Source organism: Drosophila sulfurigaster, chromosome X (genome assembly GCF_023558435.1).
Source record: "Drosophila sulfurigaster albostrigata strain 15112-1811.04 chromosome X, ASM2355843v2, whole genome shotgun sequence".
Lineage (NCBI taxonomy): Eukaryota > Metazoa > Arthropoda > Insecta > Diptera > Drosophilidae > Drosophila > Drosophila sulfurigaster.
In genome coordinates, this window is record NC_084885.1 from 13,408,201 (window position 1) to 13,552,379 (window position 144,179).

Consider the following 144,179-nt stretch of genomic DNA (forward strand, 5'->3'; position numbering starts at 1 on the left):
GTTCCACACTCAACAGTATTAATCTTATTGCATCAAACTATAGCCTAAGTAAAACTGCAGACAGAGTTAGAGTCTATATTAGTAGGGTTCTACTTTTTAATATTATTCGCACGTAATTCGATGAAATTTTAATAATCTAGGTTCGTAAGTAATAAAGAACTTTTGGGCATATGTCTGAATGCTGAGAATCTCATGTGTTCACGTGTGTCTCTGCGCGTGTGTGTGTGTGTGTGTCCGGAATAACATAGTATGTGTGTGTGTGTGTGTGTGAATGTGTGTGGGTGATTGTTGACTATGGATATGAGCCTGACACCTCAATGCCGGAGGATTCAGTTCTTTGTACCAGTTGATTGTTTTCCACATTTTCGTTTTATTTTTTGTTGTTTGTTGAGTTTGTTGTTGTTGTTGTTGTTTTTTTTGTGCATTGTAGTTTTAATTTGTGAATTGATTTCAATTTGATTACAAATGCACTTTTAGTCGCACCCATCAGCAAATTAATTAAAATTACTTACTGCCTTTCTGTGGTACACAACGTGCAACGAGCCATCGACATTCTCTATACCCCTAATGATTTCTGCAGTTTGTATGCAGTTGATTTGCATTTAATGGCACCCCACATGAAGTAAGAAATGCTAAAAATTTAATTAAAATTGCGTCGAGGAAATGGACAACAAACAACCAAAACTAACATGCTCAGACCATGGGCTAGTCAAATCATTAAAATAAAGAAGGAGAGCTCGTTGCAAGTATATCATTTCAAATATTTGATTCGCTTTTTGCAATTGCTAGCTAATTGGCATCAACACGAGTGCTTTGCAAACATATGACCCAGGTACTACATATTATATTCATTGCAAATGTCCAAAATGAATTTCGTTTGGCAATTGAAACTGTGTTGAAAGGTCAAGATGCAGCACGCAGCGTATATAATATGTAGGCAGGAAATGATAGTTCCTAACATTCTATATTTGCTCGAGTTGGCACAATATTTTATTTTACTCAAAAGTATACCCGCTACCCATAGGGTAGAAGGGTATTATAACTTTGTGTCGGCATCTCCGACCCTATAAAGTATATATATTCTCGATCAGCGTCAACAGCCGAGATCATCTAGCCTGTCCGATCCCTTTGTCTGTCTGTCCGTCTGTCTGTCTGTCCGTCTGTCCGTATGAACCCCTAGATCTCAGAGACTATAAGAGATAGAGCTATAATTTTTTTCGACAAAATTTGTTATGTTTGCACGCAGATCAAGTTTGTTTCAAATTTTTGTCGCGCCCACTTCCGTCCCCGCAAATCAACAAAAATCGAATAGAGCTAGAGCTGCGAATTTTTGTATATATAATACAATAACAACTATGGTATTTGAAATCAGATACAAATTGACGAAGTTATTAAAGAAATACTTTTGTATGAGCAAAAGCCCCTGCTATGCTTTCTTTTGGATGTATGCGTCTATGTATCTACATGCTCGCCTATATTGGTATGTGTATGCATGTGTAGTTTTACAACGAAGATGAACACAGATAAATGCTTTAGATCAGAGTAAATATCAGCACACAATAAAAAAAAAAGAAATTCATAGATGAATTTTATTTTACTTATTTATTTGCATTACATAAAGTTGTTTTTCATTGTCATTAAATTATTTGACTGGGATATAAAACATACTGGCAGCAACGAGGATGTGAAATCATTTCTCACAGTGTAAAGGTTTCGACAACCCAACAACAAATGGCATGTAGATTAGCGAAGTTACGGAAAAGCCTCTCCAAGTGTTGTTGTTGCTCGACGAATAGGCAGAGAAAAACTAAACATATGCAAAATTGTTGTTACATTTTGTTTTTGCCAATGCTTTGCAATCCAATGAGCAGCATACATATGTACATACATACAAACATACATACATATGTTAGTATATGACATTTGCTCTTCGAATAGCAAAGAGCAATTAGTAAAACAAAACATTTCAATTACAAATCATTCCTATTTACAAGATATGCAAAAATATTCTTTTGACATTGAATACAAATAAAAATAACAAAATAATTTGTATGCATGTGTTAGACTGTAATAGCTGAGAGTACGCTTTTGTTCATATTCTGCACTTGTTGCGTCTGCTTCCAGCCCGGACTGGAATGTAAACAGAAATTGTAAACAAATCAAGGGACAGGCTGAACAGCCGGCAAACAAAAACAAAACTCTCCACGTGGTGAAGAGCAAGTCATGCCGAAGGAGACAAGCGCGGGGGCAGAAGCACTAAAACAGCAGAAGCTAAAGCAGGAGTTTCACAGTTAAACTTCGGCAGATTTGTTAGCACATCCGACTGGCAGAAACTGTTACGTATAACTGGATGCCGACAGCAATGTTTTGAAGCCGAACGCTTGCAAGTGAGGCTCTTAAAATTGGAGCACAGCCAACGGCAGTCCATCGTGTGTTAACGAACGTGCTTCGGGCGCACACGAAGGATCGACACGAAGTGCTTGAACTCACACTCGGCGATGGAGTCGTGTCGTGTCGAATTACCCGTCTCGATGTGTTTGGTAGACTTACCAAGCAACAGTTTTGTTTAAAACGTTAACATATGCGGTCGTCATGACTCTGTGCGTTGTAATCTTTTTGTGGCAAAATTTACGTCGCGGGTGAATTTCTACGTGAGTTTCGTTTGATGCTACACGACAATTGTTGTTGGACGACGTGTGATATTCCATTCTAATATTAGACGAATTCTAAGCACTTTGTGCTAATTATATGGTTTCTATTAATACAATGTCTGTCTGTTTTTTGGTTTTTGTGATCTACAATCCAATTGCAATCGACCAACAGCGGCATAAATACTTGTAAACAACATACAATATTAAGAAAATCCCCGCAAAAGTAAAATTGCAGGCGCACAAATAACGCAGCATATCAATTAGTCTAATTAAAAGGTAAATTCAATGCAATTTTAAACTGGGGGCGAAATCAAGAAAAGAAATACTTGTACTCGTATAGTATGCGTTGGCAATCCTAATTCGTTGTTATGGCATTCCGTTACTGCAGTTGAAATGAAATTCGCGTCTTCTTTAATCGGAATGTCTGGAAATCAAAGAAAACTCAATAGCCTAAATTAGCGTAATTTGCGCTCATTACAATCAAAAAGGCAAAACTCAAACACACACACACGCATACACACACACACCCACGCACATACACACACACACCCAGCTCGAGACGTGACACACAAAAGAAATAACAATACATTTACACACTCACCGCTTGTAGAGCTCAGTCATTTTCATTCAGAGCCTTTAACGATTCCCTCAACAAGTTCAACAAAATACAGTAACAGTAACAATAACAATAACAACAGAAGCAACAACAACAACAACAACAGCAACGACAACAGCAAAAACAAGAGACGTCAGCCTCGCCGTCAACGTCAACATCAACATCAACATCAACGAAAACGACAACAAATGAGAGGCGACGAGTTGAATTTTTGACTAATCGTTTCTCGATTGCATTTTAAATGCCAACGTCAAACGCCGGAAACGGAAGTGCATTCAACGTGTTGCTATCCATTAAAAAAAAAACCAAAAAGGAAAATACAATACAACAAAAAATGGAGGAAGACAAACAGACTGATGCATGTTCAAATTAAATAATAGTTAAACATTTTGAACTCAAAGTGCTTTCAATTTTACGATTGTGATATGCCAAAAACAAGCACGACAAAATTTAACTTTGCAACCTAACTTTTGTGCAACTTGTTTGCTTACTTTAGTTGCTGTTAAAAATTAAGCTCGCAGTAATATATGATAACAAGTACTCCAAGAAATCTGCTAGCTACTTTTAAATTTTAAGTGTGACCAAATCAATGCAACTAGAGTGCTGTAATTTTCTACTTCTCAGAGCTGATCAGGAAAAAGTCCTTCGAAAAACGCTATAATTTGTTTGTTCATTGTGAACTCTAAAAGTGTTAACCATTGTGTTTTGAGAACTATTTATTTTTGCCCTAAAGTATGCTACATTTTTTCAAATTTAACCTAACAAGTATTCTAAAGCTGGTAACTTCTTTTAGAATTTAATTGTGACCAAATTGATGCAACTAGGGTGCTGTCATTTTTAACTTAACTAAGGTGATTTGCCGACGATCAAGAAATGTCATCAAAAAAACGCTAAATATGATTTTATTTATCATATGAACTTCTTAAAAACTTTCGAATCATTCTCTCGCTTCTCTTAGTTTGCAACATTGTGTTTTGAGAACTTTTTTTGTTTTTTGTTTTGTAAATGCTAATGTAAATTTTTTTACTTACGACTATTATTTTCATCTTTGCCATATGATGTCCTTTTTCGCTTTAAGGCCGCATATAATTCCATCTAATTTCGCCAATTTTTATTATATTTTATGTATTTATTTATTTTTATTATTATTAAGCAATTGAACCAGTATAACAATATAGTACTATAACAATATACTTTAGGAAAATCTGAGGACATAATATTTATTTATTAAGTGCAATTGTGAATAATTTGAAGAATTTTCTAGCAATGGATAATAGATATTTAAAAAAAAACACAGATTCTTCATCTATAAATTTAGCTAGTCTCGGTGCAGAAATCTAAATTTCAAATCAAGTTTATTAAAACGCATATTAGAAATTAAAATTTTTGGTCTGAAGTTCTTAGTCGCTCTGGCTCATTTCATTGCACTAAGGAATTGTATTCGTTGTTTTCAATAAAATAATAATAATAATTAAAATTAAAAAAAAAAACCAAAAACATGAAAGTAGCCATACAACTGTTATATGGTTGTTGTTAGATTATTTCAGCTGCTAACTGTTAATGCTGTCAAAGACTATGTATAATTAAAATATTTAATGACACAAAAACAAGTATATAGAGAAGATTTCATAGAAATGATTAGACTGATAGTTGTACTTGAAAAATGTCCCTTTATAGGATAAACTACATCTGCATGGTTTCTGAATTTTATGAATGGTCCCAGCTTTGCGTGTTCATGACGCAACATTTGCGGCTGTTTTTCTGATTATGAGGTCTCATATCGTGGTTAGCCAATTGTTATGCGCATTTTGTTTTATTGCATACCCGCACATTTCATTTTCAAGGGTTGCTCCTGCTGCTGCTGCTGTCGTTGTTGTTGTTGTTGTTAGTTGCGGTGACATTTTACGTTTATTTAGCCGTCGTCATAGCCATAGCCAAACGCCATCTCTAACGCCATCGCCATCGTCATTGCCTTTCACCATCGCCATCGCCATCGCCATCGCCATCGCCATCGCCCATAGGTGTTAATATTTCAATTAGCAGTCGTTTATGTTTACGTAGTAAAAAATTCGTATGTAATGCTTCACGCAACTGTTACGTTAATGCCAAACCAAGCGATAATGGCTCCGTCTGTGCGTGTGTGTTGCCGAGTGTTACCATATGTGTTGTGCCTGACTGTGTGTGTGTGTGTGTGTGTTTAATGTTTGTCCCGGGTTGTTAAGAAATAAGTCTGATTGCGTCCCAACATGCTCAGATTTTAACGCGCTTTATGACCGATTTTACCATCAGACTAGGTTTAACTTTAAAGCGCATTGCGCAAAAAAAAAATTACTAAATCAAAACTTACTTAAGCTCTTTGGCCAACTAATGGTTTTGGCTCAGAGTCAAGTTCAGTAACTTTTTTACTTGACCTTTTTAACACGTAACTATTTATTTTGTGCGTCCAAAATAATTACGTTTCAATTATGTGCAGTCAAAAAGCAATGTGGACACTGTATTTCATTGCATGTATCAAAAGGCAATTTATGACAGTTTTAAAGTTTCTCGGTATTAAAATAGTATTCAAATTGTCAAATTACAAAAGACATCAAATATAGATATTCATATTAATTGACTGATCAGAATTATTATTGAATTGTAAATATAGGAATGGTATTTAATACCATTTTAGAATTCATATTTAGTATCAGTCATTAATATATTTTATATATATGTGTAATTTTCTGTCGAACTTATATTTTGCGTAGATTAGATGAATATCTCAAAAATTGTCTTTGTAAACTTACAATTGAACTTTATAAAGCTTGAGATGATTTGAAGATAACACTAATATGTAATTACATATATGTTATGTTCTGAAAGCGTTTTTCTTATACATATATTTAAAATTAATTTTTAAGTTCCAAAAATTATTCAAATTAAGGTGTATATTCTCGTAATTAATTATTTTCCCACTATGTTTTAATTTGAACATCCTACAGCCAAGTCATTTTAATGCAAAAGTATGTAATATATTATTTAATGCTAAGCATAAGTGATAAGATTCATTGGTGATATCTTAGCTGGCTGATAACATATCGGTAATTACTTAATGAAAATATATTTATCGATGGCTCTTTTTTAATTTTAAAATTACGGGTTTAATCCATATCTGAATGGCACCTGTTGGCAACATTTGGCAAATTTATTAAGAAGCTTTTTGGCAAGCTCAAAAAGAAACTCCATTTTTTTGGTGTCTGAAGGAGTTGTGAAATTCTTTACTGTTGACTGTTCTTGTTGTTGATCTTGAGAAAATAGTACTATTCTATATTTTAGCTAGCTCTTGGTGCATTTTAGAATTATGTGATATTTGAAATTTGTAAACATTTTGTAGTTTGCTAAAAGAGAAAAAATATTAAGATGAATTTCCAGGAATTTTGCGGAATTTGAAAATGTTTAGAGCTTCTTTTATTTTGGTGCTTACAATCACTACACCAAAAGATTAAACATATCTATATATAAGTATACCGCAATCGATTAGGCATATAATATTTTATGCTTATTTTCATAAAAAAAATATTCGAGTTTGACTTATATGAGTGTGTGTCTTCGCATAGTCACGGAAAATAGAATAGTGTCTACGGCCTGAACTGAAAGGCATTGCACACAAATTTGTTCTTGGCACGCGCCATCAGGTGCCAGAATTATTAAGTTACGGTAATAACTCTTGAGCAGAGGCCACATAAAATTGTCCATAAAAGAATCAATACTCACTCAGGCCTATTTGAGCCATCCTTAATGTCAGCTCGCACGATTCATATTTATTTTGCTATTACAAAGCTATCAACTAAGGAAACTTAAACTTTTCCCTATTCGTCTATCATTATTATAAAAATAATAAATACCTAGAATATTTAATTAAAAGACAACGCTTTCAGAGTTTCTTCATACTAAATATGCTATATATATCCAATAAAATTAAAAAAAAAAAAACTGTTCTTTTATATGCTTATAAAGTAAATTTACATTTTTAAGCTGGATATTATTTAAATATGCTATATAAACTTTATTAAATTAAACTATTAAATGTTTTTTTTTGTCTCTTATAAAGTAAATGCATTACGTTCTGTATTCAATAAATTTTTAATCTTTTTAAATGATATTGGAAGCGAGCTTATTGATACAGATAAATTTATTGAATTGTAACTGTGATGCCAAAATGTTTTTTGCAAAAGCTAAAAATGTAACTTACTTAATTTTTTATAGGCTGTCAACTTTTGTAGTTCTTTCGACATTTCATTGTGTACTTTGTCAATTATAACTTACTGCTGTTAACACTTAATAAAAGCATACTATAACTTGCTTTACTTATAGTTTGGTGTGGCATATTTAATTTAAATTTTGTATATTAATGGAATTGAAAGTGGAGACGAATTGACAATTAATTTAACGCAAATGCATATGAAAAATATAAAATGATTAAATAAAAACTGCAATGTAAAAAACATTTTTTTAAATGCAAGGACATCATAGAAGATACAATGTAATGCAATATCACCTGTTAATTCGGACGTTTTTTATAAATATAAATATACAATTATTCTTTATAGTGAAATTTGTCAATACAATCTTTTCGTCAATAACCTTCTTTATACACAATATATAATAAAATGGATATATAATTTATAACATAGGCAAAAGGATGAAAGTTATCTTCGCATTTAAAGTGGTAAATGCTTAGCTTAGATCAGATATTGTGAAAAAAAGATTGGTAGCTTATGTTTCTAATATATTTTGATATTTGATTACTACATATTTCATTGGCATAGCTATAAAAATTAATAAAGATTTGATACTTTTATTATTGTAACAGATACTTATAATACATTTAAGTATTACACTAGTCAAGCGAAAGAAACTCTTTGGTACTTGAGTCTTATAGATTTTCTTTATTGCTGCTATTCACTGTCAGATCAGAACACAAACTTCAGAAGAATGCGCATGGAACTGAATCTCTTAACTTTAAAGTCGACATCAGTTGCGATATATTTTTAATCGATATTTATCTGTTGAATGCATATGTTATTATTGTAACTTTCGCTATGAAATTTCCAACACTTATCTTAAAGGTATTTGAGTATTGGGCTAGAAAGCTGGAAAATATTTCTAGCTAGCGAAGGAATTTAAATGAAATAACAAATAAATAAATAACATTTAAATGAAATAATAAATAAATATTTGATTTGTTATTTTATTTATTTTTAACATTATTTGACGAAATGTAACAGTTATTCACTCAAGTAAAATCATATTACATGTTATTTGTTTGCTTGCAAGACCGTATCAGGGAAAAATATTCATACCTCGATGGAATGCATGCAAAAGGGCAAATAGCTGCAATTGGCCATCGTTTTCTTAATTTGTTTTAAATAAATACTGTTGGCTTGCTGCATCTGCAGCATCTTTTACAAGGTTTTGTCGACCATTGCCCAACTGAGTGACCAACCCAACCCAATCCGAACCGAACCGAGCAGCCGGTCTGCCCTTCGCTTTCTCCTACATCTCGAAACTAAATGACAATTATTGTCAGTTTTTGGATCAGAACAATGCGGATGCAGCTGCAAAAATCTGTCGGTGGCAAAATGCCATTCCATATTTTTCATGCGCAATTTCTGGATGTGGATGCGAATGTGGATTGGGGTGAATGGTGAAAGAGGGGAATGGAGAATGGTGAATGGAGAATGGATTGAGGGTCAGAGAGAACGAATGGGCAATGGAAATGGAAGCTCGTTTCCATCCATTGCATTGGTCTCGCGGTCTCTGTTCGCTTCATATACATTTTACTTGTGTGTATTTATTTATTTACGTGGCCAGGGCTAGTCGATAGGCCAGGTCCAGTTCGTTGAAGTTGGCCGGCCGCCTGGGAAAAGAAGAATATTGCAATGGCTGACAAATTTATTTCGTTGCCGTTGGCGGTTTTTTCTTTTTGGCTGCCGCACTTTTTTTTTTGCTGCTTTTTGCATTATTCTTATTTTATTTTTTTTTGCCATGTGACAGTCCTGCCATGCATATTAAAATGTTAAAAATGCACATTTACTTTTGCATATTCATTATTGAAAACTTTTTCGGTGCAATTTATAAATGTTGTAAGCACAAAAAATAAATAAAATTTAAATTTGTGCAGCTAGTTTAATCAGCAAATAGTATTAAGTCATTCATTTCACACCCAAACGTTACGTTACATTTTATTAAACAAACTGACGAAATGCAATGTGCAAAAAAGAACTTTAGACGAAAACAATTGCTTGATGATGGCATCCAAAAAGAGCATTATAGATTTTAGTGAATACATAAAAAGACTTTCGACACGAACTAATTCTTTTTATGTGTTAAAATTGTATCTCAATTTGTTTTTCGGAAATACTGGAACACTTTTAATATGAATTGTTTTTTTCTTCACAATTTACATTCTATTTTTTTTTAGCAAGTGATTGAATTTATGTGCATGATTAAAAAATATAAATTTATAATGTTAAATATATTTAATGAAGAATTTGTTTGACTCAACTGTAAACTTTATATAAAAAAGTTATAATTTTTAAATTTTATTATAGTTTTTTTTTATTTTTATTTTAAAGGTAAATACTTTTAAATTGTGTGCATTAATCTGAAAAGAACTTAGATATATTTACAGCAGTATTCAATTTATATTACAAAAGTTTAAAATTTTATGTTCGAAATTGTTCCTTTATTTTTTTTTTAAATTTCGAAAAACGTAAAAACATAAGAACAAATGACTTATTGAATTTTCCAGTCAAAACGATATTTATATTATAATCTGACAGAGACTTAAAGTTCGTGGAGTTTTGAATTTTTTAAGGATTTGTTTATTGTAGAAATGTCAATGGGAATTTGAAGCTAACCAGCGCCCATTTGTCCGCAAATTTACTCTTCTATAACGATAACTCACAAGTGCAGTCATCCGCAATTGCAGTTGCCAAATTGTATGAACTATTATTTGAGGGTCGACTTTTATTTCCTCTCGGCTTCTTCTCAAGATTAAACAAGTGCACTCTAGGCTAGGGGTTAGAGGGAAAAATACTCATGCTCTCAACAATTATGTACAAACATTACAGAATTATTCTATGCATGTAAATTAAACTGTAATTTTAATTTACTTTTATGCAAAGGTTAGAGATTTTGAAAAGCTTAATCTAAATATTACAACAAAATTATAATTGAAGAAGAAATATAAAGAAATATTGTGCAAATTAAGTAATGGAATTATTTAATAAACAACAGCCAATGATTACAAATTAATCATTTCGAGCTGTCCTTGCTCGTGTTTGGCTTTTGCATATTTGCCTTTCTTCGGACTATGAATGCAACACACAAGTTAGCAGCAGTTTGAAGTCGATAGAATGGAAAGGAGAAAGGCAACTCATCACCAAAGTGGCAGCGAGGACATGTGCCTGTGCCTGTGCCGTTGCCTGCGCACATGTCCTTTGACAACTGTATGGCCACACATACATATATACAGGATAATAAGGCACTTAACATGCACTCTTCACCATCGCCACCATCGTAACTGCTGCTGGCTGCTTGCTGCTTGCTGTTGCTGTCCAGCACAATAATAATATCTAATAGGCCAGGACGACGACAACAATCTACAAATAGTAGAATCCTTGGTCGTTGGACAGCGCGGGAAGGGGAATGTCAAAGGGGGCGATGACATCGACGTCGATGTGGATGAGAATGACGAAGAAGACGTAACAAGGACAAAAGCCGCACAGGAGTTGAGCAAAGTTACATAAAGTCGCTACCACAGAGGCATGCCGCAGTCACACTTGACGGAGACCCGATTTGTGGTTCACAAATTTGTTGCTGCTCTCCGACTCGACTCGACTTAGCTTGTGAATGCTGTTGCTGTTGCTGCTTCTGCTTTTGCCTTGGAGCGTTATGTCACCTACCACACACCTACCTTGAATAACGTTAAATGTCTTGCTATCAGCTTAAGGCCAAGCGACATTGCAATAATACATCATTGTTATGAAATGTACTTGAATTGAATAGCACAAATGTAACAAGTCGATATGAGTTACAAACAAACTATATACTATTTACCTCTAATAATAGCTAGGTTACAATTTGTCGAGTTGTCGAAGTTTCAAATGAAATACCAAGCAAGTTAGAAAGTAGAGTACGGTATTATTCTGAAAATACTAAACTATATATATGTATATATTACTACATTCAAAATATACCAAAGAGTACAAAATACTCCAGCTTATCCAGTGCTACATTCAAAATATACCAAAGAGTACAAAATATACCAGATTGTCAACAAAGACAATTAAGACGCGATAGCATTCGTAGTTTTTTGCCATACAAAAGTTTTTTTAAAATTACTTTTTCAATTTTGATTTGATTGCATCAGGAATCATAAATATAAATCTATTTTCAAAATTACGCTAGTTATTCGATTTTTTCGATTATTTGGGCGGCAGTGGGCGTGTCAAAAATTTAAAATAAACTTAAATTGTCTGCGAAAGGAATTATCTCTCATTCTCGTATACCCTCTGAGATCTTGGCGTTCATACTAACAGTCGGACATGACAGTATCGTCTCGTCTGTTGACGCTGATCAAGAATAATCAATTATTGAGTCGAAGATGCCTTCTTCTGGCTGTTACATACATTTCCTGTATAATACCATTCTACCCTATGGACAACTGGTATAAATAGGGATTTGTTTAAGTTATTTATTGAAATAGATGTTGATGCATTTTTGATAATAATTCTATTTTTTCATGATCCGATTTCAATTGGAACTTTTGAAAACGACAAAAGTGTGACTCCGTAAAAGTAGCTACCAGTGGTAGTAGTAGTAGTTAGTAATTATACAGACAGTTAAGACAATTTATTAATCTCAAATGATATGTAAAAGATTCCTTATACTTCTAGGTTATAAACATAATTCATCAGAAGCTGAACGAAACATAAAGAGAGATGGAAAAATACAAATATTTATATATGTAAATCCTATCTATATCTTTGTAGCGCTTAAGACAAATATAAACAGAGCTGCAAGAAATTAACATAGTAAGCTATTGGTAATCAGTTGATAATTGGTTAAAAAAATGCATGCCAAAAATTTGGCTGAATGTGTACAATTTGCATGTCAAGGTGTGAGACTAGGCGGCGGAGCGAGATATTTGTGAAGGCGGGTGTGTTAAGTGGGCGTGGTCAACCAGGAGAGTTTCAGAAAGATTGCCAAGCGTACTTCAGCTACTTATGATCAACTGTTGCTCAACAGTTGTGACTATTATTAAACAGTTTGGAAGAACCTCAATGCATTCAAAGTAATCGCTTGGTTAACGATCGTATGCAAAAATTGGCTTGCCAAAAATTTGAGTGTATGTGTGTTAAATGTGTGTGTGTGTGTTTGACTAGGCGGCGGACCGAGATATTTGTGAAGGCGGGTGTGTTAAGTGGGCGTGGTCAGGCTAGAGAGCTTCAGAAAGATTGCCCAGCTTGTTTAGGTGATGCTTTTGATCAACTGTTGTTCAACAGTTGTGGCTGTAACTAGACAGTTGTGAAGAACTAAAATGCATCGACTAAGCAATTTACTGGCAGTTGATTTTAAGAAAGTGACTGAAAAAGTCATTGCCAAAAATTTGAGTGTATGTGTGCCAAATATGTGTGTGTGTGTTTGACTAGGCGGCGGACCGAGATATTTGTGAAGGCGGATCTGCTTAGTGGGCGTGGTCAGCCAGGATAGCTTCATAATTATTTCCCAACTATCACATATATGAATGTGTGCATGTGTGTGTTTCTAAACATCTTCTGCGATTGGACTATGGAAAATACTTACGCATATTAGTAAGTATTTCTCATAGTGCAATCTCAGAAGTGGACTAGAAATACACACACACACATCCAGACATACATGGATATGTATTCAAGCTGAGAAGTCTTTATGCAGCTCTTCTGTTTGGCTACGCCCACTAAGCGGATCCGCCTTTTCAAATGAATGAAGCTATTTTGATGATGTTTTCTCCTAGTGTAATGCATACTTTCAAATAGAGAATTTTCTTTGAAAAAATTGTTTTAAAAGTCAGTTATTTTCTGATCCGATTAACTTAGTTCTATAACATAAAATTCTACAATAAATTATTGATATATTTATAGCACAAATGTACTTCATGTTGAGATTCAAGTGTTGCTGAGTCGGGGCTCTTTTAACTTAATCCTCTGACATTTTGTTAAAACTACTTAAAGAGCTTAAATAATTGGTAATTTGGTTAACATTAACAAATCCACATTCAAATTCTTTTATTTACAGCTCCCTAACATATCGAATTATGGAGCTGTTACAATTAATCTGCTACACTTTTATTTTTCTGCTTTCAAGGATGCTAGGTAAGTTATACCTGAGTTCCCGGATTTATACTTTATATACAATGTTCATTTTCGATACATATTATTCGGAATGCTGTGCTTAAAAAATAATTTTAAATTGAAGTAAACATACTACTTTTCTATATTGATTTTCTTGTTTTGTTATTTAAAGATTATCAACTATTTCTGTCCCATTTTAGATATGTACATATTTGTATATACATATCACTAGAAAACATATTTATAAAACAGAAAAATGTAATGGTAAGTAAAATGAAAAAAAAACTTAAAATAAAATACGTGCTTACCAATTTGCATTCAAAACACATTCAAAAATACACACAGTCAAACATTTATATGTGAAATTCAAATCGAACTAATCCCTTCGCATGGACACATAATATATATGTATATATAGTACTGGAAATCTGCTCCGGCTGATGAAAATATGAGTGCCGACCAGAACTAAGAGCACACTAAAAGTTGCTATGGTGATTTTTAGCTATTTAGCTGAACTATTGCAAGTGAGCCTGATTTAAATGACGGATTATACAACATTGTGGCTATGCTGCTGCCATATCAATGCTATATCCTGGTTATGAACTCAACACACTAGAGAGCTAATGATGGAGAATATGCGTGACCATGTTTAAATCCTCTCGAATAAATAGGTGGCAAAGTTTCGAGTGTACTCTATTAAATAAAAACTAGTGAACTTTATAAGATGAAGGAAGACTATTTTTTTGCTAAATAAATTAAAAACGCACTATTTCCGTCCATGCAAATGATGCAAGATAACAAACAGCTCAGCGTGCTCGACTGTAAGATACTGGATAAAAATAAAACCTTAAGGACTTCTTTGTGTACCTATTTACATTTTTTATTTCTATGTATCGTGTTGAAAGTTATTAAGTTTTTTTTTTTCTTATTGAAATTTATATAAAATATAGATATGCCATTTTTTCAAAGAATTTTAGAGTTCATATTTTCGCTTTTTATTTTTTATAAAATTTATATAACAATTAGTTTTACTTTTATTTTTAGGAATTTCTAAGTTTTTAGTTTTATTTTTTTTCATTTTTTTATTTCATCAAAAATTGTTGAAAATTATAGTTTAGTTAGATTAGATATGCCATTTATTTTATATTTGTATTTATAAAATTTAGTTATACTTTATATTAGGTATATTCGAAAATATTAGTTTTATGATTTTGTTTTAATTTTCCCCTTGAAATTTATTGCAATTTTTTGCGTTTTTTTTTTTAAATTTCTTTTGCTTAAGAAGTAATTTACGTAATTTAATGTGATGTATGTATATATTTTTTTTATCTTGACGATTATGAATTTCTACTTCAGCAAGACGTATGTTTATACATATGTTGATTTTTGACTATGCCACATCGGTCATATTCACAACACCTTTTATTATCTTATAAAGTCGGAGATGCCTGCTTATTCCGCTCATATACCTTTGCACAAAGCTATAATGCCTTCATTTCTACTTCTATGTTTTTTTTTCTGTGCTCATTTTGAATGTGCAGAGGGTATAAAAACTGCAATAAATTCACGTCAAAAATTGTGCAATAGTTGCGTCTCTGTCTGGATGTACGATTTGCCGTCTCGTAGAAGCGCCTGGATATAAAGCAAGCAACAACGACGAGGTCGGCAAGGTGCAAGCTATATGTGTATATATATATATATATATATATATATATATATATAAGTAGTTGTGCAGTTGTAGGGCACACTCATCACTCCACGCCCTCTGCACAATTCTGCATCTTTAATTCTACATTGGCTCTGGAAAAAGTTAACTTGGCGCCAAGGCGCCTCTTGAGGATAGTGACTTCTCTGTCTCTCTCTCTTTTTCTCTTTCTGCTTCTCTTGGTCTGTCTTTCGTCTCGTAGGTCCTAGTGAGAGACCCTTTATTCTTGCTGATAAGCATTGCCTCGCCCTTGCCTTGTTTGTGGCCCACTTAAAGTGCGCCTTTCGATTAAACTAAACATAAATTTTATGGACGATAAATCAGTCGAAAGTGTCGAGAGCTGCCCAACAGCAGGTGCGAGTGCAAACTCCAGCAGCCGAATCTCTCCAAATGCAGCAGCCGCAGTAGAAGCTGAGCTAAAACAGAAGCTGGAGAAACTGAGCTGGGCGCCTAAAATTTTGCAGTCATGTGAGCAAATCAAGCTGCCCCAAAATCTTCCATCCCGTCCTTAAAGTCACGCATACATATATGTTAGTTTATATCTAAATATAGTATATACAAAATACTATTTAACGGAAATATTGTATAAAAAATACTATTTATAACTGAACTACTATGTGCCTTCGCATTCAGTAATATATTTATACCCGCTACCCATAGGGTAGAAGGGTATTATAACTTTGTGCCGGCAGGAAATGTATGTAACAGGTAGAAGGAGGCATCTCCGACCCTATAAAGTATATATATTCTTGATCAGCGTCAACAGTCGAGTCGATCTAACCATGTCCGTCTGTCCGTCTGTGTGTCTGTGTGTCTGTCCGTCTGTCCGTCCGTCCGTATGAACACCTAGATCTCAGAGACTATAAGAGATAGAGCTATAATTTTTTTTTTCGACAACATTTGTTATGTTTGCACGCAGATCAAGTTTGTTTCAAATTTTTGCCACGCCCCCTTCCGCCCACGCAAATCAAAAAAAATCGAATAACAAGCGTAATTTTAAAGCTAGAGTTACGAATTTTGGTATATACAATAAATACTATAGTAGTTATGATTCCTGAACATTTTGTAGCGATCAGATAAAAATTCTCGATGTTATTAAAGAAATACTTTTGTATGGGCAAAAACTCCTACCTACTAGGGCTCTTAGTTAGTTTGTCTGACAATCTGGTATATTGTGCCGTCTATGGTATATTTTGAATGCGGCACTATATCGATATACCACATATACCATTTGGTATATTTTTAGTATTTTTGTAGTATATTTGGTATATTTTGAGAAATATAACGCAAAATATATTGCTTTTATTCAAAATGGGTAGCGGGTATCTCACAGTCGAGTACACTCGACTGTAGCTTTCTTACTTGTTTTGAACTGTTTTTATTTTTGAACACACGCTTAGTTGAGTTTTTGGTTTTATTGTGACCGAAAGTGCTTGTTGTTGTTGTACTTGTTACTTCCACTCTTGACTTTGTTGCTTGGCCTGCAGGTCATCATCATCGCCGTCATTATCATCATCGTCGTCATCGTCATCATTGGCCATTTGCCTTTAATTTGCGCTGAGCATTGACAAACAAGCCGATAAGTACTTCATCAACTGACTCTTAGATACTCTTACAAATATCATGAAAAGTGTTTGGAGAGTATTATTTTATACAACAATATTATTACATAGTTTAAGATAACAACTGATTGCTCTTTTTTTTTAAATAATTTAATTTCATAGCAGATCTTTCAATATTTAAGTAACTTTTTCGGTCTATTAATTTTCTTATAGTTCACCAAGCGAAATCAATTTTGGTATGCTATTTATTTATTATAATCAATATTAGTCTGTTAGTGCTTGTCGCAAAGCTTAACACAAGCCTTATATGCTCCTTTGCCCAGTCTCAATGGGAGCAGTGTATACAAAACCAACAACGCTTAAGTTGCTCGACTCGCGCGCTAATTAAAAACGGCCGTAGAAATATTTCGCTATCGTCGCGACAGAATATGAGGGGTATATCAGGTATGGCAAAGGTGAATAAAAAGTCAAAGTGCATTTGTAAATATTAATATTTATTTATTTGCACAAGAAATTTAATAAAATTAAAATAAAAGCGCAACATTGTCGAGCGAAATACGTCAGTTTTATGTATATTGTTGAGTAAATTTTTAACCGAAAATGCAACTTTAATTAGAGATTGTTACAGCAAAATTTTTGTTACCCTGTTTGCCTAGCTTGAAGTCGTTGTAATACAAACATTCTCTAAATAAGAGGACAACCTAGTTAGCTCTTTTGTATTTATTTAATTAAAATTTTAATTTAATATTGTGTTTTTTTGTTAAGTACATTTTTAAGCAAAAAATTGATTTTAATAGGAGTTTTTGACAGCTTCATTTTTTGTTTATTCTTTGCAACATTTTCATTGGTATGTTTTTAGCTTTAATATAAGTATTCTTTAATTAATTAAATATATTGTGAAATTTGAAAACTTAAAATATCGTTGATTTTTGATGAGTTAATTTTTACAGCGTTGTTTTTATTAATTTGTTCTATTAAAATGCTGTTATGTCCGTGATTAGTTCGTAGTTATCAAAAATTCTCTAAGCAATGGAATATATTGAAAAATTAGAAAACATAAATAAACATAGATTTTTTTTAGGGGCAGATTGCTACGGCTTAATTTTTAAACCGTTTGAAATATTGCAATACTGAAATATTATATTCAAAATATTGAATTATTATTCTTTCTATTAAAATACTACAAAAGCCAACAATTTTTTGATTAAATAAATATATTGAAACATTAGAAAACATAGTTATAACCTGTTATCTTCATTTAGTTATAATTAAAATTAAAATTGAGTGAATTTTGTAAATTTTGAATCGAAATACGAATATTAGATTGTAACAGCTTAATTTCCGCACTGATTGCAATTGAAATATTAAAACATTATTTTCAAAAACTGTAATTATGCAGACCATACTTATTAATTTAGAATTTAAATTGAAATATTTTAAGCTGCATACATTTTTCTCCATTTTAAGTTCAATTATCGGTTAAAATTGATTAGAAAATTCGATACCGAAGTTGTCTCGTAGCACATTAAACGCTAGGCTTAGAGCTAGTTATAGGGTATATTACAGAAGCGCAGCGTCATTAGTTGTTTTTTGTATTTTTGGGTTCACTGGCACAATGAAAATTAGCCGCTCAAATCAGGAAGTGCAGTTTTCATTTGCACAATGCTTCCAGCACTAACGGAAAACAAAAGATAGCACAAACAAAGACTTGCCGAGGGAGCGGAGGACCGAGGACCGAGGAGAGAGGAGTGAGGAGGGGGCGTCGTCATTGCCTGGTCCAAGTTTATCTTATTTGGACCTTTTCTTTTTTTATTTTGGGAGAGGAGTGGAGGGGAACAGTGCTCCAATGTGGTCACAAATAATTGGCCAGGCGTTTGACGCTTACATTTTATTGAATGCCAGCTGCAATTGGCAGTTGAGTTCAATTCAGTTCTAAGCTGGCTCAATTGTTGGCTCCACACTGGAAAATAATGGCCAAAACGTCGGTCAACTGGCAGATGAATGAAAGAGGCGGCGGCGGCTTCATGATGACGACGGGGTGGAAGAGTAATGCTGGGGAGGGGGAAGGGGAATGCGAGCGTAATGGTTATACTGTGACTTGCCTTTTTTTTTGTTTTTGTGCTCTGCGCAATGCATTTTGCCATTTGGAAACTTTGCTAATAAATGGCACTGGTCGGTCATAATATTTTATTTTCAACTCATATTTTACGCGCGGTGCCCTTTATCGCTACGTTCTCCACTTAGTTACGCTAACGACATACGAACAAACAAACACATATAGAGATGTAAACCATATTTAAAGTTCAGATTCAAATGCGAGTCATATTTCAAGAGTTTTGCACTAATTTTAGTCGAATATCACTATCCAGCTATCAGACATATGTATATGTATATGTGCTTGTGTTTGGCGAGTGCAAAGCATTACTTACAGATCATTTGTGGCAAGCAGTGGGCGTGCCGAAATTTGCTTTCTAAGTGTGGCAGCATTTTACGCTTAATTAAGCATTGATGATATTACGCATACGCCACCGATTCGCCATCGATAACGATGGGCTATATCAACGAGCAACGCACACACACACGCACACACAAAGTGCCCAGTGTAAAGGAATGAGGGAGGTCGAACATGAAAACCAATAGCAACACCTGTTGTGTGTTTTCTCTGTTACGAGTAATGGTCGTCCCTAAAAGCGGGCACCACATTTTTTAGCTCACAATACAGCAATAAGCACTTCAGACGCACCCAACAACAATAACAACAACAACAACGACAACGACAGCAACAGCGACAACAACAGCGACAGCGACAACAGCAACAGAGGAGCGACAACAATAACACGAACGTCAATAATCATAACGAAATGTGAACGTCAAAAGGTGAGGCAGCACCCAAAATGGCTCAAGAAGTCATAGTGGTTGGGAATGTGTGCAAGCAGCAAAGGCCACAGTGGAGCGAATGCGTGAAATCAACCACAAAATTAATTTGAACTACTAAAATTGTTTACTAATGTTGTAAATTTCATTTATCGTCAGATTAAAAGTGTATTTCAACTTCTTAATGTATTTAATTTTTGTTTAATCATTTTTTGAATTTTAAGCTTCAAAGGGAATAAGAGAAAGTATAGTATTTTTCGCTTAAAATACTATATTTCACTAAATAATAAACAACAACAAAAAAGTGGTGACTTTCGACTTTTGCATTGGATTTTAAATATTTTCGGCTATACAAAACCATGAGGAAGAAAATAACAAAATAAAGCTCAATGCATTTAAAATTAGCAACACTTTCAACACTACGAATTCTGCATTAGAAAAACTCTAAATATAATATCATTACATTAAAGTATAAATAAATTATGAATAAGAAATAAACTTTATAATATTTACAATAATATTTTGAATTTTATATAGTTTTGTGACTCAACAACAAGGGAAAACAATTCTAATAAAATTCTTTCATATATCTTGCGATAATAATTAGATTATTTCATAAGATAATCAACAAAAAACTTAAAAAATATAAGTTTTTTTTTTTTTAAATTTGCATTTGTATAAACTATATATATACATATATACTTGAAAACATTTGTACATTTGATATAGCGAAGCTCCACTGTTTGTGGCGTATAGACAAAATCCAAAACTGTGTGTGCTACTAAAATTTTATGGTCATGGGCTCCAGAATCCATTTCCTTGCATCACTTGCTGAATGTGCCACACAGGTGACGGCAAATTGATGCTTTTATTGTCAGACGTCTCCATCTCCCCTCCTTAACCATCAGCATCACCATCTCGCAACTCCCAGCTCCCATCACCAATACCATTCGCATCTCTATCGCCTTCGCTCTGGTTCGCAGTCAGTGACCTGTTCTCTTCTCCCTCCCCGTCAGATGCCTTTAGTTGGTGTTGCTGATGTCGCAGTTGTTGTTGTTGTTGTTGCTTGGGTGCCAAAATGCCAAACGCTGTCAACTGTCATCACTTCAATTCTGTCGCCTTATACCTCGGCGCCTTATATCCCGAGCTCGCTTGCTTCTCCTGTACTGTGCTGTGCTGTGCCGTGCTTGCATTGAGTGGCTGCTGTCATGTCAGGCGGCTATAGACATTGCCGTTCATACATAATGGACTCATTGATATTCGCAGCAAGGCAACAAAACAGCAACAAAAGCCAAGTGGCTTTGACTTTTTTCGGTTGGCTGACGGCTGCTTGGCTCTTGCTCTTGCCTCTTGCCTCTTGGCTCTTACCTCTTGGCTCTTACCTCTTGGCTCGGCTCTTGTCCAACCAACCGACTCGACTCGACGCGACGCGACGCAACGACTCACATTTGACCCGGAGTCGAGCAGAGCTTCAACTGTTTGCTGCCAGCTTATTGTCCTCGCCCTTATTTTGGGGTTATATCAGTAATTGGCAACAAAACGAGTGATTAACCTGACAACACACACACACACACACACGCACACTCACACACACACACACACGCACACACAAACACAACAATTTACACTCACTGCAACAGTGACCACGATGGCGGGCAACGCCCACATTCCATTGCCACATTTGACCTTGTCCATTGCAGTAGTCATGAGTGTGGGTCGCGACTCAATGATGGGTATGGGTATGAGTATTGGTGAGTGTAGGTGGATAGGTGGATAGGTGGGTCTTCGGTCTGGTCGGCATGGTGTTGCCATTGTTCAATTTGTCGGACATTAAGTGTATGGGCTCGGCTCCCTGCCGGGGTAATTGGCCAATATTCAGTGTCCATTTTCTCCAGCTAAATATAACTAAACCAAGTCAAATTGTATTATTTATTCGCTCAATTTCATTTCACATCCCACACCTAATCGTGCACAGCATTAAATCACAAGAAAACTGTCAAATATGATTTTTGAAGCATATGCCGACAGTCTATAAGTGGCAACTGTATGCTTGATATTTTTTTTATATACTATAAAGGTCTGAACTTAACATATACATAGATAACCATTCATTTTAATAGAATAGCAAGTGTAATTTTGAAGCTAGAGACAGGATTACTTATAATCATAAGACAAAATTATGAAATAGCTGCTTTTGTTGACAATCTGCTATGTTTTGTGTTTTTCGGTATATTTTGAAAGTACTAGTATACCCATATACTAAATATAGCATTCGATGTATCGGTTTAGAATTATCGTAAGCTTCAAACGGTTTCGCTTGTATTGAAATGGGTAGAGAGTAGAGCAAATTTGATAGTAGCTTTCTTACTTGTTGAAAGTAGATTAGTTTTCAAAATGTAATTCGTTAGCATATTTGCTTTGTTTAACACAAAGAATTTCTAACGAAAGCAAACCACATTTATGAATTTGTAACTCCTTGAATACGAATATAAGCCACATTTTTTTTTTTGACAAATTTACAAGAAACATTAAATATATTGCATTTAATTTGATTGCGAGAGTTTTGCGTAATATTCATTTCATACATCAGTTTTTATGTTTTATACACCTTTGGCTATCAAATTCGTTTGCTTTTAAGAGGCGAAATATTGCCGCAGAAAAGAACACAGACACAGTATATATGGCAGAGTACATAGTGTAACTTGTGTTAAAACTTGCTCGTATAATTTAATTTTGAGGGTGCGGCATAAATTTGTGTTGTCTCACGTCTTCTTTGCCTTCTAACATGGCCACCGACACATTATCGGGGCGCAAAAACCTTCCCACCTTATTTATTTCCGGTACCCAAAGGATACATGGGTGTAATAACTTAGTCGAAATGTGTGTGTGAGAATGTGTGTGTGTGTCTGGAACAAGCGAAAGGAGTTGCCGCCAAAACCTCATAAAGTTTTCTTGATCAACGTCAGCGGCAGAAAAAATACAACTGCTTTTTCCATGTATTTCTATAAGTATAAGGATCATGGATTATTTTAAAGCGCTAATTTGTTTTGGTCAGATTATAAACAGGAGAAATCTCAAATAAACAGCAATTTTTTATTCGAAAAGGAAAATGCCATACAATTTGCTAAATCACTTCAATTTAAAAATTTGAGCAGAAAATATTCTGTCAATAAAGTTTTGAAATGCGCCTATGCTCAAATCTAAAGGATTATTTTATTCAAAAAGTAAAAATTTTTGGATTTTTAGCATTTAGAATTTGTATAAATAATTCTCAAATGTGACCTAGTCTAATCTTAAATCAAAAAGAAGTTTTAAATTAAGGTAGAATGTCAAATGATTTTTTTAATAAAAAAAATCTAGATACCTTTAATACTTTTTAAACAGGAAAGAGTTGTAAAACACATTTTTGATCGTTTTAATCACTTCAATTTTATTTATAATTAAAAGAAAGAGCTTTGTATATTTTGAAAAATATTTTTCCAAACTTTTTAGTAAGCTACTAATTAATTTTAAATTTATGCAAAACACATAATTTCAACATGTACTCGTATATCTTTAAAATACGTTTTTGTCTTCTTCTTTGCTTGCTACCAATTTTCATAAAAGCAAAACAAATCCAATGAAGTAAATTTCATTTTTGAGTTACAACAACGAAGCAGCCAACAGGCCATCTTGATGCTATCTTACTTTTTGCATTTAACTGCTCCTCAACTCGTGTCTTCAGGACGTGCAACAGTTACCAAAAAAAAAGAACAAAAAAAAAGGATTTTCCTTTTTGGTTTGGACAAGTTTTGCGGCTTTTCAACAGTCGCAATATCTTTACCTTAGAATGCTGCTGGATGCTAAATTAAAACTGTGCAACTTTTGACTGTGCACATTGACTTTGTTACGATGTTGCAGTTCTTGTTTTCGACTTGCTTTGGACGTGCGTCCCCAAAACGAAAAACAAATTGTAATAATATCATTTGAGCTGCAATTAATAAATTATTGTTGAATGTCTTGGCTGCTTAAAATCTGTTTGCTTGATTAAGTAAATGGTTACATTTTTACAGAGTGTGTAATAAGTTGTGTAAAAGAAAATGGCTGGAAGAAAATACTCAACTTCCGACACGAACAAGTCGAAACAACGTGCAGCATGTTTTTTTTTCTTTGTACCCTTTGAAAAACAAGTGTGAAGTATTTCATACCTCTCAAACTATATGTGTTGCTATTTTAGGGTATTAAAGAATCTAGCATACCCTTCGATGGCAGAAGTTGACTTTATTTAAACTTGGCAAACAGTAAGTTTCGCATGCAAAACATGTGTAGACTTGAAGAAACGACATTAGCTGGCCAAAAGCTTTGCTAAAGTGTTTGATTATAGTATTTTCTTATTCTGCCTTAACTCTGGCTAAACGTGCCGATGCAACTGGCCAAATGCTCAGCTCAGCTCATGTCTACCACCCAACTATAAACCAGTCTAGGTCCACAGTTCAGTTCAGTTCGGTTCGGTTTTGTTTGGTGCAGTTCAGTTCAGTCATCGGCAACCTGGTTGGTCAGATATGCTTGGTTGCTCAATTTTAATAGCAATGCGACCTTAGTTTGAAATTTGTTTGACTTTTTCGAGTGTATCGTCAGATTTGCGCACGCAAATTATTTGCAAATATTTGTTTTTATTTTATTTTTCCTTTTTTGTTGTTGTTAATATTGACACGTGTGTGAAAATAACATAAATGCAGCTTAAAGTGCTAACAGATTGATTTTTATTAAAAACAAATTTATAGTCTTTAAAATATATTCATGACAGGGATTTTAGATTTATTTAAAGTCTAAAACCTTGCTAAGTTTCATAAGCGAATATATTATTTGGCTATAAGTTTGACATTTAAGGAAAGTATTTAATCTTTAAAGTCTTTGTACGACTAATAAACATCTTTCTTCGAAATAGTAGAATCACCAAAGGCTTTCCGCAACATCCTCAGCGCTTTGGCAAACCGAAATATCAATCCGCAAACATAATTTGGTGGCACTTCTCTGTTCAATTAAATCCCATATTGCAAAAATTGAGTTCTTGGTCGTTTGGTAAGACAAGCAGAAATATATTACTGATAATAATGTTGTCATCCAATTTCGCTCAGTTGTCATTAACAGTCTTGCCAACTTATGAAAATAAGAACTAATCCGAAATGCTAAGCCAACGATGTTTAAATTTAACTTTACTCCCTACTTTTTGCCCACAAAAGTATTTACTTCTTGGCTATTAGTTAAAACATAAATCCAGTTTGCTTCGCAGACCCTTCTCTTTATGTATTCCTTGTAAATGTTATTTATTTTATTATATTTTAATTTTTTTTTATGACGACAAATGATACTTAAAATAAAATGTTCATCTAACTTAAATGAACATTTACATTATGTCATAAATTGAAGTCATTAATTTGTCATGCGAATGGCGCGCTTTTAAACACATATTTATGATTTTAGATTTAATACCCATAATTTACGGTCATATTTAAAAAAAATCAACTAGCATCGATTTCTTATTTGTCAATGAAACAAAATGAAAATAAATGGTGAAAGCTCATTTATCAAAGCTTCAAACACACACACACGCACATACTCGCTTTCGTATTTGCGGGTTTTTATATATATAATATATATATAAATATATATGTATTCATGTGTGTATGTGTGTGTGTGTGTTGATACCGATACTCGATACTCGACGCGTAAACCTTTGAATGTTCTGGGCTGTTGCGCCATTATTGTGCTCAACGACAATGTGTGCACACGTTTGCCCTCATTTTATTGGATGGTAGTGAAATTCAAGAGCCTCCTTTGAATTTATTGAGTACGGCCCATTATTTTGCAAATGCATTTTGCATGTTTTCTTCCATTTATAAATCGCTGCGAAATTCCGCACACAAAATTCAAAGCACTATTTCAATTAAATTTCAATTAAGAAGCTATTTCTATTTAAATGAATTCGAAATGAAAAATCCAGCAACTTGTTGACCCTAATGATGCCTTATTAAGTTTTCGTAATAAATGTTGCGATGCATTGTACAATTTTGTAACTGAAAATATATATACTATATATGTTTATGGTAAATATATGTGGCTGTGCTAATTCACAACTTCAACATGGTCAATGCGCCAGCAAAATGGCAAAGAGCATTTCTAAAGAAAGCGAAAGTAACCATAGCAATAGCAATCGCAATAGCAATGGCAATCGCAATGGCGACAGCAGCGGAGAAGGTAATAATACTTAAGGTTTGTGCACTATTTCCACTTAGACTAATTAACTGCCCCATCACTTGATGTTGTTATCCATGCCGTGGACAGCGCAGCCACTGTCAAATGGCCACCAACTGCACAACTGCACAACTGCAGAGTGCCTTCCAACTGCAGCAAACTGTAAAGCCATTGTTGGCATTTTTCCTGCTGTGCTGTGCTGAGCTGAGCTGTGTAGTGGCTCTTGTTGTTGCGGCCAAGCGATCAGCCGGTCAACCAGTCAACCAGTCTCTTGGCTTGGCAGCAACAACAACAGTGGCAACAACCGACCGCAGACGAACTGGCAGACAGACCCGTAGGTAACGTAACTAAATCTCTAAGCTATCCCCAAAAGGAGGGAAAAATATAAAGCAATGCCATCCCCCAAAATGTGCTCGCTTAACTTTTCACTGTTTGTGATGTTGGTCATTTGACATCAACACACAGCTGCAACACAGTGAGTGCAACAATCACATCAAGCAGCACACCAAGTAGTTGATGTTGGTGTTGGACATTCTAGTGTGATAGCAAATGAATAGCGATGTGACTCTCTCTCTCTCTCTCTCTCTCTTCTCATTTTCTGACTCAGGCAATTGTCAAATGTGTCCCAGCATCTAACATTAAGTGCTCCCACAATGAACATACCTTCAACATGCAAACACATGCGTGAGAAGTGTTTGTGCCTCAACCACAGAGAAATAAGCTTCATTGCTCTTGGTTTTGCTCAAATCTAGCAAACTGTCTAGAGCTGTTAAGCAAGCATCTTTGTAATAACTTAATGTAGAAACAAATTAGTCGATCCCAGATTCGCTTCTAACTTTAAACGTCTTCTCAGAGAATATAATATCTAGTATAACTAAAAATGTTAAATGTATTATCAGAATGCCAGGTTTAATTTCGAGTGAAACTGTCGAAAAAACCAACTCCGCGTTGTAGATCAAAATTAAAGAACATTAATTTATTTAGTAAATGATTATTTCATATTTTCAACCTTCCCAACATTGAATAGAATATAATATATTTTAAAATCGAAGAACCGATTATTTTATGTTAAACTTATAATTATTAACAGAAAATATTTTTCGATTCAATTCTACCATTTATTGATTAATGCTCATCTCTTCTCTTTTGTGGTTTCTACGCTTTTCTTCCCTCTTCACATTATCGATATCCCTTACAGTATGGATCTATTGTACACCTATCGATATTTTGACAAGAATTGTTGTGGGTATTTTAAATCTTCTTTTGCTTATAGTACAACTAAGCGAAATTTTATACTATCTACAGTTTGGCTCTTTGGTTGAAATTACGTCAATCGAAATAAATATTGAAATATATAAAATCTTAGATTGTAAATAGCTTCAAATATTTTAACTTTATCGTTTGTACTATTTTTAAGAGAAAATCGAAAATAAGTGAAATTCGAATAAATCGAAATAAATATTAAAAGAACAATATATCGATGATTTTAAGCAGTCAAAAGTTTTTGCTCTGCTGATTCCGATTTGCATTTTGACAATTGTTCTCTTCTACTTGATTGACGCTCAACTTCAATGTTTGCACTTCTGTTGTTTTTTATTCATCGTTACATCTCGATTTCGCAGTATTGCGAGCATCGTCGACGTTTTCTGCATTTTTGTAAGCTTGCTCGACGTTGCAAACTATTTTTTTAGTAAAATATTCATGTGACAAGTTGCGCTTCAGTATGCTTGTAAAATATAATATATTTGAAGCCAGTATTCAATGTTGAATTTCACGCCTTCAATTTGATATTAATTGTAATTAAAAGCAAATTTAATATTTGAACTTTATTATTTATTTAATTTTAAAACTAAAAGTAAATTAAATTTTTTAACTTTCATCTTTGCATAATCTAAAATATTACAAAATTTAATAAAAATTGTACGATTTAATATATTTTTATTTCGTAAATTAAATAGCTAAATAAATTAACTGATAATAGAAATAATAATTTTTAATGAAGATCCGAAAAATCAATCAAATACAAAAATAAATAAACAAAATGAATATGGAATATTCTAAATTATAAATTAAATGAATAAAATAATTATAAGATAAAAAAATTATATGGAAAAATTGAAATTGATCAACTAGATCCAACATTTGTTGCAAGAATTGTTGAAAATCTAGTAAAACCCAATATGAAAGTTATATGAAATGAATTTGGTTTAGTAAAATATAAGTTTTAATTACTAAATTGAAGACAAGTTGATTAAAAGTCGTATAGAGTGAGCAAAGTGAATCGATTGCAGCGACTAATTAAAAGAAATTTAAGAGTTTTGTTCTGTAGTTAAAATTTTATTTGGATGTGCATTGTAATGTGTCTAGTGTCAACTTTGAAATGCTCATAAAATTTATATATTCTTGATTATCAATAATAGTACGAGTAGTGGAGCCTAGTTTTGTTGTTGTGGTTGTTTCAATTACTGTCGTCTGCTTGCGTGATTTTCGTTATTGTTGTGCAAATGGAAATTGAAAAGTGAAAACAAAAAGGAAAAACTGCGACGTGCCGTATAAAATTTTAGCTCTTTGAGCGTAATTGAAATGACATTTACCATTAGCTAGTCATGGCTCAGACAGCCACACAGCAACACAGCTGATACTGTGACTCTTAACTCTCTGTCTCTCTCTCTCTCTCTTGTCTGAGCTGTAACTGTGACTGTGAATTGAACGCGGTCATTTAAGGTACGGTACTGTAAAGTAAGGTAAGGTAGTTGAGGGTCGAATAGCTTGGTGGACAATTGGTAGGTAGGAAGGTTGGTTTGGTTTGGTTTGGTTTTGGTAGTACGAGTAGCTAAACAAAGGCGTGGCCCCGGTATGCAGCCACACGAAACCGAAACTGAATAAAATCAAAGAACAAGGTGTGGCAACGTCCTGGAGCGAGAAAATGGCTGCTGGTCACTTGAAAAAGAGTAGCACCAACAAGAACAACAACTACAATAAAAAAAGCAAAAAAAGGAAAAAAAAATGAAAAAGTTAAAAACCAAGTCAGAACGACGAAGGGAATTACAATTGCCAGCCTGATGGGTGCGGAGGGGAGGGTAAAAAGAGCTTGCCTGGTAACCAAGCGACATGATTGAAAGCTTTCACTTGTTTGTGTTTTAAGGCATGACACACTCACTTCGCGCGTATGGCTGTGTGAGTGTATTTGTATTTGTTGAGGCGCGCGCGTTGGTGTGTATGTGTGTGTGTATGAGTGTTAAATAGTCGACATCCCTGGATACCCCTCGTTAATTTGCATATTGTAGCCTCCGATCCAGATTGAAGGTAAACTCGCGTTATGAAAACTATTACTCAGTTTATTACTGGATAAACGAATGGCAAAATGTATTGTTGACCGATGTGTAATATGGAGCGTTACTTCCACATGCTATGATAAGAGTTCACCGCAAAATGCTCGATTTTAAAATACAATTTACACTATCCAAAGTAGGGAAGGTAGAAATAATCATTTATGAAATAGGGTACTATACTTCAATATTGACGAACAACATGACAACAGTAGTTGCTATAGAAAATACGGTTTTGGTCTTAAAGATTTCCAAATCAGTCGTTATTGTATACAATTTGTATTACGAATGGTTTCTTTCTTCCTTGATTGTTTTATAAAGTTAAAGTCTAAAATTGATTTGAGTTTTTAATGTATTGCTTTAAAAATAGCCTATAATAAGAAATTGTTCTCTTTATTTTAATAAATTAATAATAATATAATATTGTAGAAAATAATAGTATTTAAAATTATTTTAATATTTTGTAGATCACAAAAATCATTGATTAACTTGTAACTTTTTTATTTTTATTATTGTCTTGTAACTTTATATATTATAGTATTAAAACTTACTCATCATTATAATAAGTTGTGTGAGTTTTTCTGCATGTCCTCTTTCATATACTGTAAAGAAAGCATTGAGCACAGAAAAAGTTCCATTCGATATACTAGCTGATACAAATCATACTTTCTTTGTTATTAATGCTCAACGCAGTGAAGACTTTTTAACTAAAGGAACATTCGATTCGATAGACAATCAATTTTGAAAATAATTCTAAGTCTATCTTCGATAAGCAATTTGCATAGAGCAAGCCGAAGATATTTGCAGCGAATGGTTTAGAAATACGATAGTGTTAATTTGATTATATCAAACGTTAAAAAAAAAGATAAACTTGCATAGAGTATCTCGAAGTCGATCATTTTCGTGTAAAAGTGTTATTTTTCTGGTCCTCTTATTTGGTATTCTACTATCGACGTCGTCATCGCATTTAAAAACACGTAAACATAGCGAAGTCGCATCCAGTGTTCGCTTCGTGTGTTCTGCTCTTAGTCTGAACGCCCTGACGCGCCCTTGTCTGCCACAACTACGACTACAACAGCAACACCAACAATAACAACAACAACTTGAACAGACAACATACAACACACAACACACAACAACAAGAACAAGATGAAAAGCATTGACGTGCGCATTCTAGACACGCTGTCGTAAGTTTAGCCTTTTGCCATTTTAGCTGATTGTTTTTTCTGTCGTGGATAAGAATACACGTCATGTCACCAACGCCTTTTTGTGTGGGTAATATAATATTTTGTTTATGTTTACCCAATTTGATTATATCTATCACTATCACTAACTAAACCAGCTCAAGTTTTTATAGCACGGCTCGCAGTTTACTTTGGCGGAATATGCAAATTTTTACTCTTCCCTTCTACTGTCCTTCTGCTGGCCCACAGAGCGTCGTAATACCTTTCTTATATGCTTGCTGTATATAGTGACATACCCAATGCGTTCCTTTATATACTTACACACACTCTTAAGTTGAAGGTGCGAATCAAATATAAAAGTTAATAGTTTAATATTCATTAATTTTGACTTAGTAGTCAATAAATTTCATACTTAGATTCTGATCATTTTAATTACAATTTGGAGAATATTAAATATGGCTCCCTTTTTGTTTAATATTATCTTATTTGTAATTAAAATGGAAGTGACCATTTTGTATATAAAGACATTTTGCTGAAAGAGAAATCATCACTAAAGGTATTGCCATAGCAATCGCACATTTACTTTTAGTGAAAACATATATTCAGAGGTGGGGTTGTCTAATATTAATAGCAGACTTGCCCATGCGCTCTCCTAAGAAGTATTTGTACGAGAATGAAATAATTAGCAAAGAAATACAAATTTGTAAAATATGTATAGTTTATACGATTACCTTATATTTATTTTCTTATGTGGAATTAGATTTTTAAATTCTAACATGTATAAAGTATGAAAAATCAAAGTCAAACCCCTCAAAATGCTTTATACTTAAAGCATCTGCTGAAGTTAATTGATACTCAGAGCAATATATGGAAGCATAACTACACCAAAATACTCACGACTTAATTAAAATTAATAAGAAGATTTTTTAAAATTGTGTAAAACCCAAATTTCAAATTGTGTTAGACCGAATTCGTGTTAAAAACCGCGTACTAAGCCGGGGCTAATTTATATTATGTATACGTTGTATCAAACACACATAAAATTCACATACATATTATAGAAATTTCATGCAATTACTATATTTAGTTTCTGAAATATACGCATTGCTTGTTGCTTATAAAGTATACGTAGTATATGTGAAATGTGAAGTGCACGTAATATATGGAACACGTAAAGTAAACGTACTATAAATATAAATTTAGTAGCGGAATATGAAGTATACGTAATTAATGTGACATTTGAAGTATACGTATTATTTGTAGTGTATTTAGTTTATTACGTATATTAGTGTACCTGAAGTATACGTAACACATATATAAAACATATGAAGTATATGTATTATGTGTGAACATTTCGTATATGAGATATACGTATTATACATATGAACTATATTTTGAATATGAAGTAAACTCACATTATGAAGTATACGAAATAAATAAACCCTATTGAGTATACGTACTATTTGCAGTGTAATTAGTATACTACGTATACGCAGTAAGTGGGTTTTATGAAGTATACGTAACACATATATGAAACGTGTGAAGTATACGTATTATGTGTGGAACATTTGGTATATGAAGTATACGTATTATATTTAGTATATTTTGTATATGAAGTTTGGATATATGTATTATTTGCAGTGTAATTAGTATATTACGTATACGCAGTAATTGATGTATATGAAGAATACATAATACATTCGGAATATGAAGTATACGTGATATACATACATATGTAGTATATTTTACATATGAAGCATACGTATTATACCAAAGCAGGATATGAAGTATACGTAATTAATAAAGTTTATGAAGTATACGTATTATTTGTGATATATTTGGTATATTGTTCATATTTCTAAGAAGTATACGTAGTGCATATAGTACATAAAGTATACGTAATAAATAGAGTATATCTTTTGATTCTTTCATTCGCATTGTATTTGCTAGAAAAAAATTCATTCGTTGCCCCAGTAAAAGTGCGAGGTAGTATAAATTAGTGTTAAATTCCGTATTTTTTGCTGAATCAAATAAGAAGGACTGCATTGCACTTAGCATTGCACTTTGTGCAACGTTGAACTTACGAAATGAGCAGAGCTTTTTAATGACTCGACATTTCTTGACTTTGATTTGAATACCAGGCAGCAAGGGCTTGCTGGAAGCCAAAGGCGCTGGTTTTGACCCACTTTTTGTCGGTTACCAAAATAACAAAGTGCTTTGGAGACCTCGGGCAACTGAGGCGGTGATTTTAGCAGTGCCAGCGACAACGCCAAAGTCAAAAACTGTCGATGAATGTTAAAGTTAACAAGTGACGGAAGTATAGCGCAGTCGGCACAAGAACACAAAAAAAAAGAACTTAAGAAAAAAATTATAAAAGCAGTAAGCAAAAATCATTTCAGCATTTAAGTGTACGCTCTCTGTGTGTGCGGGTGTGTGTGCATCAAAATGGAATGGAAAGCACAAAAAGGAAGGACCATACCTTAGAATAAAAGAAATACTTAAGGGTTGTCTTTACATTTTGCCGCAAAACACTTTACAAAGAGCAAAAAGTAAAAGAAAGGAAAAAAAAGAATGATTTGAACTTAAACGTATTGCTTCTATGGGTTGTTTTCTATTCGCGTTGCACCGATGGATAAGCATGGCTGAGAAGTTGCTAATCATCATTTCAGCCTTTACTCAAAAGGCTTTTCTAATGCAGTATTAACCAAACTCTTGTATATCGCAAATTTTAAATTTCTTGATTATTTCTCAAGTTGAAATTGCATGTTTTGGCATTCATTCATATTTATAATTTATTTCATTACCGACTCCCACTTTGCAGGCATTTCTCGCTCTTTCTCTCTCTCTCTCTTTCTGACGAATTCCATGAATACGCCTTGGGCCAAGCGCTTAATCTTATTTTTGCTTCGAGTGCAAAATTGGCACCACTTCCATTCGTGACAATTTCGCACTGCATTACAACTTGAACAGATTCCTCTGCGAGCTTCAATTGTTGAGATGTCTCTGGCATTTATGTTCCATCGATTTCTAGCTGATTTAACGCATTATCCATTAAAATATTTTCAGAGTCTCCAGTTTCAATATTTAATAATATTTTCTGCTTATGCAATGTAATAATTAGTTAACACATTTACACTTCTACCACAGAAATTAGAATAACTTTCGATGCTAATATTTAATATTAGATTGTGGTTTATTTTGCTAGTCTTTAATTACAATTGTGATTAGTTTATCCCGCCATTGACAGACATTTCAATAATCATTAAAACATTTTTTAATTGCCTTAAAATAGTTTCTGGCCATTATGCAGCCATTATAAATTTTACAGGGTTAAAATTTAAAGTCAGCTAATGATGATTTGCAACAAATTTGACTTTAGAGTTTTTGCGTTAAGTGACTAATGATGCAGCGTCTTTTGTTCATTTCTCTCTCTAAATTTTTCATTTGAAAGCATTTCGTTTTACATTTACTTTCACTTCCTCCGTCCTTTTTTTCTTTACAGTTCTGCATGCAGTGAGCTGGGAAGAGTGGTGGACCTATGATGGCATATCAGGTAAGCTATCACACATACCATAAGCTTTCCATAGAGTACTCTAAATCGCAACACAAAAAATAGTTTCGAAATTTACATTTGTTGGCTTTGATGAATTTCGGTAAAAACGTTATCTACTGTAATTATAAACAAGGACCAAAGAGCTCAAGGATAATTAGCAAATAAACTGTTAAACTGATACAATTTCTAAAGAGTTCTGACACCTTTTAATATTAGAAAGTGTTAGATATGCATCTGACAACGTCTTCTGAGTAGTTAGTCATTTTTAAGTTTTGCGCACGACATGAAAAATTATTTTAACTTATTTTAAATACTTTGTATTACATCAATAAAAATATTTGTTAAACATATTACAAGTATTCAGTTGATTGTGGTCAATAAAAACAAAATTATAAATTCAAATATGGAATTAAATATTAAAGAAGAAATTGTAGTTGTAGAGAGCTAAAATTTGTAACACAATAATTTTGTTCTTCAACACAAAAATAGAAAAATTGATATTCTTTAAATATTTGAAGGCGTTTCAAATTTGGTTCATTTCTGTAATGAAAAAATATTGTTTTTAAAAATTTTAAAATGTAAATTACATTTTTAATTCGGCAGTTTAATTAAACTTGCCGCAGTTGGGAGTTTACAGCACTATATTTTTTTTTATTGTTTTCGTTTACGAAATAATTAGTGCTTAAAATGAAAAATGTTTTAATACCTATGTATTTTTCTTATATACTTTAGTTTTTTCTTTATGTATTAAAACTAAAATTTGGATGATTAAGATTAACTTTTTTTTTTTAATTTGTTTAGCGAGAAAATTGATAGAGGTGTCTGACAGTCGAGCAAATTTGAGTGCTGTTGTCCTTCTTGGCTTTAACTGCGCTCCCCGACGAACTGCGAGTTCATAAATGCTAACAACAAAGTAAATTTTAATTAAAACTCACGGCGACAACAAAAAGTGCAACAATAGCAACAAAAAGCAAAAACAGAAGCAAAAACATGAACACTGAACATTGAACACCCCCTCGCGCTTCTCGTTTCTCGATTTTCGCCTCATTCAGCACACCTACATATTACATACATACATAAGTATGCATGTATGTATGTACATACATATACATGTATGTATGTATGTATGTATATGGATACCCTTTTTATATCGCCCCGTGTATAAGGTATGCGCAACAATGTTCGCATGAAATAACGTAGCATACTTTTAGGCATTAAAAGTGCCGGAACCTGCCGCAGCAGTTTTTATCGTGCCACCAGCTATTGCTGTATATGTTGTCACTGTTCTTGTTGTTCTTCTTGTTTTTGTTGTTCTTTTTGCTGTTGGTGGCAGTGTAAAATACAGAATTAACCAGCAAGTGAAACTGCACCCGGTGAATTGTTCACTCAATTTGAAGGTGCGGGAAACCAGACACTGTGCAGAGGTGTGTGAAATAAAGGCGAAACCGATTTGCAGCTGTCAAGTAGAAGAACAAACAAAGTATGCCGCGTCGCGGTCGCTGCAAGAAACTTTATTTCTTGCCCCTCCTCTGGCTCTGTCTTTCTCTCTCTCTTTCTATGGTTCTTTGTCTTGACTGTGTGACGTTTGCAATCAAACGTAGTGCAGACCTGATGCACCTTTCAGATCTCTCTGGCAACCGACCATCATTTGAAAAGGTTCACAAATAATTTCTATGAATCACAACCGGGACAGAGACCGGGCAATGTGAATGTGTTCTCTGCAGATTATGGCTACATAATGGCAAAAGGATGTCCGACCATCTTCCAGACAAAACTCAGGGATTTTGTCGTTTACTTTAATCGCATTAAACGCTATTTGCACAAAACAAATGCATTCAAAAATTCAAGTGCATTGAATTTGGAATTGAATGCGAAAGCACAAGACGTTAGCTTGCTGCTTAAATTATCTGTATAAAGACTTCGATCTTAAAGACATAACTTTGGACATCAAAATTTTATAATAATATTCCTCATCTTCTTGCCAAGATTTGTCTTATACTTTACTTATTTCAATTCAAATTTTGGCTAACTATTAAAAACTTTTAAGCTGATTCTAAATCTCGTAAACTGTTTATATTATTAATATCATTTAATAACATATAAATCAGGGAGCAACAGAAGTTGCGGTATTACTATAAAAGTACGTGTAAATAATGGCTATAAAAAACAACTAGATCGTGACATCTGCTTTTTTTATTAGAGCTCTTGACACGCTAAGCCATGAGATTTTATGTACTTTGTAATAGAAATTTGTTAAATTTACGAGCGTCGCTATAAAATTGAGTCAAGTCAAGTGCTATCAAGTCAAGAGAAGTCAAGCTGTAATCACTGATGAGAGAATGTCGTGAACCTTTACAAGACACGCCTTTGGTCAATCTCTGTTCTCAATGCATGCAAATAAAGTTCCGAGTAATTATGTGTATGCAGATAATTCGCCATTTTTATACTCGCTACCTTTGGGGTAATAAAACGTAGAAAAGAATTTAAAGCACGCAAAAGATATCTTTGACATCATAAACTATTTATATTCTTCGAGAAAGAAGAAGGCACACTTTAGATTTATGTAAAATTAAAATATTTGTTAAATAATAAACATAAATTTTCAACTTATTTTAATATTCATTACATAAAATGTAAATCATCTAAATTATTCTGAAAACAAGTGATTTGTCCAACTGAATTTAAAAGGAATTGAAAGTTGAATGTAGAAAAATATGGATGTGCGAAAATGAAATAATTCGATTCACCGCCTTTAATTTTTACTTTGCTTATATTGCATTGAAATATACTTTGTGGCTAACTAGTTTTGATGACTTTATAGTACACATAAACAAGATATTATGAAGAATTTATGAATTGAACAACACAGAATAGCAAAACAAATTTTGAGCTATTTAACTATAAAAATTCATAAATCCTGTCAAATAAAATGAAATCCTATTTTCAGAACAATCGAATAACTCTAGTGAAAAGTTCATTAAAATTGTACAAAATCTTGAAATAAAACTAAATAGATATAAGGTAAACTGATTACGCGTTAGTATCCCCGATTTGCCCATTCGCCGCTTGATTGCCAACAGCAAGTGCTAAACACAGTCTCTGGAAGCAGCAGAGGCAGCATTAAAATTCTCATTTCCTTTTCGTTGTTAGTTTTGCAATTTGGAGAATTTTGAGCGGACGGAACTATTAGCGGCGTCGTTAAATTTGTGCTTAATGTGCCGCTGAATAAATATGTATATTATGAAACACAAACATGCCAACATAGACCAAAAGAAGCGCAGGGAATTAGATATCCATGCAACGCGTTCACGTTCACAAATTTTAGTTTTTCCCACTATGAAATGTTAGAAGTAAAATCAGAATCCCAGCTTTTTTTCCAGGCAGTTTGTTACAAATATGAAAAGTTTGCTCGCACAGATTTTTCTTTTTACCAAATATTTGCATTCATCAGCTGATTAAATTTACGCCTGTATATTTGTGAGTGGCGGTGGCAACACCGAACGCAGTAGATGCAAAATAGACGAATGAAAATGTGAACTAACAACACTAAAAACAAGGAAGAAAACTGCCATACAGTTAAGTGTGCTCGACGGTGAGATACCCGAAATGAGGTATTATTTTTTAAAATATACCAAGGCGCATAAATACTAAAATATACCAAAGGTCATCTTTGGTATATTATCTCGACTTTGAGATACCTGGTGTGAGGTATTATTTTTAATTATAATGAATGAATATACCGCAAAAATACTAAAATATACCAAAAGCTATGTTTGGAATAATAACATTGGACTACATTCAAAATATACCATAGAGTACTAAATATACCAAATTGTTAGATAAAAACAAATAGGTCCTGATTGTAGTATTGCTTAAACAACTTCGAAAACTTTTGTCCGATAGTATCTAAATTTCCAGGACTCATAAATACAGTAGTTATTATTGCATGTACCGAAAATCGCGATCGATTTTTGTTTTCGTTTTTTTCTGGGGGGGCACAAGTAGGCATGGCAAAAATTTGAAGCAATCTTGATCTGCGTGCAAAAGATAACAAGTGCTGTCAAAAATTATAGCTCAACAGACAAACAGACATACAGACGAAAAGTCGGTGTTTACGCTGATCGGGAATATATATATCATACTTTATGGGGTCGAAGCTTCCGCCTTCCGCCTGTTACATACATTTCCTTCTGGCACAAATTTATAATACTCTTTTACACTATGCGTAGCGGGTATAAAAAAAAAAGAAAAAGCAGTCAAGAAATATTTGAGCATAGTCGAAAAACGATATAGACGGCGTGGCGGCGGCAACTGTAACATGTGTTGTCGACAAATTGCAACCAAATCCGGCCAAACTTAGTGTGTCTTTGGCTTAAATAAATTTGCATAAGAATTGCATACATATGTAAGTGCTGTCGGGGCCAGCAAGCCAGCCAGCTACATACTCGTACACAGCTAGCTAGCTATCTAGCACTCAGTCACTCACTACTCAAAGTATCTACGGGATGCCGATATTCGAGTGCGTTTTTGCTATTGCATGACTATTTGCATTAGCTTCAAAATTTTGGTGCTTGGCTGAGAGATGCGAGCATGAATTTAAGAAGCTGACTTGGCGCACGATTAAAGCTCAGCAAATGCGACTGAAAGTCCGGTTAATCCCCTGAGTATGGGAACGACTTGTTGGTTGGTGTTTTAACATGAGCAACCAGCCAAATAAAAACAAGTTGAAGCGTGGAAGCAACCAATGATTGACTATAAGATAGCCTTGGCTTGATATACATTTAATATTACATCTATTTATTGTGAATATTTGAAGCCAAAGGTTTATTTTTATTTCCTAATCTCCTGACATAATCATTTGCATTAAATCGATTAAGCATTTGTTACGCATTAAATAGCCACTAAGTAGACATTGGCTCGAAAGTTTCCAATCGCAATCCGTTCTGCTTGCGAGGGTATAACGAGTCGAAGTAAACGTGGCGAACGACGAAACGAAAACGAGCCAAGCGTGCTGCATACCTCAAGGCGCACAGACGTTGCCCTCAAACCCCTTGCCCCTGCCCCTGCCCCCTCTACCGATTCTCTCCATCCACTAATGTTGTTAATGGCTGCTAAAATTGTTTTTGCAATTGCCTCATTGACTAGACTGTTGCCTGCAGTTTAATGGACTCACGTTGCAGTCTCGCCTTCCTTTTGCCACCCTGCGCTATGTGCTACGCTGCGCTGTGCTGCGCTTGCCTCTCCTCTGTGGTGCTCCATGCTTTAGGTCAACAATCGCTTAAAAGCGCGTACGTGGCATATTTATGATTGAAGATTTTGATTGTGGCTACGATATGCCGGCTAAAACGTGTTGATTTTATCCTTGCCGTCTACCAATAAACCATTCTTCCTTCCTATGATGTTAAGCGACAGATAGAAATCGAAGGATACAACACAACACAACATTATAACACATTTTTTGCTTTGCTTTAATTTTGCGTTTATTTTGAACTCAACTAACTCATTTAATGGCATTCGAGATGTGGTGAAAATAAAATCTCATAATCATAACATTAAAATTCTAGGCACACATTTCATATTGAGATATGTTATTTATATTAAACATTACTTATTTAATAACATTGCGATAGTGTTGTTTGATAAGATTCTCATCAAATATGTAGACGCTTTTGTTGTTTACCATCTGAAACAACGATGTTTACTTTAATTCGTGTTATGTTCTAACTGGTACAAAATCATCGTTAATTAAAAACAAATCAGGCAGTGTGAAGGACATGAGTAAACTGCGACTGTCGTTGACCTTATCCTGATCGTCGCATGTCCTTGATGGGCACATTCACTGAATCCAATATATATATTGTTGTCATCAGTGAGCAGCAAGTCATCGTCAGTGTTTTTTTTTTGCTTGCTCGACGACGACGTCGACGACACATGCAGGTGTCAAAATGCTAAAAATAATGGCGTGCGCTTAGCGAGTCATTGTGTGTGCCCGCCCTTGATTTAGGAGACGAGTATTTATATTGTCTTTCTTTGCCAACTCTCTCCCTCTCTCTTTGTCTGCAACTCATGTTCGCTTGTGTGTGTGTGAGCGGATATAACACATGTGAAATCGGGTGACATCAAGTGGGAGTTAATTCAATTCCAGCGAATACACATTTTTAATAATAATTGTATTTCCATGTCAATTTGAATTGCATTATGTACTCGTATCATAATGTACACAAATATGTATAGCAGGTGTATCACATTCATTCTTGTTTACTCTCCCTCACTCTCTCTCTCTCTCTCTTTCGCGTGATTCGAATAGGTCCAGCATTTTGGGGCCTCATTAATCCAGAGTGGTCGCTCTGCAACAAAGGACGTCGCCAGTCACCGGTGAATCTGGAGCCGCAACGGTTGCTCTTCGATCCGAACCTGCGTCCCATGCACATTGACAAACACAGGGTAAGCGCAAATGTTAAATATATTAATATAAATTACTAAGCTATACAAATAAGTGCAAATATTAAATATATAAATTTAAATTACGAAATGATAAAAACACTTAATATGGATAAGCTACAAATTATTATTTTCGAAAAATACATTTTATTTAAAATGTTCCTAAAATTTCAATTAAGTCTAGAATCTATATTGTTTTAATTGCAATAATAATTTATAATTAAAAACACAGTAATCAAGTTGCTGCAAACGCAGCGAAATCCACGTCTTAATTATTTTTTATATATGGATATTTCTTTGGCGAAAAATGTTGCGTGTGACAATATTTAAAGTGAAAAAAGAAAAACCATTATTTTATTTTGAATAAAGATGAATGTAATATTTATTAATTAGAAGTTTATTTACAGCTGGACAAGATTTTGATTTTATTTTTGTGATTAAAAATAATTGAAAAAATGCATATGAATATAAAAAACCAAAAATGAAAAAATTTAAAATTTATGTATCAGTAAAAGTTCGTCAAATCAATCTTAGCTCTAAATATAGTAATGAACCAGAGCTATAAGAATACCTTTTACTGATTTAAAATTATTACAGTAATTTTTGTTAAACAATAAACCATATATATGAATTTCCATATTATTTTTGAATACAACCTCAATAAATTTTTTAAAGTTCTCAAATATAATTCGGTAAAAGATTAAAACAATTAAATTATACTGAATAAAAAATCATTGCCAGAAATCATAATTTTGCTAAGTTTTTTTTAAGTCCAACTGACTTAAGATATTCAGTGGATAATTATTAAACTGCTACGCGTCGTTTGTCCTGATTTTAATTGGAATTTTAATTAAAAGTCAACTAACTTTATCTGTATGTGATTAGATTTTTTTTTTAATTTTAACAAAAAGCTGATAGTTTGATAGTTCAGTCAGTTGATTTTAGATAAACAATTTAAAATACTGGACAATAACTACAAATGTTAGAAGTGCACGCTGTGTTTATTACGAGTAAGTTATCTGACACTGTAAAATACTTTCTATATGCAGTGCAATATGTTTTTTATTCAAAGCTATTCAATGCTAAAAAGTATCGCTAGTGCAAGGCACAGAGACAATTTTCGGCAACAACAACAAGTTACTCGTCAGTTAAGCCTGAATAAATTCGAGCATCAACAAAATACGTTCAGAGTGCATCGTCTGGGTTCGCGACCTTTTTTCGGTCTCACGTCACGAGTCGCGGCATTTTTAATTTCATTTGTTGTTTGCTTGAATTTTGAATAGCGAAACTTGATACCCTTCAACGTATAGTACTTCTCACTCTCGCATATTGTAAGAGAGATTATTTGTGATTACATTTTGTATAAACATAAATGTAAGGTATATATAAGCAATGTTTTAACAACCAATTTATGCAGACTAATTACTACAATGGAATATATCAGTATTTGTAGTTCGATTAATGTGTTCTCTCTCCCGTCATTGACAGATAAGCGGCATCATCAGCAATACGGGGCACAGTGTTATCTTCACGGCTGGCAATGATACGGTGGCCAATTACGATGGCATGCAGACACCTGTGAATATATCGGGTGGCCCTTTGTCGTACCGTTATCGATTCCGTGAGATACACATCCACTATGGACTCAATGATCAATTTGGCTCAGAGCACAGCGTCGAGGGCTACACATTCCCAGCTGAGGTAAGTGACAGACACACGAGACATAGACATGCTGATTGCCCCCCACGCCAAATGCCAAATGCTGTCTATTTAACTTAATAGTGGCATTTTCGGTTTGAATTGCGAGCGGGGACCAAACCAGCCCGACCCTTTGACGTCTTCCCAATTGCACGTTGACGAATTTTTTTGCGACTATTTCAAATATGTCTTTAGGTCTGTGTATACCTTTTATTCTATACTCTACTTCTATGAAATATAAAAAGTGTTTTACGCTATTGTGTCTAGGTAAGTAACAGCTGCAAAACGAAATCTATGAAAGTAGTTCAGAATTTATTGTGTAATGTTATAGCACATATAAAATTGATAATGACGAAAGTAAGCCATGTGATGACTAAGAAATTTATTTGTGTGCTTGATAAATATTCAATATGTATAGGAATATAGTTTTATGCAATTAAACGAACTGATTGAATTTTGTAGTAATCTATTCAGTGTCTCAATTTCAATCATAAATCGAGATGTATTTTAATGTTTTCGTAAGGATTATTTTTAGTAGTTGAGTGCACTCTATATTTTTTTTATTATTTGTTTATAATATTAAAATTATATTTTATTTTGCATACAAAATAGATTTAATATCGTTTATTGTCATACAATTGAATGGTTCCGTAAGTCATGAGCAGAGTCACGGGTTTTGGTTTTGATGGCGAGTAACGAGTTCCTTACGCTTTCTCTCTCTTTCTTCCCCTCTCTCTCCTGCTTTCTCTGTCACCTTCACCTTCAGCAGTCTTCTGTGTGTGTGTGTGTGTTGTGTTTCGTTTGCTTCTGCTTGATTTCTTTTCGTTTCGTTTCGTTTGGTTACGTTCTACTATGTTGTATTATGCTTGAGTCATATCCATTGTTGTACTTGTCGTAACTTGTTAGCTCCCCTGCTTAAATACTTACACAGACAAACGAGCAGAGAAGTGTATTTGATCAGCAGCGTATCAAATGTTGATTTGTCGCTGCCAGCACATGCCAAGTGGGGGAGAGAAAGGTTGAGAAATAAGTTGCGCATTTGCTTACTCCAGAGGCTGTTAAAGAGCACAGCTCCTGTCTGTCTCTCCGTCCTTCCGTTCATCCGTCTGTCTGTCTGTCTGTTCGCCTCCTCGGGACCCCTGTGAGTTTAAGCAGTTTAAGTTTGCCCTTTGTGCTCTCAGTTCTCTTTTTTTGTCTTCACTTTTATTTTATTTTTATTATATCAAATATTATTCACACTGAGTGCGTTTCCAAAAGTTGTTGAATAGAGACATCGGTATGCTCTCTGCTGCTGCTTACAGTGGTAAAGAGTTTCACAAATAAAATACAATTGCTTAAATTGCAAAGTGTTAATACTTCTGATTGCAATTAAGATTACTATAAAAATAAAGGACATACAATTTGTAATAAATAACGAATAGTATTTGCAAACAACGACAAGCAAAATCATTGTGTTTTATTGCATTTCTCGGTTATCGCTCAATCAAATACATTCATCGCCCCAAAAAAATATATTTTAATGCAATATTTTTACATTGTTTCAGCATCAAGGCGAGAGCAAACATTTCTGTGTCAGAATTTTTGCCATTCCCATACTGATTCCCATTCCCATTCCCATTCCCATTCTCATTGTCATTGCCATCTACTTGCACATATTCAGACAGGGACTCGAATGCGAGTGGGTTGGAAGAGAGCCAATTCAGTCAGCTTCTTCTGCTTCTGCTTCTGCTCTCTGCTTCTGTCTTGTATCTCTGGCTGCCTGATTTATTTAGTCTGGCACAATGTACACATGTGAGATTTTTCTGCCTGCTTGACTGTCTGTTTGACTGCCTGGAGGGAGTCGCTGCTGCTTGTTGCTTGTTGCTCATTGCTTCTTGTTTGGCAGAAAATATGATTTTGGCCCCCTTTTTCATTTTGATGTCAAGTTCAGAGGCTTACAAACAAACATATGTACACACACATACGCATGTGTGTATGCGCGCTCAATTGCTTTGCTTCGCTCAGTTGATTTGCGAGCAGTTTATTAAAAACAAAAAAAAAAAGAAATGTGTGTAAACAAACGAGACACATTGCGGCGAAAAGGGCAATGTCAAGAGCGAAGAGCAAACACAGAAGCAGAAGCAGAAGCAGACGCGGAGTGGAGGTTGAAGATTAAAATGTCCTGCCACTTGAGACGCGCTCTTCGTGGCCTGCTAATTTGTTGAAGCGTATGCCAAAAGCGTGGGGGGAGAGTGGGGATGAAACACCCACGTGCTTCCGCCAACTCTGACATAAGACCATCAGTTGCGGCGATTTGTTCAAACAGATGCCACTGATTGCCACTCCCCACCGCTCCGCTCCGCTCAGCTCAGTTGTGTTAAATGATAATCATTGATTTTACTTTCCAGCCCATAACTGGCAATAGCTGTCAGCTGATTGCCTAACAACTCCAAAAAGCGGACATCGCCTCCCCCGCAATAAATGACAGCAAATTTCTCTCAGTCACACTCTGTTTATTTTTCACTCAGTGTGCTGCCGTCTGCCGTTTGCCGGCTGCTTTGGACAGCCACAGCACAGAAGACGAGTGTCTTTAACCGAGTAAACCGAGCTGAGAGAGCTCAGAATTCTGGTCAAGTCTTTTGCGGACATAATGTGCAGGTGTTGCCAATTTCTAAGTCGATGCATTCGTTTCAGTGTCTGCTTCTGGTTCAGCATCAGCATCAGCATCAGCTTATGGGCATAATTGATAAATGCCAATGGTAATCAAGTCATGCAAAGCAACAGCAGCTAGCGAGGCTGGCCAACTAACAACTCAAGTCACATCCACAAAATAGCAAATCCTTAAGAATTCATCATCAAATGTGTAATTCCAAAACTTGAACAGAATATATAATATTATTTTGCTATATGCATTGACATCTGCAAATAGAAGATAACAGTTGAAGGATACAACTGAAGTTTTTGGCAACCAAGTAAAAAGCCACAGAAATTTATGTTTCATACAACTCTTACGTTTTTTTAATAATCCTAACACCTAACCGAAACAAGTAAGAAAGTTACAGTCGAGTGTGCTCGACTGTGAGATACCCGCTACCCATTTTTAATAAGGGCAAAATATTGCGGTTTTATTTTCAAAATATACCGAAAATACTAAAAAATACTAAAAATATACCAAATGGTATGTTTGGTATATCGATACATCACACCATTCAAAATATACCATACACGGCGCAATGTACCAGATTGTCGGCCAAAGCAACTCAGGCCCCTAGTAAGTAGGCGTTTTTGCCCATACAAAAGTATTTCTTTAATAACTTCGACAATTTTTATCTGATCGCAACCAAATTTTCAGGAATCATAAGTACTACAGTAATTATAGTATATACCAAAATTCGCAGCTCTAGCTTTAAATTTACGCTTGTGTAAAGCTCGGGTAACAGAAGCTGTTACCAACATAACAGTTACAGTGCCACATGAGCCCTGCAGTGAGTGCTACGGTATCATTTATCGTTTTATCGATATCGTATGATATGTGGTCACACTCTAACAAGAAGCGAAGAAGGGAAAGCACGCGGAAAGCAAGATCGATATTGAAAAGTGTACCTTAATTATAATTTCATCATATCTCTTTATTCTAATAAATATCCATACAAAATACAAGCCTACACAAAGCCATCCCTTTACAGTTCAGAAGTGGGATCTGATAAGTTGTATGGATGTGAAAGCGTGAAATTGAGGATGATGAAATAGGAAAAGACATTGTGCAGAAACAAAACTGAGACAGAGAAAACCAGCAAGAATAGTCGGCGTTGAAAGTTTGCAGTGAGATGTGTTCTCAAGGTCTGTGTGACAAAGAAAACTGCAAATAACGGATTAGTTCCTTTTCTTCGTGGCAGACGGATTCAAAGTCGTGGTTACACCAAGAGACGGTGGAGTCTTAGAGAACATAGCAGCAGTGTGCGTGTGTGTATTTGCGAAATACAAGACATTGTGAAATACATAGCAGCAGTGTGCGTGTGTGTATTTGCGAAATACAAGACGTTGTGAAATACGTAGCAGCAGCGTACGTGTGTGAGTGTGTGCAGAATTATTAAAAAACAATAAGAGAACTAAACAGAAAAGACAAAATATGCACAAAATAACTGATCTTAAGGTGGATCAGTTGAAATTCCTTCTTCGCGGTGTGGATTTGCCAACATCAGGAACGCGTGCTGAATTAATCCAGAGACTGATCGAGCATGAGGGTTCGACAGAGATTGAGATGCCGCAAGCAGCTAGTCTTGCCAGTCAACAAGAAGATGCAATTGCGTCACAGGCAACAGCTATTTCGAAACTAGAAGGCGAAATGAGACAGCTAATGGAGATGATGTCCCAGTTTATGAGCGTTCAAAGACAGAATACATCGACAGTTCCTAGCCAGCAACCGCTAGCAATGAATAGTGAAATTCAATCACCAGATTCAAACAATGTATGCAGTCGACTCATCACCAGTGGTGCATACCCGATGGAGTAACTTTGCCGAAGCTTTAAACGACGAGTTTGGTATCGAACCAGACGAAGCAGAGATCCACTTCACTATGGCCAATGCAACGAGAAAGTCGAACGAAACTGTTAAAGAATATTGTTTTCGTATGTCAGCCCTTGGTGTTCGGTATAAGCTTAGTGAAGCAGCGGTCATAAGGTACGTCAGAGCCGGTCTACAGCATCGAGAGTTGCAAAATAGCATTGCAGCGATTCAGTTTTATAGTATGAAGCAGCTACGGGATGCAACTGAAAACTTCTTCATGAACCGAAACCGTTTCAGCGAGAATAAGAGGAATATGCCACCAAAAGATTACAGCGACAATCAAAAAAGGCGAGGTCAATGCTAAGTCAGCAAAGCAGAAGGAAGCTTTGAAATGCTATAATTGCGGAGAGTCGGGACACTTTGCCAATTCTTGTCCAAAGCCACCAACAAAAACAAGATGTTCCAAGTGCAATAAGTTTCATGCACGGAATGAGAATTGTCAGTCAGCAACTGTAATGCGCGTGGGCACCTTGCAACCAAACATGCCCTTCCTAAAGAATATTGTTGTCAGCTCGCACTGTTACGTCGCGTTCATTGATTCCGGAAGTGAGGCTAGTATTGTGCGCAGGTCAGTAGCCAAAGAAATTAAAGCCGTTCACAGCAAGTGTGCTATGCAAATCAGAGGCATTTGTGGAGGTACATGTATGTTAACCGAAGCTATACAGTTGGAAATAGTCATCGACGGAAAAAAGTGTTTCCGCCAAAGTTTACATTGTCGAAGATGAGATACTCCCAGAAGATTTTCTGTTGGGCCAAGACGTCATCGTAAGCGCTAAACTGTCGTTCGATTTTGAGAAGATCCAGTCTAGAGTCAACCGAGCAGTACCGATGTCAGCAGAGCGTCCATGCGATAATTTTCCAGAATTACTTCTTGGTAATTTCGAGAAACAAGAAGAGATGGACAAAATGCGTGCGTTGTTGGAAAAATATTCTACAGTTTTCTCAGTTGGATTGCATGGTATTGGCAAAACAAATATCGTCCAGGCAGACATCATCATTGAAAGTGGCAAAATAGTTTCGCAAGCCCCATACAGAGTGCCAGAACCAAAAAAAGAAATAGTATGCCAAATGGTTAATGAGCTTTTGGAGCACGACATAATCACGCAGTCTACGTCAGAGTATGCTAGTCCAGTTGTCCTTATCAAGAAGCCAAATGGTAGTGACCGACTATGCATTGATTATCGACGATTGAACAAGCTTATCCAAAAGGAGAACTTTCCTATGCCACACATCGAGGAGAAGTTACAGGAAGCAAAACGTCATAAATGGTTTTCTTCACTGGACTTAAACAGTGGTTATTATCAAGTGGAGATAGCACCAAGCAGTCGTAAGTACACGGCATTCATCACCACAGACGGGTTGTACGAGTTCAAACGTTTACCGTTTGGACTAAAGAATGCTCCAGCCGTCTTTAATAGGCTCATGGCAGAACTGCAAAAACGTGTACAAAAAGACGATATTATATACTACATGGATGACATCCTTATTGGCAGCAACACGTTCGAAGAAATGTACGAGAAACTTGAAAGAATTCTGCTTGTGTTGAGAGAATGCGGATTAACACTAAATTTGAACAAATGCGAGTTGTTTAAAAAGTCTATCAACTTCCTAGGTCACAAAATACACGAAGATGGAATCAGTCCGGGCGAAATTAAGACAAACGCTATTGCCATGTTCTCGTCGCCAAAGAATATCACTGATGTTAGAAAGTTTTTAGGACTTAGCGGTTACTTCAGGAAATTCGTCCCCGGATATGCCATTATATCAGAGCCAATACGTATATTATTGCGCAAAGACCAGCCGTTCAAATGGGAAAAGTCACAGCAAGATGCCTTCGATGAACTTAAGAAGTGCCTCACAACGAAGCCCGTGATCACATGCTACCGTCTAGATGCCTACCACGAACTACACACAGATGCCAGTGCAGTCGGTTTAGCTGGAGTATTGCTGCAGAAAGAGGCTGACCAGATGAAGCCAATTGCGTACTATAGTCGAGCAACTTCAAAAGCCGAGAAAAACTATCACAGCTATGAGTTAGAAGCCCTTGCCGTTGTTGAGTCGTTGGAGAGATTCAAGTACTACATTTATGGTAAACAGATCAGAGTTGTGACTGACTGTAATGCGTTAAAGACGTCTATGGAGAAGAAAGATCTCATCCCTCGCATTGCCAGATGGTGGTTACGTATCCAGGAGTTCGATATCGAAATTGTACATCGAGCTGGACGTCAAATGGATCACGTAGATGCACTGAGCCGTACTCCGTTTGAAGAGGCGCATGATATGGATACAGTCAGCCTAAAGATAGCAAAGACTCTTTTGGACGAGACCGATTGGCTGTTTGCCATACAACTACAAGATGATAAAATAAAAGCATTGTCACCGAGATGAAAAACGACAAGAAATCTGAGAACGACGACTATGTGATCGAACAAGACAGACTGTTACGCAAGCACGATAACAAGCTCCTGTGGGTAGTCCCAAAACAGTTGAGGTTCCATGTCCTTCATGAATGTCATGACAAGGCTGGACACATGAGCACTGATAAAACTTTGTCACGGATTCTGAACTTATTTTGGTTTCCTCGCATGCGTAAATTTGTGAAAGCGTATGTCCAGTCCTGTGTGGGCTGCGCCTTTTATAAGATACCAGGAGGCCGCCAGGAGGGCCAATATCACTTCGATGACATCAGACCAATACCGTTCTTCACAGTTCACATGGACCACCTGGGACCATTTCCAAAGAGCTCGAAGCGGAATGAGCATATTCTCGTGATAGTCGATGCATTCACGAAATTTACTGTACTGAGAGCTGTTAAAAGTACTGCAACGAAACATGTCATAGATGTTCTTCAGGAAATAACAGGTTACGTTGGAATGCCGCATCAAATTGTTACTGACAGAGGAACAGCTTTCACTTCCAAAGACTTTGAGAAGTTTTGCAAAGCAAATCATGTAAAGCATATTTTAAATGCCGTACGGACTCCGAGAGCAAATGGTCATGCAGAGCGAACAAATAGGACTATACTGTCAATGCTGCTCCCGTCGAATGAAACTGACAAGCGTTGGGACGAGAAGATGAACACCATCCAATGGAGTGTTAATACCATGGCAAACACCACTACTAAATGTTCTCCTTTCCAGCTGCTGTATGGTTATGAACCCAGAGATGTACTTAAGAACACTCTGACGACTGTGATCCAAGGAGAAGATCGACAGATGCTTACGGATGCTGAGCTGGAAAACCTTCGAGCAGACGCTGCAACGCGTATCAACGACCATAGAGCCGCAGCTAAGAAACGCTATGACGCCAAGCATTCTAAGCCAACTACATACAATAGCGGAGATATTGTTTTGGTCGAGCATGAGCCTTCCAGTACTGGTACCTCACGTAAATTGGAGCCACGTTATAAAGGACCGTTCATAGTCACCAAAGTGCTGCCCAGGGATAGATATCTAGTGGAAGATATTCCCCATGCACAGCGAAAGCAGAGACACTACAAATCGGTCTACTCTTCCGACAAAATGAAGCATTGGTGTCAGCTGCCGCCGGATGAATCAGACGAAGAAGACAATGGCGAGATCACAGCAAACGACTCTTGCGAGGACGCTGCGATTTGTCAGGAGAGGCCGACTGTAAAGCTCGGGTAACAGAAGCTGTTACCAACATAACAGTTACAGTGCCACATGAGCCCTGCAGTGAGTGCTACGGTATCATTTATCGTTTTATCGATATCGTATGATATGTGGTCACACTCTAACAAGAAGCGAAGAAGGGAAAGCACGCGGAAAGCAAGATCGATATTGAAAAGTGTACCTTAATTATAATTTCATCATATCTCTTTATTCTAATAAATATCCATACAAAATACAAGCCTACACAAAGCCATCCCTTTACACTTGTTATTCGATTTTTTTTGTTTTCCGGGGGCGGAAGTGGGCGTGGCAAAAATTTGAAACAAACTTGATCTGCGTGCAAACATAGCAAATGCTGTCGAAAAAAAATTATAGCTCTATCTTTTATAGTCTCTGAGATCTAGGTGTTCATACGGACAGACCGACAGACAGACAGACGGACAGACACACAGACGGACAGACGGACATGGCTATATCGTCTCGGCTGTTGACGCTGATCAAGAATATATATACTTTATAGGGTCGGAGATGACTCCTTCTACCTGTTACATACATTTCCTGCCGGCACAAAGTTATAATACCCTTCTACCCTATGGGTAGCGGGTATAAAAAACATTCACCTTGCGGTTCATTCTACTTACTTGTTCAAACTCAGAAAAGTATGCTATTAATTTTCACAAATTATTTTAATGAGAAACAATTTTACTTTTAACATTAAGTTTGAGTCTTAATTTTGATTTTATTTCGCCACCATGGTGATTTTTTTAAAGGAAATGTTGCTTAGTATAATTCATTTCGTAACACAACAATAAATATTTAAATATAAAGAAATACAAAAGATATAATTAAAACTTAAAATATTGACGTATGACTTTGGGACATAAATATTAAAATGTTATACAAGTATACCAAAACTATGCGGTATGTTTGTAAAAAATATATAAAAATAATATACCGCAAAAATACTTCAATATACCAAAGGCTGCGTAAACAATAAAAAATATACCTGATTGACAGTACTAAAATATATCGAAATATGTTAAATTATATATTATACAAAATATCAGACTGCAAATACAAAGCAACTAAGACTCGATTGCATCAGACGTGTTAATTAATTTTTAATATGGCAGAAAAAGAACTGAGTTGTATAAAGTATGCTTTGAAATATATTAGGCTTAAATTCGAGTGGAAAAATAAAAACTATCATACTTGGTTTTTTTTTTGTTTGTTTTCTAAAAAGAGTTAAAATATTAAAATGTACGAAAAACAGAACTTTAATTCTTAAAGTCACCACTTTAAAGAACATTTGAAATGATGTCGGGTATGAATGATGTACACAAGACAACAAAAGCTCATTTGAGATGCGCTAATTGTTAGTCAAATGCAAACAAGGAAGAGCACAAAATAATATCACAACAACAGCAGTGAACACACACCGAACGCTGGTGAATTGGAGAAAAACGAGAAGTCGACTATTCAGCTTCTTATAAGACTAATTCCGTATGTATGTATGTATATATGAGTATTTAAGTATGTGTGTGTTTGTGTGAGTGTCTAGTATCTGTGTTAGATCATATGAGAAACAAAGCCGCGCGAGAATACAATAGAACAACAATGAGAATAGACTGAGTGAGGCACAGAAGAAGGCAAATTAAAACAGAAAAGGAGTCAAAAAAAATCGCTGCTGTAGAGTGTGTTAGACTGCGAGATACTCGTCAACAATTAGAGTTCAACCTTGATAGATTTTTGCACTGAATTAATGGAGAAATGGATCATAGAGATTTAAATTAGTATTATATATTATATGCACAGAAAGGAAAACCCTTATAAAATCAAGAATATATATAAACCTACTAAGAAAGTTTATTCTTAAATCAAAATCAAAATTCTACAAATAAATATAGATTTCTGTTCTGGGTCTGTTTTGGGTCTGTTTGTGGACAAAGGACATGTCTGTCTTGTCTGTCTGTCGGTGTATGTCCGTGTATGTAACCTAAGTTTATAATTTTTATGTCATTTTAAGAATTTGGCATTTTTCACAAATCTTATTAATTTTAAGAAATTAATCTTAAAATTTTCTTATTTTAGGAACAATTATTCTTGATTTTAGAAAATGATCTTTTTTCAGTGTTGGTCTTAATCAAGATGTTTTTACAGGCGAACAGAGAGACTGGACATAGGTTTATCTTCTAGGTTGATGAATATAAATATACTTTAAGGAAGTTTAAGAGATGTCTTATTCGGCAGGTCAGAAAGATGTAAGAATCGACTAGGCTTTTTAATAATAAAAATGGTCTAGCAATTGAAGATTATAATCTTGTTTCGAGAATGAAGAAATCTTAAAATTGAACCAAGAAGCCAAAATCTTTTATAAATCAGGTTCTAGCGAACGTTTTAAGATTTAGATAGTTTAAAAGAAAACAACAAAATTTGTGTTGTTTTGTTTCCGCTTATATATAGTATATGTATATATTTATAGACATATCTGAATTCTGATTTAAAAACCCATAAATTAATATTAAATAATGGAAACATATTAAATTATTTAGCAGTATCATAAAATGTTTCAAACAAAGAAATACACGAGAAAACACTTAGACCAAACATGTTGCCTGAACTCTGTTTAAATATTCAATTGGCGTCTGTTAATTTTAGTAAAATTATTTTACTTGTACAATTCTAATAGCCAATTCTGGGGTAAATGATGTGTAAAACATTCCATCTATTACATAATGCATGCGCATTTTGTGGTTTAAATATTGAAATGTGTTTTATATACTGAAATAAATTTTGTAATATTAAATTTTTGGTCGAATGATTAGACTCTAATCAACAGTTAGAGCCAAGTGCATAAGCTAATAATTAACCTTTTCAAAAACGCATTAAAATGTAAAAATATTACGCTATCTAAGCAAACAACTAAAGTATAGATTTGCAGCATGCATCGAAAATAAATTTGAAGCTCGAACAAGGAGAATTACTATCTAATTAATCATGTGCCGATTGAACCAATTGGACAATTGGCTTCCTTCCTTATATGTTTGTGCTCCTTAATGAATTCCTAATTGGCAATTTTAATTAATCTCAAGAAAATCCCGCACAAGATTGTTGGCGGACATGTCCAAGATTAGCCAAATGTTATTGAATGCGCTCCTGCTGTGAGCACGACGACATTATTTCAATGTTTGCAGCACAACTTTTGTTTGCTTGAATTATTTGATTAGTCTTTGTTGTGGCAATTTAGTATTTGTATTTAATCAGTTGACACGCTCAAAACGAGGCCAACAGCAGCTGCCTTTGCTCAATTGACTTTACGCACATTTGCATCTCCTCGACTCTGCCTCATATGTGTGGCATCGAGTGGCAACAAGGCCAAACCCAAAGCTACCAACGTGACCGTCGACGCGTCGGTCTAACCATTAATTTACGCGCTAATCATGAGATACTTACATGTTTTTCGGTTTTTCAATTGTATCAGCATCCATATGAGTTGGCTACACAAACACAAACACATTCGCACATAAACACAAACACTAACAAGAGCGTGTGCGACAACAACAATTTGATGGTAATGAGAACGTTTGTAAATTTTTGGCCGGATTATAGGGTAAATGCAAAGCGGGTCACCATAAAAGTCAATGTTGCCGTTGGATTAAAAATTTGTTTGCCAACACTTTGCTTTTGCCTTTTCCATTGCATCATTTTATGAATAACCACAATATTTAGAAGCTGCTATTTCTGTCGTTATTTTCAACTCACCTTCGATTATGGTCCAAATACTTTTGAATTTCGGGTAACCCCACTGAGTAAAACTTTCCAATGCTTGACTTAGAATTACCCTAAGCTAAGAATCTTGCTTACACATTTACTTATTAGTTTATTTAAAAAAACATTTTATTCGTGTAATACAATATAAATTTATAAACTTTCCGTTTTGCTCTCCGGAAGTTTCTAGTGATTAGCATTCGAATTAAAAATGGAGAGATCAATTAGCAAATAATGGAAACTTTGATGTAATAATTGTATTTCATAAAATTTACTTTAAATTCCTGATTACTCTTTTTTTGACCTACATACATCAAACTTAGTTGTCCTGGCTAACAATTTAGTATATTTTGTACTTTATAGTATATTTTTAATGTATATGGTACAATATCGATAAATAAAATATAGCCTTCGGTATGTTTGACTACTTTTCACGTAAATTTTTGGAATGGCTTCATGTAAAAGGTGTGGCGGGTATCTCATAGTCGAGCACTCTCGACTGTACCTTTCTTAAGTGTTTTGTAGTACTTTTTGCAAAGATGTTTATATTCACTATTCTACTAATTTAACCGAACCATAAAAAAAAAAGTTAATTTCAAACCACATTTCACGGATTATACAAATATCGATCTTTTTAAGAGATCTGCCAAAAATCGCAAGTCCAAAAATAATCTAAAAAATGGAAAATAGTTATATTGACAAAATTACTTCATTAATGGTTGTAGAATAAGTGAATGCTGAATTGTATACATTGTTTTTCATAAAAGTTATAAATTATTTAAACTTGCGATACGAAAAGTACTGGAGCATATAGCAAAGATTGTTCTCAAGTAATTTGCAATTCACATTAAAATTTTAATAGTCTGCGATGTCAGGAAATTCTACTCCATGCTAATATAAAGTCGATAGCAATATATGTATGTGCAAACTTTGTGAAATATACTTTACTCATATCTGTTCGTTCTATTTTACAAACACAATGTGCAAGCGATCAACTAACAATAATAAATATGCAAAATAACCGTTATATAGTTTCGTTTCTGTAATACTGCTATTTTAAAGTTCACAGCTGCATATTTTTCAATGAATCGTTGCAGCTTCGTCCTTTTGTCTGTGTTGTCGACTCTCGTAAGAATCTATAACACCTAGCTCAAGTTGCTCATGCCATTGTCTATTTGTTGACTTCTGCCAAGTGCTCGGGGTTTTAGAAAGGCAACAAAACTGATCATTTAGCGTTGGGGGTCTTTAATGTTGTTGCTTCAGTTGAAGTGGCTGTTTGTCGAAGGCATAATTAGTAGCAACTGCTAGTGCTACAAGTACATATCGTAGGCATAAGCACACACACTCACACACTCGCAGGCAAAAGGACACAGGACACGCTGGGCTGTGAGAACGAAGGATAAAGGATAGTGGAGAAGGCAGCTGCGTTGACTAAAGTGCTGCAATCTAATGTATGCTGTTGTGACTGTCTGTGTGCGAATGTGTTCGTGTATGTGTGTGTGTTTGCTTGTGTGTGTGTGTGTGTGTGTGTGATGGTTTGTGGGCCTACTAGTTACATAGGCCGTGTGTGTTTGTGCTCGCATTAGACAATGTCCCTTGTGCGTTGTTAAACTAATTTGCTTCATTTGTCTAGAAAACTGACTGACAAATTTCTTATACACACCCATGGACAAACACGTCAACAGGACTCGGCAAAGGAGTATCGGAGCAGCAGGCGGAACAGCGTTAAATTGAAGCCGTGTTCTGAGTGTTTCGTGTCTAGTCATTGGAATTGACCGAGGCCAGCTCCAACGAACTCGTTGCATGGATTAGCTTTGGGTAAACACAGTGGCGATTCAACACAATGGGTTTTCATAATATTTTATTTACTAAGCAAATATGTCTACGTCTCTGTGTGTGTGTGTGTGTGTGTAGGTTTTCGGTTTTTGTTTTTGTTTGCTAATATCTCTGTTGAATTTTAAAATAATTAAACTATTATCAGGGACAAACAAAAGGGAATTTCTACACTCAGCACATGTGAATGTCAATATTCAATGATCGCGCGCAGCATACGAAAACTATACATAGAGTGCGATTATTTTGTCTGGATTGTCTTTTGGCTTTCACTGTTGGATTATTCTGGTCAATGCAGCGGTTGTGTCTGCGCCACAGCAAAGTTTGTGCAATGTGCAACGCTTTGGTTTTTTGGTTGCTCTCTTGTTGGTCGACTACTTGCTCCACTCACTGTGCTGTCTCGATTCACACCCGCACACTCTCCCCCAACTCTCGTTCTCTTGACAGTGGAATCCATGCTCTGAAAACATGTGTAATTGATCTGATTAAGTTGCCTTTTCACTGCGCCTTTTTGTCTACCATATACTCGTCTGTATGTTTAGATTGTATTAGTGTCGGAGCGGGTAAGAGATATATATGGCGAGGTATGTCCCTTTGCCTTTTCCTTCCCCTCACTCTTCCACTACCATTCTGCTGGCCATTCTCCTCAAACAAACAAGCAAACAAACTGCTGTTTTCTGGCTTGTGCTGCTGCTACTGTTGCTGCTGGTGGCCTGTGGTCTGAGGAGCTTGTGGCTGGTCGGAGGACCTTCTCCTCCTCGTCCTCCTCCACACTTGTCCTGGCCGTCGTTGTAGCTGTTGCTATGTATTGTTGTGACTGACCATGTTTATTTGCCACGGCCGCAGGTTTTGCTGTTTAATGAAACGGAAATCTAACATTTTAGTTTGTGGTAAATATTGTACAACTTTTCACGCACATATTGCCATCAGCGCAGACGGCAAATCGGTGTCTCGTGACTTTTTCTTTATATTCATTCGTCGTCAATTAAAATACATGTTCATTTATATTGCATGTTGTAAATCGATGAGCATCGCATATTACAGTCGAGGTTGTTTGCTAGTTAAACAACCTTTAAGTTTATCTTTTTTCTTCACTTGCTTAAACTTTTTACTAATATTCTTGACAAGAATCTTTTAAACTGTTGGTTTTATTATCCAATTGTTGTATAACTTGTAGAACTTTTCGCAGTAATCCGCAGTAACTGCGTCTTTAATGTCAATATTTACGTTCTAAATATAATTTTTTTGAAAAGAAAATTTTTGAAAGGGCAACAATATTTTTGAGTGTACAAATAAATTGAATAGTTTCATGACACAAGTGCCTTTTCCGTTACATGTTAACATATAATTTTTTAGCTATTGAGTTTGAGATATTTCTATATTTAATCACACAATTGACAAACAACCAAGATGATAGCTACAGCGTAAAATAAATATTTTTAATTCAAAAATACAGTTTCAGACTTGCAAAAGCACTTTATAAATGTAAATTTATGGTCAAGCTAAAAACTACACATTTTACTATACATTGCTTTAGACTGTCAATATAAAATAAATAAAATTTGAGAGCCTTTCGATCTTAAAACAAGATTTTCGTATTTCAAAAACGACGATTGAAGATTGAAAACTAGTTTCAAGAAATTTAAAATATGCAATTCTAGTTTTGAAGATGTTTTTTCTAAATCAAAAAATTCTTAATCTCAAGACTTTAATTCGTGTGTCATGCTCGTCTTTTTTCCTCTGTGTATATGTATATTTTCTTATGTTTTTCAGTTTTTTTTTGTTTGGATCAATAAGTTCTGAAAATCAATAATTGTTTTAATTAATATTTAAAACAAAACTCTTTGATTTTCATATTTTATAATATTAAATCGAAATGATTTGTATTTATATATTTATAGCTTTTTTTGCCATCAGTTGTGTGCTTTTTTAGTATTGTATGTGTAGTCTGCTTTTCTTTTCGTAACACCAAAATGTAAATGCATATTTATTATGAGTCAGTCTGTGATTAGGTGAAACACCTTTTCGATCAGTTTTAAGCTTTTAGACACCTGCTGCCTTAACCTTTTGCTAGTGTTGTTCAGAGCATCCGTCTTCAATGTATAGAATATACACAGATATACACATAACATATGTTGGTTTAAGTAAAAATATCTGACACCTACTTCTACTTCTACTGCTCTATGTATCTGCCAGAGTTCGTCTGGTCTTATGGAGATATTCGTGTAAACATTTCTATGTGAGTACACGAATATATTTAAGTATGCTTATGTACAAAACGTATCTATGGTTGTGTGTATGTGCTGCCTTGTCTGTGTTCTGTTGATAGTCGGGATTATATTGTGGCAATTTATGCGAAACAATATATGCTTTAGCCACGAACAGCATCAGCTTCGCCAACCCCAACCCCAACTCCAACCCCAACCTCAGGCCAAAGAGTGTCGCCAAAGCTCGGTCGAAGACCAAGCACAATTCTCTCCCCTTGACACCTAGCAGTTGTGCAAACAAAACAAATACAAGTACGTTGACTACGTTCTAAATATATACAACAGAGGACATACATGCATATGTATGTATATATTTTTGGGCTTGAATTGAGCAAGCATAAAGTTGACCATGAGAACAAATAGAATTCTGAAGAGGATATTATATGCCCCAACTCTACCTATGAATATCTTTATCACCTCCATCTCTTTTAATTCTGTTTATTGCCATCTCGTATTTTTCAGATACAAATATTCGGATATAATTCACAGTTATATGCAAACTTCTCCGATGCCTTGAATCGTGCCCAGGGCATCGTTGGCATCTCCATATTGTTGCAGGTAATAAATAACATATATATAATCATTATTATTATAATTCCTATCACATCCTATTCGCATTCGCATTCGCATTCCCAGTTGGGCGATCTATCCAATCCGGAGCTGCGTATGCTTACCGATCAATTGGATCGCATTCGTTATGGCGGCGATGAGGCATTCGTCAAACGTCTCTCGATTCGCGGACTTCTCCCCGATACGGACCACTACATGACCTACGATGGCTCAACAACGGCGCCGGCTTGCCACGAAACTGTCACCTGGGTGGTCCTCAACAAACCAATCTACATAACAAAGCAACAGGTAAGAGATACATCTTCCTTGTCAAACTGCTTTTAATAATATAATCATAATCAATAAGGAATACACCTTAAAGGAACAAATATTTCAATAACCACATATTTTTAGTTTTTATTATTTTTTATTTAAAAATGAAATATATAATTATGTTTATTGAACAAATTAAAAAAAAATAAGCTATTCTAAAGGAGTTATTCATATTCTTATTATTAAGTTGGATGAAATATAGTAGTTTCTTACATTTCATGTAGCCTTATAGTACTATGCTTAGAAAGTTCTTCTAGAGGTAATTTATTTACATACTTATACAGAATGTTACACGAATAAAGGGAGATGAAGTTATGTAACAGACGTGGAGACTAGGCGATAGACCCTATCGGTATCAGTTGGCATTTGCAAGTCAATAGGCACGAAATTATCAGTATCGTCCTCAATTTGGTGATTTTGAAGTATTCATTCATATAAGTATTCTCAAAAAATATATGTAAATATACAAGTAAATAAACGAGTTTATCCTCAGCGACTGACGCACATAGGCGTATGTATATGAACCAAATTGCAAACTATTTTGAAAAGTAGTAATTCTTAACAAATGTTATTGAGAAATAAAATTGACATTTTGTTTATATATTATATGCCTGTTTTTTACAATTTTATTAACAAGTTTTTTAAACTGAAGTGCATCGTGTCAATTTAAAATGACAGATGTTAACGATTAGATAAAACGCATTTGCTATGAACAAATTTAATTGGCTTGTAAAATAGTGCCCACAATATTACTTCTTGGTACACTTTTGAAACACGTAACTACTTTAGAAAAACATTTAGTAAATATCTTTGTTGCTACTAACAAGAAAGCTCGAAATATTAAAAATGTATTCAGTTGCTGATTACCGTTACCTCAATTTAATATGTCTAGCGTAAGCCGATTAACTGCATTTTAAATTTGATGTAGTAAACCGCCTTCGTTGACAAAAATTAAGCGCATAATAAGCCAAAGTAATAAGAACGATGAATGTTGTGGTACAGAGTTTAAAGAGTATTCATTAAATTTGTATTATATTTTTGTATAAAATAAGCATGCTTCATATGACATAACATATTATATATAAATTTGAGGGTATTTAACTGTCGACTACTTTAAGAGTGTTCCTTATTACTTACTTATTACTGTTTTTTTTTGCAAAACAAAGTAAGGTACGCACTTTAGACCGTTACTAGATTATTACTATGATGAAAAATAAGTGCATTAAATTTGTTCAAGCTAAGTGCTTTCGTAGTTTAACAGAGCCGCGAATTGCTATAATAACACTTGGTATAATAAGATTTGATAATCTAATATGTGAGGCAAAAGTACATTTTAATTAAACTTAAACTTAAATTTGCATCCTGCTGACAAATTACTTCGTCAGGACTGATTGCTGTTGCTGCTACTGTTCTACTTTTGAGGACTAATTATCTACTTCTTACGACTGCTGCTTCACTTTTTCTTATTGATGATTTACTTCTCACAACTGATGTTCTTCTTCTTTTCACTGATGATCTTCTCACGACTGATGATACCCATAGCTTAGTGCCTATTCAACCGATACCGATAGAGTCTATCAACTAGCCCCCATCTCCGTTATATATAACATACAGTAGATTCTGGTTATAACGATTTTTACCGACCGACGATCTTACGGCGTTATACCCAGAAGACGTACTAACCGAAAGGAGCAAAATTAATTTTTGTTTTGTTTTTTTATTATGGTTGCCATGTTCGTAATAGGTTTTTTAGATAAAACAAATTAATTTTTAATAGCATGGTCTTTCTATAATAAATCGTATACCTGCATGTTATTTAGCATAAGCTAAGGCGTCAGCTAAAACTAACAAAGAGTAGTGAGAATGTAAGAACCTTCGTGTCGCTCCTACGCACACAAGCAAGAGTGCCAATCACTGATAAATGCATACATTTATGACAGCGTCGTTTGATACTTAAAATTGTTAGCATTATTTCGCTGTATTTTTTTTTTCATCCCATTATCCGGTTGAATTGTGAAAAATTTCGTCGGTATAAGCGGTTTGTCGCTAAAAGCGGAGACGTACTAAGCGGAGGCCCTTTCCCCTTGTATGGGGACCAACCAAGCCATCGACTTTTCGTCGCAATAACCGGACGGACAGCGGAGTCGTTATAACCGGATTCTACTGTATTTAATAAAATACGCTTGTGCACACAGTTAATTGTTTGATGACATTGTTCCTATAGGATTAAGATATGCAGACAGCTGAATTGGCTGTTTCTTCGAGAAGTGATTACTGCTCAACGGCGACAAATTTAATGAGTTAATTGCCATTTCTGATTAGACCACACACACAGACACACAGACACAATCGCACAGAAAGTTGCTGGCTGACTCCGTCGATAGACTAGAAAAACGTTTCGCACTTTTCCTTCCGGTGTTACTTTAATTTGGTAAATTATGTTTGGCTCGCAAGGTGCAGTGCAGTGTACGGAGCCACACGAGTTCCGAGTTGAAGCCTTCGCCGATGCCATGCAGCCCCTAAATTACATCGTCGTTGCAATGTCTGTCTAATCCTCGTGCTCATCCCCATCGCCCCATCGCAAACCTCTCTGCTATCGCCGTCGCTTTGCTCTTAGCTTCTGGGGTTGCCGCAAGTTACAGCCATGTACTCATGGGTGCCATTGCGCTCTCGTTGCCGTTTTTATGAGTCTGACTGGACTGGCGTCCTTCTGCTTTTTGCTCCTCTGGAGTTTGCCTCGCTTATTGGAGTAACCATGTGCATGTGCATGTCCCTGTCCAACTCTGTGTCTGTGTGTGTGGCAACGCCTCGCTCACTTTATCTCCGCAGTTTACATTGTTTACATGTATGCCGACGGCCTCCATCTTTATTCCTTGTTCAACCCTTCGTTCCATCCCGGAGGCAGCCAGCCAGCAGTCAGCCAAGCCCTTCTCCCAGCAAGACGTGCATGTTGGCGTCTTTATTACGGCTTTGTACTTAATAAACATTTGTATTACATTCGTGTTTTTAGCTCGCTCTCCAAAATAAAAGAACACAGAACAAAAAAAGCGGCCATAGCTTATACTAGTAGCCACCACTTTGTTATTATTTCTCTTGTCGTTTACGTTTTCGTTGTTTTTTTTTGTGCTTCTGCAACTCGAGAAAAAAACTTAATTTAAAACTTTAATGAAATTAGTTAATAAAACAAGCGACACACAAAAGCAAGCAATGTGCAAACATTGTATGGCCGGTCATCTAATTTTTTTGGTTTTTGCTGGCCTCAAATTATGCGGTTTGAGTGTTTCCCTTGAAGATAATTGCGAAAATCTAATTATTAGAACGTAGATAGGTGGACAAGGCAAATGTATAATCTGACAGGACTCGAATTGCGGTAACATTACGCTCTATAATGTATACCAAAAGGTGGAAACTTTGGTTGGACACTTTGTTGGCCATTTTGATTTTAGCTTTACCTATATTTAACATGATTTCTTGTTCTTCAACTGTGTTTCACATTTAGTATTCCATAGAATTCGCATAGTATTGCTTTTATCTTTAATTTATCAATTTTTACTTATTGTATACATCGTTACAATATTTTAAATAATACAGTTGTAAGATGCATACAGGAATAGGAAATTAATATTATAATAATTAGAATAAAAAAAATAATAAGATACATTTAAAATTTAGTTTTTTTCTTAATTCAATTAATTATACAAAGAATATTGATTTTATTCATAATTAAATATCAGTTGCTAAGTTTTCTTTGTGTACTTTAAAAATGGGTTAGCAAGTGCTTCACGCTTGCAATATTTCTTGTCATGAACAAGTCTTTATATCGAAACATAATAAGATTATAATAAAATGTTTTGCCCTTTGCTTTCTTCATTATTTTGCAGTTGCATGCTCTGCGTCGCTTAATGCAGGGAAGTCCCGACCATCCAAAAGCACCATTAGGGAACAACTATCGACCACCACAGCCGCTTCTGCATCGACCGATTCGAACAAACATTGACTTCAAAGCGACGAAAACAAATGGCAAAACTGCCTGTCCCACCATGTACCGTGAGGTCTATTATAAAGGTAAGTCGGCGATGCAAATCGCAGAGAGCATAATATTTTATACACTTGCGACATTAAGATTAGCAATACCATCAAATATTCAGCTTAACAAATTGTTTAAAAAAAAAACATCATCTTCAAATAATATTCCAGACTGTTGACGCAAAAATTATTTTATAATTTTCAAAATACTTAATCAAAGTTTGGAATGTTAAATCTAAAATAACATGGTTAGCGTCTGTAATCTAATAGAATTATTTCTTTATTTTATGTTTCTATAAAAAAACTTTATCGAAATATCGATTGAATATTAAGCATCACTGCAAAAGAAAAATGCAACGTCAGAAAACGAAGTTTTTTAGGTTCTATCCCTCTCTCTTTATCTCTCACGTTTATATTATATATAATTTTAATGAAAAACAATTCATGAACTTATTATAAAAATATAGGATAAACCTGGAATAAAACTAAAAATTGTGAAGCCTTCTTGCAGCAACACATACAAAATTTGTTGTTAAAAAGAAACATTAGTTAAATGATTTATAAAAAGGGTACAAATATAAATTGATGCTATTTTTAATTTCGCAAATATATATTCACAAATATTTTGCTTAAATAACTAACACGAACAACACACAATTTATTAAAAAGCATATTTCTCAGCTCCGAAAATAAAACAAATTTAATTAGCATTTACCCCTTAATTTTGTACAAATTATTTCTTACTTGATAGACTATGTCCCTTAAGAAATATGGTTACTTGATGTTAGGGTATTAAATAGTCCAATAACTTAGGTGAAAGACAGCACTCTCGAAGTGCAAACACACACACAATTTAATTACGACTTTCATCTAATTAATTGTTCTTGGTCTTCTTCTCTCCTTTCGATTACCTGCAGCGACCAGTTGGAAACAAAACTAGAGATCAATGACAAACCGTGCAATAAATAATACGAGACGTGAGTAGAGCGTGTGGCGTGCAACAGGAGCTTCCACTAACCTTATATACAGTTATATTGACAATGATCGAAATTGTTGCAGAAATAGCAAAACGAAAAAAGACCCAGAAATGGCGAAAAGTGGCGCAGCATAGCAAAAATGGAAAATGAAATAAGAAAATATAGCTATACCCAGGCATATGGAAAACAAATACTCTACTAATAAACTAGCATTAAATGTGAATAATTTTTTTTGTCAATCAAGTCTATGTGGCTTGTGGAAGTGTTGTTATTATTACCAATTTTTTTTTGTTTTTGTTTAATTTTTTTACTTATAATTCGATACAATTATATGGAATTTGCATATTGTAAATGGAAGGTACTGTATAAAAACAAAAAATGAAAAAAGGAAAAACAAAACACAGATCATACGTTGCCGAGTTTTTTTTTCGTTTTTTGTGTGTAGTCATAACAATAAATTTGGCGTTAATCTAATGAAAGTCACAATTTTGAACCCCTTTCCCACCACCAATCCAGGGGCGGATTAGGAGATATCGATAAAGGATACATTTAACAATCACTTTCAGGAGTTGTCAAAATTAGTGTGTGATCAAGCGAATAGACTCAAAGTTCTTGTTTAGAATAATGAGGTTTGAAATCAAAATATATTGAAATATGTAATAAATAACAAAATCTCCCAAAAACAAAAACACCTAGTCTTAATATATTCTATTGCTTTCTGTTCTTACATATAGCTCGGCAAGTTTGTAGCATTCTTAATTTTCGATGATCATAGCCATAATATATACATATATATATATATATTATACATAGAAGCAATGGAATTAAACTTTCCAGAAAACAAAAATTACAAAAGATGGTGAATTAATAATTAAAATATAAGTATTGAATGAAAACCCAGGTATTTTTATTAGATCACAGCTTCTTGCGTAAGTATATTATGTTTAACTGGCAAAAAGACTTGTCGGAAATGTGTGTTATGCCCTTATTGTGCTTCTCAACTATTTATTTTTAAAGAAATCTTTACAGCAAAGTGTGCTTAATTAAAAAAAAAAACATCTTGAGTCGTGATTATGTGATGTCAAAATTGAACCAAGATTTTTAATTCAACGTCAAAATTCAGCAAAAATTCTAAATTGGTCGTCTTGAAATTGAAGATTATGTTCTTATTTCATGAATGGAAAAATGTTAAAATTAAAATTACTGTTGCTTCCTCTCACTATAGTGATCCAAAGTGAGATTAATTTTCATATGCTCGTATATGTTAGTTATTCTGTGCAATTACATATGTAGTATATATAACAAGTAAGAAAGATAGCAATGAATAAAAGAAAAACAGTGCCGTATTATTCTTATAGTATTAATATACCAAATATACTGAATATTATGCCTAATTAATAAACTGCATAAAAACAAAAGTATACCGAAGGTTATATTTGGTATTTTGGTATATCACAGCACTTAAAATATAGCATAGAGTACAAAATATACTAGCATACTTTGCCTGCAGGCACACAGTTAAAATACCACTCTTTCCTTTAAGTAGTGGGTATAAAAACGAAGAGCTGCTAATAACTTTGAAAGTAACAGAAATCTGTTTGAGCTATAAAGCCTTTCCATTAATTTAATGCAAAACACTTGAAGTGCAGTGTGAAAATCTTCTTAATTTTAAATTGAAGTCAAAATGAAGTAAGTTGATTTGAAACAAAGTTTAAAATAATATAAATTATACAATTAATTTTTTCAAAATTGTGAGTGTAATTTTGTATTTTCCTTTCGGCATTAGCGTATCCTGCAGCTTAAAATATATGCGTGAGTGACCTTTTCAAAAATCATTTTCAATATTTAACGTTGAAAATTACTTTTTTTCTTTAGTGAACGCTATGACAAACACGAAAATTGATTTCAATGTCCCCCAAGCACCACCGACAAGATGCCAAAGCAAACGTTAAGAACTGCACGTTATTACGCTTTAAATCTAAATTACACTTAACTTCAAAAATTGACTTTAAAAACAAAAATAAATATAATTAACTTAAGGGGGCGTCCGTCCAAGTGTGTGTGGGTATGTTAACACCCGCCTCCATGAATCTTTATTGGGTTTTATTGAATTCGCTACTATGAACGCCTCCACTAACGGCTTCCGAGAACGAGGAAACGACAACACACAACACACACACACACACACACACACACACACACACACACAGAGACTATCCGACAACGGAGACAGCCAGACAACGTCAGTCCCATTCTACTCTACGTGCCTCGCCGTCAATTTAAGTGCCAGACTTGGCTGTGTCCTCCTCGCCAGTTGCGACCATCAACGGCACACAACTCTCAGACGATGGCGCTTGACGCTTGTCTCATGCTCGAAAATCCAAATACATACACTTATGACTATCGATGGCGATAATGTCGATGCAATGATGTGGCATCTCTAACCATAGCTATGCTTAGCCAATGCTTAGGATTAGGCCTAGGTGAAGATTGGTTTTTTTCTTATCCAATGACGACAGAGATATGAGATTAACCTGACTCTGTTATCGTATGGTTGAAGCTATGCTCATGCCCATCACTTACTCAAAGTCAACACATTTCTTACACACTAAAAATTGGTAGCTGAAAGTTCGCATCGCAAGTTGTTAGAACTTTAAATTTAAGCAACATTTTTTAAGTGTTAAGTTGAGCCTCCAAATATGAACAATTATTTGTATTGTTTCAATCCTCATTTTTAATTCAACACAATAATTTTCTCGTCTCTTCATCGGTAGCAGCGAAATAATTTAATATCATTTTAAATATTAAAATATTAAAAACCAGTTATTCCTATTTTAATTCATGTTTTAATAGAATCGTTATCGTATGTATTATGTTTTATTATTGCCAAAAATTGAAGTTTTGCGTTTTAGCGCTAAAAGTTGCCGAAAAGTATTCCCCAAATAAAAAAACCTCAAATTACGTTTTTAATACCCGGCACATGAAATGCAGAGGAATATGATTACTTTTCAATAACCGAGCATAAACACATATTATTAAATAATTGCAGCAATCTGAGCTAGAGCAACAGCTATTAAAATTGGTTTTAGAATTTTATTAAAATGAAAACACACAAATTAAAAGAGCTTCAACAATTGGATTTAGAATTTTAATAAGATGAAAAATAAAACTAAATAATTGTAATTTAAATATATAATTTTAAATTTTACTATGAAAAAATTTGATTTTGAGATTTGACATTCAAAAATATGGTTAAGGAATTTTAATAAAATGAAAAGTTCAAAATTAAAAGAGCTATACAAACAGTTAATTGTAGAATCTTAATAAAATAAAAAAATGAAAATGATAATTACATAATATCAAATTTTACCATGAAAGAATTGACTTTGGGTCATACTATAAAATACTTTAATAAGTTGAATATGAGATGCTAAATTACTGTCATAATGGAGTTAAAGAATAATGTTCTCGAGAGGTTTTGTCACTTCTCAAATTTAAGGAGCTTTATATTTTCGTCCAACTACCGTGTAAATTGCAGTCGGACACACTCTGTGTCTGTTTTTGACTCATGTGTTGTGTTGTGTGTTTTTTATTCAATTGGCCGTGAGTTGGGCGTGAGTTGTTGTTCGGTTGCACTCATGAAATCATAAAATAATTTGTGTAAATATATGCATTATTTATGTTTTATGTTTTTCATACACATACATATATATTTATATATTTTGTGCATGTGTGTAGAGGACAAAAATTTTAACACACCAAGGGATTTGCCAATAAAAATGCTGACTCAAATTAATACATTTGAAATGGAATTTATTTATGTGCCCGCCGCGTAAATTGGTTTTAATTCCGTTATATGCATGAATTAAATTTTACAACAAAGCGAGTGCAAAAAACTTTCCCTGCTGCAGTCCAGATAATGCTCTAATACGTATGCCTGAACACATTCACCAAATAAGTATCTTGCGCAATTTTAAATAGCCACAAAGCTGCTGAAACCCTTCTTTATGATATGTCAATAATTATGTTGTATCAAACTGGAAAAACTATGCATATTTAGTTATTGTTATTGAGTAACAGAAAATCCAATACATATCTAAGCATCTGCAGTAAAACAAATTCGTTAAACATTTTGATGAAATTCAAATTAAATGCTTCTTGCTGAAAAAAAGAACATTTAACGTTTATCTGGCAATCAAGTTGAGTAATCTTGAAATTACAATTTTCGCAATGTACAAATGTCACATCGAATTGCAATGCTGCGGGGTAATCGAGGGCGGCTATTGATTTGCGGTAAACTGTACGCCCTGACCGCCGGATGAAGTAACCTGATGAATTGGCAGGTTGGTTGTTATGGCTGCCGTCCGAATAGCACTCGATTGACCTGACCATACACCGTCTGTTGGGAGTATGAGGGGGGAGAATGAGGCGAGGGGAGACGCGCTATTCATGTCAGACCTGACATTTTATATTTTTATGTGTACAATGTGTTTAACATGCCTTTAATTTATTTGCTAGCATTTATGGGCACAGCTGAAGCTTTGTGCAACTCTAACATATATTTCGATTCTCGCTTTCAAATCCTCGCAACTGAAAACTTTGTAATAAAAAATGAAATCTCAATATATTTAATATAAATATAAAATATACCAATTGCATAATTGTTACACTGATGGAGATTTTGTTCTTAGTACTAAGCAATTTAATCTAAAAGAGCATTAACCTTAAGACGTCTGAGAAATTCTTGTTTTCAAGAACATTTGATATAAGAAGAAGTTCTTTTTATGAAAACTATTTTATTATTTGAGGATCACAAATCTTAATATAAAATTAAAAAATATTGCATTATATTTTGTTGTTTTTTTTTTGTCTTTACTGCGATAAACTACTTTACTTACTTGATTTAATGTTCTAAGTTATTATAATTTCATTGTGAAGTCGTCTTATTTTAGAATCACAATTTGTAGGTGCATTTTCTTGATTTTAGAAAGTGATATTTGGCAATGTAGCCTCAAGAAATAAATGTCAATTGAAGTTGAAAGAAAAAAAAATGAAACATTACTTTAAAGTAATAAACTTTATTTGTGCAAATTGCAGGAAAATAAGTATTATTAATAAGGGTGTTTGTTGAAAGAAAATTAGAGAAATCAGAAAACTTGCATAGGAATACATTAATAAACTTAATATATATCAGAGCCGCCCTTCGTAATAGGTAAAAATCATTGTTGCAACATTCCAGCATAAAAAAAAGCAAAAAAATATATTTTACTAATAAGTACATATTTCTTGCCTCAGCTCTCAGTCGTGTGCTTTTTGTACATAATGTAAATATTAATTATGTGTGAAATAAATTGAATTAAACATATTTTGCGAAGTTCAGTTAATATAAATTGCATGACTAAAGTGTCCGAATGCTTTTGATGAGTTTATGGGCGTGACATGTCCTAACCGTTGTTGTCGTGGTCAGCTGTAAATCATATTACAATAAAATGCAAAGCACAGCACAGCACAGCAGACAGAAACAAGCACAACGGCATCAGCAACATATTTAATAATGACAATTTTGTGACAATAAATCATTTAAATAATACAAGTGCGCGTGTTGCGCACAGACAGACAGACAGACAGAAGGCAGACAGAAATATTTGAGGGGTTATATAAAACACCTCAGCTGGCTCACAGTGCTCACAGATGTGTCTCTCTATTTGCATATATCGAAGTCACTGCGAATGCACGGAACAGAACACAAAGGATAACCATGTGTGTAAAAATATCGTAGCTTCGTAATATAAGTAATGGTAGAGATAGAAATTTAGGAAAGTTAAGCTACAACCAATAAATCTATATGTCAACTTAGTTTAAAGTTAACACTGTTAGCCTAAAACTGCATACAAGGAGTGAATATTTCTTTTAAATATCTATATCCAATCATTTGTTTATTTGAATATGTGTTACATTATATATTAAAGTTTATTGTAACTTACAAGCAAATAAAACTTATTAAAAGCAGGTTTCTCTGACATTTTAATGTGATTATTTTACTCATGAGAAAACTAATATTTTTATTATATAGTACATGATTTGTTGTATTATTTATTATTTTATTTGACGTGGTGTTGATTACTAAAATAACAAATAATACATTACATTACATTTCACCTTCAAAATGTTAAAATAATAAATCAACAAGCGTAATTTTGAAGCTAGACTTTATTTGAGAACATACACTATTACCTACAGTTTTTATGATTCCTAAAAGTTTAGTTGCGTTCAGATAAAAATTGTCGAAGTTGCTTTGGCTGAGGATTTGGTATATTTCGCACTTTAGCGTATATTTTGAATGTAGTGCTATATCAATATACTAAATGTAACCAAATGTAGTCTTAGCGGTATAATATTGGTATATTTTTGATATTATTCAAAATGGGTAGCGTGTATCTCACAGTCGAGCACTCTCACTGTAGTTTTATTACTAGTTTTTTAATGTCCATATATTCAGCATATTTATATATTATTATATTTATCTATGCAAAAAATAGGACCTACGAGTATGTACAAATATATGTATCTTTGTTTGACTCTCGCATCTGAGGCGTAAAATCTGCTTGTTGCAGCTGCAGTTGACTTTAGGATCTGATAAATAAACTGCCAACACGATCCGCAGCTTACAGCAGTGAACTTTGTGATGCGCGCAGCTGAGCCTGCTCAATAGATCTAATTGAGTAGTGTGTGTGTAGTTTGTGTGTGTGTGTGTGTGTCAAAGCCCTTCTGTTGGTTGGTTGGTTGTTGATGAGCGAGTGCATAGATGAATTTATTATTCTGGCTACCGTCAGTTGCACACAATTGCAATTAAGTTGCAACACTCACATAATTACAGGCGACCTCATGTTCCGCTACTTAGCAGCGTCAACATTGGCCAGTTGATAGAGCCAACAGCAACAGCAACAGCAACAGCAATAGCACATGCGACAAGCTTTCCACTGACAGCATTTAGAATAAGTCATGATGTGTATGTGTGTGCGTGTGCGTTGGGCGTGGTGCATGAGTGTGTGAGTGTGTTAGTTGCGGCTGGCTCATCGGTCATTTCGTTGCTACTCGGTTGGTGTCAGCGGTTGACGGCCACCGCAGTCGTCGTTGTTTTCAGTGTTGTTGTCCTTTCAGTGTTATGCTACATTGGACCGGCGACTAATTACAAATTTTGCCAATACTGCGGCAGCAAAATAGACATCAGCTTAGCCCAGTTTGCGATTATCACAATATAATGCGTAACATGCGATAGCTTATAATCATTTACATAATATGCTCTGCCCGAGCTTTCATTTTTAATAATATTGATATTCTGAAAATACCCAGTTGTCAATGAAACCTAACAAGCAAAGCATGAAGATAACTAACTAGATTAACTACGAGCAAGTAAATTATTTAGCGATCGGTTCCTACTTTTCACTATAATTAAACAAATAACTATATAACTAAAAAAAAAGAAAATAAACTATAAAGAACTACAAATAAATAATTAACTATATCAATAAAATGTATTTAGTTTAATTATTCATTTATTCTAACTTTAAGTCAGAAATATTTAAGAAAAAGTATCTAGCTTATTTACTTACATATTATAATTCTAATTGTATATAACATTGGAGGCTAATTTAGAAATTGAAATAATATCAAATAAATTATATTATTCATTTATTTTTTTATTGTAATTATAATTTGTAAATATTTAAATAGAGCGTTGTTGCTAAATTAAATTGTAATTTAGAAATTGAAATAATATTCAAATAGATTATATAACATAGCATCTTTATTTTATTATTGTAATTTTATTGAGAAATACTTATATAGATAATTAAATTTATTCTTTATAATAACATTAATTTAGAATTACATTATGAGGTACAATGAAACTTCTTCCATATAATAAGTAAAGACTATTGATTGCTTGTTATAATTTTACATGGTATAGCATAGCTTATCATTGGAATTAGCCGATTGTATTAATTTCCGCACATTACAAAGCTCCGCCTTGTGGTTAAGCCACCTTGTGTAGCCTCCACCTACGTCCCCGCCTCTGCATCCAAATCTGCCAACGCCAACGCTAACTCCACCGCCAACCATCGCTGTCTCTGTTGGCATTACCACCGAGGTTGCCGCGATGCTTCTGCAAATTTACATATTGTAGCGCGTTTCGGTTTCCGCTCTGTTTTCATTTCACACTTTGACGCCAATGTGTTGGTTGTCGTATTGGCATAGCCCTTCTCTCAGCCTCAGCTTCAGCCTCGACCTCTGCCCCTGCCTCAGATTCAGCCGCAGAGCCAGTGGCTATGGCGATAGCAGACGGTATCTGTTGGCGTGTTACTGACATGTATTTCAAATCAGCAGAAGAGAAGCATCAGCCCATATGCTACTATATATATTGCTGTATTTGCGATTGATTGCCAAATCAATTATATGTCCATGCACTAGGGCATGGACAAAGGTCTCGGCAAGAGTGCGGGCGCTGGTCCAGTGGTTAAAGGCTACGTCTGAGGCCTACATACAAAACAAAAAAAAAGGAAAAATAAATAAATAAAATACAAAAATCAGCGCCACGATTGACATTGACAGTCGCTCATTTGGTTTACAATTTTACATGCGAGTTTTACTTCGTAAATAAATACTCATAATAAAACGATGCGGCGTTGGGCATTTGCCATTTGGGGATACGAGTATTTACTTAAATTGTTTCAAAATGGGCACATCAAATTGTTGCAAAAATAATATTTTAAATGAGTTGATGACATTTACGTTTGCTGCCAAATGAATAGTGGTGATTTGCTGATGTGTAAAAACCGATATTTAAATAAATGATTGAGTGATTACACAAATTGCCACGTATTTTGTAACGTACTCGTTACCATCAAAAAGAATGTATACCGGTATGCGATCCTTTGCTGTACAAATTAATAACCATATACGAGTTCATTATATGTGAGTGCAATGATTCCAGCGCATTTCAACGAGAGAAAGAATATATATCTGTGAAACAGTTTTGAAATGACAAAAATAAGCTTTTAAAAAATTTACATTTTCAGCAGCAACAAACACACGTAAGTTTCAGTTTTTCAGGAATCTTTTTATATCTTGTCGAGCTATAGTCAGTTACAAATAAAGTTTCGAAATAAATAAGATCAGCCTCAAAATATGCTACAAAAAATGATGAGTCGTATATTAATAACAAAATAGAAAATTGTGAAGAGCTCCTCCCAATCTTTATGTGTTTCCATAAAATTTAATTACTTCTGTGAGCCTAGTCAATTATAAGAAAATTGCATGTATTCTGAACAAATTCAATACTAATTGATCAAGAAAAGCAGCCAAATATTAGCAGAACATATTTTATTGATTCAGAGCGACCGAAATACCAGGCGAGCACCAAACCGTACATAATAGCATAATCGGCGTGACGTAAATGTCTTTCTGCACTGTTCCACAGGCAAATCGTGTAAACTAAGTAACAATCAGCCAAATTCATATTTTGCAACTTTTTTGTATTACAAGGATTGCATTGGCCAATTTTATCAATTAACTCAATTGAACTACAAGGTCACTTTCACCATGAACTATGGACTATGCTACATTGAACATTTTGTTGTAGAAGTGAAAAATGTGAATTCTATAATCATATCGAATAATTGTGTTCCCTCCTGTTGAAACTGAAGAACTGAAGAGACTACTATGTCCCTTAGAGAGTGTCATTTTATGGCTAGACTGCAGTCGTCCAACTCGGAAATGTATGCAAAGACGAAACCAAAAATCGCGCCAAAAGTCAAAACACGCGGTTTTGTGTCTGCATATTTTAATTTCCTCTTTTGTGCCATTGTCTGGTCGCATCCTGCGACTACTGCTGCTAACATCCGGCTGGCAAGTGACCAACAGATTCAGATTCATTCGTCTATGTATTGCCTATTGACCAACACCTGCGTATCGAGCAAATTGAATTTCTCTATTTCTCTTGGTCATTTGAAATAATGATTGATTTAAATATTGTAGGTAAGTCGTGAATAATAAGTTATTGACTTACATTTTTTTAAATCGAAATCTTATTGTAATCAGATTTATTTTAATTACTTTTATATTAAATCATGTTTTGGAATCTATAGAATTTATAATAACTCTTAAACTATCACAGAGAAACCTATTTTCAATTAGAATAAAAAATATATTGGAGTGATTTAAATGAAGGGGTAATTTTATACTGTAAAATATATCTATCTCTTAATATATTTGATTCATAAGCTTTATATTCCTGATGGGTTTAACTCCTCGATAATACATCGATGCCCTTTTTATAAAAATAATTTTGTGCAGCTCTTAAAAATAAAATTCAAATATTTTGTAATCTGCTATGAACCGTATATCATGTAAATATAGTGAAAGAGATTGCAATTCATTGTTAATAAAGCGATTTATAGATCTTTTATCGTTAATAACTTCATTTTTGATTTAAACCTAACTTCTTGATTTTACATAAATCTATTTGTGTCATTTGGATATTTCCATTTTTTTTTTGTGGAATTTCTTTCTGAATTGAAGTAATGAAAATCTCTGTAAACTTTAAATTTTTGATAAGCTTCGGTTTTTCTTCACAATTTAATCTTGGATATCTTCTCTCCATGAAAAATAAAAAAATTCGAAAGTATTGTATATAATTGGCAATGTAAAAGGTCAATTAAAAATTATACTCATAACTGTCAAATGCTTTGGGTGTCATGTTGCATGGAACGGTGCAGGGCAAATGTGGCATTGGGTGGCCAATTGTTACATCTCGCATATGAGCTGGAGCTGCAACTGCAACGAGAATGTTCCCTCTAATGTGACACGTTCTTGGCCCGGCATGGCCAGCCCCGGGGGGCAGAGGTGTAGTGTATTGTTATGGCGAGGTGTCTTGTTCATTGTCATAAGTGCAGTTAACATTCAATCTAAACATGAGGTTGGCGGGGCGGTTCGGGGCGGTCAAAGTTGAAGCAGAATTCAGAATATTGCGCTGCACGAACGAACGGATGCGGCGACTGAAGTTCAATCGATTTCTATCTGGCAGCGCATAAATCGCTTTTGCCGCATGCACAGAAGCGATCCGCTTGCCGTTGTTGTTGCTGTTGGTGTTGCTGCTGTTGTTGTTTCCCTCTCCCGATTACATACTTACAAGCTAACATATACTACTATATAATACCCTCTTCTGCTGTCGTTAATGCTAGTAGCAACCTCTGGCGTTTTGGATATGAATATATATGTATATGTATGTTCGAGTAGAAGAAGCGCAACAGCCGAATCTCGATAGCTTCTCTTATGGGAACTGGGGAGAGCATGGCATGGGCATAAGTATAAATTCCAGCAGCCAGCAGCCGGCGGCAATGACTTCGGACTCGTGCTCGGACTCTCGGAGCCACGTCCAACGCGCGCTGTTCCCAGGACCGTGTTTGTATTGCGCCCACCAGCGACTGACAGCGTTATTTACTGCTACTAATTTCATGGTATGAGCGACCCCCTCACCCTCCCAACCCCAGCTGGACCCACCACACGAGCTGAGTATGGAGCATCGAGCATGAAGCTTGCAGCAGGGAGCATGGAGCACAGAGCGTGAGTTAACGTGGCCCGGTCAAAATTTGCATATTTTGATGATTCATGGTTTGGCTTGAGAGTGAGAGAGAGAGAGAGAGAGAGAGAGCAGAGGAGAGAGGATAACAGGACAACGGGGCAGCTGTGTGTGTGTAGGCATGGGTCATTGTTGCCCCTTGGCACTCGGAAATGTATGCAAAGACGTAACCAAAAATCGCGCCAAAATTCAAAACGCGCGGTTTTGTGTCTGCATATTTTAATTTCCTCTTTTGTGCCACTGTCTGGTCGCATCCTGCAACTGCTGTCGTTAACATCCGGCTGCCGAGTGACCTGCAGGTATTGCCATTGCCACCGCCACCTCTCCTATCTCCTCTCGTCCACCACTCTGCTCACCTCTCTCTCGCTCACCACCTTCAATAATCATTGCCAGATTCAGTAACGCCATATAACGCCGTACAGAGTTTTTGGCTATTGACCGGCTGCTGCTTGCACACTAACCAGAAACACCTGGCCATCGAGTGTGCTTTGCCAGCTCATCCCCTTCTCATCACAGGCATTTTTTTTTTTGTTTGTTTTGTTGGTTTCTTATTTCGTTATTTTAGTGTGCAATTTTCATATCTGCAATTTGCTTGTCTCATTTTTGACCAACAATCAATGGCGGTTGATCTGCATTTACTGCAACTGGACAATCCGCTTTCATTACTGCGAAAACTTTGCGCAATTTGTATAAACAATTTCTATACTGTTACCATACATCAAAGTTATCTTGCAATTTTATTATTATTTTACACATTTCTGTAAAAATAGATCTGACCATCAATATTAACGAAGATGTAAAAAGCGATTGCATGCAACAACAATTTTAAACATCATTTATACATAAAAATTACTGTGAATATCAAATACAAATTTTGGAATTAACAAAACTTTTCAAACTGCTTTTAGTTTCAAATCTTCTATATCTAGTAAAAAATTAAAAAATATGCCATGAATAAAACAAGAAGTAGATGCAAAGCAATTATATTTTTTAAATTTTAATCATGCAATTTGAGAAGAGATGTCTTCTTGAGTAAATAGAAGTGAATTCAAAATTCGTTCAATGTTGATTTACACTTTTGTCTATTTCATTTTTTCCGTTGGTTTTTATACCAATTACTAATTGAATAAAGGGGTATAATATAAATTAGATAGCATAAGTTCATACATCGTCAGCATAAACTGATGAGATCTCGATCTTTTTTTATCAGTTTTGCTTCAACCAAAGTTGATGAATATAATTTAAAATTGTTGGTTTCCTCAACTTTATCGAAAATAAATCTGGTATATAACAGTCAGGTATTATCAACACTCGATGTTTTTTTGGTCTGTAGCAAAATTGAACTGTAGTAGGTTATCCCTTTTCCGGTGATTTCTGCTCTGTTTTTGCTTTGGTTTTTCTCTGCTTTTTTTTTTTGGCTGCGCGACATTTGCACAGCGATTGTAATCCGATTGGAGTTGGGCAAAAGGTTTGAGGTAAGCTAAAAAGCAAACGAGTCGTATGCATGGTTCCAGAACGTCATCATCATCATCGAGGGCATCTGATGAAACCAAATCATTTGAGTGCCGCACTGCTGCAATATAGAGAGTCTGTTTGACCATGAAATTAAAAACGTCAGCCATTCGCGCTCGACAGCTGTCACAAATTAAGAGATAGTTTCAAAATCAATAAGCAAGTCCTATTACATGACAGCAGCACAACTGATAGATAAGAGCAACCTCAATTGAAAACTAGTGAATACAAAAATCTAGTTTGTGTTAAAGTAGCCTCAGAGTCAGCTGGAAGATAGGTAATAATAGGTGACCCCAGCAAAATGCCCCACAAGATATTTGCCAAACAATATTGTTGCTTTTCCTCTGCTGCTGCTCTTATTGCTGTTGTTGTCGACGTTGTTGTTGTCGTGTGCCTCTTAATACCGACACGTTCTTGTGGTCTGCGGCAGGCTGAGAAGGCGGCAGGATATCCGGCATTCATTTCGCAACAGCAGCATGCTTTTTATGTGTGTTTGGTTGGTGATAAGATGCATCCAGCTGGCGGTGAGGACAGTCGACAGTCGACAGCCGACAGTAGGCAGTAGGCAGCAGTGGCATACGGTGGCCAATTCAAATGGGAAATGAAAGAGATTTTTATCGCCTAACGACGCCGAGGATAACGGAAAAACATAAAGAATGCTCTCACGGAAATCCACTTTATCAACTTATTATAAGAACATCTGTCTGCGCTCGTCTTTGTGTGTTGTGCTTATATTTTCTTCTAGCCGTAGGGAAAAATAAAAAAAAAATGGAGAAAAAAAAAACAAAATTAAATCTCCAAAGATTACAATTATTATCAAGGGAGATCCGGTTTTTCACTTTACTTTCCTAATCGCATAAGTAGGTGCTAGCATTTTATTTTTGTCATCCGGATTAATAAAAAGCATAAAAAGTGTATTGGCTGACGCTAAAAAAAGAAAACTGCCGGTGGATATGTGAACCAAACATTTTTTTTCTTTTTCAGAGCAAGTTGCGGGTCTATTTCTAGTCGTAAGGAATTGCATTAATAAAGTTCTAGTTATTTAAAGCTGCCTTGTCGTGGGTTGCGGAATATTAATTTAATCAAGAAGAAATTGTATTGATCGAAAATAAATTGAAGAAATAAAAACAAGCATGAAAGCTGCAGTCGAGTGTGCTTGATACCCGCTACCCATGTTTAATAATAGCAAAACTGTCTGATACTATTTTTAAAATATACTAAATTAGTGTACCCAAACTGCGAAAATATAGTATGCCGAAAGCTTTATTTTGTATATCGATATAATACTATTATCGCTTGTATTCTAAAAATGAATCAAATTAGTCTGTCCACAAAATGTCAAAATATATACCGCAAGCTATTATTGGTATATCCATATAATACTACGTAGACTGCTATTGTATTAAGAATATGCCACAAAATATTAAAACATAACAAAAGCTACAAGTAGTATATTGATATAATAGTACAGAGTCTGGTATTATAATAAAAACATACTAAAGGAGTGTGGCCACAAAATGTCGAAATATACTGAAAGCTACTACATTAAAAATATACCATAGAGTATGAATGCAATAGTTGAACACCTGAAAGTATGCTACAATTTGCAGTCTGTGTCAGTGACAGACAATTGCAAAGCCAGGCCAATTACTTTTAGCGCCCATCATCACTCGCGGCTCAAGTGTTTACCATAAAATTTAATTTTAGCCTCTGGCAAAGTCTGCGCACACAATAATAGCCCCACACAATCATACTAATCATCAAGCAAGGCAGCGACAACTTGGCACATAAACAGTTTGCTTTATATTTTGCTGGTTGGTTGGTTGGTTGGTGCGTCGTGGGGGGAGCAGGGTAACAAATCGACGAAGGTGTGACAGTTTCAGTTGCATGTCAATTGTCATTGACGCTGGCGCAGTTTTTTTTATGGCAACCAAAAAAGAAAACAAAAACTTGAGCTGAAGAAGAAAAAAGATAAATAATAATAATAATAATGCGAAAGCGGAAAACATGCAAGTGTCGTATTCACATTCGTATTCGTATTACCCGACCCGAACCGAGATGATATTGAAAAAAGTGTGGAACTAATGGCGTTACTTTTTTGTTGTTGTCACACCCCAAAAATACGACAATAACAGCGACGTTAATCGCTCATATGTGACATAGCCAAGGAGCGAAGAGGGAGAAATGTGGAGCGTAAAGAAAACAAAACAAAAGCAAAGAAAAGAAACGAAATAAAACTGGCATGACAACCGTGTGTGCTGCTGCTTCTTCTTTCATTTCTTCTTATTCTTGAATGAAGGAAGAAGCAGAAGACACCCCAAGCCAAGTTTTCTTTCATGTGTGCATGCTAAGCACTAAGCACTTGATGAGTTTATTTGCCAAAAAAGTATAAGCCGAAATCGTCAACTTTGTCGAGCTGCTTGCTCACAGTGGGCGTGACAGCAATCAAGAACAACAACAACAACAACAACGCGACAGAGATAATCAATGTGTGTGCCAATTAGCGAAACTTTAAAAAAAAAGTTCCCAACTCCTGATTTTTTTGTGTCTTCATGTGACAGCAGCATATTGGCAAATTGGTTTCATTGAGCAATCGAGCATGCTATTAAATTGCTTCTCCCTCTCACTATGAAATGCATTGCGAATTAAGTGTCACTTAAACCGATTAATGATTATCTTCGATTGCACTTCATTATTAATGTCAAGTTTAACCCTTGCTTGCCCATGTTCTCGCGTCCTTAGCAGAGTTTCGCGAATTTTTATATCTTTCGCTAATTTTAATAATAATAACCTTTTTTTTTTATATGCAACCCAGAAATTCAACTGCTATTTTCAATAAAATATTTTAAATTGGTACTTTATATTTTAGAATGCTTGCCTTAAAAATAAATAAATAATTAACAAATTTGTTGCATTTTATTTGGCATAGCAAAGTTCTCAACCAATTAAATATGAGATGTTGTACCACATTATATTATTCGAAATGGGTAGATATCTCAATGTCGAGCACACTCGTCTATAGCTTACATAAAAATGACTTTTCGAATTTAATAAGAAGAATGGCCAGAATTTAAAATGGTTTCTCATAATTTGAATATTACAAAATATTTTACAATATTTAAGTTTTGGATCGACATCTACTAATATAACTTTTTTGGACTACTAATCGAATTTGAGGCGAATTTTTCTCAATAACCTTCGCCAATTTTTTTTTTTTTTTTTTAACTAAATATGATTTAAACGCAAATTATATAAATATAAAATTTTGTGTATGTAAGCTGATTCTGTTAGCATTTTCACTTGTAGTGCTACGAAATAGCGAATTATGATTTATTATGCTGATAGGAAGGGATTCTTTTGAAGCTTTACGACTGTCCATGGATTCGTCCACATAAAAGTATCACATGCTGGGACAATTTGGCCATTTTCCGGTCGCTAATATACGAGTAATCAAATTTTAGCCTAGGCACAGTTGATGAAATGAAATTTAATTTTATGACTCATTATTTTTCACGCGCGCACACAACAATATCAACACGGTAGTAGTATTCTATGTGAGTGTGTGTGAGAGGGGAACCTCGGTAAAATACTCGTTGAAGGCACGTTAAATAAGCTTTGTCACACTCTTCGGGGTGCGTTTGTTTGACTTTTTTTTTTTTGGTTTTTTGGACGATGTCAATATGCCTTCGTGGCAGCAACATCCTCAAAGGCTCAAATGCCTTCTGAGCCTTCCAAGGTTGCAGCTACTAGAGGTTCGTAGCTCTAAACGCAAAAGAACACTTGAAACACTCTCATTCCACTGTTTATTTGGCTTATTTATTTCCCGTCGTTGCCGACGTCGTTTTTACGTTTACTTTCAATACAATTGCCGTTTGGCGTTTGCCGTTTGTCGTTCCCATTGCCATTGCCATTGCCGTGTGCCAAAGACACCCATGCGGCTTTTGACGCCACACACACACTATATGGCAACAACAATAGAATGCTAAGAGGAACATTGGGACTGCGGCTGTGGCTGGGGTAAGGGCACATGACCCAGGGAGCTGGCATGTCTATTTAAATCGGAGAGAAATCAATTTTGGCATTCGAGTTTTATGCAGACAGAAAACATAAAATGTGCGCATGAAATGCGTTATCCTATTTAAAAAGCCGATTGGAGCAAAGGAATAAACACAACGAAACGCAACTAGAGAAAAAAAAAAACAGAAAAAATCAGCTACTGGCTTCATGCTGATGCATACACATTAAGCACTGAACTCATATGGCGAAACATATTGTAGGGAATTGAACAGCGAGTTGTGTGTGCGCTCGTGTGTATTTCTCCCCCTAAGCAAAGGCGTATCTCGAGAGGGATTTAATGAACGTGACGAACCCTCTCTCGCTGTTACTAAGAACAATAATGTGAATGCTCGACAATTGACAAGTTTTCACTCAATACCTTATCTACCCAACAGTTTCTTATTTCATTTTAAGCAAATCTTTACCAAAAGTATTTCAATTGAATTAGATAAGTACAAAAAACGAATCTTTTTTTTTTTTAAGGAAATACTTACAAATATGTGAATTCTGTTTAATATGGGACTTAAAAATTAAATGTTGATGTTATATAAAATATAAGTTTTAAAGTTTATTTTAAGTTTGTTTCAATGTCAATGTAATGTTCTATTGTTTCGTTGTGGATCGGTTGCCTATTTTTCCGTTTATTCCTTGAGCTTCTACACATATTATCATATTATCATATTTAAATCTATGCTAAACGGTTAAAGTTACAATCTTTAGATATGACAGCGAAGTCAGTTTCAACTGAGCCTCTGACAATTTCAAAAGTAACTGATGACACTCTGCGTGAGTGTGCATGTTTGCCTGAGTGTGTGTGCGTATGTGCATGTGTGTGTGTGTGTCTGTGCATGTGTAAACAAAAATAATCACATTTCCGATATGTGATTAGCGTGCGATAAAATTGTTGCAGGTTGCTTAGTGGAGATTCTGTGATTCCTTTTGGTTCGCCCCCGATGTCGTTATTGTATAGGACTTGGCTTCTCCCTCTATGAAACAGACATAACACACTTGTGTACTCTATGCTGTGTGTATTGTTCATGTGAGTGGGTGCTTGAGTGGTGGATTATCCAAAGAGTTTCTTGCCGCTGTGTACTCATGTATGAATACAGCAATTTTCATTCAACTGAATTGGAAACTTCTATATACAGTTATTTATTTAGCTTGAGCATTTTTCTCACCTTCAATGCACACGCGATAAAAAAATGATTTCACTTCTCTTTTGTTCAGTAAATAGTACTTATGGCACTTTTGAATTTTGATGTTCACATCCCCAGATTTCTATGCAGTAAATGTATTTCATTCGTTTCAATTAAAAAGTTTTACTGCAGCCACTTCTGTGGCAGCAATGACTGGGCCCCGGCGTTCCTGAATTATTATTCAAAAGCCTGAATAAATGCTAAGATTGCAAAGTCCAAGACCGATGACATACCCATTGTGCAAGAAATTGTACAATTGTCACGGTACATTTTATCAATGCTCGTTGTTGGCTTTTTCCATTCCTATTTTACTATATATATATTTCCTCCTTCTTCCGCCTCGCTTTTTGTGTATGTGTATTGGGAAGTCAAGAAAGGACTGTGCAGCTGGTCTGTTAAAGGCATTGGCCAGAGTCTGATGCTACTACTGACAGTGTCCCGGAGCCAAACAGGCGACAACATTATCGCCAGTAACATTATTCATTATCGCTGCCAACGCCTCTTTCACCCGCCCCACAAGTTGCAAGTTGGTGACATTGCAACAGATACTTCTGCTTGGACTCGAAATGCTGCCGTTTCTGCTGTTTCTGTTGCTGCTGCTGCTGCTGATGCTGTTACTGCTGCTGGTGCTGCTTCAAGTTCTGCATTATCTTTTGCTAGGTGCCCCAAGAAATCAATGAATCTACACGGTGGCCAACGCAGCCCGCTCCTTCTCTCTTCACCCCATTTCTCTACTCTTTTTTGTTGGCCCCCTTGCATCTCTGCCCACTGTGCACTGCAAACGCCTTTGAGCCATATGAAAGTTAAACTCTGGACAAAGTTTTGCGGTGTAAAATAAAAAGGAAAGGCAACAGGAAAAGCAATGCCAACATCGCACAGTGACTCGTTTAGCTAAAAACTTGAATGCACTTGATTTAATTTGTGAACGAAACAATTTGCTTTAAGATTTGATTGCACTTGGAACTTTGACACATGGTTTCTTTGCATTGATGATTAAATTACCGAATAAATTGTTAAAGTTAATAAACCAACATAGACATATTTCTTAAAATTCAATTTGACATTATTACAATAATAGTCTTGTTTTGATATTATACGAAATATGAATGCTTAATGAATTTAAAAATGTTCTCGATTGTAAGATATCTACAACTTATTAAAATACAAAAATATGCAACATTCTCTATTTGGTACTTCGATATACAAGTAAGTTAAAAATATACCATACTTTTAAACGAAGCTTCTAAAATTCGGATGTCGTTTTTTGTTATATTGAATTATTATATAAAAACATAAGATTTTTCTGTGATCGCAACTTACTTAAATTATTCTATCTCACCTTTTTCTTTTCAAGTGCCTGGCATAACAAATTAAGAAATTAACGCTTCATGTTGACATTGGGAGTGCAAATTGAAAATCGATATCAATGTTTAGTAGAAGAGCAATTTCGAACTGCACTGAGACACTGTGCGACGTGAAGCAGCAACGTCTAGTCGGCTGCCGGCTCAGAAACTTCCGCTTCAACTTGTGCGCCAGCAATTGCCACCTCCTGTTGTTATATCCTGCCAGCTGAGAAGCTAAGAGACAACCAAAATGGTCATTAGGCTGGCACTGCCGCGCCCAATTTACGCCCAGTCTAATGGGAAATGCACGCATTTTCCCACAAATGTGATAAACTAAAGTTCACGTATTTTGTTGAGAACTTATCAAAATTCTATCACATCATCCATCTTATCGAATTATTGCAAACATTTCTCACTCTTCGACTTAACTCACTTTTAAGAGTTCATTGCAAGTCAAATATTAAAATTAATTGTATTGCATCGGGAAATAAATTGTAATTACAATGCATTTCGATAACTTATGTATATTTAAGAGTAAATAGAAGCAACAATAAACGATCGATTTTTCTATATAAGCTGTTAAAATAATTCTTCAAACTGTAGTTTCGATCAAACAAATAATAATTTCACAATAATTTATATGGTACATTATTAGTATAAACTTTAAAAAAAGTTTTATATTTTATTTTTATTATTAAAAGAAAATATGAGTGGTCAGTAAAGATAAACAAATTTAAAAAATAATTAGGACCACAACAATAAAAATGATAAATACAAAATTACATTTAAAAATGCGTTTAATTTTACATTTCAAATTTAATGCATGCACCTAACAATTAAAAATTTCAAAATATTTATTAAAATCAGTGAGGAAAACAATTTAAGATAAAAATTACTAATAAACGTCTACATTCCTTTAAACCAAGTGAAGGAATTAATAGTTTTTCGGTGATCAATGAAAAGAACTTCAAGTTGAAGATGGAAACAGTTTAGAGAAAGTAAGACATTAAAGTCAGAAGTCATCGTAAACTTAATTTTCCCTGTGTGAAAGAGTCTTACACTCAATCACAATATGTAAGCACAATATATCTTATGTTATGCTCGTGCATGAGCTTAACTTTTGTGTATCGCTTGACCACATACGTAACATATAGTATATGAAGGGTAGTACATATGTTCGCATATATATTTTTGATCAGTATCAAGAGTGGAGAGTCGATTAATCTCTGTCTGCCCGTCATAGTCATAGTCCCAACACTCACCTCAACATTGTATACAGTAGCAAGCACTACTTTGATGTTCATCTCGGCAACAGCGTAACGCAAAGTGATGTAAGAGCGGACCAACGTTTTCATCCGGTACGGAAATTGAGTAAAGGGAGTCAGAAGGACTCAACGCTGAAGATGTCCATCCACAATACGACGTATGCAAGCAAGCAAGCAAGCAGGCAACAATGCAAGCAAGCGCTGCCCTTGGCCATTGACCCAAATGCACTTTTCAACTGGCAGCAACACGTTGCGACGTTGGTAAACATGCGTGTGTATGTGATTGTGTATTGGTATGTGTGTGTGTGTGCAAATTTCATGGGATCATGTTGCTACGAACGAACAGAGTAAAAAAGATTTTTGACAATGGCGGGCGGGCGTTCCACAACTGGGAAATTTCGAAGCATGTACTTACGAGAACACTGCACATACTATGGCACAACTTTATGTCCGTTAAGTATGTACATATATACATACTTACCATATATATCGATGGAAGGCATATTGCGAAGAACCTGATTACTTTTGGGCGAATTAAATGAGTTGCCTTTCAATCTGTCTATACTATCTGACAATTCCAAATAAAGTGTCATTTAATATAATACTATACATATATGCGCTGACTTTCTATAGTTCGACAATTCAAATGGAGAAGGGCACGATTTAAAGAAACAAATGCTTGGGATCGACTTCAATATACTCATTAATTATGTGGCGAAAGCAGATGCAAAATGAATTACATGTTTCGAAAAATTGAAAGTCAAAATATCTCAATCGTGTACAATTTACGCTCTAAATAAATGTTGTTGATTGATCCAAAAAAACTTTTTAAGGAAGGAGGAATTTCAGATCGAGAAAGAGTGCTACAAAAGGTATTATATAATATCATATAAAGAATTTATATAAAAACGCTTTTGATAAATCATAAGTATTATGATAATACTTTACAATATTATTATTGTTTATTGAAATTTGAATTGCTTAAAAATTGCTTTACGAGTATGCATACCATTTTATAAATGACTACGTTAATAATCAATATTATTTTTATAAATCCTTTAATTTCAGTAATAATACAGAAAAAATTGTCGCAAAATATTGTTGTCAGCTTAATTAAATCTGTTTGCTGGCAATTTCTAATTATACTAAATCTTTGCATAAAAGTAAATAAGCTCGTTGTATAATATTAATTTCATTCAAAAGAATATCCTAAAGTGCAATAAAAACTTTATTCTTGATGTCTTGTTGCCAATTGTTGGCCATTGCCTTTGTTGCGACCTTAGTTGTTGTTCTTGTTGCCATGGGAAGTAAGCAAAATTTAAAATCTCGAATCCTGCATATGGACATATGCCGGCACACGCCCACCGCCCACTGTCCACTGGACTGTGTCCAGCATATTCATTTCCCCTTTTGTTCCCCGTCGTTCATTTCTCTCTGTCTCTCTTTCTCACTCTCTTTCACTTTCGCTCCACGCTTTCTCTTCACTTCTCTTCTCGCCGCTGACAGCTCTAACAGACAGTTGCTTTCGGTTGGCTTCAGATTTTCATGGCTCGCATAGTTTGAGCCTTGCATATATTTTGCATTTATGCAAAGGCGCTGGCCTCTGCGTCCTGTTCCCTGTTGTCATACTCTCCATACAAAAAGCTAAATGGAGCGCAGCTTGCAGCACACACACACAGACAAAGCGACGAAAAGAAAAAAAAGGGGGCGCAACTACCACACCCACTGAAAAAGTTTAAACTTTTGTGTTGAGTGCGGTTTTTTTGTGACATTTTCGTAGATTTTGCTTTGGGCCAATATCCCCCCTTCGACCCGCCTTCCCGTCCGAATGCCCAATCTCCTCCCTCTGCGCCCTCTTTTCAGTCCCCACCAGCAAGCGCAACAACTTCTCCAACAGCATCCAGCTGGTCTCGTGTGTTCTTTGCCTGGCTTTATGAAATTCTTGGATGTCTGTCGCCTTTTTTGAGGTCGCCGCCGCTCGCCGAGCATTTGTGGTTAATGAATATTTCTTGAAAGCCAAACGAAACTTGTATTTTTAATAGTCCAATTTATAAAGGCAGTCGACTCGAGTCGACGGCATGGAAACCAACGAACTTGTCCCTCAAAAAAAACTGAAAAAAAAAGAAGATGTCTCTCTTCTCTATGTGCAATCTTGTGAGATTCAATATATCAAATGCTTTGACTGAGGACAAAAATAAAGTAAGGATTATACCAAGTCCAAAGCAACTAACAAGTAAGTGAAAATTACGTAAAGACCATGTACTTAAAGCTCACAAAGTATCTGCTAAGAGGAAGTGATTACTGCACCTTCAACTCTACGACTTAATTGAAATATGAAATTTTTTTTTTTTTTTTTTTTTTTTAAATTGTTAAAAATCTTGTTAGCTTAATAAAAACAAAATTAATTTGATTTTTAATTTAACATTATTTCGACAGACAATTTTAATTAACAAAATTAATTGAATCTTAAAAATTACATCATATAATTTGAATATTCTTTGTTTGTTATAAATTAAGGCATTATTAAGTCACGGAAGAGTCGCGGGAGAGTCTTTTGAAAGAGTTGCAGCAGAATCATGTGGAAGAGTTGTGGAAGAGTCTTCTGAAAGAGTCACAAGTCTTCTAGATGAATCGCAGAAGAGTCTTTTGAAAAAATAGTGGAAGAGTCTTTGATCATTGGTCGTTTCTTCTTGTATTTTTCGATGTAAATATTCATTAAATGTATTCTCTAGTTCGACAATTCCGGTGGTCCTAAAATATAGAAAATTTAAATTTATATTTCGGCAAGGAGATCCCCTGAATTCTGATTAAGAATGTATATATGTATTATATATATATATGTATGTATTTAAAAAAGTGCTCTGTACTTACACTAGTTATTTTACTTAACATACTTGATGCTATGCTGAGAGCGTTTCGTTGTTTTATTCTTATAAACTATTTAATACTTTCTGATAAATTCAATTGAAATCAAAGCTGAGACGAAGAAGATAAGACTATCAAATTATTCATTGATGATCTTCCTCAATTGCAGCTTTTTTTTATTATAAATAATATAAGTTTGCTTGGTCCGCAATCGTCTTCCGCATTATGAACGCTTCGACTGGAACTGTGCAGTGGCAATGGGAAAAAGCTTTAATTTGTGATTGCGAGTGCAATAGCAGCGGGTTTTTCCTGTAATGCTATGTGGAATCGAGCTATTGCAAATGCTAATCACTATGTATGAGAGTCAGCCCACCTTTAGGTCGAATTAATAGAGATCGATTGAGCAGTCGAGAGCAAGTTTTAGTTCGAATCGGATGTGTAGTTGCATTGTCAATTAGTACGAGTTGAATACTATTGGCAATTCAAACGGCTGGCTGTGCAAACGAGTTTCATTGTTTCATAGCAAAGCTTTTAAACTAACGCCAGCAAAATCGTAATACTATAATTAGTTACTGAAGATGACACCCATCTCGTTGTTGTTCGTTGTCGTTGTTTTTTCGCTGGCAACTCTGTGGCAATTACTCCTTGGTGCACCCAATCCAGATAGTCGAGGTAAGTGCGTTACGATTGCTCATTCACACATAGTTTTGCTCTAGTCTTTGCCAATTTTCTTTCATAGCGCCACAGACACACTATGGCAACTGTTACACCGCAGACTTTGGGCATGGTCGCTGTCTCTTGCGCAGCAACTGTGATTTCTACGATACGAATGTTCTGGATGCAACGAGCAAGCGGCACTGCAACTCACAACAGAGACCCAATTTGGTAAGTTGACTTCTTCTTTGACCTAGCAGAAATTTGTTAAATTTAGTCAGAATATATGATTGGTGGATACACAGATGCAATACTTACTTGACTGTTTGAATACTGAGTGTACTATATGTATATGTTGTGTACGAGTTGACTACAAACATTTAGCACAAAAATTAATCAAGACAATCAAGAATATCGACAGAATAATCAATATAAAATGTCTCAAATAGTATATTGTATAGAAAAGTATAATATGTTGTGCAGTATATTGGAGGGAATAAGTAATAATATGAATGTTTGCTTAAGAATTTTGTAGAGCTGTTTAAGAAATAATTAAAATTTGTAGGAACAGTATAATATAATATACTTGTATTTAATATATAATATATTATACAATATAGTATATTGCTATATATATATATGCTTAGTATAGTATTTTTAAATATACAATTTGTTCATAATTCTTAAAGTTTCCAAAATTGTAACTAAAAGTATTCGTTCTTTAGTTACAATTATGGAGACTAATAAAATTATTTAAAATAACTCATGCAGAATACGAAAAAGAATATATATAGTTACTAAGATTCATATATTGATTAATACTGAGGAAAACACAGACGATATATTAGCTCGACTGACGCTGATGAAACATTAAAGCTTTTTGAGATTTCTGTTCGACTTTAGACTTTCTTCTTAGAAATAAATAAACTCGAATAATCATTGCTACGAAATTGTCATACAATTCCGTGTAAGTGTAAGGCAGGCACAGGCGTATTGAAAATGGAAATTAGTAATGCTTTAATTATAGGTCTGCTGTCCACGCGAAAAGAATGCGTTGCCTCTGGTCGCACCGCGTATCGATAACAACACAAAGCTAAGCACAAGCGAAGTAACTGCTGCTGCCTCCCATGTGGCAGGCAATTTCAATGGCGATCAGCTGCCCAAGCATCCGAACTGCGGCACATCGTTTGCCTTTAAGGTGTACGGCGGCAACAACACCGGCCTTAATGAATTCCCCTGGACAACGCTGCTAGAGTACACGGTACAGGCAACGGGTCAAACACAGCGTATTTGTGGCGCCTCCTTTATTGCCGGACGCTGGCTGCTCACAGCGGCCCATTGTGTGCATCAAAGTTTTCTGGGCAGTGGCCGCAAGTTAAGCGGCGCTAGGCTCGGTGAATGGAATCAGACAAGCAATCCGGATTGCATCACGAATTGGAATGGCAGACGGGAATGTGCACCGCCGTTTATTCAGGCCAGCTTTGATCGCACAATTATCCATCCACAATTCGAGCTCGAGAACTGGACCAATGACATTGCTCTGCTGCGCCTCAGCAGCGCCGTCGATTGGAGTCAGCATCACCCCTTGGAGCCTGTCTGCCTGCCACCGTCGTCAGGAGCTGGCGGAGCAGGTGGCAGTGATCAGCTGGAGGGCAGTGCCGTTGATGTTTCGGGCTGGGGTCTCACTGAGAAAAACAACGAGCCGAGCGCAGTTAAACGTAAAGCGGTGCTCTTTGTGCAATCGCAAAGTCAATGCCAGGCCACATATAGGAATGAGGGTTATTCTATCATTGATAGTCAGATTTGCGCTAGTGGCGGTCGTAATGTCGACTCGTGTTCCGGTGATTCCGGTGGTCCGCTCACTCTCGAGACTTATACGGCCGATAGGAATCTTTATGTGTATCAGGCTGGCATCGTGTCGTATGGCAAAAAGCGTTGCGGCCAAGCGAATTTTCCGGGTGTTTACACCAGAGTCAGCAGCTTTATGGACTGGATTGAGCAGACCATACGCAACAACAGTGATGGGTAGTGACGTCTGAGCGGTGACATTTAGTGACGGCATTGTGTCAGTCTCTGTCTGGGACTTCACCGAGAGTTGTGTGTGTCCATAGTTCATCGTAATCGTTGTGAGGTTTTTTCCTTTTCTTCTGTTGTTATATTCCCCCGCTGTCCATTGACGTCACTGTCACAGTATGTGTGTTGTCTTGTCTTGTCTTGTCTTGTCTTGGTCATGATATCCGCACAATTAGGTAACCATGTTGTGCAGCTTAGGAATCTAAGACACAATCAAATATGATTAAATGTAAATTCGAATTTATAGCGAGCACTTGTTATCGTACCTTCATTTACACAGTAGTAGTAGGCAGCTAGATAGAGAAAATGATCGTCAAATAAGTACTAAATTAAGTAAAGTACATTTTTATGTTTACTTATTATTGAGTGCAAAGAGTGCGAAAAGTTCCATGTTCTATATTTGTCGCTTGCATAATTTAATCGCATCTATACGGTTTTACGACCAGTGTAAAGAGCAGAGGAAAACATTTTCTATACTTGTTGATTACGCAGAGAGCACAAAGCATTGTATAGTCGAGTACTTTTGTTTTAAATATGTAATTTTAATTTTTACTATGAGCAGCTTGTTTACGACAATTTTTCTTTTCTATTTATGTATTTACTATTTTTTTTTGTTGTTTTTTTTGTTTTTCTATTGTAAAGATTAGACGTCATAAATTTGCATACTAGCAATAATTTAGCATTGACTTTCTTGCTTGTCTAGATTGTAGATTGCAGTTGCTAACATATTTTGTTCAGAGAGCAACACCGACTGCATTTGCACACTTATTTAACAAACATAAATGAGAAACAAATATATAATGTAGTATAAAGTATAGAAGTGTTTTTCTATTTAATGTGTATCCAATTATATAAATTACAAGTATTAATAAATAATAACTTTACATGACTACAGCCACAATTGGCAATAAATTATCGCTTAGATCTAGGAAAATCCCACCTCGCAGAAAAAGCGAAGTGGCGGTTTTGTTGTTTGTTTTTTCTTTTGATTTTTGGTTCGTCATCACTTGGGACGTGCAAAGATGACCGCACGACGACAACGATCACGATGATCGCGCATCCTGCCGGCTGGACAGGGACGCTTAACACGATGAGAGATGAGCAGTTGGCCAGTTAAAGTTTTGCTCTGCGGATTGTAGAAGATGAGTCGTCGCGCCTCTATCGTTTGGCTGCATTGCGCCAGCAGCACTGTTAGAATGCAGCCCACCAATAGAATTATTCGTTGCAGTTGCATCTTGATGTGTGTTTTGTGTCTTTGCGGTTTTTTGCGTTTTACGTTTTACGTTTGAGTTATTATTCGATCGATCTTTTATTCGCGTTGCGTTGACACGCGTGCTTCTTCGATGGCCGATGAATTCGGTTTGCGCTCGCTTTTATGACTGTGACCGCTTGGCAATGTTGTTGCCATAGTCGTTGTCTCGATGTCGTCGCAGTCATCGCCGCCGCTGGGCTGGAGGTGCCGTTGGCAAATATCGCGGCGTGTTTCGATTAGATAACGTCTACAGGCCTATGCATTCCATAGCAAGCGAGCCATCGGAAGATAAGATAGCCGTCGTTTCATACCCGGCATCAGAAAAGGTTACGCGGGTTGACTACAGAATAACCATGTTGCTCCTTCCGTCCGTCTATCCATTCATCCGTCTGTCTGTCTGGTTGTCCGTTCAAATGAGTAACTAGAACTCGGTAAGTGCACAACAGCTTGATCAAGCAAATTTTGGCGGCCATAAACTTCTATTGCCAACAAATTGATTTGCCATACTTGCCACACCCATTTTCATTTACAAAAAAGCAATCAAAGTCGCGCATACTGAGTTGAAATTTGCTTTTGACACGCGTCGTGTCAATGCTGTCGCGACTGGTGGTAATTGGCAATAAAAATTCATATTTATATTCACTTTATTTATTTATTAGTCAATTTTTAGTGCTGCTCAGGTTTAAGTTTTAAAAATAGTACACTATTGATAAAGTGTTATTAAAACAAGTTGCATGACATATTAGAATATTTAAGGAATATTATTATTATTATTGTTTAAAAAGTTGAAGAATTACTTACTTTAAATATATTAACCATTATTAAATTATGTTCACAAGTTTTATTTTATTGTATTTAATTCAATTCTATATTTAGCTCATATTATAAATATTTATATTATTAAAATAAAATGTGTGATTGGTGTATGTTACTATTTGAAATATTTATGTATTGTCTTTGAACTTATTAAAATTATTTTGATATTTTGTATTCTAATGTTTTCAGTTCTTTAAAGGTAGCTCAGGATTTATTGTGTAGAGATATCAGGTATTTTTTAGTGTGCCATCTTGATAGAACTTTTTTCTGCTTGGCGATAGGGAGAGGCGGACTGGGCATGGAAAACCTAGATTATTGGCATTACGTTGGAGGGGGTTAGGGATTCAATTTTGGTTCTTTACCATTGGTAGGTGAGCGATCGAGGTCGAACCGGGTTCGTGACGAAAGCGAGCTGGAATTTAACGAAAATTCCGCGGCAATGCGTTGCCGACGCGAGTCGACGACGCGACGGTGCCAATGACATCGTCATAAATAATAGATCACTCACCAACGAGTCCAATTGCTAATCGGAGACGCCACTTCCGGACTCACTTCCTCTTTGGCGTGCAGAATTTTTCGAAGAGCGCCTCAAATTATACTTTAAAACCGAAAAGTACGCTGGCTATAGTAAATAGTCAATTTTATTACCTTTTAGCATTCCATGAGCGAGTGCTCAACACTGGAATGAGTTTACGATATAAATAAAGTCTACGCAGTGTGTAGCTTCATTAATCTTATCGTGTGGCATTATCAATTGAGGAGACTTACAAATCGAATTTAATTGGAATATATGAAATGTTCTAACTGTTGTTGCATTTAGAGACATGGATAATAATACGATACCAGAAATGTAAATCCAAGTACATACAATTATAAAAAATTGATCGTAGCATTAAGTTGCATTGAGATCATTTTCAAAATAATAGTAGAAAGGTATATAATTTGGTGTCCACTAAAAATGTATAAAAGCTTCTAAATCGTGAATATTTATTTAAAGATCTTAATTAAAATTTAATTACAAATATACCATCTGATACCATCTATGACAGGCTACAAATTCAAAGTCATTAGATAAAATACCAGGGTAACATAAGTAGGCAACAAGCTGAATCAACTGAAGTTCAGTTACTCTAAGTAGATGAAGTTGTTGCTGTTGTTACTTCAATTTGCCATAAACGGTAAAGCACTGTCATATCAGCAAATGAAATACCAGGCGAACATAAATCAGCAGCAAGCACAAATAGAAAAAGTCAATTGCTCACTGAGTTGCGCCATCTTGTGCTTGTTTTTCTGTCGGTTGCTTTCAAATGTTAAATTTCAAATTGGCACGCGTCAGCTAAAAAATGATCTATTTTTGTTGCATAAATTTAGGATGAGCTAATTTAAATCGTCATTCGCAGTAAACACGATAGATGATGCCACTCATTAAGTAAGTGACTTAATCTAATTTTGCTTGCTGCTAATTTAAGATCGCCTGGTATTGCATCCACCCACATTTTCCTATTTAGATATTCATCACGACTTTAAGTGACCAACAATAACATTAACTGCATCCCTTTGAAGTTAGCGAATACTAGATGATTTTATATGCTACTCACTTATGTTCGCCTGGTATTTCACTAGCTGATAAGCCTTAAACGAACGCTTAGCCAAATCATAATTTGAAATACCGGGCAAATATAAATTAGCAGTAAGCAGAAACTAATTATATTAGTTGGTTATTGAGTGGCGCGGTCTATTATTTGTACAATATCAAAAAGAAATATATATATTTTTAAATTTTACATTTTTTTCGGTCGATTGTCTTCAAAGTTTAAATTGGCGCGAGTTCAAGAATGTGAAATTTTTGTGGACTACTTTGACGCTGTACTAATTTAATTCGTCATTTGCAGTAAAACCGATTGATGGCGCCACTGTTCAGCAAGTGACTTTTAGCATTTCTGCTTGCTGTTGAGTTATGTTCGCCTGGTATTTCATCAACCGACATTGCAATTTTTAGCCTTGGCGATTAACAGATTATTCTGCTTGCAGTTCTTACTTATTACTATTTCATTTCATAAATTGACACATTTTACACTTCATCGCATCAGAAGTATTGTAATTTAGAAATCTTATGAGTATTTTCTTCTGCTTAATATTAATTATTGGCACAAAGTTATAATACCCTTCTAGTTTGTAGGTAGCGGGTATACGAAACAAAACTAATCTTTGACAACTTCGAAAAACAGAATCATATGACATAGCAACAGCATTTCCGATAATCTCAAATTGGACTTTGACATAAAACATTTTCTGTTGAAATTCAATGGAATCCAATTGTGCGGACAATTCAGCACCTACATAAGTCATCTTGGCAACGAATATTTCTTCATGCAGAGCTTTTTTCGCTTGTCATTTTCATAAGAATGCTTTGAACAATTAGGCAAATCAATTAAATGACACTTCTCGCTCAATTTCATTTGAAACATTTACTAATTTTACAATGTGTTTAAATATTTCTAAAAATTGGGATCTACTTGGAATAGAATGGAGATAGTTTTTAAAAACACTTGTATTAGTTTGATAATAATATAATGAATCGTCTTTTGTATAAGTTGAACCATATATTTTGTAATATTATATATGAAAAATAATCATAAATTAAACACAACTAAGTAGTGCATAGTATTTATTTGTTATTATATGACTCAGTCGCAACATGTGACTCAGTTTGATTTGATGTCACTTTACCTTTGAACTAAGTTCTAATGACACATCAGCGAGCTTGACGAATGGCAATTTCTCTTTAAATTTTATAAAAGGACATACATTCAAATAAATAACTTACGCAATTGGAAATCATTTTTCGGACTGACCACCAAATTTTTAGAAGTGCAGAATTGCCTTGCGAAAGTATCAAAAGTTTGTTCATAATATTAATGTGGCCTACTTTTGGGGGTATCTAAATATGTATGTTTCTATGTGTGTAAGTCCGATACGAGCTATTTAAATGCCACAAATTGGATAGCAATAGTTCAATAGAAACTATTTGAACTTCACAACAAATTATGTGAGAAGAGATGCCCGTTAATAACTTATGCCATGGGCTTTTTTTTTGGGGCGGAAGATCATGCAAACAAGTTTTCGAAAAATTCTGTTATAATTCGAATGAAACGACTTTAAATATCAAATCAAATCAATGGATTAAATCTTGATTGATTAATTGCCAGGCATTTATTTAAAAAATACATTTCAACATTTATTTCAATTTGAGTATAAGGTCAAGTATGTAACAAATGATTCATTAAAATAGCACATGATTCTGAATTTTGCTCTAGTCCATGACTGAGCTAAAAGTTCATTTAAATTGTTCATAACACAAATAATAAATTAATAACAAAAAATTTACCATAAACTACTAAATAAGTAGTGTCTCTTTAATGTTCGAATCTTGTGTCTTGTTTATATTTTTAATAGCATTAAGTTGTTAAGTAATTTATATTCTCTTATATTTAAATCTCTGGCACTCTTACACGTTTAATACGTTTAATACATATTTCTGCCGATTGCCATGGCAATCGAATCGCACAAGTTATAACGAAATATTTAACTGAAGACCGTCAGAGATAAATCAATATGTCTGTTAACCCAATATGGTATTGAGCCGGATATATGAGCACTTCTAATTGTCAGGCACAATCACTTTCACAATCTTAACTTGGCAAGATAATAAATACACTTTTGTGGTAATTTCTGGAGACCGTTAAAAAAAAAAACAAAGCAAATTTAGGAAGCAAAGCAATTTAAAATGCTTGCAAAATGTCATAATTTAATTACGAGACACATAAAAATTGGTGTGAAACTAAAATGTAATAAATAATTTATCGAAAGCGAATAAATAGTCGATTAATGATGCGCTTTTGTTGTGGTAGGTTTCTGATAGAGATTCGGGTTGATAGTCTCCGACCTTCATGTCAACACTTTGCGCCATCTGCAAAAATAAAAAAAGAATGAAAGCAAAATAGAAACTTAGTAGGAGAAAATAAAAAATATCAGCATGATTTGAAACTTACCGGAACTATATGAAATGATGCGCCGACAATTGCCACGATGATCTCGCATATGGCATTTCTGGCAGGGCTTCTCCAGGCCGTGTGTGGACAGTATTTGTCCACGATGAATGCCCGGGGGTGCCATGAAGATCACGCGTCGTGATTCACTCGGTGCCGGAGCACAGAACACAACAAGGGCCAGCAGACAGAGGGCGTATAAAAGTAACTGATGGATACGTTGCAGCATCAACATTTCTCCCTCTCTCACTCTCGCACTGTGTGATTTGTGGAATGCGCAAATTTCGTGGCTACTTGAAATTGTGTAATCGAAATTGTGGCTGCTCAACAACTTGATTCTCCTGCTAACTGGCGTGCTCAAAATCTGGCGTTTAACTGATTATATATGATTTGGACAAACAGTTCTAGTCGAGCATTGGCAACCTCTTTAAAATTGATAAACTATACAGGATGCATCAGCGATTTGAGTGTCGAAATCATTTGGCGCCCTATTAAATGGCCTAAAGGGCACCCTGTATTCACGAATCTTATCTAGGCCCCGCCACTATGTCACCCGCAATCTGTGTAATTGAATGTCTTGCTTTGGTTTTTGCCGCCCGCGCTCTCTTTCTTACCTCTTACCTCGCTGGATCCCATTGAAAAACAAACCCCATACGGGCGCAATCAGCGGACAAACCCGAAAACATTTTAGATATTAATATAATTGATATTTAGGTAGTCGAGGGCTACTGTAGAGATCTGTTTTATAGCGTGGACGATTGCAAGTGAACAGTGAAATTAAAAATAACAAATATATATTATTTACACACTTCAAGTGTGTAATATATTAAGTAAAAAACATATAATTATCATATAGCCTATATTCGATTGATATAAAAGTGACGCATATTTTATTATTTTGTTATATTGTAATTCATTTTTGATTAGCTTTGGACATTGATAGGCTAGAGTCGGAGGTCCAAAGGTTGGTGGCACACACCTCTTGAAAAATGTAATAGACTCGTTTTTCGAAATGTGCTTACTCTAAAAATACTTTCACACTTGTCATAAATGGTAATGTGCCTGACTGCAACGTGGGACAACTCACATCTGACGTGTTTCGTGTGTTGTGCTGGCTCCAACGCAATGTCATTAGCATTAACAAAGCTTAAGAAACGATTAAAAAATTAATTGATATACATGTTTTTTTTTGCTAGTTCTTAGAACTGTGAATCCAAAGCGTGTGAGCGAGACAATCTTTGGAATTTCCACAATTATTAAAGAAGATCCCCTTAAATATTCGAATTACCTAAGGTCATCAGTTTTACAGAAAAGTAATATCAAAGCAAGGGACTTTGTATAATGCTCGCGTGCTTATATGCTTAACAAATTTGAACAATAGTTTAAATGAGAAATAGAAGCTTGGAAATTGCCAATCAAAATTACATCTCAAAGATGAAAGGAGAATTATATTAAGCTTGAATTTAAATAAAAATAAATAAAAAAAGCTACATTACTCATTTAAATCAAAATAAAAGATTTCGATATTAATTTTTAAATACACCAAATTAATATACCGCAAAAATACTACAAATATGGCGAAGGCTATATTTGGTGCGATATTAATTTTAAAATATAACAAATTAATATACCGCAAAAATACTGAATAGTTTGATACAATACTTAATGCAAAATTTACCATAGAGTGCAAAATATGCCACATTGTCTGCTAAAGCAACTAAGACTCATAGTAAGAGTTATTTCCCATATACAAGAATTTCTTGAATTACTTCTACAATTTTTATCTGATCGCAACAAAATTTTTAGGAATCATAAAGACTATAGTTGTTATTGTATGTACCAAAAATCTCAAGCATGAAAGTAGAATTATATTTGATTAAAATTTCCTATTTTGAAATAAATGTACTTTAATGAGCTCATAAACAAATAAATTCTTTAATGAGCATTTAAGTATCTATTATAGAAATTTGTTGCAGTCGGGCAGCTTTTAATGATCACACCTAATTAAATAAATTCTTTAATGGGCATTTAAATATCTATCATACAAATTTGTTGTTAAGCTGCTTATAATGATCATTTAGTTGTCAGTGGTCAGGTGCTCGGTATCTTGGCATCATATATTCTGAGTTGTTGACAAATTAAAGCTCTTTCAAGTGTCAGAGCAGAGCAATAAATATAGAATTTTTAAAAATAACTAATTACTTTGGCAATTCGTGTGGTGGAGCTACCAATCTTAAGCATCATATGTTCAGTTATTTCCCAAGCAAAGAGAGGGAAATTATAATGTGATAGTCGAGGGGATGTCCATTGACAGTTATAGGCTATTTATAATGTTTACCGTTTCCCATTAAAAAGACAATCGTACCGTGAGTCGATGATCCAAATTCCCGCAAGCAAGCGACAACGAAAAAAAATAATAATAATAATAATAATCAGCTGGTTTGTGCCATCTCATGGCTTTCCCATGAAACCTTTGGCTACGTCACATGTTGGCCACGAGCGCGACGGTGGCTCCGCACACAATACCGAGTATTACTAAATACGATGATATCGAGGCGAAAATATAGGGGTTGAGTCAGCGCGCCCCGATGACGTCTTTATCTTAGAAATTGGTGTAGTGTTGTCATGTACAAATATTGAGTTGCGGCACATCTTGTGTAGTATCTGAAACATTCTCGCAGTTGCTATTTGTTCACTTCGCTCTTGTTGTATATTTTTTATCTACTAATGTCATTTAATGTTCAGAAAGTTTCAAAATAATTTCATCATGACACATAATTAGAGTTCAGTAGTCGATTCTACATATACTATAACATACAATAAAGCCTTAATGAATTTATGAGCCCGACAACCGGAGTGTCACACAACCTGCAATGCAAATCAATTGAATTTAATTTCAGTTTATCAGTTTATCAGTTTTATAATTTGATGAAAATGAACTACTTACTCGACGGCACCGATTGCGATGGTCGTACATATAACCGTGTTTGCAATGGGCACGATTAACAGCTAAAAGCATGCTCTTCTCCACTGATGTTTGGCTGCTCTCATTGGCAGCCACGCTTTGAGAATTGTTTTGATCTTTGTAGTATATCACACGCCCACAATTTGTTTGCATTACAAGTGCGAAAAAAACGCATAGTAATATTAGCAGTTTTAAGCCGCATCCACTGCACGCTTGCATCTTTGCATCCGGCACTTGATGTTAACACGCTGCTGTTCGACTACCGATTGTCAATCGCAATCACGACCGAATTTATAATTAATCTAACACATAAATGGCGTCGCAGTCGTTAGCCTAATCCGTCGTCTACCCCTCATATGCCCCTCATTGCCCCTCGCGTTATGCCCCTCATTCGGACAACATCAACAGTTCGCCAGTCGCTTATCAGTATGTTTACACACAAGACTCGCTTTAATACTCTACTCTTTGCAGAGTCATTAGCGCAAAAGTTGGATTTAAATCACGTAATATTCATTGGATATTATTGGATACTATTCATTACTTATCAAACTAAAAAATGTAAGAAAGAAAGTTCATTTTATTACACTTTATAGATTGTAGATGTTCTACAACATTCTGGAATTTCAGTTAACTATTATTACTCTTCATATATCAAGTATGTTCTACAACATGCGAGAATTTTAGATTCATATGCTTATTTTTCTTTTTAAATGTAGAGCATAAAAATTACTATTTTTATTTAGATTCTTCATTGCTTGTTTCGCTGAGTGCTCTGTCGTCAGCATCTTGTGAGTTCCCCCATTCAAGATTAGTGATTTCTGTTTATTCATTCGCATCTAAAGCTAATGAATTGTATTTCTCAAAATTGTAGCATAATTTTTGGCTGCATTGAAAAAAGCGGCAGGCAGAAACATTTAATATCCGCTACTTTAGCTGACAATCTGGTATTTTATGGTATTATTTTGATGTATCAACATACCTTAAATAGCGTTTAGTATATTTTTAGTTTTTTGTGGTATATTAATTTGGTATATTTTTAAATAAATATCGCACTATTTTATTTTTATTCAAAATGGTTAGCGAGTATCTCACAGTCGAGCTACGAAAAGTTAGCACTTATTTCTGCAATTTGCGGGTCAAGGGCTTTTGATGTTAGTTCAAAAATCTATCTCATTGGGGAGTCATTTTATTTATATTTTGTTTACTTTTCAGAATCAATATGCATATATTTTAAGCACTCTTGCTTTTTGTCTAATGCCATACATATATCTCTCGATAAATGTATTCCAAAACACTAAAGTTTTATATAGGTCAAATAAATTTTATGCTTTGCCAAAGAATTTGAGATTTCTGATTTTATGCATGAAAACAATTAAATCGAAACAACAACAATAAACAAATATAATGTACGGTGTCGCAGCTTAACCCCAAATACATTTTGCACGCATCATCATGAAAGTCATTGTATGTGCTCTGTAAAAAAAACCTAAATTAATATCAATTATTCACTAATTACACTGAAAGCACAGAGAGATGAACAACAAATAGCTAATGTGTGTAATTTAATGTTATATAATACAATCGGCTACTTCCATCTATTGTTGACACTCTGTTTATTTGCAAATAATAAACTAGTGTTAATTGACAAATAATTTATCTTTTGATACATCGCACTAGGTGTATGCTTTTCATTAATATTATTCTGAAAATGGCATAAAACAAATTGTATTGTTTGAAAATAAACAATAAGAGACCGACTTGAATAAATATCTTTGAGTTTTGTGCTTCTAAATGAATATACTAAATAAGTGAAATATATACCTTAATTAGAAATTGTTTTGTTTTGCTTGAGTTCTCAAAGATATTGAAATGTAAAGAATGCAATAAAAGGAACAACTTAATTAATGAATTGATGCATTGAATAAACTTTTACACTTAAATCAATTACTATTTATTATATAATGTGAATTAAACCCTAAATAATTTTAATATATTCAAAGTGTCGATTTCATTGCACAGCATAACAATACAAATATTTTTTATATGGAGTTTAATTCAAATCCCGTTTTGCAGCCCTGATTTAAATTAAAAATCGCGTTTTAGTCATAATAGTACATTTAATGGTTTATTCAGAAGTGGCATTTTGATGCCGCAAGCACTGTCAACAATAAATCATTGTAGTACGCGCAGATATATCTTTCAAATGTATTCACAGATATCCATACATACACACTTGCAGTGACGTCATCATTAACTATGAGGTTCACATTCTCTAGCGCGCTGTTGCGCCAGACGATGCTCGATATACACAATTGCCGGGATCCACAGAGATAAGTTCTAAACATTGAAGAAAATATATTAAAATGAGTGAAATAATTTTTGAAGTTAGCTAGACATATTGATCGCTTATAGCAAACAAATTATCGAGCAGCTTTTTCGGAATGAATTATTTTTCGAACTTTAAACGATCTAAATACAATTTTCTTCTGATTTTTGATAAATATTCAATATAAAATGGAATAACACTATTTAGCTTGAAATTTCAAATACAATCACATTCAATTTTATGAAGAGATTAAATATTTTTTAAAAGATGTTCATCTAAAATTTCATTTTTATTAACAGATTAAATGATTTTCAAATACATATAATCGAATAAAAATATCAGCAACCTGTTAATCTCTAAATGCATGGTTTCGAAAGCATAATAAAAAAACATACTCACTAAAATTGAACATCTTTCATCTTTAAAATTTGGTAAATATGTTGTTTTATTATGCATTTGAAAACATCCATTTAGATATTAAAATTTATTATTTTGAATACTCCATTGAGTAATGTCTTAATAATTTGTAAAACCTTTTCAATATAATTATATGTTTGGGATATCTTAATTTCAATACTGAATAAATAATTTTTTCCAACTGTAGCCTTAAGGCCTTAAGGCCTTGTGTTCGTAATTTCAATAAAATAATAGTAATACATATTATAGACATAGTGAATATGTAATGGATGAATTCGAAAAAGTTTATTTTATATTATTAATTTACTATTTATTTTTAAAGGTACTTTTGCATCCATAACTAGATTTGTTTAAAACTTCTGCCTACGATATAAGTGACTACTTTGTATCCATTATTAAACAATTGTACACACGATAATTTGTTCTGGAAAGTAATCGATATGAAAATAAGATTACACACGATAGTTTGCTCTCGATAGTAATCGATATATAATCCAATAGTATAGTTACCTGACGCTGCCACGTCCTTGCAGCCATTGCGCTGAGTGCGTCGACTGCGCGCTTGCCTCGCCGTTGGTCGCATCCTCGACGACTGTGCCTCATCCTCGGAGGTGGAGAGCAGCGGCTCGCGACCGCGCTGCGGCTGAACACGCTGCTGCTGGTGCATCGACGACGTGACCGGCACGGCGACAACACTCTCCGCGGGACTCTGCCCCGTAACGATGGCGGTGGCCTGTGGCTGCAACAGGTTGTCACTGGACGAGTGCGGTTTGTGGCGGCGACGACGCTGCCGCACACGGCTGAAGCTCTCGTCCTTGATGACCAGCGTGCCCGCTTTGCTGGTGCGCAGAAAGTAGCGCGGCACCTTCTCCAGCGTCTGCTCCTGCACGTACTCGGGCGACGAGTGGCGACCGCGCGACATGCTGAAGCGCTCCAGTATCGAACGCTGGCCGGAGCTGTGCGATCGGCGATAGCGACGCTTTTCACGTGAGGCGCCCGAGCAGGATTCCCCAGGCGTTGTCAATGTGGAGGTGGACGGTGGCGTTGGATACGCCAGCTCAGGTCTGCTATCCACCTCCGTCGCCTCCAGCTGATCCTCGAAGCGTATGCCACGCACTGAGCCGGAACTACTGGTCGCGGCTTGTGGCCGCCAATCAGGCAGCTCGTGTGTGCTAAAGTCAATGCAATGCTTGTTCGACATGCTGCTCGCCTTGCTCGAGCGGCAACTGGGCGTCGCCTCGCCAATGCGCAGACCGTGCAACTCATGCGGCAGCTGTGCCTGTTGCAAGCTCTGCGCCAAGTTTGCGGTCGCCGCACGTTTCCGCCTCCGATGTGGATCGGGCACACTGCTGGGCCGGGGGCGGTATGTCTGCTCGCGGCTGCCGTCGGCATCGAGGAGCAGCGATCCCTGGTGATCGTAGAGCAGTATGCGTGGCAGTGCAATGTTGCTGCAGCTGCGCGACGTGCTCAGCTCCCAGTTCCAGTGGGCGGGCTTGTGCAGCTGCAGACTAAGCAGATTGGCCAGCGGATCGAAGGGTTCTTCCGGCTCCCCACTGCTCCCATTGTGATGATCTTCGGCTGTGGTTGTGGCTGTGGCGGTGGAATTCTTTGGCTGCCAATGATGCTTTGACATTGCTCTTGGCTGAGTCGTTGCGCTGCTTCCACCTGTTTGCTATATGTTGTATGGATGCTTGGATGGATGGTTCCCAGTTGCCTGCCTTCTTTATCTGCTCTGCTCCTCTGTACTCCTGGCCTCTTGCCAATTTATTGTTTATATCAATTATGTATGTATAGATGTGTCTATGTATAGCATTAATCTATGTGTATTTGTAACATCTATATATTTGCTATATACATATGTATGTAGTTTTTATGTACACACACTTTCTTTCCGGTGCTTTTGTGTTTTCTTTCAGTCTTTGCGTCTATTTATAGTTGTCTCTTCGTTGCTCTGCAGCTCCTCCCGTCTCACGGTCTCTCATTCACTCTCTCTCTCTCCTGTTCTAGTATTTAAGTGCGCCACTGTGCCAGTTTTACAATTTATCAATAACACAATTACAGCAATGCGAATGCCAGCGCAAAAGCAAGAGCAAAAACCAAAACAAATCAGAGCAGCAGCAACTGTTGCATTTGCCTTTCAAACAGTTCGATATCGCAGCGCGCACCACACTCAGTTGTCATACAGAGTAGAGCAGTGCGAACAGCTCTCTCACCTCTCACTCACTCACTCTCGCTCACGGAGTAATCGCGTATACTACGTATTGCTTTGCCACTCACACACACGCTGCAGCTGCTGCTGTCTCGTTTGTTTCTATGCAATCGATGATCAGCTGCTCTGGCATTTACCATTTGGCTTTCTCTTACGCGTCCGCCCGCCACCGAGCACCGTGGCCAACTGTTTTTTCGCCAGCGACTTTTGGGACTTAAGAATTGTGTTGTGTGGGGCACTTGCGTCGTCGGCCCGATGTTTTATGTCTACCTTGCCACACACACACACACACACACACACACACACCCCGACACACATACATAGACACAAAATGTGGGCGCAGATACATCTCAAATGGGGTCTGGGGCTTTCAAATTCAATAATGCCCCACGACTTTGCATAATTTACGCTCTCGCGCAATGCCAAAAAGCAAAAAGCTGCTGCAACAGCAACAGCAACATTATCGACAACAAAAGAGTCCGTTCTCAACAAACAGATTTTGTGATTATTTATGTTTTGCTTTTGTTTATTTTGTGTCTATCACAATGCGAAGCGAAGAAAATCTTGAAATCTATTTTGTGGTCGAAACATTCGCATGACAATTTCTTTCTTATTGCTGAAATAACGAGAATGCAATTTCGATATCTTTTATTTTGAATCGTAATAATTATGTTTGTGGTCCATTGAGTGTGTAATTAAATTATAATAGATAGTTTTCAGCAAAATCTTGAAATTAATTGCATTCAAGAAATAAAGGAAAAACAGAATTACGAGTGAAATACTCCCGTCTGAATGTATCGAATAGTTAAGGTATTCTACATTATTTCATAGAAAAGTTGATGTTTGTCTATTGAGTAATACATTCAAATAATATTGATTGATATATCAATAATTTATGTAAATATTTCATTTAATAACAAAGGTAACTGCAGTCTTTTCATAGAATATTTTGAGCTTTTCATTGAGCATCTCATAAAAAAGTGAGTCGAAGGCCTGCCAATCTAATCAAAATGGTTAAGTTGCCTTTTTGCTTTTTATCCGCAAGTTGGCATTTCCTATATTTGATTTCTAGAGTAGCCAATAAACTTTGCAATTGTATATAAAAATGATATAGTCAGCTAACGATATCTAAATAAATTCTAAACAATTTACAGGATCCTTGTTAGTTATTGAATTTTCCAAAATCTTTTTAAAATAAGTACAGCAGTGTACAATTTAGTAGCATTAACATAAGGTTAATTAATACAATAAAAGTTTGAAAACATAATTTTAAACATTCGAAAGAAAAACGTAATACTGATATTATTATTATTTCTTTAATTTTCCAAATCGTTAAGTGCAGCAGCATAAGATTAATTAATATATTAAAATGATTTTCAAAACATAGTTTTTAATATTTGAAAAAAGAAAAAAACATATTACTGAAATTCATTAATTGTTGTTGATCTTGGCACTTGGTTGTTACATCTCCGAGAATAGGTTCGATGCTATCCAACAATGGGATATCCGATGCAAATATATATGATCTGATAAAATTGCCAAAACAACATAAAATAAATAACACTTTCGACTGCAGAAAATGTGACACTAATTTTTAAAATTTATTTTATTATTTTTGTATTTTGGATTATTACTATTCACAATTTGTATTTGTAAAAACTTAGAAACTAAACTTAGAAAATAATTCAAAGTCTTTTATATTAAAAAAAAGATAAAAGTATCAAAGAAATCATCAACTTGATCAGCATCGCATTAATATCGTCCGCCTAAAAGTATGCAATGCTTGCGCTGAAGCTTCTAATCAATCGATTGGTTGGGGTCACATTGGGTTATCGAATTTCGGGCATGAGCCATGAGCGCCATTGAATGAGCAGGGAAATGAATGCCGACGACAACCAATACCAGAGACCATTCGGCATGCGGGTTTCGCTAAACCGAAACTAAATATCAGTCTCGCAAACACACCGCAAACGACAGTGATGCAAAAACTAACAACAGCTTTCAGCCTTGCCGCACTTGCCGTGCTGTTTTGTTGCGTTGAATTGCTGCAAGCGGCACCAGCATCTGCGCCACCAGCCGATGTCCCCAGTAATCCTGTGTACTTCAAGCGCTATCATCGCATTCGCCCCTCAAAGCGTTATCCCCACCTCGATGTGTTCGAGGTCAGAGAGCTTTACTATGTGCGACGTGCGACGCCAAAGCCAAAGCCTCCGCCGCTGACCAGCGAGCAGCTGGATCAACTCATTCGCTGTGACTTTGATCCAACATTGCCAGAATGTAAGTGAGCTGGTAGGCTACTTCTGGGTACCATAAACTTATCTGAATATCTTCTCTGTGTAGGTGCACACTTATCGACATCGACTCGCAAGCCATTAATCACATCAACTACAACAACCACAAGCACAACCACGACAACAACAACACCAGCTCCAACAACAAGCACAACAACAACAGAGAGAGAAATCATTGAGGATATACCGATTCTGCCAGTTCTGCCATTGGAACCGGAAGAAGAGAACACGGAGACTGAGACAATCACACCCGAGGAGGAAGAAGAGATTCCAATGGAGCCCGATGATGAGACCGATGATGATCCGAATTACGAGGATGATCTGGAAACCAACGACGATGACACTGCGTCAGCTGAGAAATTTTTAACAAATAACGGTAGCATTGGCGGAAACGATGTGACCAAATTTAATTCTATTGAGCTTAAGAAATCACTCTAAAGCTTGTGAAATGTTAATTCAAATTATTTCAAATAATAATGAAACCTGTGTGTCGTTTCGTATCTTACAACAAAGTTCAATTTCATCTTTATTTTCACCAATATCTTATTATTAACATTCTTCACAATATCTACATTTTTACCGAGTCGCAATGTGATCAAAATGCACTCGACTCAACGCAATTTGACACAAAGTGCGTAAATTGAATAGTTTTCTTTATGCGTCTAGGCGTCTCTCTGATCAATTTGCCTTATCAGGTATTGTGAACAGCCTTGACCAGCACACAGACGGCAACTGACACTTTGCTAAGCAGTCTACGCAGTATTCGAGTATGCTCTATAAACTTGTGCAGTGAGAAAAAATTAAAGATCAAAAGAGAATCTTGAAGAATGTAGAGAAATGCTAGAATGAATATACAAATAAGATTGCAAAAATTACTTGTAACGATGAGTTATTCATTCAATTTGGTATTTTATTATTATTTTGTATTATTTTGTAAGAATATGTAAAAGGAAATAAAATTTGCATGATCCGCAAAATAAAAGCAATAATAATAATAAATCCAATTTCGAGCAGAAAATAAATTGTTTCAGGAATATTTTCTTCATAGAGTTTTTATTTTAACAAATTTTCCTATTAATTCAGATTATTTAAATTAGCATACTGCCATCGATGTGAGAGCTAAACCCAATTATACATTAAATAATTAAGAGCATGTGTAGATCACACATTGAACTTAGAGATAATTTAGTTTCTGCGGCTTCAATATTTTTGCTCTTGTATCTCAGATCTAGACATTGAACGAACACATTCATTAAATATTATGAATAGAACATAAAATAATTACGGATTGGTATAAGAATCTTATAGAAAGCTTTCTTCATTAAAATAGAGTATTCACTTAAGGCAACTCACTCAAAACTAATATATTGAAAGCTTTCTTTATTCAAACTCCATGTAAGCGTCTCACTTAAAACAACATCTTAATGCTAGTCAAAGAAACAATAAATTTGAAATGTTGCTAAAACTTAATTTTAATTATTATTTCAAGCAATCACATTTATTCAATTCTTTTGAGCTCCATTCCACACGAAGGGAATATTTCTCACGGTGTAAAGTATTTGTATCTGTATCTGTATGTATTTAGAGAATTGAGATTAGCGCACAGCACGGAATCAATTGGCATTTGTTCTTTGTTGATGTGGCTTTTGTTGCCGTTGTTGTTCTTATGATGATCGTAAATTGAATTTGTACTTACGAATAAAGAAAAGCAGGAAAAAACAAGTGCGTCACCACTGTCGTTGCCGTTGTCGTTGACTTCGTCGACTTGAGGAGGCAGCCGACAAATTGAATTAAGCGAAAAGCCAAAAGGCATTGAAGCACAGCAAAAGCAACAACAAACAAACAAAACGCCAAATGACGACAATTTTTCACAAATAACGAAACGAGGCTGGCATTTTTTTTTGTGTTTGTTTGTTTGTGATCGCATTGCAATGTTGTTGTTGTGGTTGTTGTTGTTAGTGTTTCCCGTTATTGTTGCTGTTGTGCCTTGGCTGCCCAGGGAGAGTGTAAAACTCTTGCGACATTTCTCGCCCAAAGTCAGTTAAGCGAAGACAACGTGCAGGTGCAGTTTGGAAGTCAGTCAGCTAAAGGATTTAAGTTCAACTCGCACTCGTATCCTTCACATTGGAATATATCATTCATTCAACATGCGACACTTGTGCAGCACTTTGATGTTGGTGGCCGTGATGCTGCTGCATGCATCCTGCTCTCGGGCAGATCTCTTGGACTGTGAGGAGACGGTGCCATCTGTCATCTCAGATATTGGCGACAAGATGTCCGAGATAACCGGCAGCAGCAGCAGCTCGGAGCATGAGGTGCGTGATTTCTTCAAGAGTGTCGGCTGTCAGATCAAGAACGGTGCCAAGAAGCTAAAAGAGAAGGCCAAAGATCTTGGCACCGAGATCAAGGAGGGCGCCAAGAAGCTAGGCGAACGTGCCAAGGACTTGGGCAGCGACATCAAAGATCGTTTCGATGATTTTCGCGATAAACTCGCCAAGGAATCCGCAGAGGAAATGAGCAAGGATCGAGGATTCTTGGCTAACGTTGAGATCATCAATCCGGACATTCTAAAGGGTGAGCACCAGTGCGGACATGGTCACATCCTCGATGCCTTGGGCAATTGCAGCCGATTGAGGAAATGAGATGGCTTCTGAAAGTGTGTCTGTGCTTTGTTTATTATTTTTTTTTTATTTGTTAACTTTACTTTATGCTTGTTTACTCTAATGTCTCGATTTCGTTTTGCTATGTAACATAATTCTGCTGAAAAAATAATGAAATAAAGTAGTCTTTGTATTATATCCAGCACTCTGATAAAGCGTTAGAAATTTGATAAATTCGACAAACCGAATTAAAGTTTCATTTAATGACAAGCTCTAAAAATTAAAATAAAACCATTAAAGACTAAATATTAGAAATATGTATCAGAATTGTTTATATGTAGATAGCCGTATTTCATTGCTGCAGCGAAATTATAAATCAATAATTGAAAAAAGGCGATTTCGTCTCTTTCAAGAAAAACTGAAAATTTTGTAAAATTTGTTTGTCTAACGTTATTGAATTTTCATTCTTGTATGTTACATAAAATATTTTGAATCACAATTACTTAAAATTATTTGAAGCGTGGCCAAATAATACAGTGCATAAGTTTAATCACTGATGAGCATTTTGTTTCGACCCTCGTTGAAGAATCACAAAGGATAATAGATAGAAAAGAGCGTGCCGAACATTGATAATAATATCAATATGAAATTACTTTTGTACTAAAACTATTTTCACGTAAAATAACATTACTTCCCAAGAATAACGTAACATTGCTTAATCCATGTGGCGTGCGTGCTTTGAATGTTTATTTTGTTTTTGATTTTTGGTTTTATGTTTTGTTTTTGTGTTAATCCGTTCGTCAGGTTTGCTTTGAGTTTTATTTTCTTAGGTCAGCTCGAGTGCAAAAACAGGTTATCATCTACCTGTCTAGTATTTGCTTTAATTAAAAAAGTTTTAATGATTGAATAGCTGATACAATTCGCACTTGAATACCGCAATAAAAGTAGAATATATTTTTTCGCAAGACTGATTAATTTCAAATATTACGTAGGTTAGGCAATATTGTATACAATTATAAAACTCAAAAGAATTTGCGACTCGACTCGATTCACTTCTTTTGTTGACACTCACTTTTAAGTTCATTGAACTTTTGATTTTTCTGAGCTCCACAATCAGTAAATTAATTTAAATATAAAACTTCACGATGCTAAAATTTATAATCAAAAAGTCAAAAAACTATCCTTAATTTTTCGATACAATTGAGATGCATACAAAGCTGCATTTTGTCAATCAATATTTTAAAATGTATTTTTATTTAAATTGGCAATACTCTTCAAATAAATTAAGTAAGAAAGATTATGTGATCGACTGTAAGCCCCATTTACAATAAGACCATATTCTACAAACATACCAAAAACATACCGCAAAAATCTGAAAATATATCGAATGGTATATATGTTTAGTATATGGATATAGTACAAAATATACCAGATTTTCAACCAGCTAAAAGCCAATTGCAGTTACTATATTTTGGCATAACTTCTACATTATTTATTGAATTGCAGACAAATTTTTAACAATTCTGAAAACATAATTGTTATTTAATGAAACAAGTATTGTCAAATATTTATAGCTCTATATTTTATAGTCTCTGTGATCCAGTGTTTTATACTGACAAACAGACAAACGAACAGACAGACGAATAGATGGACAGATGGACCTGAGAATATATACATATATACTTTTTGAGGTCGGAGATGTCTCCTTCTGCCTGTTACATACATTTCCTGCAGTCACAAAGTTATATTATTATAGTTTAATTAATATTTACAAATATTTAGCTTGATAATATATATAATATATAAAAGAAACGTTTATTCTGGAAAGAATAATGTATCAAAATGCTATCAAGTCTGCTATATATATTAATTAATTAGAAGTTTATTTTGTATAGATTGCGATTAAATCACATTTTACGTTTTTCTGGAAATTCGCTAGACAGAGCGACATTTAGAAATATGTATTAACACATCTACAGTGCAACTGCATTCTACGTTTTACAATAAAAGTTTAAGTTTACAAATATAATGCAGTGTTTTCCGGGCTTTGCCCTCTGTCAAGTGATATTTAGATAGAGCGAAGTGTGGAAGAGAGAGCGAGAGATAAAGAGAATTGAGACTATTTTCATTTGTAACTAACATCAATATCAACTCAATCAGAATTATCATACTCGTATTAAAGGGAATCACTGTTGCTCCGATTCACTTGAAAACCGGTTTCATTTTGTTGAGCATAGCTTCAGTTTCAGGTTCAGCTTCAGGGGCGCTCACGTTCTATGACTGGACGTAAATTGACTTTTGCTCAGTCGCATTTGCAATCTCGAAGTGAATAGTCGTTCATCAAAAAAACTCTCGTTCGCTCTCTTTTTCTCAACGCTAAACGCTCAATATGAAATCCATTGTGATTCTTTGCTCAATTGTGCTTGGCCTCATGCTTCTGAGCTGTGAGACACACGCCGCCGATTGTGATGCGTCCAGGGATCCCGAGGACAGTGACTTCAAGAACTTCTTCAAGAACATTGGCTGCAAGGTGACCCAGGGCGCCGAGCAAGTCGTTGAGGCAGCCAAGCCCTATGCCGAGAAAATCGGTGAGGGCGCCAAAGACTTTGGCAGCACCGTTGCCCAGAAATATGATGAACTGAAGCATCGTCTCACCGATGATGCATCCACACCCAAGGCCACGGTGACCTACGATGCCCCCACCGAGCGTGTTCCTCTGGCTCCAATTGCTCCCGGCATTCCAGCAGAGCTGGCCAACCCTCAACCAACTGGTAAATATATGACTACTTGTAAAGAGTTTATTCGCGATCTGATTTTGATTCTTTGTTCTTTTTTGCAGCTGGGTAAATCGTCTTTAAATTCGTCGCTCCAAGACTTAAAACGAATTTTAGTTTTGTGCTTCGCATCTTTGTATTATTTGTTGCCCAATAAATTCGAGTGATCTTGAAAGTTGTAAATTGATGCGGCATGTTTTTTGGTTTTTCTTTTCTATTTTTTTCTTGTGGTGACAAATTACAATCTTCAGAATTTTGGCAGAAGCATCAAATTATCTTATCGTCGAATTCAAACACAAAGCAATCAGTGAGAGATTGATCATCATGAATCATCGATTCTATGGAAATGTAGCAGGAAACAAGCATACTAAAAATGTTATTCTATTCAGAGTGAGAAGTATCAACGGGCACTTGCTTTTTGTTTTTTGGACTAGTGAAAAAGTCAGTTTTATGTGTTAAAGTCACAGCAATTAAATCAATTAAATAACTTATTTATGTCAACACATTAGTCACATCCTCTTAACTAAGAGTAGCCATTTATGTTTTTCGGAGCGGGTTTTATTTCAATTCATTCTGCAAATTTGCTAACGTGCTTGGATCATTAAAACGCATTTAGAAGTTTTATAAAACTTGTAGCTGAAATTAAATTTATTTGCTCATTAGCAAATGGTATTTTGAAATATTCCGAATGAGTGCAATTAAAATATACCTTAATTAATTTATAGTTCTGTGTTATACTGTTAAATATGAGAAGCAGTATTCTTCTAGTCTACTTCAAATAAGCTTGGCACATGTAATATAATATCGAGCTCGAAGGATGCAAAAGTTAGAACTATAAAAACTACAAAAGCTAGAATTACCAAATTAAGACTGTATTTAAAAAGATTGTAAATTAAGTGACACTACTTTAGTTCTATATTTTTTAGCTGAGTTCAGTTGGGTATGAAGTCAATATAAAGAATTGTGCAAGAGGAGGGGAAACAGAGAAATTGAATTAACTTATGGCCCTTTATATTATTATAATACATTTGTTTGTTTATACTTTTGAGTTTGAATCTCAAATATTATAATATTAATTATAATTTAAGTTGAGACTTAAGTATTTCCAAAGCACTGGCTGCAAAGGTCTTCGCCTTGATTATAAATATTTTATTTGATTCAATTTTGTCTATATATAATATTGTATTAATATTTTGTTACGATAGCAAATTCATGAATTTATTCAATACTACTTATAAACTTCGCAGTTTTGAATCGTGAAAAAAGCAATAAAATGAGCTCGGAGCATCTTGTAAGAAGCTCCAAAAATACTAAAGATATTTTTAAAGTACAACATTCAAGTTATAATTCCTTCTTTACGATAGGTAACGGGTATGATTATTCCATACCCATTGCACATTGGGTATCTCGGGAGTCGAGCACTCGTGGTTCGATCGTGTTTATTTGTTCTAGTTCGCCATCAGATAGCATGACAAATGTGCGGTATTTTGCGAGTGTGTGTGAGAGTGTTTGTGTGTAGTATTTATAATTGCTATAATCATTTCAAATATATGTGTGTACGTGTGCGAGTTTGTATGATGTCGAATAATACTAATTGAAGGCTGACAGCATCAAATGCTGAAGCTAGACAATAACAACAATGAGAAAGTTCACAAAAACAATTAATGCAATCAAAAAAGCCTCAATCAGAGTTTTAAACAAAATAGTAGCAACAAAAGCCTGAGCATCAGCATCACCATCAGAATCAGAATCATCATCAGCATCAGCATCAACACATTTATGCAATCAACCTTTCAAATTAAAAGCACAAAAATACACTAAATCCAATTTTCACAATTGCTTTCTGAATTTTAAATAGAATTGTGTGTATTTTTTTTTTGTCTTTATTCCCCATTTTGGATTCTATTATTATTGTTATATTTTGTTTCTTTTTTTTTGCCAGCTAAGCTGCTCAGTGTTTTGGAATTGTTTGGCCTCTAGCTCTAAGTTCAGGGGTTATCATGCATAGATTAAATATAAATATAAAAACACTATAGTCCAAAGTGTCTGTGTGCCATCTACTTACTACATTCTTCTACGCATAGCATAGACACAAATTGTAAATAAATTATTAGCACACAGCTCAAGCAAATACATGTGCTATTAGGCTGCATTTATTACAACATGTTTCCCGCGCTCTTAAAATGTGTCGTGTGGATGGGAGGAGTGTTAACGTAAACGACAATCTGAAGTCATCTTCGTGACCTTAATGTGTTTATTCTATATTCGTAATACAGTTCAGAACATGCGATCTTGGGGGTCAGTTTATTGTATTGTAATTGTTTTATATAGAAACATGATTTAGATACACAAAAAATACAGTAATCAGGAGTAATGACAGTGATATTTATATTAATTGCTTTGCTGCTGCTTCCGTTTCGAGTGAATAAATAAAGTTGAATAAAGTCTGAGCGACAAAGGTTGCGCACTTCAACTCTAATAATATGTAATGAAAACAAAAACAGCTAGCTTTCATCTTTAGACCTAGAGATACACAGTATAAATCAATATAAACGATGAAGTATTAACTGAGAATATATTTAAAATAATAAAAAAGTTTTCGAAAGATATTTCCTAAATAGTGTAAAGGAAATTTTTTGCTTTTAATTGGTATATCGATATAAAAATAAAGTTTACATTTGAAAATCAATATATTCTCAAATATTTAAAAGTTTTTTTTACGTATTATGTTGTAAATGTTAAATAAGAAATTTAGATTTTGATGCTGTCTGCAAGATACCCACTTCATATGGGAAGATCGATAACAAATTTAAGAACCAACCATGAAATAAATATATTTAAGATAATTAAAAGTGTACAAATTGTGATTAACAACTATAAAAAATTTACAAACATGCCTTTTAAGGCTGATTACAAAATATCCAGATCACATTAAAAGATCAGTATAAAAATGAAATGTTGCATAAAAGGCATAAAATAAATGTTTTGTTACAGACTTTCTTATCTATCTATCTAGTATATGTAATTTACGGATCCACCTTTCGATGCTGAATTTTAATGTACATTAACATCAGTTTTTGTTTGGCACAGCTAATAAAATTTTCCGCCTGAAAATTTATACTAATCATCACTTTATTTTAACTATGTAAATGAGAAGACTTGCTACACAGTAAAATAAAATTGATTTATGGTAATAGTGTGAATGTTTTCATTGTTTGGGAATTTAGAAAACATTGCTTGGGAATTAAGAAGATTGTGATTGGCATTGTTCAAACAAAATGCAGCAAGCTGCAAAACGTAATCTGCTTTAATTTTTGTGTTTATATAACTGAGTTTTCATATCTCTAAAGCCAATTGATTTATCTAAGCCATGCGAAAGATGCTTTGACAACGTCTAAATGAAGCTATGTGCTGACTCAAAACACATAACATTAAACAATGTTTGACTCAATTTTGTGAAATTCTAATTGTAGTGAAGCAGCTAAGCAGCACACCTTCAAAGAGAAAAGATTCGCTCGGCGCATGAAACAATTGTTGGTGGCAGTTGTTTGTGCAACTTTGAAGACCCTGCAACCTGCAACTACAGACTGCAGACTGCTGACAGTAGACATTGGATAAAACCGGAAGGGAGATGACTGCGGTCTGGTACAATGTCATTCATATATATAAAGTATAGAGTATGGTAAGTATAAAAGTCGGCGTTGGGGTTCATTCTCATACGCGCTGGAAGTTGGAAGTTGGAAGAACAACAGCCACAGCCTGGCATTCATTACCGCCGCAAAAGTTTTTGGCCGACGTACTTTCGAGACAGGCATCTCATGGGCATCGAATTATGACACTTTTAGTGGTTTTTGCTATGTGTTTGTTGCATGCAGTTGCCACAAGGGCTGTCTTTGTGTTGTCACTTTGCTTTATGAATTTGTTTGCAACTTTACTTCGATTTCAGAAGTAACTTGCGAGTAGTGTGTGCGAGGTGTGTGTGTGTGTGTGTGTGTCGCTGTATGTGTGCGTTTATCGCTGTTGTGTTTGTTTGCGTCAAGATATTTTGAAAAACAATTTTTATATTTCTTTACAACTTTTCCCTAGGACACTTTTCCTATTGGCTGTCTGTTTGCTTTCTGTTTTCTGTTTTCTATTCTCCATTTTCTGCTTTCAGTTTTCATCTTTTTTGACATTTGGTTACTTTTTTTTGTTGTGTTTTGTTGGCTTTGTTGCCCCATGTTTTAAGACTTTTATTGTATTCCTGATGCTATTGTATGTATTTATAAGTTTATCAATAAAATTAAGTATTACTGAAAACTTTTTAATTTGACGCAAAATAGTAGAGAGTAACGACAAGTGTCAAATGAAATGAAATCTTTACCACACCTAACTTTCAGCGTATTTTATTCGTCACCAAACAAAATGTATTATGTACACGTAAAAAAAACCATACAAACTAAGCTTAAATTACAAAAGTAATGCATTAATTTTCCAGCATATCACAATGATTATAAAATATTTGAAGTGGTAGTAAAATCAAGAGTCAATCGCCCTTCAGCCCTTTAGACTTTTTAGAGTTTTTTTCTTTTCCACTGCCAAACTATTAGCAAACTGTTTATCGGCCTCTGCTTTGTATTCTTTTAAATTATAGTGTGTTGCCTGCAATTAAAAATAGAGTGTTGTAATTTTGATTGACAGCTCAAAAGTCGATCAGAGATAATTACATTGAGCGCCTCTTGAAATTCGGTCTGTGCCAAGCGTTGGATGCCACGGAAATTGCGACCCAGAATACGTCCGAGCTCATAGCGGGAAATGCTGAAACCCTCAGTCGTAGATGAAGGCAGATCGCTGCCCTCTTCGTCGCTGGAAGACTGTGAAATAAAACGTTGTTAAACAGATGATTATACTTGGAATCCGAAGCTTCAGAAATTGTTCAATACTTCCTTAGATTTTTATCTGCCATCATAAACATAGTTAGAGGTGTCTGTCTAATAAAAGTGTTTAAAGTCTATCGAAATATTTTATCAATCCCTTAATAATTTAATTACTGAAAAATTTACAGACGTAAATTTCAAAATATGAATATTGTAAAAGCTTCTTAAATAGTTAAGCTTCCACATATCTTCATCTACCATCGTAATCATATCTAAAGTGCACGAGCACAAGGTCAAGTACATAAGTTGGTTAACAGATTTTGTGAATATTTTAGAGGGGTTTTTGGGTCTAAAACTGCCCTAAAGGCGATCTATATAATACTAATATAATAATATATAATACATTTTTTATAATACTTACCACTCTTTCTGTTGTTGATCTCGGTTGAGAAGTCGGTTTCATTGGCCCCGGATCGCTAAACTGCTCGTTCACTGTATTGTAAATGTCATTTAAAGTATTCCGTGTGTCTGCATATTGCTAAAATACATTACAAATCGTAACTAATGAAAAAAGCAGAAAGTAAACATGCTCGAAATACTCACATCGGTAATTAGGTTTTTGGTTATGGCGATCTTTTGAAAAAAGTCCCAAAAGAAGCCTCGCTTGTGTCGCACATGTGGCACATCTGATTCTTTTAGATCGCTGCCAGAATCCTTCGACGTCGCAACGCTCAGTTGCAATAACGAAATGCCGATTAAAAGCAGTCCCAACAATTGTTTCGATCTTAAAATTTGCATTCTTTTTGGTTGTACTGCAAGTAAATTGAAATGGAACAAAGCTATTATTAGCTAATATTGCAGATAATAATAATTTATATATTATGTATTAAAAGAACTATTTAATATTTTATAATATTACATTCCAATTAAGAGAATTTGAACACCAAAATTAGAATACAAAGGAATTTGAATGGTATGTTTTTATTTAGATATTTGACCAACTATTTCAAATCGATTCAAGTACATGAATTATGAACCCCAATTATATATTAATGCAGTAGCATTATTTAATTGATCATGTTTAATGTGAAATACGATCAAATCTAGTTTTGATTATGCTTATTGCCCAGTTAAAAATTGCAGTTTTCTAACAACAATTACTGAAATAATTTAAATTGTTAACAACAACAATGATGAATTTAAATGGAGATTTTATATTTATTTTTATTGTATGCGATGTAATGATAATAATAAAAATATTTAAAAGCCCATTTATGGAGAATACAACAAATTAGGCTTAAGTTAACATTAGACTCTTGTATTATAAGATTGAATGATAATAACAAATAAAGAAAAATAGTAATACTCTTAAATTCTGCAATAAATTAGCTGTTCAAAAAACTTCAATGTTCTTTTACCAACTAGTGAGGCGAATTGTTTTCTTAGACAGTATTCTAGGGAAAACTCATTCAGGCTAAACCTCATACGCATATCATAAGGACGTAAGTGAAGCAAATTAAAACAAAATAGGAAAAAACTTGAGACTTTCTCGTCAATGCTTCTGTTTTCATTCTTTAGCTGCAATTCACTTGAATGCATTGCTCTTTGAGTTGCGTATAAATATAGACTACGTAATTAGATAGACAATGTTGTATTTAAAGAAGTTTTGCTTATGGGCCAAATATGTAAACATGGCCAAGACTCTTCGAGTTGCCGAGGCTGCTGTGCAGTCAGTATCTCTCTCTCGCTTCTGCTCTGTCTCTCTATACAAACAAAATCCAGGTGTTTCAGTTTCCACGACAATGTGGGCACTGTTGACAACCGCAAGCTAAAGACTAAACCAAGTTGGTCATCGCCCGTCTACCTCCCAGCTTCCCAGCTTCCCCCTTTTCGCTTTCCGCTTTCTCCTTCGACCCCTTTTGGCTTGCAGTGTGCAATAGCAACTATGTTGTCGCTTTCGTATCTGTCGCACTTCTTCTTCACTGTAGTTGCTGCTGCTTCTGTTGCCGTTGCTGCCGTTGCTGCTGTTGGCGCAGCCGCTGCTGTGCAACTTGAGCATTTTAATTATGCCCTAATGGCACATAATAGCTACCCCTGAATCAGCCTCCTTCTCTCCTTTCTCTCTCACCCTTCACTATTCACTCTCTCGCTCGCCGTCCGCAGTCTATTCGAAGCAAATCCCTAGCTCGGACAGCGTCGAGGTCCTCATTACGACCCGGCGAACTTCATTTTCGGTATTGGATTCCGGATTCCGCTGGCTCTCTCACCAACTTTAGCTATTTTTCGATTATCTATCTGCTTGGCCATCTGTCCTGCTCATTGTCTTCAGGTAAATTTGCACTAGCGCACTGTTTGCCAAACACTTTTTCGACACTGCTTTCCGCTAGGGAACTTTCCTATAAGGTATGCCGAGAGATCATGAATGGTGTTAAAAAGAAGGAGCGCACAAATAATATTATTAAACACTTTGAAACTCGATTCAGTGAAACTTTTTGTTATATTAAATCTTCGTACAGTATATTATTTATATATGAAATAGATTTAATAAAGACTTTATAAAAAAAAAGAGATACCAAACGACATTAAAAACCAAAATTCTTTGTTCTTATAGTTAGGACTTAAAGAAACAGAAAGAGACAAAATAAAGAACAAAAAAGAAAAATCAAATATGAATAAGTAATACTTGAATTATTAATTACGATTTATCAAAAATCGAAATCCTGCAATATCATCATCAATAAATATATTTTATTTTCCCCTAAGGTAAGTGTATCTGAGTGGCGAGCATTAAGCTGGCCTTTTTTGCGTTGCTGACTTTTGCTTTTTCTTTTTCTGCAATTTTTTTTTTTTTTTAGTTGCCAGTTTTTCGGCAATTCTCGTTGCACTTTTGTGCACGCTTTGACTATTTTATTGCCACCCCCATCTAGAGAAGCCTTCGCCGAGCATTGAAACAAACTTCATTTTGAAATTAAAACTTTTTGGCCAAACGGCAAACGGAAAAGCGGCCATGGCAATCGCATTCTTGATTTTGTTTTCCAACTGGCTCATCAACTGGCCAACAAAACTTTGTAATTATATCAATGAGTGGCTGCTCCTGCCGCTCCTCTGGTTCTCTGCTCTTCTGCTCTGCGAGCAGAACTACTACGAGCGAGAACTACTAGAGCTGCTGCTCCCACTCTGCTGCTGGTGTCCAGACACAGTCCTGATGCCTGCAGGACACGACTTCCTTTTTAGAACGGGTTGAGAGAGTGTATGTGTGTGTGTGTGTGTCATACTCGTATGCATTCCATGCCCGGCAATAGTCAAAAATCAATCAATTCTCCAATGGTGGCATAAATTTCTTCATGGCATTTCAATTAAATTTGATTTGATTGCGGCCAAGACAATGGCATACACACTCAAGTGAGACCGAAGCCGTCTGTGCCCAGTCAACCAAATGGCAACCCCCTCTTCAAAGTCTAATGCTGAGAATGAAATATTACGTATACGTAATGTGCATATAATTTTAGAGTAATTCATACCTCATTTTTTATGCAAGCGCATTTTAGAATAATTCGATGCTATTTGAAAACAAATAGAAATACAAATTTATAAAGTAATGCAGAGAATGAAATATTACGTATACGCAATGTGAACCAATTTATCATTTTAGAATAATTTACACATTTTTTAATGCAAGAGAATTAAGAATAATTCGTGGGTTAAAAAAAAAAATACATAATTATAAAATTTATAAACTATTCTAAATTTAAACTTCAATCTTATTAATGTATATAAGTTCATGTTGCTCTTATCATTTATGAATCATGATTAAATGAGGCAACTACTAACGTCATTATAGGAATAGCTTTGACCACATGGATCTGGGTAAAAGATCGAAACGAGAACCAAATTATTTTATGATTACACAAATTGTAAATGATTATTTATAATAAACTTGAAAAGAGTGGAAGAAATAATGTTAAAATTTTAAATTTCAGAGAACAGTTTTAGATAGAAAATCTCTAATTTGAGTAATGCAATTGATAATTGACATCATATCCGTTAACTTTGATTGTTACTTTTTACAGCACCGCATCGAATCACTTTAAAAATGTATGAAGTCCTTTTAATAAAAACATGAAATCAAATTTAATATTAACTACCAACATTATTTTTATAAAAGAGAAATATATTGTTTTCAGGAGAACGCATAAATCATCAATGCAGGATGAACTCATCATAATGTGACTTCTATCCCCGCGCGGTTTTTACTTTTGACCAAAACCCAAGACAGCTGTTTTAACAGTAAGAAATTGAACGTTTTGATAACAAAACGATGACCAAAAAGTTGTGAATACTGAAGCACCTAAAAACGAACACGTACTTTTTAGTTGAAAATCGAAAACGAAGAATGAAAACCGGAGTACGCCTTTATACAATACTTTGATAAAAATGCATAGCAAGGAACAAATGACTAAAGTAAATAGAAGTAATGACAATTTTGCATTTAATCAGCATCAGTCCCGAAGTCGTTAAACTTAACTGATTATAATAAGTATGCATTTTATAAAGTTTTAAAGTTGTTGTTTAAAAAACTGTGATAATTATCACACACAACACAGCGTTCAATCTTCACTGTTCATTGTTTAGGAGCTGTCCAAAGATTTATTCATGCATTAAGCACATACAAACACACACACACACACAGGCATACACACGCATACACGCCCATGTAGTCACTTGTTACACAGAGAGACGCATCAAAAGCGTTAGAAGAAGATAGAGCACGTCGCGACAATTGCCGTCTCAGATCCTCGCCTCATTTGGAATTTGCATGTTAAGTACCAATTAAACGGGACTTAAGAGCGCTTTAAATGTTGACGATATGTTCCGACACCAACACCAACAGAAGCACCAGCAGCAGCAGCTTCGCACAGTCTATTCTGTGGACCATATTGTTGTGTGCAAGTTATCTTACATTTAACAGGTAACTATGTAGTATAATACTCATATGTAGCAGATAGTTGACTGTCTTTAACAATGCCCAAAAAAAAGTTTAGAGGTAGAGAAGAAAAGTAAAAGCAATTTCATAATCTGCAATAATGTAAATGATGTCTTGCAATTTCATTTTTAAAACCCAGTGCATAAAAAGTACAATGGGACTAACAAGTTTGCGTCCATGGATAATATGAAACAGGCATAAAGCAGCATTTGTGAGAGCACACATAAAATATACAAAAGTGTAAGTCCTACACAGACGAGTATATACGAGCATGTGTTTTATATGTTGGCCTAACCGTTTTCACAAGAAAAGTGAAGACTATAAAAGCTAGGAGCCCAAGCACAGCGCACGCATATCGAGTTTGTGGTAAATTCGCATGCAAATCAATAAATATAAATATTTTGGAGCAATTTTGGAAGGTATTGCCTTGAGGCTTACCACAACATTTGCTTTGGGCTTCAACGTTGTTGAGCACTTTCCATTGCTTGTGCTTCCAAATTGGCTTCAAACTATCCAATATGTTATACAATATATGCAATTCATCCTGCTAGCTTAAATATAACATAAATTATCTTTTGTGTTCAAAACAAGTAAGAAAGCTACAGTCAAATCTGCTCGACTGTGAGATAACCGCTGTCTATTTTGTTTTAATTTTAAAGAACACCAAACTAATACAAAGTAATAATAAATACTGAAAATATACCAAAGGCTTTATGTGGTATATTCATACAGTACTACATTTCAAATATACCAAAGCGTACAAAATGAGCCAGATCATTTAGTATTCAATTCAAAATATACCAAAGAATACTTAATATACCAGATTGTCAACCAAAGCAGCCAAAACCTTGTTGCAGCAGTCGTAATTTGTTAAACACATTTTTCAAATAATTTCGACAATTTTTATCTGATGCCAAATAAATTTTTAGAAATCACATATGGATTTGTTATTAGCTTCAAAATTACGCTTGTTATTTGCTGAGGCAGAACTGGGTGTGACACAAATTTGAAAAAAACTTGATCTGCGTGCAAAAATAACAAGTGCTTAATAAGGTCAGAGATGCTTTCTTCTGCTTGTTAGATTTTCTGCAGGGACAAAGATATAATACCTTTCTACCCTATGGGTAGAGTGAACAAAAAGCATCGACAAACCAACAATATTTTTAATATTTGTCTTTCACGCCTAACATTTCGGCTCGTCATCAAATTTTAGTACCTCTAGTTATTATTTTTTCATAATTTTTAATTGCATGTTGTAAACTAAAATTTTGTGTTCAAAAAAACAAATGCATTACCAATATACATAATAATATGTATATGCGCTTCTTACAAAATATGAGCATATTTTTTAGTGTTCAATGTATTTATGTATTTTAGTTATTGGAGAATATAATTTTAGTTTACAGCAAGCTAAAAAAAATGTAAGAAAAAAGATATTCACTAGAGCCTTTAGGCAATTAAAACTTTTAGTTTTTTGTTTTTTTTTTTTGTTTCTTACTTTTGAATTGCTTGTTGTGAGCTAAAATTGTATTTGCAATACATAAATACATGACCAATAATACAAGCACTTCTTTGCAGCACTTTCGCTCTTGGGCATTTAACATTTTTCAGCACAGTTCTATAGGTTGACGCTTTTATCTTTTTATGCGACATATGAGGTATTGATGCGGACCGAAATAATATATTACAGAGCGCCACATGACCAATTTAACCGCCTTTACACAATTCCCCATGAACACATGGAATTTATTCATCTATTTGTTTGTTTGTTTTTTTTTTTGTCGTTTTTCGTATTTTACAAGTTGCGATAATAACAAAAGCGTTTGATGTGGCACTCGAACGCTGGAAGCCCTTTTGGTCAATTTCAATAAGAATAAATAGTAGGTGAAATTGGTATTTATTTCCCTTTTTTTTTTTTGTGATTTTTTGTACTTTTTGTTTTGTCACTCGTAAACAATTGTTACACTCTCGTCGTAATAGTTGTTGTTGCTGTGTATGTGCAATGATAGTGGCTCGAGGATAAATGCGACGATAAAGTACAAAATACAAACGCATGTATGTTATGTATGTATGTATGTTTGGTATTTGCGCTTTTGTTTGTTTAACGTAAGCGCTTAAAGGTGACCAGACTATTTGATATGTCATTTATTTTCAAGGCAACGCGCGCTTTCCAACCGGAAAATTGACTTTCTCAGCGCGCGCGCAGCGCAGCGAGCGTTATTGCTGCCACAAGCATCCTCCATCGGCTCATCCCTTTTGTTTTTGACTTATGTTCACAGCTTTAATGGTCGACAGAGAGAGAGAGAGAGAGAGAGAGAGAGAGAGATAGCAGACAGTCAGCGGTAGCTAACTATTGTAGTATGTCCTAAGCAACAATTGCTCTTTGCTTGAATTGATTCTCTCTCTCTCTTTTTCCTTTTGGACAGTTAACTGCAATACACAAAATTGTTTGAGGGCGGTGTCTACAATTTAATCGTTACGAGCAACATTAACATTATTTCATATTGACATAGCCATGGCCAAAGATGGCAACCGCACGTGATCAGCGTGTCGCGCTAATAACTCATACACACAACGTTGCTACGCTTACACCTACTCCAGCCTGTCTGTCCTACTCCCTCTGCTCTGCTCCATCTCCTGCTACCGCAAATGGCATTACGTATGGGTCGACTGACTTGCATTGGACGCAATTTTGTCCTTCACGTCGACCCAACCGTCTCAGCTACGTGCCAACTGTCAGAGGCAACGAAGAGAAGCCAACACAAAAAAGTAAGAAAAAAATATAGTATAAGAAATAGAACTCAAGTTGCAAACTTAACCGTCAGGCCAAGAGCAAAATCAACTCAATAAATAAAACATAGTATCTATGGGAGTATATTGATATGACTCTGTACAGAAGTAGGTAAGCTTGTGTGTGTGCGTTGTGCATGTGTGTGTGTGTGTGGTGTATGGTGTGCCTTTATGAATAGCTGAGGAATAGTAAATATAATTGTATCCTACACAGACCGCTTGTCCGTGCCATTAATTCCGTTAAAGTTGATCAGTAAATGACTTGCCCGTTATTGATGTGGTGTCCGAGGACTGACGTTGCTTTCCTACGCTCATTTCGAATATTTTAATTAAATAACAAGCGGCGAAACGAGCACGACTACCAAATACCCTGGGACCATCAAGAAGGAAAGCTGCAGGTGACTTAGAACTGAATTCAGCTAACAGAAAATACAAAAAAAAGTTTTAACTTAACAAGAAATTGTTTATCTATACACTGCTGGTCTTAAAAGTTGTTTAATATTTATTACTTTAATGATAATTGAAAAGTAGTTGATAAGCATTTGATATTTAATGATTCGTTTATTTGAAACGTATTATACAAATAGTATACCAAATTGTATGATTCAAACAAAAATATTTTGTTAATTGTTACAACCTCTTTTGTTAGAAATAACTTCATATATCCGGTCCATCATAAAATTATACAAGGAATCTATGAAGTTCAAGGAAATCTCGCTCCAAGTACGTTTATTAGCTTAAGTTAATATTTTCTTATCTTTGCATTGCTTTCCCCCTTCGTATATCTTCCGTTTAAGCATTTTCAACATTTTCTATAGAATATGCTTGCCATATACATGTACATTAATGTATATGTACATGTATATAGTATTATATAATTATAAGTTGGCGTCAAAAGGATTTCCAACCTTTTCGATTTGGGCCTTGCCCAAAAAAAAAACAGAAGTTGCAAATTATTGTTGTTATATTTTTTGTGACAATACTTTATAAAAATCTCTATTTCTCTCTCTATTGGTAAAAACCAAATTGTAAACTCAATAAAAAGCGCAATAGTTACCGTTTTTTTTGCACACATGGAATAAACCCCGACGTTTTTTAGTAAAGTGGTTTACGCAACAATTAAATATTTATAATAGAGTGCTTGCTTGAAACTATTAAAAATAATTATACAACTGCTCTAGTGAACTATGGCACAAACAACATTTTATTATCATTATTTAGAATTAGAATTTTAATAGCCATTGGTTAGGTGACTAAAGTTTCAATCCCAAATCGATTATCGAAAGCAACAACAACATGGAGTTCTCCGCTTAAATGAAAAACATTTTCATTGTCACTCTGTTAGTTTTTGCGGAGTACGTATTAATTTGTGCACATTAAATTAATCAATACAAATAAAGTAAAGCATATATATTAAATACAAAAAAATGCCGCTTAATTGAGAATTAAATATATACATTTTTTTTTTAAATCTTAATAGCTCATTTGATATTCACTTTGAGACTTGATATATTAATTTAAATAAATAATTAGATTTTCAACTTGGGAAGCTAATTTGGAAATTTAATGCAAGTATTTATTTTAATCAAAAATTTGTCGCTTCATTGGAAATGCCTCATTTGCGACGTTTAAATGGAAATGTATTAGATTTTTTTTAGTTATATTGTAATAAATATATATTTTTTTTAGTCTGCAAGTTGCAGTATTTTAGATTTTTTTTTATTTATTTAATGTATAAATTAAATAAATATTTTGATGTTCAATTTGTGCCATTAATGTAATAATTGTGTACATAATTTTATGTTTAACATTAAAGTTACACAACTTAGAAGTATATTAAAAATATAAATTGAAAATTAAGTATTTTGCATTTGAAATCATTGCATATTTAATATATTGATTTAATTAAATAATTTTTTGTTTAATTTGTGAAAAGTTCATGAAAAACACAAATTGAAATTAAAGTATTTAAATATTTTGCTTCTGTCATATGTATTTAATGAAATTGACTGTCGAAATTTATTCGTATTTGACTATTCCTTCCATAAGAAAGTCTCAGTGTGTGATGTGATATGTGGTTAATAGGTTTATCGCAGTCGGGCATCAAAATGGGATTTCCTAGGTCGTATGGTTTGTTGTCAAAATGTTCGAAGCATCGCCATAAACAAGCACAGCTAATGGCCATATCACAATCACAATCGCATGCCTGACCTTGACTTGAACGTGGCCAAAATGAAAACAACAACACAGACATTGGATAATGTATGAGTCGTACGGCGCTAAATATGTCAATGTCAATTGGATTTTTTTTTTGGGGACCAGGCAATAAAAACAAAACAATAAAGAAAGCAACAAACAAGTGCGCTTAACTCGGAGGTACTCAGTATTGAAACTATTTAAAAGCCGGAACTAATATTAAAGTCAATAAATAACTTGCAAGTTAATTGGCTGATCAAAATATTGATATTATTATCGGTGTTTATTTATGCTTCGTGGTCAGTTGGCAATAGGTGATAATAACATATTTGTTTGCCGTGTGTATAAAATGGCCAAAATAGTTGTTACTATTTATTCCATACTTGCACTTGATGGACACTCCACAGAAATTGATCAACTAGCAGACACTTGATTCACACTCGCGGAGAGTCCCAAGACGTCATTGCAATTATGTAAATTTTCATGTTCAGCATTGTAACTGGACTCGGTTATTGTTGATTATAGCTTTTTTTTGTTGCTTTACCCAAGAGGCGGCTGTAGAAGCTGCAGCGGCAGACTCTGAAGGCAAACACGTCAATTAAAGCTTGTTAAAGTGGGTCAGCATTGTTTACACGCTGTTGCGCATGCTCTGAAGTCGCTGAAGTCGCTGCGTTGAAATAAGATTAAATGTTAAAGCAAACGAATTTCAAATTTCGATTTCAAATATCTATAACCAACGTTTTGAAGGCCATTTAAATATGAACGACGCACTCAACAACAAATAAACACACACACACGAAGCGGTGTATTATAACTAACTTAGTCGACACTAAAGATTTCAAGATTATTTCTTGCCTATGACCAACAGCTTTTGTTTTGAGAGAGGGTATGAGGGCATGACTGCGCCCAACTCTCAACTATGTAAGGTCATTAAGATCCATTTAAAAACCCATGTGAAGTCATTAAAGCAACACACAACACAACGAAACTGTATACTCTAAAAAAAAAGAAGCAATCTGTGATGTTTCAGCGAGCTTTTAAAATTAAATCAAATGTAATTGCATCACGCCCATGGAATGCAAATATATCTGAGCACATTTGAGTAGAACATTAACGTAACAGTTGACACAATTGACAATTATTATTAATTACGGCGATTAGTTCGTTGCACAATTCAATGCAATTCACATTAATCCACATTGTTGTCAGTATTTTGTATGCTTCACTTAATTCCTAAAACATGTGTTGCAATGTGCCAATACGATTTTAGCGAAAGTTTATTGCACAAAATACACAAATCGAAAACTCACTTTTTGCAATTGTTCACTTAAAAAAAAAAAAATACAATTAAATTGTAGCACAATAACAAAAAAGCAAATAAAATAAATAAATAAAGTAAAAAAGTTCGAAGCTGCACTGAACAAAATATTTTTGGTTACTTGATTTAGGCGCACGCTAAAGAGAACTAAACGGCGACGGCGGACAAATTATTCAAGCCAAATAAATATAAGCCAAAAACTAGCCGACAAATGCGTCCGAACCGGCTGATACAGTGGTCTCAAATCTATTAATACGCAATCAAAAAATATGAGCATGAAATGGAGAAACATGCAAATAAAATGTTTTCATTAAAAACATCTAAACCAGTGGGAACCAACGATCAGAGTCGACATTTATTGTTTGATATAAGAAATATAATATCTTTTTTTTTATTTTTATATATTCCTCAGTTTATTAAACTGTTTTTTGTATATTTTTAATTTATTTTCTCCTTCATTTTATATATTTTTCAGTTGAGTCAACCATTTTTTGGTCTACCTCTTAGTATTATCAAATTGTCGTATAGTATTAGTAATATAAATATTTCCATATAATATTTAATATAGCCTCAATATTTTCTTAAACTCCTAAAATCTTATTCGTTCAATAAAAGGTTGAAAGCAAAGAAGTATGGAGAGTAAATTTATTAAAATTAAATATATATTGTTTTATAGTAATTAAATAAATTTATAATGTTCCAAAAAGCAAGTAGGTTAATAATTTAATTTTATGTATATCATATACATAGATTGTATGTATATAATAAAAATAACATGTATAATAATATATCATCATTCATTCATTATTTGGTTTCTAGTTTCCCTGGATTGTAGTTCATATAAACGCTCTTTTGGAAGAGTAAATCAAAAATTAGCAATACACATTTTCACAACTGTTCCACTGTGCCTACGATGACGACGTCGACGTCGACGCGTTGGCTGGCAGCAACGACGCGTCGCGTTGAGTCGAGTCGCGTCGCATGAAGCTACCCAAAGTGCAGCTACGCAAACAGCTGACCAATCGGTCGACTGCGCAGTTAACATACAATATGTTACTCTACAGCGACGAAGCGAAGCACTTCGTCGTTCCACAGTGCCGTAAAGTATTCGCTTCAAGCGGCACTTGCTGCAAATGCTGTGACTGCGACTTCGACAGCGAATGCGGCTGCGCGACGGCGTCTTAAAGCTGGTTTTTGTTTATTTTGTGCTCTTACACAAGAGCTGTCGGCGAGCATTACATTATTACTATGTATTACTGCAGCCCAGCCATACTATGGACACACATATTTATGAATATCTGTATGTAAATCATAAAGTACACACGTGGATTGTGAGGCAATAATTTGCAATTGCCTACATCGGTAATTACTATACTATACTTACTAACAGAAGCAAATGTACTTATGGCTATTTCCTGGGCTTTAGATGTTTTTTCTTTGCTCACAGTTACCACACAAAATAATGGATTGTATGATGGGTAAATAGAATATACGAGGATAAAAAAAAACGAATTACAAATAAGCATTGAACTGCGGAAATTAATAAATTTTAAAAAGAGAAATTGAAAAATATAAAAAAATATAATTCTTTATATAATTCTAGTCAAATTTACAATTTTAGAAATACTAGCATTCTTCTCTGTTTAACGTTTGCGGATGAGTGTGTGCCAGCAATGACTATTAATATACTTGAAAGAACTAGCAACTGCTTCCGTTAAACTAACAGCAACGTCTTCTGTTTCACTTGCTCCTTTTGGTGGTCTTGCATTCAAGCTACTTTTTTACAATGCATGCGAATGAATTGTTGATGCGCTGATTTCTGCCAAAGCTTCTCTCTCGCTCTTTCGAAGCAGCAAATAAAGCAAACAACAAGCGTCATCAAAAATGCAGACGTATACTAGACATCTACTCTAATATTGCTGTATGATAGAGACGATCAGCAAATGCTTCGACACTTAACTATCGCGCTCTCGCTTATACTCGTATCCAAGCTTAGAACTGTGCGAGCTTAGTAGCAACTTCTTCCGCTAGACATAATCATAACTAGCAACGACCTTGCAACTGCTTACGCGTAACGTATAGCAACGTCTTCATTCCCACTTGCTGCTTTTTGTTTTCTGCTTCGCTCTCACTTTATGGCAAAGCAAGTGCAAAAAACCACCCCCAAAATTCATCTCTTTTACATGTCCGTGTGATAGACACGATCAGCGAACTCTTGATAATCGCGCACTCACTCGCACTTTTATATAAACATGCAGCTGCTTAAGCTTAGTAGCAACTTCTTCCACTAGACATGCTCTGAAACTAGCATCCTTCTCCGTTTAACATTGCGCAACCTCTTTTGTTAGACTTGTAGTGAACTAGCAACTGCTTCCGCTACAGTAATAGCAAAGTCTTCTGTTATAGTTTTAGTAAACTAGCAACTGCTTCTACTTAGGTACTAGCAACGGCTTCTGCTGTACTTTCAAGAAACTAGCAACTTCTTCCGTTTAACTAATACCAAAGTATTCAGTCTCTTGTTCCATTTTGTCTTGTATTGAAGTAAATGCATACAAATGCGTGTTGTTATTTCTTCGCGCACTTACCTTAAGGTTCCAACTAGGCAATTGCAAAAAAACCACCCCCAAAATTTGTTTGAAAATCTTCTCTAATGTGATAGACACGATCAGCGAACGTTTGCTTGGGCAATAGATTATCGCGCTCTCGCTCGCTCGTGCATACAATTTTGCAGATGTTGCAGCTTAGTAACAACTTCTTCCGCTACACGTACTCCGCAACTAGCATCCTTTTCCCTTTAACGTTTGCGTCCTCTTTTGTACTATCAACGTCTTCCGTTAGACTTGTAGCGAACTACCCATTGCCTTTATTTAGCTAATATCAATCTCTTCTGCTAAATTTTGGAGAACTAGCAACTGCTTCCGCTAGAGTAATAGCATCGACTTCCTTTATAAATTCTTCGCAACTAGCATCCTTTTCTGTTTAACGCTTGCTTTTTCTTCTATACTACAATAGCAATGTCTTCTATTTTAATTGCGACGATGTAGTAACTTCTTCCGTTTAAGCAATAGAAAGTTAACTAGCAACATCTTTCGTTTAACTAGTAGCAACCTTTTCTGCTATACTACTTTGAAAGAATTCGCGACTGCTTCTGCTTATTTAATAGCACCTTCTTCTGGGTAGATTGATCTTTTGGCGGACATAACTTATGAACATATTCTTTCGCTAAGGTGCAAACTTAGTTTCTATAGTTTTACTATTAGCGATGAATACTACTTTAACTTAATTAATAGCAAATTCTTTTGTTTTGCTTGTTTGCATTAACTTGAATATTTACAGTATAAAAGTTCTTACTCCTCATAATCAATAATGATGTCGCTAATAAATGAATTGTGTAGAAACGTACTAAAAATATGATTTTGTGTGCAGACATCCAAAAATGAGCTTTTAATGGAAGATAATAAAGAGTGTCATACTATCTACATACATATGTAGCTGGAGTTGATTACATAAGGATACATATGTAAAGCTCGTCAATTGAATAAATTAACAGAGTAACAGGAATGAAAACTTTTAAGACCTCAAAAGCTGAGGGAAATATTATATGTTGGCAAATAAATGAAAATTTTGTTGAAATGGCATAACAACTAGCAACTAACATACATATTTACTAAAAATGTATGTATGTTTATGGCCGTGAACTGGACATGTTAATTATAATTATTTTCGCAACATTTTAATTGGCTTAAGCGTTGGGTTCAACGTGCTAATTAAGAGTTAGTTTCAATTTTGTTTTCGTTTGTGGCGGACAATAGCTCCAATTATGGCAATTATATTGCACAACACAGCAGTAACTGCAATATTCCTGTAAAATTGTTTTCAGCTGTAACGACCACTCCAATGTTTAGAACAGTCCTCGTTATGGTTGCATATATTCATGCTACGCTATATGTACTATACAACCAAGGTGGCGGCAATTCTATCCAATGCACAAGTACGTGCTCCAATACATCTGCTCAAATAAATGCCGGAGCACGGTGGTGTAAGAGTTTGCAACAATGTTTTAGCTTCAGAATACAAATAATCTATTTATTTTATTATCAATTTGAATGCGAGTTTCCAAATTTACTCACAAGCTATTCAAAGTATCATACCCATTAAAAGTTGTCAAATAATTGTGATTATTCATTGTCATTTTATTATGAAGAGTACAATTAAAAGCCTATAATTAAAACAGATTAAATTTTCATTTAATTTAATTTGTTATTTAATTTAGAATAATTATATTTAACAGATTAAATTTTCAATTCATTTAATTTGTTAGAATTTCTTTTCAAACACTTTGGTTGACTTAATCGAAGAATATTTTTCACTACAGGGCAGTTTTTAGTCGCGTTTTTTTGTTGCGTTTAAATACTGAAAAATCTGCAGCCGACAAAATTCTTTTGCAAATACCAAAAAGCAAAAATTTTGCCAACTGCATATTCAATAAACATTCTGAACTTGTGTCCAAAACAAATGCTGTATGCCAAGAGGCAGCAAAAAACTAACTTCAGGCCGAATGAAAAGGCTTTGCTAGTGCACTGAATATAATAACAACAACAACAATAACAAAACGATTTTTTATGCCAAAACATTTGTCAATATATTGCTACAAATATTTACTATACAATATTATATTTTTGTAGCAATTGTTGTCTACTGATTACGTACGAACCACATTTGAAATTTTTTTTGGGCTATGAATAGATTATGTTGACATTTTTGTCAGCAAATGACTTGACCCTTTTTTTTTGGTGACAAATATTTGGTGTTTGATTTACTAAGTTCTTTTTAATTTTCCTTATAGTATTTTAAATTCAATTTATGTATTTGCATAGAAACATAAGAAAGAAATAAATAATCGAAATTAATCAAAAGTTGACATAGAAGTTAAATATGATATATAATTTTATTTATTAAATTAATTTTCCAATACAAAGTATACAAGTCAAATAATAAAACAACATTTTTTTATATATATAACTTTGAATATTAAAAATATGTATGTATATTCTTCACTTATTTCTATTCTTTATTTGAACGAAGTTTTGTACTTTTCACTTCTATACTCTTGGGTGATAAAAAGATGAATACTCGACATAAAACGAAAGAAAACGAAACCATGTGACCTTTGTATATATAGTACATGAATATTTCGAAGTGTTTCCACAACCATATTGCTTGTAATATTCAAGTTTTCGCAGCAGAAGGTAATTGGTAATTATGCTTAAACAATATTCATAATATTTATGTGTTATATTCTGACTGTATGGTGTTTCCAATTTCGTAGTATTGATTTTAGGAATCATGGGTATTACCAATTTTATTAGTTAACATTTGCATATGCAGAGAATTTCTGGAATATGAAACTTCATACCTTAAAATTATCTATATCGAATCAAACATTTGTTTGTTCGCTCTTGTTGTACACAGTTCACACCTGCGGTCAGTCGTCGCCGCCCTAATGATACTCGAAAATACACAAGAATTTAATTACAATAGGATTTATCTATTTACATTCATTTATCCCATTACACCTTTGCATATATAATTTAAATGTGTGTGTTGTCAAACATTAAAATCCAATGGATATTTCTAGTTATGTTTGCAAATGAGCAAAATTCACCAAAATAAATACTTGAATTATATCGCTTGTGGGTGTCATAAGTGAGGACGAGCTATGCCACAAATGTGAATAATTCCCTAAAAAAGTAGCAACTAATAATACTTTCGAACATTCGAATGGACTTTTTCACACTTTTCTATTTCGTAGAAAGTTGCAACTTCCATATTTTAAAGAATACAAAGAATAGATTCTCAAATAGTCGGACAGAGATATTAAAATAACTAAGGATCGAAAATCTAGATTTTGGTAAGTTATTTTTATTATGATTCCTTGTTTTTAAATTTTTAAAAAGTATTTTTTTTTACCAATTTTACTATTGCTATTTATTAGTAGCCTTACTATAATCAATTATATTATATTTAAAAATAGAAAACTTCTATTTTACATTAAAATTCTTCAAAAAAGATTTTAATTATTGAATTATTTTCTTCATATCAAAAATTTTTATTGATCAAAATGTTTCCTCAGGAATGTTCTAAGCGGAAGCGTAAATAAAACGTCCATCTTCTTTGACTTTAATCGTCACTATTATAACAATCTTAACATAATTTGTGCAAGGCAAATGTTAATGTTAATGTTAATGCATTAGTAGCAATGGTTATTAATAGTGACGAATGCGTACATTGATATTATTTTTAACAATTATTATCAATTTCATTCATAAAACAAGAATTGTAATCTGCTTTCTACACTTTCTTTCTTTCCTTAAGCAAGAAATTTTAATTTTCACAATGCGAATGTTGTTATATTCGGAAACATTTAAATTCGCTTTTCACAACCGCTTCGCTTTACGTCATTTCCAAAACTCTCTTAACGGCATAGTTTGCTCACAAAAAAAAAGAAGAAACTATAAAAATGCACATAAAAATTCTCTTGCTTCACTTAACGAATTTTGTTCAACGGCCTATTTTTTGCTCGGTCTCAGTTGAAGTCGTTAAGCCAGGTATTTATTGGTATACAAATAAGGCATAGTAAAAGGATGTAGAAAGAGAGAGAGAGAGAGAGAGGAAATGAGAAATAAATAAAATGGAAATAAATAGAAATGAAATGTGGCATTTTAAACTATTTGGTTACTATTTCACTATTGTTTGTTCACATCAGAGGCAATAGTTTGGCATTTATTGTGCTCGATGTTATTTGTATCTAGGAGATAGGGAGTGCAAGTCTTTTATATTCTAATATTGAACTATTCCCGGGAATTGCAAGTAGAGCTTACTCAATTTAAAGACTTGAATTATCAGTCTTTACATTAAGAAATGAATATATTAATATCAACTGCAAATTGAAATGAAATTGTTCATATTGTCTTAAAACTAAATAATGAAAATTTATTGTAAATAAATAATTTAAGCACACTCGACTGCAGTTTTCTTACTTGTTATATTTTCTAGAAATGCAATAAAATTCATCGAATTGCAGCAAAAATATCTACAACTGTCAAATCAATGTACGAGTATAACGTATAGTTCATAGATACGTAATGGGTATAAATATATGCTGCTGCCGCTTCGTCCATTCCATGCATAAAGTATGTTGTGAAATTTACAATTGCGAGGCAATGTTCATCTTTTATACGGAATTCGTTATTAGAAGTGACAGTGCCAAACGTGAATTGACAACAGAAAACAGCAAACAGCTGAGAAGCGTCAACCAATCAGCACTTTTGGCAGACACGTTTTTAGCCTGCGCTTCCAGTGCTTCCAGTGACCAACTGTTGCTTCACACGTGCTCGCTCGTGCTCTCTTTCGCTCGCTCGATTTCCTTTACTCACTGTGGAAACTCAACACAGCGACGACAGCTGAACTCAACTTCAACACATGCCGTTAACTTTTATGCGAATAGCATTCGGTTTGGTTTCAGTTTGTCTGAGCAGCTCGTTCGGGATATATCAGCGAATGCGCGAATGTATCATGAATTCCTTTCCTTTTTTCCTTGCCTTGTTTCCTCTTTTGAGCCGGCTTCATTTACATGGCGACCACGCAACCCTACACACACACACACACATTCACTCAAGTACATTCAAGTACGCTTAGAGATAACAATGAAAATATAATTTTAGTGCCTAGTAAAAATCGTCGACGGTGGACATCACTTTTGTTACGCTTCGCTTTGCTTTGCTTTGCGTGCATCCAAAGGGAGCGTAAAAAAAATTTGTTAAAAAAAGGAAGAAAATGAATAACAATAATAAATAGTTGGGAGTATGCGCTGTGTGGTGTGGATGTTGAGAAAACCGTTTGCTAACCCAAAAGTATTTCAGCAAAAAGTACTAGACTATGAAATATCCTGTAGTAGACAAATTTCTAAACTCATCTCTGAATTAAGAATAGTTTTATTTCTGGCAATATGAGCTACATATTCATCGGCTGTTGAAATAACATTTTCGCACTCCCTTCTGTCCATGTTCGATGAATAAAGGGTATGCAAGTGTTGCCAAGAACAAAAGAAAAACTATAAAAATTGTATTGACATGCGCGCAAGTCAAATTTAATTTCACGCTTAACAAGTTTTTTCCGTTAGACCTCGTAAAAATAATAATAAAATCTGAATTTTTAATAAACAACATCGCCTGTGCAAAAACTAGTCGCACCATTGACTCAACTAGCACACACAACTCTTTTGAGTGGCTCCCGAATGGGCGAACGGCGAATGGGGCGAATGACGTTTCTTTCAAGCTGGCAACGGTGTATGATTTTCCTCGATAATAATCGATGATTTTATGACGTCAACTAGCAGATCGAAGTTTCGAACATTTTTGGTTGAATTTTATTATAAACTAAAATGAATTTCTGCCAGTTTGATTCGCTTGATGAAGTCAAATGATGTAAGATTCACCATTGAAAAACATTGCATACTTCTAGGGATCGCAAAAATTGTAACCCTTTGTAAAGGTGAATTTAACCAGTTTTAGTGGAATTATTTAATAATTCGCAAATTAAGCCAGATTTTTCAAGTTTTCGGATGTTATTTATTGAATTTTGTTTGAAGAATCTAATTTTTTGATATTGTTTTCAAATCTTAAGAAATATATACATAAAATAACTTAGATGTTAGTATGAACAGATAATAAAAACATGAGTTAAAATTTCATTGTATTACCTTTTCTTGTTCTAAATATATATATCACCCATAAAAGCTTGCTCTAACAGCTGATGTTTTATAACTGGACTGTTAAATTAACATTTCTGTTATGTAGCTCAATACTTTGATCTATTCTGAATATGTTAATATCATGATGACTTGAGTCAACTGACTTTAACACTATTTGTATTATACTTTTTATTCCTTGCAACTTTTATTAGTATTCAAGATTTAATTGTTTTAGAACAATTTAAAAATATTCATAATTTGACTTATAGCTTGTAAACTTGAAATTATAATCTTTAGGGATTATTTTTGACTTTGCTGCACATTTGAGCAAAAACTTGAACACATGCAGTTGTTGAGATATGTTGATGTCTGACGAAATGTATCTTTGGCAAGACACTTTGCATTGCAATTGCATTGCAACACCTGCAACTGATAATTTGAAAGCCTATTAAATGATTTTGACAGTTAATACGAAGGTTGTGGACTTCTGAGTGGAGTACATGATGAAGATGACGATGATGATGATGATGGTGATGATGTAGATGATGATGAGTGAGAGGGAAATTCGAGAACTCTTGTTAATAATAATTAATGACTATCAGATGAGCTATTACCACTTTAATTTGTATTCTCATTTCCAGTAGCATTTCGAGTATATGCACATATTAGGAATATTTTCCCCCAAATGCGCTCAATGTGCACGTGCAACGGCACGTGGCGGTTGTAGGGGATTATACTACGTACGGTGTGCTACGGCTGATGGTAACTGCTGTTGGGACTGGCAATCGTTAGCCAGCAGTAGTCTTTCTATGCTCAACTACAAGCTATATACTCATATGTGTGGGAGTGTGTTCATGCATGCAGCTAGCAGCTTTTGGCTGATTTTCGTTTTGTTCGCCTTTGTTGTTGTCGTTGTCGTTGTCGTTGCCGTTGTCGTTGTGTGCATCATTGACTTTCTGTTGCCTGTCGTCTCGCCAGCTCTTCAACTCTCCGTGCGCTCGGAACTCTTCAGCAGCAGCATGCAGTTTGCAATGCAATGATCCCAAAACGTTATGCAAAGAAACAATAAAAAGAAGTTGGGCAACATGTCCTGCCTGCCATCCACGTTTCTCCCTTTCTCTCTCTCTCTCTCTCTCCATTTCGTTCGCTCAGTTCTCTGACGCCTTCTGCTGCTGTGCAACAAATATTTTGTTCTGCTCTTTGCATTGCCATGACGCGACGTCTACGTCTGCTTCACGTATCCATAAAATGCACAGACCTCCAAATACTTTAATAAATATTTGAAGTCTATTGAAGAACGAAACAAACTCAACTCGCTCTCAAGAAATATGTTTAAACAAGTGAAATGCATGCATGCTCCATCAGAGTAATTACTTTTTTGTTTTCTTTTATTTAAATGCCAAACATAAATAACAGTAATTCTAATAAAATTTATTACTTTATCTAGATTCCTTTATTTAAATTTAAATAATAACTAACCATTTATTTTACATTTACTTAATATATAAATTAATGCTTTGTCTGTTGCCTTTTATTTTGAATTTTCAAAATAAATAACAATAATTCATACATAATTTGAATATACAACAATTTATTTCTTTTTCTGTTTCTTTTTTTATTTAAATTAAAAATATTAAACACAATTATTCCTACATTTATTTAAAATACATTTATTAACGACATCAACAATAAACAAGCATCGTGAATCACACTCGGCAAATTATTAGCATCGCCTATTGTTGAAATTCACTTAAATTATTGACTTTCTGACCCTGCTCGACAAATGCCAACTGCATACTGAGTAAATGTACTTAATTGCTTTGAAGGGTATCTCGTCACAAAGTTATTCTCTCGACATGAGTTTTTTTCGCTGTGTTTTTGTTTTGTGCTATTTTCAGTTTATGTTATTTCTCTGCCATTTTTGTCGCGCGTGCAGTTCTGGAGTAACAATAACAATTTCAAGTCGATATCTTTTCCAACTTTTGCCGTTGCAGCCCTTCAGGCGTTTCGCTTCTATGCGAAGTGCAAGGGAAAGAGCGATTAACGATTTATTTTCATGCCGGATATTTATTTCCTGCGCCCACTGAAAATGTACAAGAAAGAGTCTGCATTTTTAGCTATGAACAGGATGTGTGTCACAAAATTCCTTTATAAAAAATATATACAATAGTTCATTTATTTGTATTCTTAAGCACAATCAATGATTGCTGTTCTCGCATATTACTACAGCTTATATAAAAGATTAAAGATTATTTAAGTCGAAGGACTTTGCAGTCAGTGATTAAGAAAATAGTAATTAATTAGAGCTTATCTTTTTGAATACAAAAAAAGATCATTTCTACTTATTCAACAACATATTTGTTGTTTATTTATCTCAGTTCATACATATTTCTTAAGGTCCTTGAATGTTGTTATATTTTAATGAGAATTTAAATTGAAGTAACATTTATTTAATTTTTGTACATTGTACAACACATTAAGTATACATACCCTAATAAATACTACATACTCCGACTTTTATATACTTTGAATTTAATAACTAAATTAAAAAAGAAAATTTTTGTAGGCTGCATTAAGTTGTTTTGGTTTAAATTTATAGATTAATTAAGTACTTTAACCAATGCAATAGAAACACAGCACCACAACACAAGCGAATTTATTCAGTCTAAAGCGTAAGCTCATATCATAAACGTGTTAGACTTATTCTTAGTATTCGAATAAATAATTATAATCCATTTAAGTATTACACTGGAGAATCAAAATAAGTAATTAAACACATTTGTACTTTAGTTTTATATGCTTTCTTTACTGCGGCTACTCACTGTCAGATCACAAAACTAACTTACTTCAGAAGGATGCGCATGGAGCCGACTCTCTTAACTTTAAAGTTGATATCAGTACTGATAAATGTAAATTTATATGTGCAAATCTTAATATATATGGTAATCCTTGGAGTGTTAAACAAAAAGAATGTTATAAAGCTTAAATCCAATAAAGAAGAATGTTATACATTTTATATACAAAATCTTGATTCAAAACAAAAATATATCAATGTGAGAAAAGCACATTCATAAATCAGACAGTAATGTTTTAAATACACAAGATTCGTAATTTCTTTGTTTCACAAAATACTAAGAAAAGAGACACTCCTCTTTAAATTTAATTTTGCCTTCAAATAACAGAGAGTATACAATATAAAAATGTATTTAGTCGTTGTTAATATATAGACAATCTAGAAACTGGTCTCGCTTTACACTATCAGCTTCAAAGTGCTCTGCTTTCTGCTCCACATAGTAACAAGATTGAACGATTGGGAGAGAGAGATATGAATAATAATTTAATATGAACACGACCACTCTTAATCCGCTGTATTATTGATACTGATCCAGAATTTATATACAATAGTTGAGTGGAATGCAAATGCCTGCTGCATCTGTTGTTTTTCTACTGTTCGGGTTTAATAGGCAGAGTTCATATTAATTAATTTACTTACGATGCACATTCGCACTCACATCACTGAGAATTGCAATTGCGAGAGGCTAAATTCCATAACTTTTATCTTTTTTTATTTTGTCAATTTTAATTGAGGAAGGGTTATTAGGAAATATATGTGAATGCGACACTGCATTGCATTATTTTGTGCAAATGCTTAATTGGATTAAACATTGTCAGGGGAGGAGATTAATAGAATGTGGGAGTGAAAGTTGAAATGGAAGTGGAAATGGGATTGGGATGAGTATGAGGAAAGTATTGCAAATCGCACACTTTCTGTAAAATGAATGAACATATATTATTTCCAGTCATTGCTGTGGGTTGTGCTGTGCTGTTATTGTCACGGTTGGCTGTTCATTTGGTGAGTGTTTAATTGGTTTCAATTACGCACATCTGGTGTGAGTTTGTTCGCTTAAACGCTACATATGTCAAATCAACATTTTTCAAATTATTTATCCTCGTCAAATGCACGCTTAATACTAATCACGTAAGTGCGTTAAATACAAGATGCGCTCAACGATTTTCACTAATTATGATAACATTTTATATGCACTCTATGAGCAGTTAATATCAAGACAATTGAATGCTATTAATAATGGAAATACTCAGTAATTTAATTGACGTATGAAAGTATTTTAAATTATTTTTTTATATGTAAACTTAGAAATTACATTCACGGCTTTTGCATAATTCTATTTAAAATTGACAATTTCTGTTATTGCGATCAAATTATTCAAATACTTATTTATTAACATCATTAAAATACAAACCTTTTTTTAGTTCCTTTTACTCTAAATCTGAAATTCGTATTCGTGCAAATAATCATTAACGTATTATTATTAAAAATTTGTTTTGGTTTGGCTTTTCGATAATTGCCCTCGAGTTTCTCTAAAATATTTTTGGTCAGGTTCACATCACTAAAAATAGTGCTGTGACAATTCTATTTTTAAATGCATTAACCGAAAATAGTATGTGCAACATTTCGATTCCTACTCGACTTTAAAGGCACACGATGGTCAGAAATGTCCAGTTGCCTTTATAAACTGCTAGATAAAAGCCTGCGTTGCTCCATTTTTTTCCCATTTGTAGTGGCCAAAGTGTATTAAAATCGATACCCGTATATTTACAGCCTTTCGATTGAGTCATATAACACATAAAATATATCAAAACAAAAATAGCATTTATGTTTATTTTTAAATATTTGCAATGAACGACTCTGAAAATCAGACTACGAAATTCCCTGTACACAAAACTGAACTTAAGTCCACTTTCAGAATCATTAGAGAACCGAATTAGATTTCAATTATAAAAAACGTAAAAAAAAAAAAAAAACTGAAAATCACCGTTTATGTGGAAAAGTAAAACACACTTTGTGGCATTTCAATGTTTCACATTTGCGAAAAAACAAGTGCGTGTACAATTAACAACTTTAATAAAGGAAACTAACATAGATGCCCGTATCTTTTCAGCCATTCGCTTGAATCGCAGCAAACAAAATAAAATAAATAAAACAAATGCACTTTTTAAACATTAAATTTTCCTTTTTTTGTATTTTGTTTTCAGTGTCCAGTGCAGATAGCAAATGGGGGAAAAAGTAATTTTTTATCATTTGGTATACATTTTTGGTAAAAAGCCCAGCGAAATAAATATTGAGCATGTACAACAAAAGCTAAATCGATATGTGGTCGAAGTCACATCCGTATATCAATTTGCTTTGAGTGTTTAGATTTGCTCAATATATGAAGACGTTTAGTAGTGTCAGGTTCAGTTCATAGATAAGTCACGTTATCAACGGAGAGGCACAGCAAATTCAAACAGAAACAGTGAGCACACGAGCAGTGGAAACAAAAAAAAAACTCTTGATGACCTTACAATGACATAAATTGATAAGGTCGCTCTTCAATTTCATTTAAAAGCTTGCCTTCGACATCGCCTTCTGCTAATGCACAAAATTTAGAATTTTTGTCAGAGAGACAAAAAGACATAAAATATATATAAAAAAAAATATATATATTCATTTGTCAGTGTTGTACTTATTGTTTATGTTTTTTGCGCAAATTAACAGGGATATCAAATTGACAAATCGTTTCGTGTTCATCTGCGAATTCGTGGAAAAAATCCCACAAATATCACCGCAAGCAATAATATTCAATTTGCTTCACAGAGACGTGTTTTACATATAAAGCGTATACAGAAATGATTAGCACACTCTAAAAGGTAGCTCTGTATGTATAATTGGCTAATTGCTGCAATCGATATGTTCAACTATGGAATACCCTCTGTTAAGCTTTTAGAAGAAGAGTTCACTTCGACTACTACTAATACTACTAATAATAATACCAATAATAATATATAATAATAATAATAATAATAATAATACCAATAATAATATATAATAATAATAATACCAATAATAATATATAATAATAATAATAATAATAATAATTACCATTAAATAAGCAACTCCACATATCATCATTACTAATGCGGATTTATATATTTACCTACAATGGCAATCCCAATAAAAAGAAAACTTTCTCTAAGTTTGCGTCAGTAATATATAGATTATATTTCCAGCTTGTAGTTTGCTGTTAACATATTTTTTTTTTTTAAATACAGTACTCTTCATATAACATGAACAAACACATTTGCGAATAAGCAAATTTGTTGAAATAATTATACAATAATTTGCAGATAGGAATCTTTTTGCGACCAAATTCAACTGTTACATATTTCACTATTAATTAATACGACTCTTGTGCCCTTTAAGTATCGCGACTACTCATCTTGTTTATGAAAAATATTAAGTTTATTTGTGTGCGAGCGTGTTTAAAAGCAGTTCATATAAATTAAAAACGAGGTTGGATGGTAAATAGATAAAATACTCGAATGAATGTAAAAATATGCAAATTACGCAAATGAGAACAAAGTGTTCGACTTTAGAATACCCTATACCGAAAAGTACGCCAAATATATAAATATTTTGAATTAGCTTTAAAACTTTATTCTTATATTTTTATTCGACTTATCTATTTATCATACATATTAAATAATTTAATACTTCTCATTCAAAATTGATTCAACAATTTCTAAAGTATATTTGCTTCATTGTACCCATTTTCTATAAGTGCAGGGTATTGAAAAAAAGATTATTCGTATTGTATTAGATGATAAGAATATGTAACAATACATGAGTGTGAATTGGGGGCATTTGTAAACCAGTTGATGACAAATTCAAATAACAACTACATATATAAATGTATATGTATATTTTCGCAACTAGCTTTATAGAGTCACAGTGTTTATAGGTCATATTTGCATTACTTTCCAATG

At 34.6% G+C, this 144,179-nt stretch overlaps 10 protein-coding genes and 1 long non-coding RNA gene across 17 annotated transcripts; 5 read left to right on the forward strand and 6 right to left on the reverse strand.

The window, feature by feature from the left end:
• Positions 1-2,569: 2,569 nt before the first annotated feature.
• On the forward strand, positions 2,570-65,032 carry LOC133848512 (carbonic anhydrase-related protein 10). Of its 4 annotated transcripts, none has more exons than XM_062284128.1 (11): positions 2,570-2,651; positions 2,824-2,927; positions 13,591-13,667; positions 34,037-34,087; positions 40,395-40,531; positions 42,017-42,229; positions 58,735-58,830; positions 58,909-59,130; positions 63,036-63,219; positions 64,098-64,157; positions 64,210-65,032. In XM_062284128.1, exons 3-10 carry the CDS (start codon positions 13,610-13,612, stop codon positions 64,118-64,120), a joined length of 984 nt encoding a protein of 327 aa, XP_062140112.1. In that variant the 5' UTR covers positions 2,570-2,651; positions 2,824-2,927; positions 13,591-13,609; the 3' UTR covers positions 64,121-64,157; positions 64,210-65,032. The 4 variants fall into 4 exon arrangements, with proteins under 4 accessions (XP_062140112.1, XP_062140111.1, XP_062140109.1 ...); XM_062284127.1 differs by having other exon boundaries at positions 64,240-65,032; XM_062284125.1 differs by having other exon boundaries at positions 64,098-65,031.
• LOC133848513 (uncharacterized) lies at positions 55,926-57,283 on the reverse strand. 2 transcript variants are annotated; one of them, XR_009895270.1, is made up of 3 exons: positions 57,118-57,277; positions 56,525-57,087; positions 55,926-56,465 (listed from the first exon to the last, which is right to left on the reverse strand). It is a non-coding gene; the product is annotated as an uncharacterized LOC133848513 (long non-coding RNA). The 2 variants fall into 2 exon arrangements; XR_009895269.1 differs by having other exon boundaries at positions 55,927-56,857; positions 56,923-57,087; positions 57,118-57,283.
• A 23,414-nt stretch (positions 65,033-88,446) lies between the features above and the next one.
• On the forward strand, positions 88,447-91,653 carry LOC133848222 (serine protease easter). Of its 2 annotated transcripts, none has more exons than XM_062283703.1 (3): positions 88,447-88,704; positions 88,772-88,917; positions 89,714-91,653. In XM_062283703.1, the coding sequence occupies exons 1-3, from the start codon at positions 88,611-88,613 to the stop codon at positions 90,713-90,715; spliced, it is 1,242 nt and encodes a 413-aa protein (XP_062139687.1). In that variant the 5' UTR covers positions 88,447-88,610; the 3' UTR covers positions 90,716-91,653. The 2 variants fall into 2 exon arrangements, with proteins under 2 accessions (XP_062139687.1, XP_062139688.1); XM_062283704.1 differs by having other exon boundaries at positions 88,775-88,917.
• Positions 91,654-91,737: 84 nt separating this feature from the next.
• Positions 91,738-92,167, reverse strand: LOC133848224 (uncharacterized). Its single transcript, XM_062283706.1, has one exon. It carries the CDS (start codon positions 91,991-91,993, stop codon positions 91,763-91,765), a length of 231 nt encoding a protein of 76 aa, XP_062139690.1. The 5' UTR covers positions 91,994-92,167; the 3' UTR covers positions 91,738-91,762.
• Positions 92,168-96,060: 3,893 nt separating this feature from the next.
• LOC133848223 (uncharacterized) lies at positions 96,061-97,628 on the reverse strand. Its single transcript, XM_062283705.1, has 2 exons — positions 96,880-97,628; positions 96,061-96,797 (listed from the first exon to the last, which is right to left on the reverse strand). Exons 1-2 carry the CDS (start codon positions 97,109-97,111, stop codon positions 96,781-96,783), a joined length of 249 nt encoding a protein of 82 aa, XP_062139689.1. The 5' UTR covers positions 97,112-97,628; the 3' UTR covers positions 96,061-96,780.
• Positions 97,629-99,572: 1,944 nt separating this feature from the next.
• Positions 99,573-100,117, reverse strand: LOC133848987 (uncharacterized). The gene is made up of 2 exons (XM_062284771.1): positions 99,824-100,117; positions 99,573-99,744 (listed from the first exon to the last, which is right to left on the reverse strand). The coding sequence occupies exons 1-2, from the start codon at positions 100,058-100,060 to the stop codon at positions 99,736-99,738; spliced, it is 246 nt and encodes an 81-aa protein (XP_062140755.1). The 5' UTR covers positions 100,061-100,117; the 3' UTR covers positions 99,573-99,735.
• Positions 100,118-101,920: 1,803 nt separating this feature from the next.
• On the reverse strand, positions 101,921-104,985 carry LOC133848306 (uncharacterized). 2 transcript variants are annotated; one of them, XM_062283805.1, is made up of 3 exons: positions 104,469-104,985; positions 103,095-104,401; positions 101,921-102,178 (listed from the first exon to the last, which is right to left on the reverse strand). In XM_062283805.1, exons 2-3 carry the CDS (start codon positions 104,215-104,217, stop codon positions 102,114-102,116), a joined length of 1,188 nt encoding a protein of 395 aa, XP_062139789.1. In that variant the 5' UTR covers positions 104,218-104,401; positions 104,469-104,985; the 3' UTR covers positions 101,921-102,113. The 2 variants fall into 2 exon arrangements, with proteins under 2 accessions (XP_062139789.1, XP_062139788.1); XM_062283804.1 differs by having other exon boundaries at positions 103,095-104,985.
• A 1,718-nt stretch (positions 104,986-106,703) lies between these two features.
• LOC133848846 (adipocyte plasma membrane-associated protein Hemomucin) lies at positions 106,704-107,611 on the forward strand. The gene is made up of 2 exons (XM_062284545.1): positions 106,704-107,070; positions 107,134-107,611. The coding sequence occupies exons 1-2, from the start codon at positions 106,773-106,775 to the stop codon at positions 107,520-107,522; spliced, it is 687 nt and encodes a 228-aa protein (XP_062140529.1). The 5' UTR covers positions 106,704-106,772; the 3' UTR covers positions 107,523-107,611.
• Positions 107,612-109,111: 1,500 nt separating this feature from the next.
• LOC133848307 (uncharacterized) lies at positions 109,112-109,889 on the forward strand. The gene has a single exon (XM_062283806.1). It carries the CDS (start codon positions 109,232-109,234, stop codon positions 109,724-109,726), a length of 495 nt encoding a protein of 164 aa, XP_062139790.1. The 5' UTR covers positions 109,112-109,231; the 3' UTR covers positions 109,727-109,889.
• Positions 109,890-111,928: 2,039 nt separating this feature from the next.
• LOC133848422 (uncharacterized) lies at positions 111,929-112,645 on the forward strand. Its single transcript, XM_062283976.1, has 2 exons — positions 111,929-112,455; positions 112,524-112,645. Exons 1-2 carry the CDS (start codon positions 112,074-112,076, stop codon positions 112,529-112,531), a joined length of 390 nt encoding a protein of 129 aa, XP_062139960.1. The 5' UTR covers positions 111,929-112,073; the 3' UTR covers positions 112,532-112,645.
• Positions 112,646-115,240: 2,595 nt separating this feature from the next.
• Positions 115,241-128,742, reverse strand: LOC133848178 (uncharacterized). Its single transcript, XM_062283620.1, has 5 exons — positions 128,595-128,742; positions 117,918-118,126; positions 117,736-117,852; positions 117,165-117,311; positions 115,241-117,099 (listed from the first exon to the last, which is right to left on the reverse strand). The coding sequence occupies exons 2-5, from the start codon at positions 118,110-118,112 to the stop codon at positions 116,995-116,997; spliced, it is 564 nt and encodes a 187-aa protein (XP_062139604.1). The 5' UTR covers positions 118,113-118,126; positions 128,595-128,742; the 3' UTR covers positions 115,241-116,994.
• Positions 128,743-144,179: the final 15,437 nt, after the last annotated feature.

Bases quoted from the DNA above. Each gene is read 5' to 3' on its own strand.
- LOC133848223 (XM_062283705.1), bottom strand. From the start codon at position 97,111: ATGTTGATGCTGCAACGTATCCATCAGTTACTTTTATACGCCCTCTGT.
- LOC133848422 (XM_062283976.1), top strand. From the start codon at position 112,074: ATGAAATCCATTGTGATTCTTTGCTCAATTGTGCTTGGCCTCATGCTT.
- LOC133848846 (XM_062284545.1), top strand. From the start codon at position 106,773: ATGCAAAAACTAACAACAGCTTTCAGCCTTGCCGCACTTGCCGTGCTG. The intron at 107,071-107,133 runs GTAAGTGAGCTG...TTCTCTGTGTAG, and splicing joins TGATCCAACATTGCCAGAAT to GTGCACACTTATCGACATCG.
- LOC133848987 (XM_062284771.1), bottom strand. From the start codon at position 100,060: ATGCAAGCGTGCAGTGGATGCGGCTTAAAACTGCTAATATTACTATGC.
- LOC133848178 (XM_062283620.1), bottom strand. From the start codon at position 118,112: ATGCAAATTTTAAGATCGAAACAATTGTTGGGACTGCTTTTAATCGGC. The intron at 117,853-117,917 runs GTGAGTATTTCG...AATGTATTTTAG, and splicing joins CCAAAAACCTAATTACCGAT to CAATATGCAGACACACGGAA. The intron at 117,312-117,735 runs GTAAGTATTATA...TTTATTTCACAG, and splicing joins GATCAACAACAGAAAGAGTG to TCTTCCAGCGACGAAGAGGG.
- LOC133848224 (XM_062283706.1), bottom strand. From the start codon at position 91,993: ATGCAACTGCAACGAATAATTCTATTGGTGGGCTGCATTCTAACAGTG.
- LOC133848307 (XM_062283806.1), top strand. From the start codon at position 109,232: ATGCGACACTTGTGCAGCACTTTGATGTTGGTGGCCGTGATGCTGCTG.
- LOC133848222 (XM_062283703.1), top strand. From the start codon at position 88,611: ATGACACCCATCTCGTTGTTGTTCGTTGTCGTTGTTTTTTCGCTGGCA. The intron at 88,705-88,771 runs GTAAGTGCGTTA...TTTCTTTCATAG, and splicing joins ACCCAATCCAGATAGTCGAG to CGCCACAGACACACTATGGC. The intron at 88,918-89,713 runs GTAAGTTGACTT...CTTTAATTATAG, and splicing joins CACAACAGAGACCCAATTTG to GTCTGCTGTCCACGCGAAAA.
- LOC133848306 (XM_062283805.1), bottom strand. From the start codon at position 104,217: ATGTCAAAGCATCATTGGCAGCCAAAGAATTCCACCGCCACAGCCACA. The intron at 102,179-103,094 runs GTAACTATACTA...TTCAATGTTTAG, and splicing joins CAAGGACGTGGCAGCGTCAG to AACTTATCTCTGTGGATCCC.
- LOC133848512 (XM_062284128.1), top strand. From the start codon at position 13,610: ATGGAGCTGTTACAATTAATCTGCTACACTTTTATTTTTCTGCTTTCA. The intron at 13,668-34,036 runs GTAAGTTATACC...TTTTCTTTACAG, and splicing joins TCTGCTTTCAAGGATGCTAG to TTCTGCATGCAGTGAGCTGG. The intron at 59,131-63,035 runs GTAAGAGATACA...ATTATTTTGCAG, and splicing joins TCTACATAACAAAGCAACAG to TTGCATGCTCTGCGTCGCTT.